Below are 144,179 nucleotides of genomic sequence, written 5' to 3' on the forward strand. Positions count from 1 at the left end.
CACCCAGCCCCCATCCTGTGCCCACTCCCAGCCTCCCGGCCCCCATGCCCACTCCCAGCTCTGTACCCCTGCCCAGCCCCCGGACCCCCATACCCACAGAACCCAGTACCCCACTCCCGTATCCAGCACCCACACCCAGCCCCCCAGCACCCCATCCTGTGCCCACTCCCAGCCCCCCATCTCCTCAGGCCATCTTTGAGATCCTCACCTCCGAGTTCTACCTGCACAGCCTCGGCATCTTGGCGGCCGAGTTCCTGCACTTGTCAGAGCTGCAGGCCACCATGACACACACAGACCATCACCACCTCTTCTCCAACATCCAGGATGTGCTGGCGGCCAGCTGCAGGTGGACCCTGCCCCGCCCCAGACCAGACACAGCAGCTGGGCAGACACAGTCCTGGCCTCATGCAGTCACACAGGAAGTATCAAGAGCTGTGGGCTCCCTGTCCCTCAGTGGTAGAATCTCTAAAATGGGCTGAGTGTGAATCTCACCAAGAGGCTGGGCCAAAGACTCGGTGCAGCTGAAGGGCAGGAGGATCCTACGTGTGCATCGTACACAAGGAGCTGACAACAATTGGGCCAAGCTTGAGAAACAGGTGTACCAACCAGCTGTGTGACCCTGTCCTCATCCGCAAAGTGAAATCACGACTACTTGTAGGTGGTAGAGGTTTTGTGCCACAGAAGAAGTGTCTTATAAGAGCCCTGTGATCACACCGTCTTCACAGTGCCAGGCCCTCGGCATGGTTGGTCTGTCCCTCCTGGTGACTTCCCATTAGGCATCATCATTAATCCCATTGAGTGACCGCTCATATCCAGCCACTGCCTGGCACACACAGCAAGCCAAGTGTTCAGACTAGGCGGCCAGACTCCAATACTTGGAATCTCCACTCTCTTCCCAGGCCAGTGTAGACCAGCTTGGATGGAGACAGAACAACCTGCTGGTGCCTGGGCCCCAGATGTGAGTGGGGACACAGACATATCTGCCACCCCATGGGAGCTGCCAGCATTCTGTGTAGTGCTTTCCTGAGACCACCCAGTGCTGTCTCTATTCCTAACACTTTTAGGAGCAGGTATGCCTTCTCCTTTTGTCCTCTCAAAGAGCCAGCCTGGATTCTTTCATCATCATCCTCCTCCTCTTGGGTCTCTGTAGCAGATTTCTTAAGTCAGAGGAGGAGTTGAGTGCTCCTGAGAACAGATCTGTGAAAGAGACTGCCTTCTAACAGAAGAACAATAAATGTCCTTCAGGACCAGGGAGGAGAGCTTTCTCTGGTCCGAGCCTGGCTCCACCTCTGGACCCCCACTCTCCCTAGCAATGACCATCGGGATCGCTTCGAAAACCCCTCACAGCAAACAATCATACAAACTAAAAAAAAAAACCTAAAATAAATAGACAAACAACAGAAAGTAGAGCTTGAAATCTGACAGGAAAGAGCTGGCGTGGATTGGCTCATGCCTCGCTGGGTGGGACACAAAGATTAGTTACTCCTCACCATGGTGTTGAGGATTTTCCTGCACACCCCCCCCCCAAAAAAAAATGTTCTGCACGTTAAATGTCTACAAATGTCTTGTTAGAGTTACAAGCCAGTCAAGATTATCCTAAAATCTGCCAAGATCAGCAAAATTATACTTCAACACAACAAATGGCTAAATACTAAAATGAAATAGACACGAGACAGCTGAATGGTATCTTATAGCCATTTTAAAGTATATAGCAGCCGGTCCTGAATATAAACTAAAATTGAAATGTCAATGAGCTAATCAGAGGTTGTGGTTAGGACTTGCTTTTTTTTTTTTTTTTTTTTTTTTGCTTTTTTTTTTTTTAAACATACTGGTTACTCAAAACCATGTCAACTCCATAATATTGCAAATTGCTGTTGATGTTATATTGGGACTCTTAGTTAACTGTGATGATATTCTACAAGCTCTAACTTCAGACCAGAAATGGTCTCCCCAAGAAACTGTTCAACCCATCTGAACAATAAGTAGCTGGACTCTATGCTTGGTCTATGTTTGCAAGGAAAGAATCTTGATTGAATTTGAACTGTAATACTGCATCAAGGTGGAGGAATCCACCAGGGGGAGGGGCGTGGGGAGGGGTGGGGGGATTCCCAGAGCCTATGAAACTGTCACATAATGCAAAATAATTAATAAAAAATACATATATATATATAAAAGAAAGAGAGTGCCTTCTCTGCCAGTGTTTAAACACAAAGTCTGGGAGACTGGAGCCCTCATACTCCAGTCAACTCGTTCTCTTCCTCTCTCTCTCTCTCTCTCTCTCTCTCTCTCTCTCTCTGTCTCTCTTTCTCTCTCTGTATCTTAAAAAAAGATCTTGTGAAATACAAATACCCGCCTCTGCAAAAGCCAGGCGGTTCTTCCTGAGGTCACCATTCAGACTTCATGTGTGTCTTGCTTGTCGTTTTTCTGAATGTTTTCAGACGAAGGAACTTGACCCTTACCCCACGAAGCACTGTATTTTAAAGTTTTGCTGTGGTTGTTTGTTTGCCTGTGTGAGTCTTTCTGCCTTATTGCCTATTATTAAAACTCCTTCTTTTCTTTTTTTTAAGATTTATTTTATTTTTAGTGGAAAGTCAGATATACAGAGAGGAGGAGAGACAGAGAGAGAAAGTTCTTCCGTCTGATGATTCACTCACCAGGCCACAAGCAGGGAGCTGAATGGGAAAACGGGGACACCGGGATTAGAAGCGGACCCATATGGGATCCCGGGTCATTCAAGTTGAGGACTTTAGCCGCTAGGCCATGCAGCCAGGCCCACTTTTTCTTTCTTTCTTTCTTTCTTTCTTTCTTTCTTTCTTTCTTTCTTTCTTTCTTTCTTTCTTTCTTTCTTTCTTTCTTTCTTTCTTTCTTTCTTTCTTTCTTTTATTTTTTGGCTTCCTCCTTCCCAGCACCCAGTAGCCTGACCCTGCCTGCTGCTCTGAGACTTACGGAACAAGAACCACTAACATCCCCTTTCCCCTCCAAGAGGCAGGATGGAGCTGGTACCTTGGACTGAGGCTTTGCAAAGAGACAGTTTAAGTTCCTTGGCACTGGGGTGTGTGTGGGGGGTGTCTTGTAAGCCCTTATGGCTGTGACGGTGGCTGAGCAGAGGGGGACAGACTAGAGTAAGCAGTTGTCCTCAGCATGGGTCAAGAGAAAGTGAGGTGTGTTCCTTCTTCCTTCCTTCCTTCCTTCATTTATTCTTTTACCTTCCACCCCTTTTCCTTTTCATTCTTTTCTTGTTCTTTTTGTCCACCTGCCCCCATTTATCTATCACCCACTCATCCATCCACCCACTCATCCATCCATCCACTCAGCTAGCCAGTCAGCTACACTCCGATGTCCTCCAATGTCTTCCCGCCCATCTAGCCCACCTAACTTCACCCTACCTCTCCACCCCTGCCTACATTTTGTAGGCACTGGGCCCCCTCTGTGAGTCAGACACCACAGTGAGTGCTAGAGATTTAGGAACCTGGTGAGCACAGCGCCTGCCTTTGTGGACTAGCCCATCCAAAAGGGAGAGAGGCTGCAGACCATTCAGTAAAGAAAGGACATGTTCTAGAACTCCGATAGATTCTTGGGAGAACGCAGTGAGAGGGGCAGTCATTTGAACCGAGACCTGAGGGATGCAGAGGAGAGAGGGGGCAGTTGAACAAGCGCTCTAGTTAGAAGCAACGATTGGGAGAAGGAGGAAGTGGTCTCTGCTTGGCTGAACTCACAAGAGTTTATGGTAGTAGGGACCCCTACATTGGTGCATCCGTACACCTGTTCGCGCTGTCTTGAACTCACACATGTATTCATGTGTCTGTCCATGGATTCATCAAGCATCCATGTGAAAATGCATCCAGGCATCCCCATGCACAATCCATGCACCCACCTGCCCATCCGTGTCCCTATTCATCCGCTGACAACTTGATGACTGGTGCTTTACATATCAAGTTCAGAGACACACTGCGCTCTCTCACTTGATCTCTCGGCAGCTTACACAATCACTCAGCGCTGGTTTCCTCGTGGAAATGTTTTCTTCTTTTGGTTTTCACATTTGCTTTCCTCTCCCTTTCTTGGCAGTTCATTAGATATTACCACCTGCATCTTAAACCCAGCATACCGTGAGCCGAGTTACTCTTCTTCCCCTACAGTTACCTTCCTCCAGATGTGCCCTTCGTCTGAGTAGTGGGGCTGTCTTCTTGGTGTCACCCCTAGACACCTGGAGTCACCCTGTTTCCTGCTTGACCCACACTCCTCACACACCATAGATCCCTGGATCACGCTCATTCTGTATTCAAGGCCTTGGATCTCAAAACTACCTGCTTGTCACAACCCCAACTCTGTCAGGTTTTGCTTGGTTTGCCACAGCAGCAAGTGGCTCTCTGGTCCATCTGCCTGTCCACCCACTCACTAACCCATCTACCTATCCATCTGTCATTTACCTGTCTGCCCATCCATCTGTCCATTCAACCGTCTGTCCATGTTTGTTTCCATACATATTCCCTTCCAGAGCCTTCTCTACTTGGGGCAAATCTTAAAATCCCAAGTCAAATCATGTGACTCTCCTAATTCACACTGTCCATCTACCAGGTATGGGCTACCCATTCCTACTTGAATAACTCCATCTCCAGTTTTCCCTTATTCAACTATGTGTTCACTCTTTTTGCTTGCTGCCTTGAATGCTTTCTTACCTCAAGACCCTTGCATATGCTATACCAGTTTTACCAGCTTTCTGGAACTTTTCTCCTTTATTTTTATTCTAGCTGAGTCCAGCTGAACTTTGATATTCTGGCATCAATGTGTTTTTGTTTGGAAAGTCTTCCCGTCCCTCAGCACAAAATAATGAGGGCTAAATTTTCTTTCTTTTTTTTTTTTTTTTGGAAGCAGGGGAGCAGGATACCCTGTTCTTGGTAGTACGCGTCACAGATTTTTTAATTGTTTTATTTATTTGAAAGTTAGAGTTACTGTGTGTGTGCGTGTGTGTGTGTGTGTGTGTGTGTGTAAGAGAGTGAGAGAGAGAGGAGTGGTGGAGTCTCCCATGGGGGTGCAGGGGTCCAAGCACATGAACCAGGCTTTACGGTTTCCCCAGGCTCATTAGCAGGAGGGAGCAGGGTGGGAAGTAGAGCAGCTGGGACTCTGACCAGCACCCATAGGGGATACCGGCACCACCCCTCCTCCACAACAGCAGCCCCGTCTCAGTTTTCAGATTTTCCATGTATTTGTTATATTGATTTAACATCTTCCACATGAAGCTGCAAAAGGGACCATGTCCCTTTTGTACATCACGGTGTCCCTGTCAACTCTCCCAGAGCCTGGCTTTCGGCTAATATTTGCTCAAATTAAAATTGAAATGTTCTCGGGCAGCTTATATCTTACAGGAATATTGTATACCCTATAAAAATAGTAAATAGAAACTGCATAAAAATAACTGAGACAATAATAGTATCTAGCACGGAGTAGTCACTGTGCCAGGCATTGAGCCAAGTGCTTTGTCAGCCTCATGTCATGTCATCCCTCCAAAAGCGGGATGACACTAAACCCGGGTCTGCTGGGTTCGTGTGCTCACTCCTTGACCGCTGCCCTCCAGGGTTTGGCAGCAACAAATTCACAGTTGTGTGATGTGCACTCTTCCAGAGTGGACACTTGACAGCAGGTGATGCTGGTTGGGCTTGTGGCAGGGAGGTAGACCAGATGACTCACACCTGAGCTGGGGAAGATAAGGTGTGTATCTGCCTTTGGCTGACATTGGGTAAGGAAGGTGACCTTGGTGTCTGCCCCCATATTTTCCTACTCCTCCTTCCCCCAGGTTCTGGAGCCAGAGTCCAGCTTTCACATTGCAAGATAACAATCTAATTCAGTGATTTATCCGATTAGGCTTAAATGGATTTATTATGTACTGAAACATATTCAAGTGAGCCCTGAAAACCAATCACGGGATTCTCCTGGGCTAAATTTCCAAGACCCACTGGAGCAAGTTCAAGAAAAGCCTAATTCACTTAGAGGAAAACAGAACCAGACCCTAATGCAGTCAGTGTCCCTGCAAGGCAGGGCACCATCCCCCACAACCCTCCCCTGGAGTTCAGCAGGGTTGCAGTGTGGGGTGCTTATCGTGCAGGGAATGGGGCAACCTGCACCCTGAGGGTCAGGGCATGTCCCTCCCTTCCCGCTGCACTCCCTCCCAAGCTGGGGGTAGCTCCAGAGTTTTAGCAGTCCTCTATGGTCTTCAAGTAATATTTATTTCTCTGCTGGAGACTGAAACGATTTCGGTCAGCAATTGTGCAAAATACAGGAAATTATGAAAAAATACCCCTAATCTTGCCCATATTTATGTTCGATGATCTATCTTTTTCACGTTTTAAGAAAACGCTTTCGGCCCGGCGGCGTGGCCTAGCGGCTAAAGTCCTCGCCTTGAAAGCCCCGGGATCCCATGGGTTCTAATCCCAGCAGCTCCACTTCCCATCCAGCTCCCTGCCTGTGGCCTGGGAAAGCAGTAGAGGATGACCCAAAGCTTTGGGACCCTGCATCCGCATGGGAGACCTGGAAGAAGTTCCTGGCTCCTGGCTTCGGATCTGCTCAGTACCGGCCGTTGCACTCACTTGGGGAGTGAATCATCGAACGGAAGATCTTCCTCTCTGTCTCTCCTCCTCTCCGTATATCTGATTTTGTAATAAAAATACATAAATCTTTAAAAAAATTACACAGCTTATTGGCACACTTTATCCCTCACTTAATTTATTTGACTGTTGTTATTAATTTGTTTTTGAAAAGACTGCGCTTCGTAGTCATATCTCACTTCTCCCTGTGAATATTGATGAAGTTGTATAGCTCCTGGATTTTGGTTATGTTATTTTTTTTTTAATTTAAAGATTTATTTATTATGCATTTCTGAAAGGCAAGAGTTACACAGAGAGAAGGAAACACACAGAGTAGGAGGTCTGCTATGTGTTGGTTCATTCCCCAGATGGCTTCAGGGTGGGGCCAAGATGAACACCGGAGCCAAAAACTTTATCCAGGTCATCCACTGGATGGCAGTGACTGAGCACCTGAACCAGCCTCTGCTGCTGTGCCTGGAACATTTCCAGGTAGTCAGTGCCAATATGGGATGCCGATGCCTCAGGCAGGAGTTTTACTCACTGTTAAAACTTTTTTTTTTTTTGAGTGGTTATTTTTGCTATTTAACACTACTGCCCTGGTCATCTTTGCTTTTTTCCCTTTATCTCTTCTTGTTTTACTCCTTTTAAAGATGACGTGCTATTTTTCATGTTTAAAAGGAATTCTTTGTGAGGCAGGGAGACACAGGAAGAGACACACAGAGAGGCAGAGAGATCTTCCTGCTGGTTCACTCCCCAGGTACCTGCAATAAGCGGGGTTGAAACAAGTTGCAGCTCCAGGAACTAGGAACTTCATTTAGGTTTCCCACAGCTGTGGCAAGAACGCAATTGCTGGGGCTATCTCCTGCTGCCTCCTGGGCCACGCATTATCAGGAAGATGAAGTGCTGAGACACAAAGGGAAAAAGACAAGAAATAAAGCAAAAGAATAAACACACCGTTCCTTTTTTTAAGTAGCAGAATAACATTATTTAATTTTTTTTACTTTTATTTTTAAATTTTATTTAATAGGGAGGAGTGTGAATGCAGTCCCCCACTAGCACAAATTAGGCTGGTGAGTTTCCCACATTTGGGGAAATCGCAGGGCTCAGCACACCTGAGTGCAATGTGTGAGCCTCGCCCTGGGAGAGCCACCTTCGTGATCATAGCATCTCCCCTGCCAGGTAAGTCTTTTCAAGTAAATTTTAAAGAAATTGATTTATTGACTTGCACGAGTGAGAGAGAGAGATTCATCTATCTGCTGGTTTTATCTCCAGATGTGTACCACAGGCAGATGTGAGTCAGGCCCTGGTCAGGTTCCAGGAGCTTTTTCTGGGTCTCCCACAGGGGTCCAGCAACTAGGGCCCCCCTCTGCTGCTTTCCCAGGCCATTAGATCGAGGCATATCAGAAGAGCAGCAACACAGACATGAACCATCACCCGTATGGAATGCTGGCATATCAAGAGGCATAAAGCATTACTTGCTACGCAAGAACATTGATCTCAGTTGTATTTCATTCTTCTTGAAAATCTACTTACTTATTTTTATTGGAAAGGCAGATTTACAGAGAGAAGAAAGACAAAGATCTTCCATCCACTGATTCACTTCCCAAATGGCCACAACAGGTTGTGCTGAGCCAAAGCCAGCAGCCTCTTCCAGATTTCCTACATGGATGCAGGATCTCATGACTTTGGGCTGTCCTCCACTGCCTTGCTAGGGCACCAGCTGAGGGCTGGGTGGGAAGTGGAGCAGTATGGACATGAACTGGTACCCGTGAGGGATGCTGACACTTGCAGGTAGAGGATTGGCCTGTTGAGTCATGGTGCTGGCATCTGTGTTTTAGTCTTAAGAATTGATTTAGCAAAGACATAAAATGAAGCTTGACACCCTAGCTGTAGGCAAATGCCTAGGTTGCCTTGTACCTAGGCAAGTGTTCTACTACCGGGAGAAAAGCCTGGTTAATGCCAAATTTGTGTGAACTATGCCAATGTGGCAGCATGGTTGCCTATTGTATTTTTTTCCAAGTATGTCTGGGGCAGACACCGGCATGGTGGCAGTAGGGGTCTGGGAACCCACAAGCAAGTATATATGGGACTAAGTCAGGTGGCAGAGCCCCAGAATGGTATGCCACGCCACTGGAAGATTGGCCTTGGGGACTTGTGTGTTCATGGACATTGGTGTGGGGGAGGTGGTTGTAGATTGCTCAGAGAAGGAGATGTGAGGATGTATGGGTGGGAGGACCAGTGAGGGAGAATGGTACAGGTGTGGAATGACTTCTGGGGAAATCCCACCAATTAGGTTTCTGCACTTGCAGGTGAATGAGGGGGCTAAGACTTAAGGTTGTTTGGAAGAGGGAAACCAGAGGACCTTTCTGGGAAAAACCAATGCACCCACCCCACATGGGAGACCCTGGTTGGGCTTATTGGCATAAACCACTGCACACTGGCACACTGGGGAGTATGTTGTTTTATCCCAGTAGGACTGCAATACCTGCTAGTTTGCTCATGAGCAGGGGTTAATAGGCCAAGCTAGATATAATCATAGAACCCACTGACATTCATGGGTACTGGGAATGGGGACAGATCTGGCTGGTCCAGGCTGTAGAGCCTATAGGTACACCCAAGGATTGGGTGTGGGGTGAGCCAGACCACACATCTACCAGCACACACAATGACCAAGACGAGTGGGGAGACTATGTCGGACAGAGGTCTAGCATCTGCTGGCTTGTATGAAACTGGGTCTGGGAGTGGGCCTGTTAGCGGAGCTTGGGGAACACTTCTGGTGAGTCATAGCCCTAGTTGGTGAGTATTTGAGTCAGACCTGGGTGTTGGTTAGGCTGGGCAACATTGCTCCACTTGTTGGCAAGTGTGTGGGTTGGCTTGGGGTAGCAGGCTGGTCAGGACCAACTAGCACACCAGCATGTGCAGGAGCCAGGTTGGAGTGCGGGCCATGTTGCGCTAGGCTGTCATAGTTATGGTTTGCATGAAAGTCAGGGATAGGGGCAAGCTGCTCAGCATTAGCATGCAATACACATCAGTAAGTTGAGACTAGAGGCTGGCCAGGAAAACAGAATTAGCATCTGATGACAAAGGCCAAGACAGGGAATGGCCTATGTCAAGCTGGGTCAGAGCAATCACTGGCATGTTCATGATCTGTGGCTGGGAGTGTTCCTGGTAGGGGGCTAAGGAGAAGCCCTGGCTGTGCTGTGATTCCTACTGGTGAGCACCAGAGCTGGAATGGGGGTGACAAACTGGGCTGGACATGGCTGCACCATCTCTCACCATGGATGTAGAGTGGATCTGGGGTGTACCAAACTGGGTCAGGCTCTAGCACCTGCTGGTGCTAACAACAAGCCAGAAGGTGTGCTAGATCAGGCTAGGTCTTGACACCTGCTGAATCCCAGATATGAGGGTGACCCAGGTGGGGCTGGGCTGTGGCAGCCAATAGTAAGAACTGGAATGAGTGTGTCAGGCAGTCTGCTATGCCTGCAGTTAATGCCAAGGCACAGGTGGGCCAAGCCAGACTGTGTCAAAAATCTGGGCCTGGTGGAATAGCTCAGCAGCTAAGTCCTCGCCTTGCATGTGCTGTTTCTAATCCCGGTGGCCCTGCTTTCTTCCAGCTCCCTGCTTGTGGCCTGGGAAAGCACTTGAGGGAGGCCCAAAGCTCCAAACCCTGGACCCGTGTGGGAGACCTGGAACGGACTTCAGGCTCCTGGCTTCGGATCAGCACAGCTCCAGCCGTTGAGGCAGGTTGGGGAGAGAATCAATGCATGAAAGATTTTCCTCTCTGTCTTTCCTCCTCTCTGTGTATTTTAATTTGCAACTAATTAATTAATTAATTAATTAAAAAAATAAAATCTTTTGTTTTTAAATTTACCAGTGTGTGCAAGGTTGTGGGGAGTGGCTAACCCCACGCATATGAGAGACCTCTAGATGACAGCTGGCTCAAGGCCAGGAGGCAGCAGGAAGACAGAAGGTCTCACATGAGGCAAGGTTGCCTCATCTCCAGGGCTTGGCCTGGAGGTCAGGTGAGGCAGATCTGCCTCCTATCCAGGGCCTGGCCAATCAGGTAGCACCCAGTGGACCCACGGGAAAAAGGATTTATAAGCAGCCTGCTTTGGGCAAAGGAGAGCTTGCTTGCTCTCTTTTTTCCTTTTCATTCAGCTACCCTTTTTCGTTGGCCCTTTGCCTTCTTGGTTCAGCTGATTGTGTGTCGGTTGTGGTGGCAGTTCCTGTTTTTAATAAAGTGCCTCTTGAAACAGAGGCTGAAGTGTCCGGTGATTTCTTCTGCGGGACGGGAGACCCCGACGCAAGGTTTGTGCCTGGGAGGTGGCCTGAAGGAGGAGCTTGGAGAACTCTGTCAGAGTGCACTCCCTGCTGGTGAGCACAGGAAGTGAAGCTGGGAGCATCCCTGACCAGGCTAGGTTATAGTGACATACATGTGGGTCAGGTCTGAGGGCAGGCCAGGCTGGGAGAGTTCCTAAAACCTTTTGGGAGATGTGAGAACCAAGATGGGCTGCAGGACAGCCTGGATTGGGCTGCAACATCAGATACTTCACATTATGACTGGGACTGTGGGCTGGCTGCGTTGGACTGGGCTGCAGCACCTGCCAGCATGGGCTAGAACTGGGGACAGGCCAGGCAGAGCCAGGTTGCAGTACCTGTGAACAAACGCTGAGTTGAGGTCGACCACACCAGAATGGGCCTCATCTGAGACCTTGGAGTCTGGGGAAAGCCTTGCTGGGCCAATGTTCCTGCTGGTAGCATGAGACTGCGGCAGACCACAGTGGGCAGGTTTACAAAACCAATTGGCCTGCATGTGAGCTGAGTTAGGAGGCAAGACAAGCTGGGCTAAGCGACTATATCACTGGTGCATGCATGAGGTAGGGTAAGTGCCAGCTAGTCAGGCTCTGCCACAACTTCAGCTGTAAATGCTGGAACTGGGGCCATGTCCTATCAGGCTGGACTGCAGTGTCACCTGGAAAGTGCAAATTATGGGCCTGAGAGTGGGCCTAGGAGGGAAGCTGTGGGCACTGCTCTGATATGTTGCAGCTCCCACTGGTGAGCATGAGAATCAGGACTTGTGATGGACTGGCTCAACAGGCGGTGGTGCCTATTGGCGTGAATATGGGCTGAGTTGCACAGTCATTCAGATTGAGTTAGGCTACTTGACACGCTCCTGTGTATGACAGCAGAATGGGATGTTAGACAGACTGGAGCAGTCTGTTGGCGCATACCACCATGCACAAGAGCCGAGGCTGGGAGCGAGACTGGTGGGGGTTATTGGAAGGTGCTCCAGCTAGGATGCAGAACTTGCTGGTATGACAGAGGGTTAAGTGTTTGGTGGGGAGGGGGTAAAGCTGGGCCACAGCATCCATAGGGTTGTGTATGAGTGGGACTGAGTAATTGAAACTACCAGTGTGTGTGTAGGCTGATGTGGGGATGGACTGAGCTGGACCGCACACTAACTGGCACATACAGGAGTTCCTGTCAGACGTCACAACTGAGATTTCCCAGGGGAACCCGCAGCTGGACTGCTAGACTGCTGGACTCAAAACTCCCACCACAAGGAAAAGGATAGGATCTGTGGTCTGACTGTGGAGTGCATATATTAGAATGTTCCTCCTTGGTTGCTGGAGCCTGCGCAGTGGATGGCATGCCCAGATGCACATGGGGACATAGCGGTTCATTGAGGCCAGAGGATAGAGCAGAACAAATTGGACTACACTCTTGGCCAAACTTTGACAGCAAGTATCTGGGTCAGTGGAGACTCTAGGGTGGAGTGTGCCAGCCAGTGGGCTTTAGAGGGATTTCCTTAACCTTGGAGCAATGAAATCAACAGCAATCAACTACCAGAACCACTTAAGCAGTCCCCTCAGAACATACATCGGGGACCCAGAGATGACATGGAGTGCCTGTTCCCCATCCCTGGGTATTGGTGTGGTTAGGCTGCTGGGAGAGACCCTGTCCCCTCCTCTCCCCACTTTCCCCAGACACAGGTTGAAAAAATTTTTTGAAGCAATGTCTCATCCATTTTACCCCGTTCTTCAACCCTTCCCACCTGCTTGGTGGGCCATGTGGGTATGTATCCCTTCAACCATGTAAACATCATCAGACATAAAATAAATCATACAAATAATAAAAAATTTTAAAAAGAAAAAATTTTTTAGAATGACAATGCCACGTAAGCGGTGACGAGAAAGGGAAGGAATCAGGCTGTGAGGCCAGCAGGTGGCCCTCTGTCCCTTCAGAGTGGTCAGAAGGCAGGCCCCATTGGCCCCTACCTCTGCAGGGAAGTATACAGGTGGAACCCCGTCCAGTTCCCGCATGGAGGTCTGCAGGCAGCTGGCCTTTATCCCCACCCCTGCAGGGAGGTATACCGGAGGCCCCCTCCTCTTTTCCTGGAGTGTGGCCACAGCAGCTGGGACAGGACAGGGCCCAGCCGGGCATCTGCACCAGGCACAGGTCTGAGCTGGCAGAGGATGAAGGGCATGACCCTCCTCCTGCCCTCCCCCTCCCCCTCACATGGCATACCCCTGCTCTGATGTCCCCAGGGGGAAAAATAAGAAGTTTGACAAATAAAAATTTACAACAATATTGAAAACAGTTGCAGCAATATTGACACACACAGACATTTTTCTGTTTTTATTTTTATTATATTGTTTTTCTTCCTTTGAAATTGTTAAGGGCTTTTGCTCCTTTCTCTATGGAATTGTGTTTCAGTTGAATTTTCTGAGTTGCTTATATTTTTCTGGATATACTTTTTAATATATTTTTATATGCTCTTTTTATGGTCTTATGAATTATTTTGTCAGGCAACAAAATCTTTTCATGTTGTGTTCAATGTCTCTTCATTCCATTGTTTTCTTTGTTATCAGAGATTTCTGAGTTTGATACAATCCCATTTGTCTAGTCTTACTGGGCCCAGGGTGGTAGCCTAGTGGCTAAAGACCTCACTTTGCAAGAGTCAGAATCCCACATGGATCCCAGCAACTCTGCTTCCCATCCAGCTTCTTGCTTGTGGCCTGGGAAACCAGTTGAGGATGGCCCAAAGCCTTGGGACCCTGCACCCATACGGGGACCCAGAAGAAGCTCCTGGCTCCTGGCTCCTGCTTTTGGATTGGCTCAGCTCTGGCCATTGCATCCACGTGGGGATTGAATCAGCAGATGGAAGATCTTCTCTATCTCTCCTCTTCTCTGTATATCTGACTTTACAACACATCTAAAAAAAAGTATTATCCAAGAAGTCATCCCCTACACTAATATCTTAGAATGTTTCCCCTACATTTTCTTCCAACAACTTCATTAAATGCATATCTTAAATCTAGATCTTGAATCATCTTGAGTTAATTTTTGTGTATATTGAGAGGTGTGGATCTAGTTTCGTTATTGTCAACATAAACATTCATATTTGCTAGTACCATTTATTGATTTACATATGTGGATTTTGTTTCTGAAATCTCTATTTTTACAAGTTTAATCATTTGTATTTGAAGAGCAGAGTTGTGTAGAGAGGAGAGACAGAGATAGGGAGAGTTTCTGTCTACTGGTTCACTCCTCAAAAGGCTGCAACAGCTGAGCTGAGCAAATCCAAAGGCAGGAGCCAGGAGTTTCCTCCAGGTCTCCCATGTGGGTGCAGGTTTCCAAGGACTTGAGCCATCCTCTGCTAACTTCCCAGGCCATTGTCTCTGAACTGGGTCTGACATGGAATACCTGCAACTTGAACAGATGCCCATATGGGATCTGGCACCACAAATGGATATGTAGCCTGCTGTGCCAAGATGCTGCCCCTAAGAACTCTATTTTTTCCCTATTCATCTATATGTCACTTTCTATGCCAGTATCGTGTTATTTTAATTACTGTATTTTGGGACCAGTGTTGTGTAATCAGTAGAGCTACCACCTGCAATTCCAGGTGATTGGTGTCTCGGCTACTCCACTTCCAAACTAGTTCCATGCTAACGGGCTGAGAAAAGAGAAGATGCTCCAAGCATTTGGGTACCTGCTTTCCTTATAGGAAACCCACATGTAGCTGCTGGCTCCAGCCTGGTTCAGCCCTGCCCCTTGCGGCCATTTGGGGAGTGAATCAGTGGATAGAAGATCTTTCGCCCTCTACCTCTGACTTCCAAACAAAGAAATCTTATCTCCAAGTGACTGTTGTTTGGCAGCATGCGTTGAAGTCAGGGGTTCAGATGCTTGTGGCTTGATTGTCTTTAATCAGAACTTCTTTGGCCATTCTGGATCTTTGGGATTTTATATGAATTCTAGAATTTCCTAATTTTGTAGAGAATGTCACTGGTATTTAGCTGGATTGAATCTGTAGGTTTCTTTAGGTAGTCCAGACATTTAATGATACTGTTTCTTTCATCAATGAGCAAGTAATAGCTTTCTATTGTTTGCGTTCTTGGCTCTTTTCTTTCATTGTTTGGTCATTTTCACTATAGAGACCTTTCACTTCTTTGGTTAAGGTTGGTGATAAATATTTGATTGTTTTGTGATCATTTTGAATAGAAGTTCTTTCTTCATTTTTCTTTCGCTGTTTTCATCATCAGTGCATTTCAAGTCTCCTGGTCTTGCGTATTTATTTTGTAACCCGAAACCTTACTGAATTGGCCCATTGGTTCTGACAAGGTTTCGGTGGAGGTTTTGGATGGTGTATACACAGCATCATATCAAACACACACATGGGTATTTAGACTTCTTCCTTTCTTGTTTTGATCCCCTTCACTGCTTTCCTCTCCCTGTCTGCTCTTGCTAACACTGCCTGTACCAGACTGAACAAAATGGTGAGAGTGGGCAACCTTTTAGCTTTGCTCGGTTCAACGTTATACCAGCTGTTGGTTTGTCATAAACAGCCTTTTATAATATTGTGAGATGTTTGCTCTGTATCCATTTTGTGGAGCATTTTTATCCATAAGGGGCTGTTGAATTTTTATTCTTATTTATTTATTTATTGATATTGGAAAGGCAGATTTACAGAAAGAAGGAGAAACAGAGAGAAAGATCTTCCATCAGCTGGTTCTCTTCCCCCAAGTAGCTGCAACAGCTGGAGCTGAGCCAATTTGAACCCAGAATCTTCCTGGTCTCCCATGTAGCTACAAAATCCCACAGCTTTGGGCCATCCTCCACTGCTTTCCCAAGCCACAGGCAGAGAGCTGGAAGGGAAAAGATGGAGCTGGAGATGAATCAGCACCCATATGGGATCCCAGGAGTGCAAGGCAAGGACTTTACCCACTAGGCTACCACACCAAGCCCAAGTGGTTGTTGAATCTTTTTTTTAAGATTTATTTATTTGTATTATAAAGTCAGATATACAGAGAGGAGGAGAGACAGAAAGGAAGATCTTCTGTCAGATGATTCACTCACCAAGTGAGCACAACAGCCGGTGCTGTGTCTATCTGAAGCCAGGAGCCAGGAACCTCTTCCAAGTGTCTCATGCGAGTGCAGGGTACCAAAGCATTGGGCCATTCTTGACTGCTTTCCCAGGCCACAAGCAGGGAGCTGGATGGAAGGAAGGCAGCTGGGATTAGAACCGGCACCCATATGGGATCCCGGCGTGTTCAATGCAAGGACTTCAGCCACTAGGCCAATGCAGCCAGGTCCGGTTGTTGAATCTTATCCAGTGCTCTCTTTGCCTCTATTGGGATGACCAAACACTGTTGATATGATTTATGAAATTTGTTGATTTGCAAATACTACTGAGTCATCTTTGTATTCCCTGCTCTTGATGTGGTTTTTTGGATTCAATTTGCTAGTATTTCATTTATAACCATTTCATCTATGCCCATCAAGTATATTGGTGTGTAGTTTTCTTTTTATGTTGTGTCTTTAGTTTGAGTGTCAGAGTCATGTTCGCCTCATGAAGAGTTTTGCACAGTTCCTACCTGTTCAATGTTTCAGAATAGCTTTTAAAATATTGGAGTTCATTTAATATTTTGCATTTCTTTCAAAGGAAGTACTGCTTAAAATATATTCATTTTTATATGAAAGGCAGAGTGATAGAGAGAGGGGGAGACAGAGACACAGAGAGATCTTCCATCTCTTGGTTCATTTTCCAAATCACTGTAAGGGTTGGAGCTCAACTAATCCCAAGTCAGGAGCTTCTTCCAGGTCTCCCATGTGAGTTCAGGGAGTTAAGAACTTAATGCATCTTTTTTTTTTTTTTTAAACTAAGAAACAGAAGGTTTTATTTCTGTCTCCTACTTCACGAATTCTGGTATTAGAGGAGTTGCCTTGCGTTCCTCATTTATGTTCCTTGAAACAAACATAACCTCTGTGTACTGACAACCACAAATATATTACTTCATGAAGATTTAGCCTAAATGGGCTGCCAGGAGAAATCAAACCCAGGAATACTGTGTGGTTTATTTCCTACATTTATAATGGCTATATGACATATAATTAAAAGTTAATGCATCTTTTGCCACTTCCCCAGACTGTAAGCAGGGAGCTGGACTGGATGTGGAGAAGCCAGGACTCGAACTAGCACCTATATCAATGTTCTATTTTTGTACTGTTCATTTCTAGTTTTGTTTCTTTGTGGTCTGAGAAGATACATGATATGATTTCAAACTTGTAGATTTATTGAAACTTGAGTTATGGCTTAATATATGGTTTCTCTTAGAAAATGTTCCATGGACTGGTACCATGTCATAGCAGGCTAAGCCTCCCCCTTTGCACCAACATCCCATATGGGCATCAGTTCAATACCCGGCAGCTCCACTTGTAATCCAACATCTTCCCATTGGCCTGAAAAGGCATCTTCCTTTTCCCAAAGGCTTGAAAAGGCAACAGAGGAGGGCCTAAATCCTTGGAGTGTTGTAGCTATATGGGAAACCCAGAAGTTCATGGCCCTGGGCTTCTGACTGGATCGGCTCCATTGCAGCTATTTGGGGAGCGAACCAATGGTTGAAAGATTTCTCTTTCGGTAATCCTGCCTTTCAAATAAAAAGCAGTCGAGGATGGCCCAAAGCCTTGGGACCCTGCACCTGCGCGGGAGACCCAGAGGAAGCTCCTGGTTTTTGATCAGCTCAGCTCCAGCCATTGTGGCCACTCAGGGAGTGAACCAGTATACAGAATCTTCTATTCTGTCTCTCCTCCTGTCTATCTGCCTTTCTAATAAAAATAAACAAATCTTTTTTAAAAAGTCTGTGACGTCCATTTGCTCAGGATTTCAACACTGGTGTGTCTTCACTGACTTTCTCTTTGACCAACTTGACTTAGATCAGAGGAGGTGTTGAAATTGCCAAATATTATTGCGTGGATGTTTATCTCTACTTTTACATTTTTTCATAATTCATTTTACTTCTCTTTTTTTTAGAGATTTACTTGTTTATATTGGAAAAGCAGATTTACAGAGAGAAGAAGATACACAGAGAAAGATCTTCTATCTGCTGGCCCACGCCTCAAGTGTCCACAGTGCTGGAGCTCAGCCGATATGAAGTCTGGAGCCAGGAACTTCTGGACCTCACACAGGGGTACAGGGTCCCAAGGCTTTGGGCCATCCTTGACTGCTTTCCCAGGCCACAGGCAGGGAGCTGGATGGGAAGTGGAGCAGCTGGAGAATGAACTGCCACCCCGTGGGACCTGGTGGTTGTGAAGTAAGGGCTTTAGGCATCGCACCAGATCCTGTTTATTTCTGATAGCATTTGTTCTATGTGACTAGGTAGTCTTGTTTTGGATGTATACTTGTTTATGATTATTATATCTTCTTGCTATTCCAAATCTCTTAGCAAAATACAATGTTCTTCTTGCTGCTTTTGATGGTTTTTGATTTAGAACCTGTTTTATTGGATATCAACTCATGTTAATATTGGGCTTCCATATGCCAGGTATATCTTTTCTCTAGCCTGTCACTTTTAGACTATGTATATATTTTTTGAAGTTTTTCCTGGGGTCTTGCTTTTATCCAGTCAACCAATCAAAGTTTTTAAATTTAATTCATTTATATTCAGTGTAAGTATTATTGATGGAGAATGTCCCCTGACATATTCTCAATCGGATATGGATTTTACCTGCTTTTTTTTTTCTTTAAAGATTTTATTATTATTATTGGAAAGCTGGATATACAGAGAGGAGGAGAGACAGAGAGGAAGATCTTCCATCCGATGGTTCACTCCCCAAGTGAGCCGCAACGGGCCGGTACGCGCCAATCTGATGCCAGGAACCAGGAACCTCTTCCGGGTCTCCCACGCAGGTGCAGTGTCCCAAAGCTTTGGGCCGTCCTCGACTGCTTTCCCAGGCCACAAGCAGGGAGCTGGATGGGAAGTGGAGCTGCTGGGATTAGAACTGGCGCCAATATGGGATCCCGGGCTTTCAAGGCGTGGACATTAGCCGCTAGGCCATGCCGCTGGGCCCGATTTTACCTGCTTTTAAAGAGCTCATTTGTTGTTGTGAGGTTTACTTTCAGTGCAGGACTCATTTTAGAATGCTTGCAAGGCTGGTCATGAATTCACTCTTATATGGGAAACACCTTATATTTCCTTATTATTATTATTATTATAAATAAAATTTATTTTGTTTTTATTTGAAAGGCAAAGTTACAGAGAGGAGGCAGAGAGCAATGTTTCATCTGTGATTCACTCACCAAATGGCCTCAACAACTAGTCAGGCCAATCCAAAGCCAAGTGTTAAGCATAGGAGTGGACCATTTGGTCTAGGCTCCAGTGGCATGTACAAGAACTGGGGCTGTGCACAGACCTAGTGGAGGGTCTTTGGAGGTGCCCTTGCTAGGCTGCAGCACCTGCCACTACACATGCAGGTAGGGTGAAGGAGAAAGGTTAGGTTAGGCTGCAGCACCTCCTGATACACATGAGTGTCAGGACTTCAGGCTGGCTGGGCAGGGCTAGGCTACAGCACCTTCCAGATAATGTGAGAATTTGGTCTGGGGGTAAGGTCGGACAGTATTCCTCAAGGGGTCTCTCTGAGTATATCATAGCACTTGCCAGTAAGAGTTGGGTTTGGGGAGAGACCAGGCAGGCCAGGGTGTAGCACCCACTGGTGAACATGCGAGCCTACCAAGGGATGGGTTTGTTAGAGGTTCTCAGAGGTCTTCCCAAATGTGGCACAGCACCAGCTGGTACAAGTAAGAGCTGGGTCTAGGGACAAGTTGGGCAAAGCCACAATGCTTGCTGGTACACATAGAAATCAGGGAAATTGTCTTGTCAGTCTGGGCTGGACTGCAGCACTGACTGGCATGTGTGGGGGCCAGATCTGGGCATGGTCCTGGTTGGGAGTTCTGAGAGTTGCCCTAACTGAGGCACAGCACCCACCAGCAAGCATGAGCTGGGGCTGGGCATGGCCAAGCCAGGTTAGGCTACAATTCTCTTTAGCAAGCATAAGAGCTTGATAAGGAGACAGGCATGGAAAAGGGCCTCCCAGGTATGTACCTCGTAGTATAAGAGAGTGCTGGGTCTGGCTGTGGGCCTATCTGGGCTTCTTGTGGGTCATCCCAACCAGGTCATAGTATCTACTGGCACACACAAGGACTGCATCTGGGGACCAACCTTTAGGGGCTCTTAGGAATTGGGCTGATGGGTCCACTCCTCTCCCTCCTAACTTCAGGGACTGTTACATGGACACCTGATCTGGCCTTGGAGAACATGTGGGTCTGGGTCACCCCCATGGCTGACTGTGTAAGTAGAGACAGCATACTAGGATGCCCCCTGAAAGACAGGACAGCCAGAAGAACTTGAATGCCTCACTCAAAAATAATGGAAGAGAAGGTTGAATTCTGCTACAAGCCAAATTCTCCACCCAGCATTAAGGCTATGTACATAATAAAACATGGACAATTGGAAAAGATAGGAAGTGGTAGCTAGTACCATGAAGTCAGCACAATCTCAGAACAGTTGAGACTACTGAAGAAACACCCTTGTACCGTCCATCTCCCCATCAAAGTCCCAGGCACAGTGAGGGGGCCGTCTGTGTGCCGTGGTACTGATGTGACCCAGCACCGGGGAGCAGTGTAGCACCTTCCCCATGCTCACAGAAGGGAGGGCAGAGTTTTTTCTCACTCACCTTTCCCCCATCTCTTCCCATCCTGCATCGTTCTGTAATCCCCTCACCTAGGTAAGAAACATTTAAAAATAAAACCAAATTTGTGGGGAAAAAAATGTGATATTCGCCTCGCTGCCTTTAGGATTCTGTGTACTCAGCTTTTGACAGTTTGACCAGAATAAGCCTTGGAAAAAATCTTTCTGTTTGTCTGCTCGCTGCTCTTTAAGCATCCTGCTTCTGGATGTCCATGTCTCTTTTGAAATCTGAGAAATAAAAAAAAAAAAAAAAAGAAATCTGAGAAATGTTTGTCATTTCATTTAGCAGATTCACGTCTTTTTTTCCTGCTCTTCTTATTCAGGGATACCTATAATATTATTTAGTCATTAGTACATAATGTATACCAAACTTCATAAAGCTTTATTGATTATTTTTTAATTAACTTCAGTTTATTCTTGCCAAGGCTATTTGAACATTTTGTCCAGATCAGAAATTCTTTTTTTTTTTTTTAAGATTTATTTATTTTTATTACAAAGTCAGATGTACAGAGAGGCGGAGAGACAGAGAGGAAGATCTTCCGTCCAATAATTCACTGCCCAAGTGAGCGCAACTATCGGTGCCGAAGCTGGGAACCAGGAACTTCTTTCCGGGTCTCCCACGTGGGTGCAGTGTCCCAAGGGTTTGGGCCGTCCTCGACTGCTTTCCCAGGCCACAAGCAGGGAACTGGATGGGAAGTGGAGCCACCGCGATTAGAACTGGCGCCCATATGGGATCCTGGTGAGTTCAAGGCGAGGACTTTAGCCGCTAGGCCACGCCGCCGGGCCCCAGATCAGAAATTCTTTGCCTGACGTGGTCTACTCTGATGTTAAAACTCTGAGTCACATCTTTATTTCACTAACTGAAGGTTTCCTCTACAATATTTCTGTTTGATTCTTCGTGATGCCTTTTCTCTGCTTGCAAATACTATTATTCATGTCACTCATTGGTTTCCTCATGTTTTATGTTTGCCTGTGTGGAATGTGTTAGACAGCACTGAGTTTCCTTACAACCACCATCTTGAATTCTATTGCTGGCCTTCCATAGTTTCCCACAGACCAGGGTCTAACTCTCAGGAACGGTTGTTTCTTTGGAAACTTCATGCTAGCTTGCTTCTTCACATCCTTCAGGTTTCTACAGTGACATGAGCACATCTAGAATCCCTTGTTGTTGCTGGAGTAGTTTCTACCAGAAGAGAGTTTCTAGCTTAGCTGAAGTGCAGCGTAGCTCCTGGCTGTTGCTTTGGATTTGGTTGCCTGTGAACCCAGAAGTGCATTTCTGAGTGACTGGTTTATTTTAATCAATGTCATTGAGTCTACACATGACAAACTCGCTTAGTCTGCTGCAGTTCACGGTGTGAGTTCCACCTTGAAGGGTTGATGCTTTGTTTTACCAGGCTAAGTGTCTGTCTGTAATGCAGACTTCCCATATGAGCATGGATTCTCAGGTGAGCAGTTCTGCCTGCTCCATTTCAGATTAAGTTCCCTGCTAATGGCTTAAAAAGCAGCAAAGGATGGCCCAGGGCCTTGGGGGTCCTGCTCACATGTGAGAGAACCAAAGGAAGCTCCTGGCTTTCAGCAGCAGCCCAGCCTAGCTCTGGCCATTGTAGTCATTTGTGGAGTAAACCACTAGCGAGATCTCTATGCATGTATCTATCAGCTTATCTGATTCTCCTTTTCTTCTCTGCAACTCTGACTTTCAAATAAAAAGCAAATCACTATAAAAGAAGGTAGACTTTGAGATAACATGGCTCCCTAGGATGTGTCTCTCGAATCCACAGAGTTTGACATGAGTCAGTGCGGATCACGGTTGCCAGGGCCCTGATCTGAGAGGGTGTCCTTTAGTTCCACTGGCAAACCCGTGTAATGCTGCAACTTGTCACAGAAATTGCTGTGACTCTGGGCTGTGTAATGTGTTTGCGCCCTTTCTCAAGTGTTGCTATGTGAGTGCAGCTGGGGCTGCAGGTTGGGCCTGGGGCTGGGGAATGGGAACCATATCCTGCTCCAGTCCTGCAGATGGGCTTGGAGGGACACATGAGATATGGCTCTGGCAGGAGATAGAACTGCCTGTTAGCAGTCCTGCTGCTGCGGAATGCAGTGGACTATTACCCAGATCTCCCAGGGTGGGAGTGCATTTGGGTGCTAGCTCACCCAAAGCTAAAGGGCACCCTCTGACTCCTGTAGAATGTGCAAGCATAGCTCTGGGTTTGTTCTAAAGCTCCCAGAGTCCCAGGATGTAAGTAGTCTGCCTCTGCTCCACGGTGTGCCCTGACTCTCACAGTATGCGCAGGATGAGGTCTGTAACTTTGTACAAAGAGCTCAGCACTGTGGGTTGAGGGGTCGGAGGAGCGAATGCGGCTTCCCTGCTCTGAGCCCCACCTTGCTCAGAGCCCCGGGAACTCCCAGGCTGAGGCCACAGGCAGTGGGGTGACTGGCTAAGCTGTGGGCAGTGGAGCATGTGCAAGCTGCTTCCTAGCTCTCCTTGGTAGGATGGTGGTGGCCAGCTGACAGCTGTGTGTGCTGTGTGGCCAGCCTGCCATGTTCCTGGCCTCTCGCCTCACTGTCCCATGCAATCTTCACTGCTTTCCTTCCATCGCGCTAAGAATTCCTGTTTTTCAGACCTCTGGAAATGCACTGATTCCTTTCTTTATTTGTCTGTTTTTGAAGTATTTTTATTTGAGAGGAAGATTTACAGAGCGATGAAAGGACAGCAGGTGAGAGATTTGCAATGTGCTAGGTCACTCTCCAAAAATGCTGCCACAGCCAGAGTTGAACTGCTCCAAAGCTGGGATCCAGGATCTTGAAGCTTCTTAGGAGTTTCTTACACGGGTGTAGTGACCCAGTGACTTCAGCTATCCTCTGCTGCCTTCCCACGCCATAAGCAGGGAGCTGGACCAGAGTGGAGCAATGCAGACTGGAGCCCATATGGGACTGGCGCTCCAAGTGGAGGATTAGCTGACTGATCCACAGTATCGGTCCCTCGTTGTTTATTTTTCTATCCTACCCCACATGCAGTCAGCACAACTTTCCCTATTCAGTCTCCTTGGGCCTTAGCCATATGTCTTCTTAGGGCTATCCTCAGAGATAATCTAAAACTCACGTGTATTCCAAGTTGAATTTTGGATGCTTAAGAATGTCGCATTGCCCAGTGTTCACCCTGAACTCACGTCAAGTTGCTGTCAGTTATGAAATAGCTACTGTGTGCCAGGCCCCTCGTATAAGTCATAAACACTAACTTGAAGGGAAATCTTAATGATCATTCACTGGAAGCCTGAGCGTGCAGGCTGAGCGTGCAGCCTGAGCGTGCAACTGAGCACATGTGCGTTCAACTCTGCCAAGTTCTTGCCTGCCAAAATGTCGCTGGGTTTCTGATTTCACTTTTCTTCAGGTTTTTCAAGGAAGCATCAGGGCATGAATCATTTTTCTAGTGCTGATTCCCAGCGCTTGCTCCAGAAGCAACGAAATGATCACCATTCCAGCTTCCTTCATCGCCATGTGACAGTGACGCTGACTGCACTCACAGTAAGCAGCACTCGCAGCACACTGCCTGACCCTTCCAGCAATGGCTGACAAATACAGAGGCTTCCTGTGTGAAGGGAACCAATTAGCAAGGGCTCCAGCCATTCCTCAGACAGACGCTCCCCCTGGTGGCCAGAACAGGATGTAGCGTCATTAACCTGTGTGTGAATTTCACAAGCTGAGTTTTACGGCGTTTGTCTTCCAACTGGCATGGTCAGGGATGGTCCTTATGTCGTGAGACTGTCACAACATTCCAATGTTAGCAGAACCTATCAACTTTAGCTCATGGATTCTGAATGAGATGGTCCAGGGAATGTTCTTTCCATGGCTGCCCCTGGTAGGACCCAGGCTGGCACTGCCTTTCCCCAAGTCCTCCCAGGTAGTGAGACACTCTGCACTAGCTTCTGATTCACCCACAAGAGGATGTTCCACCCAGAATTCACAGGGGAAGGGAGGCAGAGAGCATCTGGGTAAAAGCTGGAGCGGGAATCCCACTGCTGTTTCCTTCTAGCAGTTGCTGGGCTGGGGGGGAAGTTGGTTACTGAGCTCTCTGATTCTCTGGGTATCTTTCAGGTGGCAACAGCTGCAGCTGATGCTCCAAGCCTAATGATCAAGGGCATTTGGAGTTCTGTAGAAGCACAGAGTTGCTGCTGAAGGACACCCATTGTAAATCTTCCTACTTGACCAATTTTCCTGGCATTGTGCCTTTGAGATTACACAATGGGAATCAGTACAGAATGCTTTAGATTTTTTTCTTTTCCCCACTGCATCCAGCAGAGCAGCCTGAGGACTTGCACACAAGTTTTGGTTCTGGGTGAGGCCTCAGGCTGGCCCGCTGCCATGGCATGCTTGTAGACCAGCAATGGGAACCCGTGGATGTGCTTGGGTGCTTGTGGGTGGGCAGGACTCCAGGCCAGTACACCACTCCACTGGAAGCCAGGGCTCAGGAATGCATGTGCTGGTGCACACAAAGACTATAGCTTGCTCAAGAAAGGGGCGATGGAGTGTATATGGGGGTTAGGGTGCTGAGGAAGTATGCTGCAGGTGGGGAATGTCTTCTGGGAGACTTCCATCAACCAGGCCACTTGACTAGCAGGTAAGTGAGAAGGCTGACACTGAATGGCTTGGAGGAGGGAAACCAGAGGGCCGTTCTGGATCAGACCAGTGCACCCACTCCTGTGAAAAGCCTGAGCTGGGTGAGTTAGCAACAACCACTACCCTCCGATGCACATAAAAGCTAGGGCTCTGGGCCTGCCTGGCAGGGCTAGACCACAGTACCAACCAATAAGTGTCAGAGCAGGGGATGGGTCATGTTAGCCTGGGTTATTATACTAACTGGCACCTGGGAGAACTGCTTTGGAGTGCAGATTCTCTGGGGGATATGTGGGCTCTCTCCTGAAGGACAGCAATACCCACTGGTTTGCTCAAGTTCTGGGAGTGGTGATGAGCCATACTAGTCATGTTCATGGAACCTGCCAACACTCCAGTGAACTGGGGTTGGGAATAGGTCAGGTGGTCTAGGCTGCAGTACCTGCTGGCAAGTGCAATAGTCAAGATGGGATGCAACACATGCAAGTTCACATTGCGGTTCAGACTGGGTACTGGCCAGGCTGGGCTAGGTTGCAGAACCTGCCAGTATGTGCTTAGACTGGGGGCAGACTGGACAGAGCCAGGCTGCAGGAACCGCTGGTGAATGCCGAAGTGAGGCAATCATATCAGATGGGGCCATAGCACCCAACAGCACATACAAGAACCCAGACCATTGCTCCCAGTGGGAAGTGTGACAACTGGGACTGGTGGGCATGTGAGCTGGGTTTTGGAGTGTGCCTGGGCTTAGCTAGACAACTGTATCTTCTGGCACATGCAAGAGCCAACTGGCCAGATTTTGCCACAGCATCTACTGGCAAGTGCTGTGATAAGGTTAAGTTTTGTCAGACCACAGTAACCCTGGAATGTACAAGAGCCAGGCCTGAGAGTGGACCAGGTAGGGAAACTGTGAAAACTCCTCTATTGGGCTTCAGCTCCTGTTGGTAGGCATCAGAGCCAGGGCTGGGGGCAGGCCAGGCTGGACAAGGCACCAATAGGCATTGGCATGTGTGTGGACTGGATTGTGGGGTGGGGAGGACTTAGCTAAGCTGCAACACCCGTAGGTGTATATGAAAGCCTAATTGAGATGTGGCGTGCCCCAGACTAGTCCACTGTATGTACTGGTTCTCTCAGGAACCAGGGCAGGGGTGGGCCTTGTGGGGATTCTGGGGGGTCACCCAAACAAGACTGCAGTTGTGCTGGCTTGCATGAAGGCCAGGTCTGTCGCATGCTTGGTTGTGCTTGACTACAACACCCATTGGTTTGCATGGGACATGGGAATGAGAATGGAACTGACCCAACAACTACAATCACTGGTGTGTGTGTAGTCTGATACATGTGGTTGCAGACCTTTCACTGGCTGGCACATTTGCAACAATCAGATCTGAGGTCATTCTGGGTGAAATTTCTTAGGGGAATCTCAGACTAGATCACATGACTCAAAACTCTGGCCACAGGGGGAATCTTAAGATGTGTGATCTGATCATGGAAAATATGTGTCCCAATTGGGCCTCCTCAAGTGCTGATGCCTACGCAGTGGACAGTGTGCCCAGGTGCATATAGGGGACAAGATGGCCAGCTCATACTTGCCTGAGAAGGATGGCAAGTGCCATTGAAGAAGATGGAGAACAGAGCAGGTTGGACAACTCATTTGCCTGAGCTGTGGCTGCAAGTATCTGGGCAAGTCAATGGGCATTGGAAGGATTTTCTCAACCTTGGAGCAACAAAACCAACAGCATTTCAGAAATGTCAAAGCTACTCAAGCAATACCCTTAGAACGTTCTTCTTCATATCAGGGTTTCTAAGATGACATTAAGTAAAAATGTCCCTTCCCTGTGTACTGATGAAATTTGGCGGATGGGAGCAGCTGCCCCCACCATCCACCCCCCCCCCCCCCCACACACACACATTTGCCTTTCTAGATTCAGGAGAAAATGAAAGAAAATAAAAATTGCAAGCATTTGTCCTCCCCACGTTCCCCCATGCCTCGACTCTCCACACCCTAATCAGTGACCCTCATGGGTGTGTATCCTTGTCAATTATGTAAACATCAAAAAGAAAATTTATTTAAAAAAAGAACTTCTTTTTGTAGAAGCATTTAAGTGTAGAAATCCTAATATACACGGGTAAGAAACTAGTAAACCATTCTGGAAACAAGGAAAACACCAAAGGCAGCACTGTGCGCTGGTGGATTAAGCCTCTGCAGGTGTCTGCATCCCATGTGGGCACAACTTTGAATCCTGGCTGCTCCATCTCTGCCCCAGCTCCCTGCTGATCTGCCAGCAAAAGCAACAGAAGATGGGCCAACTGCTTGAAGTCTCTGAGCTCACTTGGAAGACCCAGATGAAACTCCTACTTCCTGGTGTTCTGGCCAATCTAAGCCCAGTGTGGCCATTTGGCAGTAAACCAGTGTTAGCTTTGCCAAACACCGAAGAAAGAAAATACCAGCTGAGTATAAACAGGCATTTATAAAGCAAAGAGAAGTCTGTTCCTGCTGGGTAGCAGACAAAAGTTTTATACCCCTTCTTACATGGCTGCTGGCATCAGTCCTGCTTGGGCCCTGATAGGGCAAGGAATGTTCACCTTTATCCATCATTGGCCCATACATGCCCTTGGCTGCCTTTGGGGTGTGCCAGATCTCTGGCTAAGGTCACTGTGGTGTCCACCCACTTTCTGTAACCATGGTAACCATCAACCAGAAGATGAAAGATCTGTTTCTCTTTGTCTCTTTCTCTCTGTAGCCCTGGTTCAGAAATAAATAAACAAATGCATGAATAAACCTGAAAGAGGGGAAAAAGTAAGGGGCCACTGTAGTAGTCATGTAGTAGGCTAAGCTGCCACCTGCAACGCTAACATCTCTTATTGGCACCAGTTTGAATCCCGACTGTTCCACTTTCAATACAGCCTCCTGATAATGTGCTTGGGAAAGCAACAGTGGCCAGCTCAAGCGCTTGGGTCCCTGCACCCTTGTGAGAGATAGGGAGGAAGCTCGAGGTTCCTGACTTTGGCCTCGCCTAGTCCTGATCATTGTGGCCATTTAGGGAGTCAACCAGGAGATAGAAGGCCTCTCTACAACCATACCTTTTCAAATACACATGTCTTGGAAAAACATTAGTAATTTTAAAGAGCTTAATATAAAGACACACTGCATTTCATATTAAGCTCTTTAAAAGCAACTGCTGTGAAAACCATCCTCTTGACTTAAGGCCACAAAGGACTTGTTAGATTGTGCTTGGCAAGTGCATGGGTGTTTAACTGGGCTGTCAGGAGTTTCCCCAATGGATTTGTTGGGCTCAATGGGACTGGGAATGAAACTGTTAGGTTACAATAAAAGGGAGCAAAAAGAAGATGTAGCTCTTGTTTTTCCTACCCCTACACAGGCATCAGCTAATAAAAGTGGTATCAGTGACTTCAACCAGAGTCATGCATTTGTCCCAATCAATGAGTCACTCTTGTGTTGTATGTTTTATGGGTTTGGAAAATCATATATAGGGAACCTGGCATTAATTCACGGAGAAGTTTCAGTGCCCTCTGAATCTCACTGCCCGGCTTATTCATCTTTATGTCCCCAACCTCCAGCAAACACTGAGCTTTTTGCTATTTCCATAGTTTCACTTTTCCCAGAATGGTATGGTGTTGAAGCTATATAATGTATATGCTTTTCAGATTGGCTTCTTTAACTTAATAATACACTCTTAGGTTCTTTCTATGTCTTATGGCTTTAGAGCTTGTTTCTTCTTAGTGTACAAGGCAATGTAGGCAGCTGCCTACAGCTTGGGGAAAAATATTTTTAGAAATATGAATTAATAAATGTGAAAATTTCTACAAGCCCTAGAATTCACTGTTCCAAGCGTGACTTTTAGGAAAGAATCTCTAAGTGAATTAAATACAATTCTGGAAAGGTGAACAAGATACAGAAAACACACGCAGTTTGGATTGCGAAAGTAATGTGCCCTACTTTCAAATATTTAAAACTAAGATAAAGGCTGATGGCTGGTGTATCAGGCTAATCCTCTGCCTGTGTCACTGGCATACCATTTGAGTGCTGGCTCATGTTCCAGCTGCTCTACCTTCAATCCAGCTCCCTGCTTCTGGCCTGGGAAGGCAGCAGAAAATGGCCAAGTGCTTGTGCCCCTACACCCAGACTGCCCCAACTCTGGCTGTGGTGGGCATTGAAGACATAAACCAGTGGGTGAGAGGTCTCTTTGTCTCTTCTACTCTTTCGAGTAAAATAAATACATCTTTTAAAAAATCCCTAAAATAATATATTACATACAGCTTGAAGTCCATAAAATTTTTTGCTTATTAGGTGGATCCTGTTTTGGGAAATCGCATATTATCATTATCAATTTGAGGGAAAAGAAAAAAGAAATATCTCAATAGCCACTGAACAATTTGAAAAGGATGTTCACTGTGTGTACCCTCTCGAAGCCTAGATGGTAGCTCTGCTGCTAAATGACAGAGCACCATGTACAGAGCCTGGGAGTGCATGATATTGAAAAATTAAGGCAGAAAAACATGTACTTTCTCTGTTTAAAGATTTATTTTTCTTTGGTATCTTATTGGGAAGGCAGATTTACAGAGAGAAGGAGAGACAAAGACAAAGATCTTCATCCACGAGTTCACTCCCAAGTGACCACAACGACCAGAATTGAGCTGATCCTAAGCCAGGAGTTCCTAAATTACTTGTTCAAAAAATAACTGGAAGCAAGAGTAATCTTGATATTGAAGCTTGGTGAAAATAAAGTGAAAAGGGAAACTACATGATCATTTGAGAATATAATTTAAATCCTACAATGAATTAAGCTAATTGTTGAAAGTAAAAACACATTATGAAAAAGAGATAGCATAAATGGAAATACAATAAAATATTAATAACAGTTCTTAGTGTCCAGGTTGACCTTAGAAGTCAAGTGAGGCATGTTGCAGATGTGGCATCTGGCCCTGCAGCTGCCATGGAGGTAATAAGCTGGGCCCTACCATACTTCCCGATTAACCATGGAGGACTCTACCAAGATGGAGAGAGCTGGAGAAGGTACCAGAGGAGTTGTGCGTGTAGATGTGTAAGCATAGACACAACACTGAATGTCAAGCTATGATCTTGAAAGTGAGGAGGGAGGGGTTCCTAATGCTGCAGTCTTGGAAATTTCTTTATTAAAAGAACATTACCATCTAAATATAGTCCATATTCAAGCTATACTTATGTAGGATTCCAGCTTATAGCTCATCATTGAATTTCTTTTTTTTTTTATATCAAGAAATATTGGATTGAACCCTTCCTGGTCAGTTTATGGATTCCTCATTATTCAAGAGTTACTGCATCAATAGGGGATTGTGTTTTGTCATTTCAGAAGAATTGTTCACAAAGATGAAATATTTATTGATTAATCACAAAGGAGCTATTAAACTAGCTGGTGTGGGCCTCATCAGAACTTTTGTCCTACCTGTGGTAGTGTGCACATAAGAGAACACAGCTCCCTGGGGCGGGGGGGGGGGGGGAAGGGTAGCTACGGCCAGCTCATTATTCAACCCCAGTTAGTGCTTGGAATAGGCACCATATTTGCAGAGTCAACAACTAAGAAACCACATGTTCGTGGAGATTTAGGATGTTATCCATTCTCCAGGATTTTCAGAGCCTTGGGGACTTGCAACAGTGACACCTGCCCAGCAGTGGAGTTATTAAAGGACTGTAAGAATACCTGTCCTAGATGGAGACCAGGAAGCTTAACACTCCATATCAGAAAGTTGGAGGGAAATCACATGGATTCACTCCTGAAAATGTTCATCCATGATCTTGCTGAACACATTTCTGGTAATGGGGAGGTGGATTGGTTGGCTAACTGATCACCAGGTTTTCCAGAGAACTGGCTACAGAGTGAGTTGAAGCTTGCCAACCAGCAGACCAGTGGTAGTGTCAGGTCAATGGGTTAACTGGTTGGCAATGAGCTATCTGGCTTCAGGGTGGTAGAAGCATAAGCTATACCCTAGAGAACCAAAGAATCAGCAAGAACCAGGCAGCTTTGTCTGCAGGCAAAGGAAGGGGTTGCCAAGGGAGCCTATGAAGGGATGTGCTGTCTGCATTTCATAAGGAAGGAAGATGAGCAAATAGATCCACGGGTGATGGGAGAAAAACTGCAATAACTCCCACCCTTTTATTCTTACTCCCCTTAAGAGTGAGTCACAAAAAGAACTGGGAAAAGGGAGCACCTCCTCCATGCTGGCAGAGGGATTGCACTTCAGCATTACATGGAGTGACCCCCAAACCCTCCACACTTCTGCTGCCTCTAGCCCACTCCTCAGTGACTCCTCCTGCTTATCCCCCTTGACTTTCTCCAGAATCCTCCAGGTTCTTTAGTTCCCCCCTCCTGTTACAGTCTTTTGAGCTGCCGACACTTCCGGGTTTCATTTGCGGTAGCCATCTTCAACTTCCTGGAATTACTCAACCCCAGTTGGGGCTTGAAATGGGCACCATCCTCAACCTCCTGCACTTCTGTGATCTTGCTGTATTGGTTTTTCACGGACCATTCTGTCTCTTTAAGGACTAAAGTCCAAGCAAGGGGGTGGTGCATCCCACATCAGAGGGCTTGGGTTCAAGTGCCAGCTCTGGCTCTGATTCTAGCTTTTTGCTTATGCACACACTGGAAGCAGCAGGCCACAGCTCAGGTGCTTACATCCTGTCACACACCAACTAGGGGGCCTGAGCTGAGTTCTGGACTCCTGGCTTCACATGGCCCAGATTCAGCTGCCGCAAACATTTGGGAATTCAAATAGCAGAGTAGAAGATTTCTCTGTCTTTCTCTCTGCTTATCAAATGAATAAAAATAAATTCCAAAAAAAAAAAAAAAAAAAACTGTCTCCAAGACATTTGAAATTCAACAGAAAAAAAGCAGAAAGCCTTTCTGTTTTTCTAGACACTTGCAGACCAAATGAAGAAATATTCCAGACAGGATGCAGAGGATCCAGGGGGACAAGGGGTTTTAAATGTGAGTGTTATACTTAAGGGCTGGCTGGATATTACAAAGAAATTACAAATGACTGCTGGCTGGAATGAGAAATCAATTAAGGAACTATTAAGGGAAGTACAAAATTTTTCATGAGAAGGGGAAAGGAGAAATAAAAGCAAAAAAAAAAAAAACACACAAAATATGGTTTGTATCAAAGAAGAGGTAGCTGAAGAGACATTGGATCGGGATCTCTCTTGCAAAAACGGTGGATTCCAAATTTGAACACACTGCCCGGAATGAAGTACAGAGGAAAATTCCTAGAACTGTAAGTGGATGTTACAGAGGTGGAAGCATTCTAAGGCAGAAAGCCCAGAACGGAAAGGGAAAGCTAATTCTCCTCATGGCTTTTGATGAAGACTAGGGAGAGGGAGAGAGTTGGGGTTCTTTCTGAGTGAGTTTCACCTGGAAGGAAGAGGAAGAGGAAACATTTTGGTTGACTCTGTGACTGTTCATTCTTCCCTGACACATCAACCAAAGATTGACAATGGCAGGGGGAAGGGAGAGGACTCCAGGTGTGAATCTCTTATCAAATGCTGTCACAATGGGCTCTGCACACACTGTGGCCATTTTCTTCAGTTCCAGCCATCACAACTTAAACCTCATTCCACCTGTTTGTGGCAGTCGAGTAGAATGTGACTCTTGGGGTTCTTACCCAGATACAAGGAAGACAAAAACAACCTGGTGATTTTGTTTGAAAACTCCTGACCCCAACTCTGGAGTATGGCGTGGTTGTGCAGAAGCCATGGCAGTCACCATCCCGTTAGTGGAAGGGAGCAGAAACTTGACCTTTGCTGGGACCCTGCCAGTGAGCACCCTACATCACTCAGAAACTATTTTTTTCTTGTTTGAGAAAAATTTCCCCTTAACTTTAATTCAAAATCTGCTCCTTTAGATGTTTCAGTTATGTTCTGAGTGGTGAAGTTAGAGTAGTTGGTGCTCAGTATTGCCTTCTAGGCCTGTCCCGCCTCCTACTCCCCAATCTTGTTTCTTGACTCAGAATACAGAAGGCCACTGTGCACTCTCCAGTGGCATTGGCATCATGGCCAACAGCCTCAGCCTGGAAGCAGTTTCCTGGAGATCCTGCACCCTGCTCCAAGGAAGCCCAACAATTGTGCCCAGCCTTCAGGGCTGCACTTCAGTGACACCCTCAGTGATTTCACCAGAGTGCATTATCGTGAACCTGCTCCTCCCCAGTGTGTCCTCCCTACATCCCCAGATCTGCATCCTGCAGAGGCTGTCAGGCCTTGCCAGCCCCAGGCCATGCCCAGGAAGAAGAGAGGGGCCCCCACAGCCTGCATGCTTATCCCATTTTGAGTTTTGGACTACAGGTCAATATGCACTGGTCCAAAGGAAGCCTTCCCCCCATGCCTCTACAATGGTGCTCTTTGTCCTCCACCCCATCCCATGACCAGGCTATACTAGCAGTTGCTCTGTAGGACAACAATGGGTGCTGGGTTCCCTGCAGTAGATGTGAATAACACGAAGGTGTGAGAGCAGCTCCTCTGCTTGGCAGTGCTATGGGAGCTTCCAGCTGCTTGGCAGGGCCAGGCGAATTTCTCTCTGACCACCTTGACACAGCCTCACCCCCTTTTTGCATGGACACTCAACCACCCCACTAAGAATTTTGTAATCTATTGAGGCATTGTTTGCCCCTGTGAGATGGCTTTTGCAACCAAAACGTAAGCTTGAGAGTTAATGTTATTGTTAATGTTATTGATAATGTCTTGGTGAATGGGCCTTTAACTGCGCACAGGAGTACAATTAAACCCATGCTATTTCTGGACACCTTATTGTGTGCCTGCCCATTGCCCTGAAATCTAGCCCAGACATATAACATGTCTTCTGGGAAATGGCTTGATAAGAATTTTACAAACTAATGGAAGTGGGGTGGGTCTCAGGATGGGGCGTCTCATGCCTGGATCACACGCCAGCCACCATGTGCACGTGGTGAGCTGTCCCCAGGTGGCCAGTGCACCATTTGGCACCAGACTCCACCTGCTGGCCGCCTGGATGACCAGGGAGCTCTGGGATTTTGGTTCTTTGAATCGCTGCTTTGGTAGTTCCTGGTTGAACCCACAGTGCTTCTGGGATGTGAGTCAATCCTAAAGATGCTCAATGACAGAGTAACTTTTCCTTTGAATAACTTGTAATTACTTAACAATGCTGAGCACTGAACACCAGTTCATGCAAAAGCTAAGGCTCGGGGCTTGTCCAGCAGGATATCCTATTACCTGACATGAAGATGGATCAGCAGACGAGTCACATTAGGCAGGGCCATGACATTAACTAGCACTCAAGAACCATATCCAGGGGTAGATTCTGTGGGGGATGTGTGAGCCACAACCTGTGGAAATTCTAGTCCCACTTGTTAGCTCAAGAGTTTGGGTGGTGATGGACTAAGCTAGGTGTGACCAAGGAGCTTGCCATCAATCACAGGTAAGGGAACCCGCAACAGTCTGGACTGGTCAAGGCAGCAGCACCCGAATGTGCATCCTGAATAGGGTGTGGGGTGGGCAAGGCTGCCACATTCACCAGCTCATATACGGCCAAATGGAAGGCCAGACTGAACCAGGCACTGGTAAAACCCATTGGCATGTATGAGAATTGGGTCTGGGAGTGGATCAAGTGGAGGAACTTGGGAAACGCCCCTCACAATTCATAGCTCCTGCTGGTGAACATGTGGTCCAGACCTGGGGGTCAGACAAGCTGGGCAAAGTAGCTCAAACAGCTGGCTAATATGTGAATTGGTAATGGAACAGGGTGTACCAGGCAGGACTGAGCAAACCTTAGCCCACAACCAAAACTAGAAACCAGCGTGGAGCTAGGCTCTTGCACCTACTGGTCTGCATGGGCCAGGGACACTAAGCCACAGTGTCTAAGGCAGAAGCCGGGACAGGTGAGGGGCTGAGCCAAGCTGAGTCAGAGCAACCACTGGCAGGTGCATGATCTACGGCTGGGAACAGGCCTGGTTAGGGAGCTAAGGGGACACCCTAACTGGGTTGAGGTTCCCACCAATGGATGCATGGCCTGGAATGGGGCTGCGTTCAGATCAGGAAACGGTTGCAATCTCCCTTGGCACATGAGTGGGCTGGGACATGACGCACCAGGCCGGGTCAGACCCCAAAACCCTAAGATGTCCTGGAGGACCAGGGTAGATGTGGGACAGACTAGGTTAGGTCAACCCCTACTGAGCCATATGTGAGTAGTATGTGGGTATGGATGAGCCATGGCTGGAAGGCCAGTCAAGAAAAGCCACTGTTCCTGCTAGGACAGGAGGTGGACTGAGTAGGTCTGGCTCATGGGCCCCCTGGTATGCACAAAATCTGGCATTGGGAGGGCTTCTGATGAAGGAGCCTGGGCAATTCCTCTGGCAGGACACAGTCCCTGCAGGTAAGCGCAAGAAGCATGATAGGAAACAGCCCAGAATAGGCCATGGACAGTTTCCCATTGGCATACATTTGGCATGGGTCGGGGGCAGACCAGGCTGAATCAGTTCACATCATCCACTGGCAAATCCAAGCACCAGAACAGAGTGTGGGTTAAGCCAGGTTTGGTCGCGACAAAAACCAGTGCACAATAAGGAATCCAAGGTGAGGTTGCCTGTGCCAGATGTGACCCCAGCACCCAACCAGTACACATGAGAACCAGGAGGGGAGGGGGCGGAGTCAGCAGGGGAATAAGGGGTGGTTCCCTTGCTGGACAGCTACTCCCACTGGAGAGCGTGAGCTGGGATGGGGCAGACCAGACTAAGCAAGGCTACAACACCTGTGGGCCACATGTGGACTAGATCAGGGAAAAGCCAGGCTGGGCTGATTGTTCCTACTGGTGCAAGCAAAAATCAGAGTGGGTGAGGGTTGTTTGGGCTTAGCCGCAGCATCAGATGGGAGAAGCTGGCACTGGGGGCTAATTCTGTCAAGTCAATTCACAGAACCACCCGAAGAGTGCATAAACCAGGACTGAGAGAGACCTGGGAGGGAAATAGTGGGCTTCTCTCTCTCGGGTTACCACTCCCATGGGAGGGCATGAAAACTAGGACAGGGAATGGGGTGGCTAGACAGAGAAGCACTCAACAATAGCCATGAGGGCTGGATAGTTGAGCTGGTTAGATGGAACTAAGCTTCAATACCCATTGACATGTACGAGAGCCAAATTGGATGGGGGACAGACTGGACTAGTCTGCTACACATACTGGCAAACCAGGGTAGGGGGCGGGCCTGGTGGGGATTATTGTGGGTCACTCTGACTATGCTGCAGCTCCCATTGGTTTATGTGAAGGCCGAGTATGTGCTGGGCAGAACCAGGCTGGACTGCAACACCCATTGGTTCCAGTGCAAGTTGGAGCTGAAAACAGAACCAACCCAGCAATTGTAACCACCAGCTGATTGGGGCGATGGACTGTGCCAGACCCTGTGCTTGCTAGAACACACAAGAATCTGGTCTGGGAATACCTCAAAGTTTCTTTGGGGATCTCCCCAATCGAAATGCTGGACTCAGAACCCTAACCAAGAAGATAGAAGACAGGACAAGTCAATCAACCACCTCAGCCATATGTTGGCAGCGAAATACTGGGCAAACGGAGACTCTATGATGGACTATGTCAATCAGTAGATTCTTCAATGACCTCATCGTGCTTGGAGTGGTGAGATTGGCAGCGATTCATACCTGGTGAACTATCAAAACCACTTGAGCAAGTATCTCAGAGCATGCCCCACATCAGGGACTTGGGGTAGGTGGGAAACTGGGTGGGGCTTCTCCCTTAATACCCCCCTTTACCTTAGATGCATGAAGGAAACAGTATGGACATAATAGTCTTACCCCTTCCCTATAGCCCTTGAACCTTTTTTTCCCTAATTAACTATGTAAAGATTGTCAAAAACATAATAAAAAAATCAAATTAGAAAAAAAAATAAATTGAATAAAGAAAAAACTAATGGAAGTGATGGGAGTATGGGCTGAAACTGCAATGACAAAAAAATATTGCTACTGTGACCCTAAAGTCCATCCTGTTACTGTGACCCTAAAGGCCATCCTGTTACTGTGACCCTAAAGGCTATTGTGTTACTGTAACCCTAAAGGCCATCCTGCTATGATAAAAAAAAATATATAGTTACTGTGACCTTAAAGGTTAGACTGTCCTTGCAACTCTTTAGAACATAGAAAATGCAGTTGTTTTAGCCACTTTCATAATTTTTTAACTAGAGGAAATATAGGATGATTTTATTAACATTATAGAGATATACTTTTGATTATTGTTTGATTGTTTATGGAGTTGTAGAGCCTGCAGTTGTAGGGAGATTTAATGTTTGAAACTTTTCATTTTAGATCTTTATGCTTTTTCTCTTTTGATGTATTTCTCCCATTAAGTGATAGAGAAGTTGTGAAAATAATTGTAGTAGGAGTGTGTTACTGATTGATATGTGTTGTTTACCTAGGAATTCCTGGCTGCAACGTCAGAATGGATAATGCCCTACCTTAAGGTGAAACAATTTGCAGAATTTTCTTTGGAAGCACCCACTTGTCATTGTAGAGTTGAAATGAAGATAGAGTAACCATGGCTCATTGTTAACTGCAATTCTTTCCGCTGTTGTAACTCCTGCTTTACTTGCTTAGCTAACAAACTGTGTGAATTAGTAGGCCCAATGGCTAACTAATGTCAATGACCCCAATTCCCATAAACCCCGGCCCCAGATTTTTAACCCATAGATAATTCGAGACAGGGGCCTGGTTGTCACAGGCGGCACCAAGGATAGAGCCCAGACTTGAGGAAAGCAGGTGGGAGCTGGCAAGCCAAAATAAGCAAGAAATGTGCAATCCTCCCTCACTCATTTCTCAAGCTGTTGTAAATTGTGCCCCCCTGAGGATATATCAAATCACCACTAAAAGAAAACCTTATACTGCTTATATATAAAGTGGACAGCTTCCTTGCATTGTCCACGATGATCCTGGAATTGTAGTGGTCCGTTTCTTTTCTCTCTACGCCTATTTCAGAGCACGCTTCTAGAGCTCTGAACTCAGCTGGAGTTGGACTCCGGCAAATGGGCTAGCATGGTTCCTAGAAGCATGGGCTTAGGAAAGCTTGGCATGCCAAAGCTGTGATTGTGCCAAAACAGTTTTCCTGATGTGAGCTCATGGCAATGATAGACAGTCCCAGGTCCTGTCCCCACCTCTGATTACACTATAGGATTTTACGGGAACCCAACACTCACCATGCCTCCCATCCAGATCCCCTGACATGTGCTGACTGCTGGATGTAGAAGACGCATGTTCAAACCAGCCACAGCTGAGAATGGAGGTTCCACTTAAGAAGCAAAGCAGCCCCCCTCAGCCTGTGTTCACAGCTCCACAGAGTGGCAATCAAGCAGGAGATACACAACCAAGCTGTGGATGTTTGGCATGGGGAGCGGGGCCAGCATTTCTGCAAAAGACTGCTACTGAAGGACAGCAGGACCAGGAAACATCTGCTAAGGATCTTCCTCTGCAAGCCTGATACCAGTAGTGAGGATGAGAGGAGTGAGCAGGAAGCTGACAAAAGAGGACCTGTGATTGCTGGTTCATGCAGTGCTGCCTGTCCTGTGATTGCTTGTTCACACCGTGTTGTGGCTTCCTTGTTCAAGGCCGACAGCCCAATCCACTTCACCTCCTACATCTGTGTCCATAGCAGCTTTCTTGCACCTGACGTCTTCCTCTGGTTCAGATGCTGCAAATACTAGAGTTTGACTCTAATCACATCATCCTTGCTGGAGCTCTGAAGGATGGAAAGCTGATGGCATTGCTGTTGTTCACGGCAATCTTACTGAGCTAGGTAATCCCAGGCAGGGAGAGTCTTCCCAGGGGGTGGGAGGGAGAGTTCCCCTTCTGGGATGCAGAGATCAAGTGACTGAATGGCTGAGACACCCAAATGACCAGGACAACTTGGCAACAGCAAGGCAAAGACATACTGGATAGTGCCACAGATCTTTGTAGTCAGAAAACTAGGAGACGGTTAATGGACTCAGGAATTTTACTTTTACTTATTTTTTTTAAAAGATTTATTATTATTGGAAAGCCGGATATACAGAGAGGAGGAGAGACAGAGAGGAAGATCTTCCGTCCAATGATTCACTCCCAAGTGAGCCGCAACGGGCCGATGAGCGCCGATCTGAAGCTGGGAACCAGGAACCTCTTCCAGTTCTCCCACGCAGGTGCAGGGTCCCAAAGCTTTGGGCCGTCCTCGACTGCTTTCCCAGGCCACAAGCAGGGAGCTGGACGGGAAGTGGAGCTGCCGGGATTAGAACCGGCGCCCATATGGGATCCCGGGGCTTTCAAGGCGAGGACTTTAGCCGCTAGGCCACGCTGCCGGGCCCAGGAATGTTAAAGTACTTGTAATATTGTTTATAAAAGAAAACACTGCTTGATATTAGCAACAAACAACTGCGTGGCTCCAGCTAGTTTCCTATGGGAAGGAAAGGAGAGTCAGCAAGTGTTGGACCACAGCTGGTTAGGTGTTCTTAGACGTTATTGAACACTAGTAGTCTAGGTTAGTCCAGATGTCAGAGAAGCGCCACCACACGGTGGGGTGAGATTTTTCACTGCAAATTCATCCTGTTTCAGGGCAAGAGACACAATGACTATGTCATGATTGACTGTAACAGCCAATCCTTATGCATTGCCTATCAATTGTTTGACCCAATTCTGTGACTTGTATCCTTTCAATCAACCCCGCAACCATTTGCTGCCCTCCTGCACCACAACCCACAACTGCCTGCTGCCCTCCTGCTCCTAGGAGCACCACAGCCTGCAACTGCCTGCTCCCTCCTGCTCCTACACCACACTCCACAACCGCCTGCTGCCCTCCTGCTCCTGTGCCACACCCTCAACTGCCTGCTCCTTCCTGCTCCACACCCCACAACAGCCTGCTACCCTCCTGCACCACATCCCGCAATCGCCTGCTGCCCCCCTGCACCATACCTCAGTACTGAGAGAACTCTATGGCTTTTGCTATTTCCACTTCTGATCTTTATAACGGGAAGAATCAAAATCCTCCTTTTTTGAAAATCCAAAAGCCTTAATTTCTCTTTTAGAAACTGTGTTTTTTACACCCCCCCCCCCCGGAACTTCTTGAGATGACTGCCAGCAATTACTCAATTTATCACCATTTGTTGTTGGTGGGAGTAGAGATGGCTGCCTAGAAAACCCACCAACAGGTCCCATGTTGCTCAGCGTTTACTGCACCCCTATGAGCCACCTGATATACTTCTTGAACAGCTTCTGGAAGCCTAGCGAACTTATACCCCAACTGACCCAGGGACTCCAGAAAACAGACAAGCTCTTAATCTTACTTATGTAATGCAGTACACTCCAGACATAAGAAGAAAACTTCAAAAACAGGAAGGGTTTGCTGGAAAGGTGACATCTGAGCTGACTGAATAACCCAGGATGTCTATGAGAATAGAGATTCGGGGGAACATAGACAAACTAAAACAGTATCCAGAACAGTGGTTGTAACATGAAGGAAGTCACAGTCAGTAAAACAGTTTCCCCTGGACAAGGAGTCAATGTACTTACTGCAAGGGAAAATGACACTTGGAAACATGAGTGTACACACACACACACACACAAAAGAATAAGGGCTCCAAGGTTTTGGAACTAATTCAGATTAATGAGGCTGGGGCTCCAGTGTGCCAACTCCCCAGACCCTCAGAGCCCACGGGAAAAATGTTAATTTCCTTGATGCTGGAGCCACATATTCAATTTTAAGTCATAAAATTGGATCCCTGTCAAAGGATAACGCTTCCACTCAAGGGACTACAGGAAAGACTGTAGTTTACCGCTGGACTGACATCAGAGTGACTAACTTGGAGAAGGGAAAGATAACTCATTCTTTCTGGTTATTCCTGATTGCTCATAACCCTTATTAGGGTGGGACCTCCTTCATAAGCTCTGAGACACCATCTCTTTCCAGGAGGAGCACACTGCACTTGCCATGGAAGGCAGCTCCCTGGGAGACTGTTACCTGATCCATTGGGGAAGAATATCTCATTGTCTCACCCATGAGAAAGGACAAACCATTTCCTTTCTTTACCCAATTCTTGAAGGATATTTCTGGGGTATAGTCTGAGACTAATGCTCTAGGGTTGGCCTGTCACCACCCACCAGTACTGGTTCAGTTTACTAGCCAAGCTACTCCAGCACAGGTAAGGCAGTATCCACTATATCTGAAGGAAATGAAGGGCACCATGGTGTATATCCATTGACTGAGAGAAGCCAGATTTCTGGTGCCCTGCCAATCACCATTTAACACCCTATTACTACTAGTCCAGGAGCTCAGACCCATGACTACCATCTGGTACAAGACCCAAGAGAGGAAAAACAGAAGGGTCGACCCTATCCACCTGTCTCTAACTTCCATACCCTTCTTGAAGCCTCTTGCCTCCAGACCAGCAAGTATAGACTGTAGGGCTATGAAGATGCCTTCTTCAGCCTTCCTCTGGCAGAGAAGCCAACCAATTTTTGCCTTTGAATGGACCGACCCTGAGGCAGAATTCTTGGACCAACTCACCCAGACTCAGTTGCCACAGGGATTCAAAAGCTGTCCTACTCTGTTCTATAAGACCCTCAATAGCAGTCTTCAGCTCCACAGAGCAAATACAAAGAGGTGACTCCTACAGTATGTGGATGTTCTCCTGGCCACATCCACAGAGAAGGAATATCAAAAGGCAACTAGAGAAATGTCGCAGGGCCTGGGAGCTGCCAAAAAGACTCGGGTATACACTAAGAAAACTACTTACCTAGGGTACAGCCTGAAAGCAGGACAAAGAAACTTATCAAAGGGGCAGCTAAGGCAATTTTAAAGATTTCCCCCACTACCATTAACAGACAGGTATAGGAGTTCCTGAGGGCCATGGGTTATTGTTGCCTGTGGATACCAATGTTTCCTGAGATTGCTAAGCTCCTGTATGTCAATACAGAGAGGGGAGATACCCCATTAAAATAAACAGAAGAGACCCAAGTTGCCTTCAAGACTTTAAGCCTGGTCCTAGCATCAGCACTACTCAATTTACACAAACTGGTCCAATTGTTTGTAGCAGAAAATGAAGGAGTAGCAAAAGAAATGCTTGCTCAAACCCTGAGGTCCAGAGCAGAGACAGTGGCTTGTCTATCAAGGAGGTTGGACTTGGTAGTTGCCTGATGGCCAAACTGCCTTCAGTTGGTGGCAACCATGGCCCTACTAGTAAGGAAAACTGACAAGTTGCCTCTGGATCAGGATCTCTAGCTTGTATACCCTCACTTGATGGAAGTCCTTCTACTAAGCTCTCCAGACAGATGGCTAACAAGTGTTCACCTGACTCAGTATCAAACTATACATTTAGACCAGACCAGGGTAAGATGTCTAATCATTTCCGCTCTCAACACCACCACTTTGCTCCCTGGTGATGATCCTGACTACCCAGTGAGTGACTGTGTGTTCATTTTTGAGAACCTTTATGACCTGCCCGGATTTGACCTTGACCTGACCCAGATGAGGTATTGGACAGTAACAAGAGCAGCATTGTGTAGAACAGAGTCAGCTATGCACGAGTAGACTGGGCACAAACCCATGTCCATGGGACTTCCACCCAAAAGGGTGAGCTAACAGTCCTGACCCAGGACTTGAGTTATTCAGAGGGGAACATTGCCAGCTTTTTCATTGACAGTTGCTATGCCTTCACTGCCATCCTATACGTGGGTCTTTGTATCAGGAGACAGGACTGATGACCTTAAAAGGAAAACAGATTAAAAATGTCTCTGAGATTCTGGCCTTGCTGGAAACCCTCTGGTTGCCCCGGAAGGTGGTTATCATATACTGCAAAGGCCATGGGAAAGGAGATAGCTTTGAGGCAGTTGGAAACCAGATGGTGCCTCTTGCAGCCAGAGAAGCTGCCCTAAAGCCAATGGGGGACATCAAAACCCTAACCCTTACTGCAATCCCAGAGCTACCCACCAAGCCCAGCTATAGTGCCAGCGTCCTAACAGTAGGACAATCTCTCATTGCAGGATCTGCGATCAGGATGCAAAATCTTTCAGGACAAGTGCATAGTCCTTTCCAGAGTCCTAGGATGAAAACTGACTATACAAGTACACAGGAGTGCCCATTTAGGTTCCATCTAGATGACTGAGTTACCTTGGAGAATACATCACAACCCAAAGCTAAATCACATGTGAGTTCAATAACAGCTTGCTGTGAAGCATGTCAAAAGATAACTCAAAAAGGAAAACTCAGGATTACACTGAGACTCACACCAGTGGGACAAATCTTGGAGAATTATGGGAGATTGAATTTACAGAGTCTGCAGGTCATCCAGTAGGTTCTTGATCACAACCAACCATTGACATGAGAAGCAGACTTCTCACAGCCTAGAAATAGCAGGCAGTCACCATTTGAGACAGGAGACCTAGTTTGGATCCTAGAATGGCATCTGCCCAGCCTGGAGAGAGTGGTGGGACCCTTCACCATCATCCTAGTGGTGCGCACAGCCAGCAAGGTGGCCAGGAAGTGACAATGGATCCTTACCAGCCAACTGAAGAAGACTCTGCCCAGGAGCCAGATGGATGGTGACCCATCCAGAAACTAATGTCAGACCAGGACCCGCTTCTGATAAGACTGACCCAAATCCACTAAAATGACTGCTCTTTATGTGTTGTGCCTATTATTATTGTACTTCAAGCAGACTCTCCCCCACCCCCAGCCTAGAAATGTCACTTGGGGACTGAAGAACACTGTTTCTGGGAGAGTATTTTCCAAGTCGTTACCTCCAGCCAACGTGTATTCGACTTAGATGTGTGTGATCAGTTTGAAAAAATATACAGAGTGGTGCTTTTGTGGGCCTTTAGAACAACCTTTCAGATGCAAGAGAAAAAACAAAGACCTCCAGAGACAGGAAGGTCATTGCTATTCAAACTTGATCTCCTGGCCACCATGGTAGACTACCTGCTTACCGCCCTGGCTGGACCTGTTGCCCTGCTCCTGTTGGATTTCACTCTAGAAGCTTGCTTCATGAACTGCCTTTTTCCATTTGTCCAGAAACAGATCTAAGCCATAGATATGATGGTCATCTCCACCAGGTATGATCGTATGGGTAAAAATGAGTCCAAGATTTGACTCTGTGACAAAAACCAGTAGGGAATCTAACAACCACAAAATTCAAACTGACAACAGTCATATCAGGCCCTCTAAATCTACATGAGTGTGAGGATGAGCAGAAAAATCAGTGTTCTGTTACAGACACCTATGCAGAAAGAGAATGTGAAAACTCATCTGTTGTCTACTTAGAAATGTGGCTAACTACAAAATGGGCTTCTGTAAGTGGAATAAACCATGCTTACTTGCCTTGAGCTATGCTTATTTGCAAACCTGGATGTGTGCTTTTGTTTGTTTTGCATTTTAAAAGCCCTCACTCTGGGGCCCAGTGGCGTGGCCTAGAGGCTAAAGTCCTCGCCTTGAAAGCCCCGGGATCCCATATGGGCGCCAGTTCTAATCCCGGCAGCTCCACTTCCCATCCAGCTCCCTGCTTGTGGCCTGGGAAAGCAGGAGAGGACAGCCCAAAGCTTTGGGACCCTGCACCTGCGTGGGAGACCCGGAAGAGGTTCCAGGTTCCCGGCATCGGATTGGCGCGTACCGGTTCGTTGCGGCTCACTTGGGGAGTGAATCATCGGACGGAAGATCTTCCTCTCTGTCTCTCCTCCTCTCTGTATATCCGGCTTTCCAATAATAATAAAATCTTTAAAAAAAAAAAAAAGTCCTCACTCTGGCCGTGCAATGCAGCAATTCCTAGAGTGCAGTAGGAGCAGCTATCGCCAAGTTAGTTGGATACTTTATACTGTATGATGCTTAAATCAATTGGATGATTTGTTCTGCACACTAATTGAGTTGATTGGATGATCTTTGTGTAGCAATGTGAGCTTAGAACCCCCTGACAATGGTCAGGTGAGTCTGTCCTAAGGAAGGAGAAAGGAAGCCTCCTCCTAGACCCCATCCTATCGGCAAGGGAGACCCCTGGAACCTGAATTCTTCAGATTCTTTTTTTTTTTTTAAGATTTATTCATTTTATTACAGCCAGATATACACAGAGGAGGAGAGACAGAGAGGAAGATCGTCTGTCCGATGATTCACTCCCCAAGTGAGCCGCAACGGGCCGATGCGCGCCGGCCGATCCGAAGCCGGGAACCTGGAACCTCTTCCGGGTCTCCCACGCGGGTGCAATGTCCCAATGCATTGGGCCGTCCTCAACTGCTTTCCCAGGCCACAAGCAGGGAGCTGGATGGGAAGTGGAGCTGCCGGGATTAGAACCGGCGCCCATATGGGATCCTGGGGCTTTCAAGGCGAGGACTTTAGCCACTAGGCCATGCCGCCGGGCCCGAATTCTTCAGATTCTTAGGGGCAGGGCCATCCAGCCAGGACTCCCAGCAATGGATCCCAGGGCCTTGCCTCCAGGCTCCCATCACCAGGGCTCATACTGGAGAAACCTGACTTTCTCTGATGGGGCTGATGGTGGTGTCATGGGTACTCGGGGTTCTTCTTGATGCTGGCACTAGGTTTTCTGTTTTGCCCTCTTCACTTGGACGTATATCCTCCCAAAATATGACTGCGCGAGGCATTTCATGCCAACTCCTGGCATGGTGTTTCTATCAGCCACTGGCTTATTTCTGGGACAATTTTCACCACCATCACTGCTTTAATATTCCCTGAGACCCTTGCCCTTCTATTGGGTAAGGATATTTTTAAATTTATTTATGTTATTATTTTATGGTTTCCATAGGCTCTGGGATTTCCCTTCCCACTTCCCCAAATCCATTCCCCCTACTGATTTCACCTATATTTTTACAACACTGCCTTGATTATGTCCCGTAAGTTTTGATATGTTGCATGATGCCTTCATTTCTTTCAATCAATTTTTTATTTCCTCTTTGATTTCTTCTACAATCCATTATTCATTTAGTAGCATATTATTTAATTTTCAGGTATTTACATGTCTCTTCTGGGGATATTTTGACTTACTGGTTTCCAATTTCATCCCATCATGATCTGAGAAGATGCATGGTATGATTTCAATTTTTTTTATTTGCTCAGACTTGTTTTGAGGCCTATAACATGGTCAATCCTGGAAAAAGTTCCATGTGCTAATGATAATAGTGTTTTCTCTGTCTGTAAGATGAAAGTTCTGCAGATATCAATTAAGTCCATTTGCTCCAGTGTCTGGGTGAGTGCTATTTTTTCTTTGCTGAGTTTCAGTCCCATCAATCTGTCCATTGATGTTAGTAGGGTATTAAGGTCCCCTATTATTATTATTGTGTTGAAGTCTATTTCTCCCCTTATTTTTTTCCATTTTTTATTATAGTTTTGATAATTGTTACATAGTTACAAAGGTTCAAGGACTACAGGAAAGTGGGTAAGACTGCTACTTCTACATTGCTTCCTTCATGTATCTAGGGTAAAGGGGGTTATTAAGAGAAAAGCCCCACCCAGTCTCCCACCCACCCATGCCAGGTCCCTGATGTGGGGCATGCTCCGAGGGTCCTGCTCAAGTGATTTTGATAGTTCAGCAGTCATGAATTGCTGCCAATCTCACCACTCCAAGCACGATGAGGTCGTTGAAGAATCCACTGATTGACATAGTCCATCTTAGAGTCTCTGTTTGCCCAGTTTTTCACTGCCAACATATGGCTGAGGTGGTTGATTGACTTGTTCTGTCCTCTGCTTTTTCATGGTTAGGGTTCTGAGTCCAGCAGTTTGCTTAGGGAGATCCCAAAAGAAACTTTGTGTGAGGTGCTCCCAGTCCAGGTTCTTGTATGCACTAGCAAGTATAGGGCCCAGCACAGTCCATCACCCCGATCAGCTTGTGGTTGCATTAGCTGGGTTGGTTCAGTTTCTAGCCCTGACTTCCACTGGAACCAATGGGTGTTGCAGTCCAGCCTGGTTCTGCCCAGCACATACTCGGCCTTCACATAAACCAGTGGGAGCTGCAGGCTAGTTGGAATGACCCACAATAACCCCCACCAGAGCTCCCCGCTGGGCGGCCAGCAGGTGGAGCCTAGCGCCAAATGGCATGCTGACCACCCGGGACAGCTCACCACGTGTATGCGGTGGCTGGAATCAGGGATCCGAGCATGGAGACGCCCTGGCATGGCACCCACCAGCAGCCAGCAGGCTGCCCCTATTTCTCCCTTTAAATCCATTAATATTTGCTTCACATAGCAGATGCACTGGTATTTGGTGCATATACATTTATTGTGGGGATCACTTCTTGCTGAATGGATCCTTTGATCATTATGTGGTGTCTTTCTTCATCTCTTTTGTTTTTCGATGTCAAAGTCTATATTTTATTTTCTTTGAGATCTCACTCATTTACTGTGTCCCAGTTGAATGAAAGTGAGAAATTGTTTCCTGACCTATAATATCTCCTCATCAAATATAGTTTCTTCCCTCCAAGGATATACTTAAAGTGTAGTATTATCAAAGCCTTGACAAAAATACACACATAGGAAAAATAGACTGGTGTATGGTGGATTAACATCCTCCTCTATGGATTAGCTTGTGTAATCAGTAAGATGTTTTTCTATATTCGTTTATGTGTCTTTTACACATTACACATTTTGCAAAAGCGTAAGACAAATTTACATTTTGAATATAAAAGAAACTCATTGTGCTCTACAAACCCTGTGCATGGACTTAGTGGAAACTAAGAAAATATACTATGGAAGATTTTTTAAATGTCATCAATAATTTCTCCTAATACATTTGTTTTTCTTCAATATGATTGTGACATCTCTCTTATCAGAAAGGGATTCACTGATCTTTGTTTATCATCAATATATTTGTAGAACTGATGCTTTTAAAAAAAAATTTGTTTTTATCAGACAGTCAGATTTACAGAGAAAAGAGACAGAAATATCTTGCATCTGCTGGTTCACTCCCCAAGTGGCGGAAACAGCCAGAGCTGAGCTGATCTGAAGCCAGGAACCAGGAGCTTCTTCTAGATCTCCCGTGTGGATGCACAGTCCCAAGGCTTTGGGCAATCCTCCACTGCTTTCCCAGGCCAGAAGCAAGGAGCAGAATGGAAAGTGAAGCAGCCAAGCTATGAACCAGTATCCATATGGGATCCCAGTGCATGCAAGGAGAGAAGTTTAGCCACTAGGGTACTGTGCTGGGCCCAAAGTGATGCTTTTTGACCCTCAAGGTTAAGTCACATGAAGTGATGCAACTTGTACCCATGTCTGATGAATATTCTCTTGTGAACCCTTGGATAATCACGTAAGTTTGACCATTGCAGTCACCCCAAGGTGGGGAAGCCCAGGGACCATTGAGCATACCACACTGGAAATTGCTTTACACCACAAAAAAAAAAAAAAAAAAAAAAAAAAAATCTAACTGCAGCTTATATAGCAAAAATAACTAAATTAGTCTCTTTAGGAACAGTTGCATTTTGCTAAGTTAGGATTATTTTCCTGAGTCACCTTTTCATTTTCCATTTTTCATTATCATCTGCCCCTCTTCTCTTTCTCCATGCATAATCTAAATGTTTCTCTGGTAATGCTAACCCAAACATTTCAGGAGCTCAATCCACCACAGTGTATCATCCCACTGCAGCTCTGGGGACTCCCAGGAACAGTCTAGAATATTTCCAACTATGGCATCTTCACAAGAGCATATTTCACAGTTGGTACAGCTGGAGAAAACAATTAGAAAACCAGAACAATGGTTCTGAAACACACAGAGCTAGTTGAGTTCACACCTCATGACACATTGTTAAAGTGCTAAAACTTGATTTTATGAGGTAGGTAGGTACAGTCCTTGTCCCCTGAGGAAGAGCAGAACATAAATCATGAAGTGTGCTGGAACACCTGCTATACTAGCATTTCTTCTCCTTCTCTTTCTTTCTCTGTCTATCTCAGCTTCTTCCATTTTTCTCCTCTTCCTCCTTCTTCTACCATCTTTTATTCTTCCACTAATTTTCTTCCTTTATTATGCATCTTTTTTATTCCCTGGACCACATATTATAAATATAAATAATTATTGCATGATCACACATATGTGTCTATGTGTGATGGTTTTTGTGTAACTAAACTACTGGACTTCAAATAATGGCCCTAATAACTTACAATTTTAAAATGTAGGAAAACCAAAACAAAATTGAATGAAACAAATTCATACCCATATAGTTGAGCATATAAACACAGATTTTAGCTGGGAACTGAATATTAAGTTTTAGTCCCAAGTGAAAAATAAGATTGTGAAAAAAAGAAAAATCATGCCATTGTGACAGAAGCATCCAGATTGTCTTTTAAAAACAAAAGCAACCTGTTTCTTTATTTGGAAGGCAGATATACAGAGAGAAAGGACGAGTTCTACTTGCTGGTTCACTCCCCTGAGGGCCACAACAGCCAGGGGTAGATCCAGGCCAAACCCAGGAACCAGGCTCTCCATCTGGGTGTCTGCCAGCAGCGTAACTCCCTGTGACACAGTGCTGTCCCAAAGGTCTTTGAAAAAAGACTTCATATTTCAGGAACTCTTCATGATTCCATAATGACTGCTCTAATTTGTGGTTACTTTTCCTCAAATCCTCATCGGGATTTCCATTGTACTCAATAAATTAAGCCTGAGAAAGAGGAAAAAATTCCATATGGATTCTTCCATAGGAAAAATTAATATATAAAAAAGTACATTTATATATATAAGAACTGTATGTACACATTTTGTTTGATGTATATACACAGATGCATACACACACACACACACATCTACACGCATCTATTTGCAAATGTTGTCTCTACTAAATTATACCCTTCACATGTTATCATACTTTCTTTTTAAAATTTATTTTTTTATTGGACAGTCGGATTACAGAGAGGAGAGACAGAGAGAAAGATCTTCCATCCACTGATTCACTCCCCAAGTGACCACAATGGCTGGAGCTGAGCCAATCCAAAGCCAGAAGCCAGAAGCCTCATCTGGGTCTCCCACACAGGTGCAGGGTCTCAAGGCTTTGAGTTGTCCTTGACTGCTTTCCCAGGCCACAAACAGGAAGTTAGATGGGAAGTGGAGTACCTGGGATATGAACCAGTGCCCATATGGGATCCCAGCAAGCGTAAGGTGAGGAGTTTAGATACTAGGCTATCGTGTCAGGGCCAATACCATACTCTTCTTACACTTCTTTCTTCATTTTGTGATCTTTAGCACCCGTTCCACATTAAGGAATACTAATTTTCCTTCTTTCAGGAAAAATAGTGTGTCTGGATATATGTAAATTCATGTAAGAAATCAGATGGAGGGCCCGGCGGCGTGGCCTAGCAGCTAAAGTCCTCGCCTTGAACGCCCCGGGATCCCATATGGGTGCCGGTTCTAATCCCGGCAGCTCCACTTCCCATCCGGCTCCCTGCTTGTGGCCTGGGAAAGCAGCTGAGGACGGCCCAAAGCTTTGGCACCCTGCACCCGCATGGGAGACCCGGAAGAGGTTCCTGGTTCCCGGCATCGGATCAGCACAGAACCGGCCCGTTGGGGCTCACTTGGGGAGTGAAACATTGGATGGAAGATCTTCCTCTCTGTCTCTCCTCCTTTCTGTATATCCAGCTTTCCAAAAACAATAAAATCTTAAAAAAAAAAAAAAAATCAGATGGAAAAATGTTAAAAGTTGGTGAATCTAAAACAAAATATTTTAGGAAAATTATTTGGAGCATAAAGGAAGCCTTGACCAAGATGTCAATATTTAGAGTTAGTGTTTACAAGGCGTTCACAAGAAAAGTGGATTAAATTCCATGATTGAAAGGGGATTGAGGTGACATATACCTTTTGAAGACTAATCTCAGTTTATACCTAGAAATTTGCCTATTTTTTAATAGAAAAAGAATATCTTTTTGATTAAATGCAGAAATTCCTTCATTCTGATAAATACCAGAATTCCTTCAGAGAAGACGCTATATTAAACTGTGCTGACGAAGTGTATATGTTGAAGCTACTAGTTTGCATATCTGGTATTGTTACAGCACTTTAGCATCCAAGCAATTTATTAAAATGTGACTCTAGTTTGCTTTCTGTTTCTGTGTAAACTGATGGACAAGTTTCCCAAAGATGAAAGAACAGAGGGGGCAGTGCGGCAGTTCACCAGGCTGATCTTTCACCTGCAGGTACTGTCATCCCATGCACTCACTGGGTCATGTCCCAGTTGCTCCATTTTGCACCCAGCTTCCTGTTGTGGGAAAGCGGTGGAAGATGGCCTAGGTCCTTGAGCCCCTGCTCTCACAGGGCAGACCTAGATGGAGTTCCTGGCTTTGGATTGGCTCAGTTCCGGTCACTGAGGCCATTTGGGAAGTGAACCAGCCAACGCAAGATCTCTGCATGTCTCTCCTTTTCCTCTCTGTAATCTGCCTTTCAAAAAAATAATAATATTTTTAATAAAATGAAAATGCCAGAGGTTTTAGTCTCTTTTTCACTCTGTGACTCTGTATACATCATGAGAAGCAACTTCATCTGTTTTTAAAGATTTCCCTGTTTTTATTGGAAAGGCACTTACAGAGAAAAGGATAGAGAGAAAGATCTTGCAGCTGCTGGTTTACTCCCCAAATGGCCGCAGTGGTCAGAGCTGAGCCAAGCTGAAGCCAGGAGCCAGGAGTCTCTTCCAGGTTTCACGCGTGGATGGAGATCCCAAAGCTTTGGGCTATCTTGTACTGCTTTCTCAGGCCACAAGCTAGTAACATACAGGCTGTGAACTGGTGCCCTCATGCGATCCTGGCACATTTAAGGCAAGGATTTAGCTACTAGGCTACTGTCATGGCCCTAACATTTATAATATTCAGGCATGTTATGAATATATAAAATTTTGTGTTGAATTAAGAAGTTTTTCCTACATAGAATTTCCCTTTTTCTTAATTTTTACCATAGTTATATACCCTACATTTTTCTGCACAAAATTAAAATAAAACTTGAATAGTTTTCTACTGTTGCAGAATAAATTAGTGCAATTTCCCAAAGCACACTTTTATAACCTCACAGTTTCAGTGGGCTATTGTGGGAGTGAACCTGTGGACGAAAGATCACGCCTTCTCTCTCTGTTTCTACTTCCTCTATCTGCAAAACCTGCCTTTCAAATAAAATCAATAAATATTTAAAATAGATATTTAAAATAAATAACATTTAGTATTGTGCTGGGGCATAAAACAAGGTGAACAACAGGAATTGTGGGGGCAGTTGACAAGAACTAAAGATACCATACAACCACCGTAATTTTAATCTAGATGTCAAATAGTTTAGACCTAAAATAGAAAAAAAAAAAAAAAAAAAAAACAGGTTTCAGGTTAGTTTACTTCATTGGAGATAATACCAGGGTGGCATGTTCTAACTTTTTGTTTTCCCTCTGTGGGGCCCCTTCTTCCACGTGAATATTACAATACATAAAATACGCAAAGCCACTGAGTTGAAGTAATTGAGAGTCTTAGACTCTTGTCTGCTAGATCCCATCATGGAATCCTCAGAGATCCACAGAACCCAATTGAACAAACACGTACAAAAGGCCAGGCCCTTGGGGGGTTGGAACCCAGTCTGAAGCTTGGTGCTGAGAATACATTGCACACATTCGTGTCAGTCTTTTGTTTAACTTTTACACCTGTAAATTTTGGTTGTGTGAGAGGTCCTCTAAGTCTCCATTTCTGCTTAACAAGTGTATGAATTAATTTTAGCACATCTAAGAATCCTGAACATTTTTTTCATGACTTGGCAGCTTATTTCTTTTTAGAATAACATTCCCTTTTGTATTTGCAGAATTATTTGTCATTTTTCCTGTTGGAAGATGACTTGACTGCATAAAACTTCTGGAATTATGTACAATGAAAGCTATTAGAAACATTTATATGCAGGTATTTATATGTCTAAATGCAAGCTTTCAACTTTTTTAGGAAATCACTAAGGTGTGTGGTTGCTTGATCACATGCATTTAATTCTTTTTTTTTAAAGATTTATTTTATTTTTATTACGAAGTCAGATATACTGAGAGGAGGAGAAATAGAGAGGAAGTGGAGCTGCCGGGATTAGAACCAGCAGCCATATGGGATCAAGGCAAGGACCTTAGCCACTAGGCCACGCTGTCGAACCCTCACATGCATTTAATTCTATCACAAACTGCCAAACTATCTTCTTCTGACATGACTGAACCTTGTCATGCTCCAAAGGCCAAGGACCAACAGCTTTTGCTGTTCCACATGCTCATCAACGTTGGACATTGTTAGTCTGTTGTTTTGTGTTGTGGTTGTTCTGACAAGTATGGATTAGTGTCCTTTGGTTGCTCAATTTTTTTTTAATTAAGATCAATTTTGTTCTCTAGCTTTCTTTCTCCTTAGTACTACTCAAAAATGAAGTTTGTGGGTGGATGACACCAGTTTGCAAACTTTACCAGTGTGAAATGAGTAGGTAAACATTGAGAGAAACACTTAGAAACTTTTACAATTCTATGTTTACTAAATATAATAAATAAGAACTGAGGCTCGCATTTTGCTTGCACATCCCTATTTTGGTAGATTAGCATTTGAAATTCACTGTATTTTACAAAAGAAGCCATCCATAATTATTTGATAAAGAATAAAGACATTGCCCACTTTGGTAGCCCAGGTAAGTATACTAAACTGGAATGAAACAGAAAAGATCAGTAGAACCCCTGAGCAAGGGTGACACACACATTCACGAAGAGTTACATTTCCAGCTCTCCATTTCTGGTGATCCTAGGTGGGGAAAATAAGGATTCCCTAAGTGAGGATAGTTACCCAGTTGAGGACATTCCAAGCATTGAATTTCATTTCCAATGCCTCATTTTAAAAGATAGACGTAATAGTTTTTCTTCTTTTTTTAAGGTTTATTTAATTTTATTGCACTCAGATAGAGAGGAGGAGAGACAGAGAGGAAGATCTTCCATCTGCTGATTCACTCCCCAAGTGACCACAATGGCTGGAGCTGCGCCAATCCAAAACCAGGAGCCAGGAACGTCTTCCAGGTCTCCCAAGCAGGTGCAGGATCTCAAGGCTTTAGGCTGTCCTTGACTGCTTTCCCAGGCCACAAGTAGGGAGCTGGATGGGAAGAGAGGCTGCCGGGACTAGAACCAGAACCCATATGGGATCCCAGGAAGTGTATTCAAGGCGAGGACTTTAGCCGCTAGACCACCGCCAGGACCGTTAAGGTGTTTCTGCACAGATGTTTTGAGAAACAAACTTTATCTTTTCATTCCAACATAATTGAGGCATGATTGACAGATAAAAAACTGCAAATACTTGAAGGGTGCTGTGTGCATTTTAATATAATCATACCTAATTTAAAGATTTCCACACTTAAGCTAATTAAGATACGCCTTGCATTGTATCACATCAAATTCAGGACAACTTTTGGTTTAAAAACAAACATGCCATAGGATGAATAAATAAATGGATGTAGTTGTGATGTTTTAGAGATGATAAGGTAATAGAATAGGGAGAATTTGAAGCTGCACCAAATTAATGGTAGAGAGGAAAAATAAATATTCCCAGGTGTTTGCTTTAGTTCCTAGGGAGCTGTTTATGCAGTTTTCTAAGGCAGAAAATACTGAGAAACAGCCTCATATGTTTACAGGTAAAGAATTCCTTATTAACAAGTTGCCTTTGAGATCATATCTGAGACATCCAAATGAGGAGATCATGAAAACAACTAAATACATATGTGGGTTACAGTCTCACAAAGACTTGGCTGAAAATATTGATTTCAGAATTGTAGAAATGAAGATGGATGAGATTTCCAGGGACATAGAATAGGAAGAGAAGGGACTGAAGCAACCTCTTGTCTGGCACATGGTAAGTGATTCATACTACCCCATTCTCTTACACTATGTGTCATTCTAATAGACTCTAGAAAGCATAAATTACTGCATTTGAGATATTTCAATGAAATAAGCATATAATAATATGGAATATTGTTTTATTCTTTGTCCATGTTATTACTAAAGTAAGACCTTCTTATTTTGTATTTTTACTGTTAGAATTTGTATTCAATTATTAACACTTTGACTATAAGGTAACTTTAAAATAAGTTTTAAAGATTTATTTATTTTTATTGGAAAGATACGTTAGATTTCTGCAGAGAACGAGTGACAGAGAAAAATATCTTCCTTCCACTGTCTCACTCCCCAAGTGGCTGCAATGGATGGAACTGAGCCAATCCAAAGCCAGGAGCCTGGAGTCAGGAGCTTCTTCTGGGTCTCCCATACAGGTGCAGGGTCCTAAGGCTTTTGGTCATCCCCTCTGTTTCCCTAGGTCACAAGCAGGGAGCTGGATGGAAAGTGGAGTAGCTGGGACACGAACCAGTGCCCATATAGGACTTGCAATCACAAGATGAGGATTTAAGACATCAGCCATCCCCCAGAGCCCCCAAATTTTTTTAACTATTAAAAGAAGAAATGAGAAAAGAAAGTAACAACAGAAGAAGGAGGGAAGGAAAAAAGGAGGGAAAGAAGGAAGGAAAATATTGAGAGCGAGAGAGAAAGAGGTGTCATTATATTAAAGCTGTATCTAAGTACTATAATCCATTCTCTTTGTATTAACATTACATTAACATGAGAATTTATGAGACTTGTGTTGGCATATTACTGTGCATTTCCTGTGACTCTGCGAATTTAATATATTGCTAGAATCCTTTTAAAAATTAAGGATCATGGGTTGCACCTCAGCTAGGAATGTCCCAGGTCAGTGAATGTTCTTTCAATCCGATCATCTGGGATGTGTTGGAATATCACCTGCAAAGTCTAGAACACTGCTGCACATTCCTTTTAAGGAAGATGCTTGGCATGCACCCTCCACTTTCAGAGTATTGTTAATCACATTCTGACATTGTGTCCTGCTCTCCTTGACAGATTATCTAAAAATGCTCCGGTTGTAAGAGAGACATTTAAATGGGGGTAAAAAGCAAGTCCAGTAGATACAATGTCAAGTAGCACTGCCACGGGCTCTTACGGATGAAGAGCCCCAACGGTGTTTGACTGTAGGGAAGACAAAGATGTTCTGTAGTGGCTGAGACATGCAAATATAGGGCATTCACACAGGGCATTCATTTTTAATATTTCCTGACAAAAGTTGCCCTATCCTCTCTAAGAAACATGGTTCCCCCCCCCCAAGAAACTAAAATAACATAAAAGCAACTTATAAATCAGAAGTGAGTATGAGGTCATATATAACCATACTCATGTGTCTTTTGTTTGGTCTACTGATCCAAAAGCTTAAATTCACTTTGTACTCCTTCAGAATCATTTCAAATATATACAGGTGGATAGATCCAAATCCGAGAAGTACTGAAATCAGGGGGCACAATTGTCTATTGTAACAATAGACAATTCCATGTTCAATGTCATGCCTCTTTTAATCTACAAAGAATAGCCTCGGGGACACCACTTGTCCCAAAAAGACATACCGTAAAAAGAAATTCACACATAGGTCTGTGTGACAAATTTTCATTCAATAAAATGTGACTGCTAACACTTTCCAAGCCCAATAGATAGTGATCATTAAAAACAATGCAGAAGGAAAGTGCACTAAGAAATTTATAAATAACCAGATACTTTGACTGGATCATCAAGAGTTTTGAAGAAGCCAGAACACATGAGGAAAAATGCTGAGGAATGCTACAGGAATGGATTTTCTAGGTGGTCCTAGAATTATCTGCTTCCAGTTCCATGGTCGTCATGGAGTGCATGTGTCGGAGCTGGGCCTCCTCAGAGGCTCAGATGGAACAGTAGACTAATATCCAAGTGCACATGGAGGAAATGTTGGTCCATTGGAAGCTCCAGAGGACATCTGGTAGCACAATAGAGGACCCTAAGGTGGACTGGGTCAGCCAGTGGATTTTGAAGAGATTTCATCGTGCTTGGAATGGTGAGATCGGCAGCTTTTGAACTATCAAAACCACTTGAGCAGTGCCCTCAAAGCATGCCCCATGTTGGGGACCCTGGGATGGGGTGGGAGGTTGGGTGGGGCTTCTCTGTTTGTCTCCATCCTTACCCCAGATACACACACACACACACAATGTGGAAATAATGGTCTTACCCACTTTCCTGTAATCCTTGACCTTTTATTCCCTAATCAGCTATGAAAAGATTCCCAAAATTAAAAAAAAAAAATTATCTGCTTCCAAAATTAATGTTTACTTGCTACCTTTAGTACTTAGTACAGAGTGCTGAGAATCATGCATTTATTCCTATGAATTTTCATACTCAAGGATTAATTCTCCATTGCCGTTGCTAATACTGCAAGGAATAGTAAGAAAGCTTCGGTCTCTATGATAATATGCCAATGTGTGTCAACTCCATGTTCCTAACTTGATAATTGTAGAGTACGCTCGTTCAACAAGTAGGAAATAGGACTTCATCCTGATTAGAATAAAGATGAATTGGAATCTTCTTCTTCTAGACTGTCATTTCCCTTGCCCACGATGTCACTTGTTAGTTTATTGGAAGCTTTACACACTCTCTTGTTATCAATACAAAGTGAAAGAATAAGGCAATGGTGTATACAAGAATCACTTGCATGTACTTCCTCACGCAAGCACACTGATTTGTTGAAGGACAGAATGGCGAATTCTATAGGCTTTAGGTTGGAGATTATTATCTTACAATATTGGGGTACGGTAGCAGAGGACATGTAGCATGCAGCCAAGGATGTATACATAGATTTTAAGAAAAAACACAGGGAAGAAATAAAGGTGGTTCCACTTATCCTTACTCTTGATTACCTGCTGGTAATAGTTTAGGTTTTAAACTGTATGGCTCTGAGCTGCTTAGCATCAGACATCTGAATGGTGAAAGTAGGGATTCTTTCATGGGAAAATTTTTTTGAAAGATTTATTCACTTTATTACAGTCAGATATACAGAGAGGTGGAGAGACAGAGAGGAAGATCTTCCATCCGATGATTCACTCCCCAAGTGAGCCGCAACGGGCCGGTGCGCGCCGATCTAAAGCCAGGAACCAGGAACCTCTTCCAGGTCTCCCACATGGGTGCAGTGTCCCAATGCATTGGGCCGTCCTCAACTGCCTTCCCAGGCCACAAGCAAGGGAGCTGGATGGGAAGTGGAGCTGCCGGGATTAGAACCGGCGCCCATATGGGATCCCGGGCATTCAAGGTGAGGACTTTAGCCTCTAGGCCACGCCGCCGGGCCCTCATGGGAAAATGTAATATTGTTCCAAAATTTAAGGACACTGACATTGGAAGATGTCTGTTCCATTTGACTATTTTATAGTTCCCTTGTCATCATAAACTTGAAAACAGTATGTTGTATTGTAGGTAATCCATCCCAGCTGACAAAAATGAGGTTACTGGGCCTGGCATGATGGCTCAATGGCTAAATATTCACTTGCAGACAGAATTCCCTATGGGCACCAGTTCGTGTCCTGGCTGCTCCACTTCCCACCCAGCCCTCTGCTTGTGGTCTAGAAAAACAATGGAGAATGGCCCAAGTCCCTAGCACCCTGCATCTACATGGGAGATCTGGGAGAAAGTCCAGACTCCTTTCTTCAGATCGGCTCAGCTCTGGCTGTTGTGGCCACTTGGAGAGTGAGCTAATGAGTGGCAGATCTTCTGTCTTTCCTTCTCTGTAAATCTGCCTTTCCAAAAAGAAAATACATGAATTAGAAAAAATTGAGGTTACCGAGAAGCAGTATTTTGGAAGTAAGCAAATGATTGCCATTGCTGTAATCTTATCCCTGCTCATTTGACAGCAAGTGTTATTTGAGAAGACACGTAGCATTCACAGGCAGCATCACCACAGAGTTCAAATCCTCGAAAATGAAGTTGCTGTCCTTCCGACAACGCACGAATTCAAGATGACTGCATTTCTAAGAATTTAGCAGGAGCAGATCAAACACATCATTAGCAGGAGCACTAAATTACAAGGGTCAGAGAAGAAATAAGCAGAATTGGGAATTAAAAATAATACAAAAGCTTCATTTTAAAAGGTTTGTTAAAATATAAAGCTGAGATGTATCACATAATGCAATGTAATTAGTTTTTAAAAAAAGGAAATGCAATAAAAATATATGTTAAAAAAAAATAAAGCCAAGAGCCTGAACTCCAAAAATAATAAATAAATAAATAAATAAATAAATAAATAAATAAATAAATAAAGCTGAGAGGGCCCGGCAGTGTGGCCTAGCGGCTAAAGTCCTCGCCTTGAAAGCCCCAGGATCCCATATGGGCGCCGGTTCTAATCCCGGCAGCTCCACTTCCCATCCAGCTCCCTGCTTGTGGCCTGGGAAAGCAGTCAAGGACGGCCCAATGCATTGGGACCCTGCACCCGCGTGGGAGACCTGGAAGAGGTTCCAGGTTCCCAGCTTCAGATCGGCGTGCATCGGCCTGTTGCAGCTCACTTGCGGAGCAAATCATCGGACGGAAGATCTTCCTCTCTGTCTCTCCTCCTCTGTGTATATCTGGCTGTAATAAAATGAATAAATCTTTAAAAAATATATAAATATAAAGCTGAGAAACTTTAAGCCAGACTAGTGAAGAAAAACTCCAATGAGATTAAAAAGGAGACACTACAGCTGAATGCCTACTAAAATCAAAATGGCTGTTGGCAGAAAGATAAATGCTGGTGGCAACATGGAGAGAGGAGAACTCACACACTGTTGGTGGGAATGTGCAGTCGCTATGGGCAGTAGTAGGAAATGCCATTAAACACTGGATATGGATGAATGTATCCAGCAATTGCCCTATTCCATTCCCAGCCAAAACACATGAAATCATTGTATCAAGTAAATATTTGCTCTGCCCTGCTTGTTGCAGCATTGTTCACACAAACCAAGATGTGAAAACACCAAGTTTTCACATTGCCACAATAGTGCAAGGCAGGTGTTGTAGCAGATCAAGGCGAAGAGCCAGGTGGGGCCAGTGTTGTGGTGCTGCACATGAAGCTGCCACCTGCAACACTAACATCTCATATTTACACTATTTCCTGTCCTTGCAACTCCACTTCAAATCCAAGGTCTCTGTTGGTGTACCTGGGAGGGACACAGAGGATGGGCCCCTGCACCCATGTGTGAGAAAGCCCCTGCCTCCTGGTGTCAATTTATCTCAGTCCTGGCCATTGCAGCTATCTGGGGAGTGAGCCAGTGGGTGGAAGATGGCTCTTTCTCTCTAACTTACACTATCCATCAGTGACTCTAACTTTCAAATAAATAACGAAAATTTAAAAATAAACTACTACTGCTTGCCAAATGGAGTGCTGAGTCAAGATCTACCTGCTTTGTTTCCAATGGAGCTTCCGATGACGTACCTCCGGAAGGCAGCACTTGCTGGGTGAAGTGCCTGGGTCCCTGAGACCTCTGTAGGAGAACTGGATGGAGCTCCCAGCTCCTGATCTCCACCTGGTCCAGCCCTATCCATTGCAGTCACGTGGGGAGTGAAGCAACAGATAAGGAAGTCTTCCTCCTCTCACTTGCTCCCTCTCTACCTCCCTCCCTCCTTTATCCTTCTTCCTCCTTCGCTTTGATGCTCTCCCTTTTAGCCCAGGTCTACTATATTGAAACTCAATAATTTTGCTTAGTGCTGAAACATGTTCACACTTAGCTCTTTAATCAATCAAGGGCACATCATGTCCACTACGCTCAAGAAAGCCCCTTACTGTATCAACATAATGTCGAAGGGCTTGGATTTGTTATTTTTTTTCTAGAATATAGCCTTCCAATGATTAAAATTGAAGAAATTATGATGGTAAAGCTATGCACATAAGGTAGCAAAAGTAAAGGACTCAGGGGCCCGGCGGCGTGGCCTAGCGCCTAAAGTCCTCACCTTGAAAGCCCCGGGATCCCATATGGGCGCCGGTTCTAATCCCGGCAGCTCCACTTCCCATCCAGCTCCCTGCTTGTGGCCTGGGAAACCAGTCGAGGATGGCCCAATGCATTGGGATCCTGCACCCGTGTGGGAGACCCGGAAGAGGTTCCAGGTTCCCGGCTTCGAATCAGCACAGCAACGGCCGTTGTAGCTCACTTGGGGAGTGAATCATCAGACAGAAGATCTTCCTCTCTGTCTCTCCTCCTCTGTGTATATCTGACTTTGTAATAAAATAAATAAATCTTTTTTTTAAAAAAGTAAAGGACTCAGGATAATGGAGATAAAATGAAACTTTATTGAAAGTTAAGTTTGGGCCCGGTGGTGTGGCCTAGCGGCTAAAGTCCTTGCCTTGAACGCCCCGGGATCCCATATGGGCGCCGGTTCTAGTCCCGGCAGCTCCACTTCCCATCCAGCTCCCTGCTTGTGGCCTGGGAAAGCAGGAGAGGATGGCCCAAAGCTTTGGGACCCTGCACCTGCGTGGGAGAACTGGAAGAGGTTCCTGGTTCCCGGCCTCGGATCGGCGCGCACAGGCCATTGCGGCTCACTTGGGGAGTGAAACATCGGATGGAAGATCTTCCTCTCTGTCTCTCCTCCTCTCTGTATATCAAGCTTTCCAATAAAAATAAATCTTTAAAAAAAAAAAAAAGAAAGTTAAGTAAATTCAAGTAACAAAATGATGAAATATTTCAAAGAACAGGAACTGGAGAAACTCTAAGGGCAGAGAATTTTCAATCTCAATTCAAGTGGCAAATGATGACTTATGAAAAACCTGCAAAATCTATCTCATCTTAGCTTTAAAGATGTAGTCCAGATTGGTCTAACATAGCTATTTAGTAGGATGCTTAGCAAATTGAAGCAGTAGTTAGCATCCCAGGCAAATCTGAAAAGAGGGTTGAGTCAAGCACAGCAACAAAGAACCATGGAACTCGGAGTTACAGACTAAAAGCAAACCCTCACAACCTCAGTCGGGATTGTTTTTGTTTTGTGGTTTTGGCCTTTTTTAAAGGAGGATTTTTTTTTTTAAATTTTGGTGTGCTGGTATAGACTGGTCTAACACTGACAGATGTTTACCCATAGGTCAGTCCCAGAAGCCAAGTGGAGAGCAGCCCACACTCTTTGCAAAGCTCAACTTGCCCATGTCAGAGTTGCAACGCTGGTATTTGTATGAAAGACGAGGGGAAAACCACTAGCCAGATAAAAGCAAATGCAACTGCACCCTACCTCTTGTCCCTGATGAGTTCACACACACACACACACACACACACACACACACACACAGGTTCATTTACTCTTCTCACATGCACAGTTATGAGGATGGAAGGAACACATGATCAATCAATTCAAGACAGCCGGCTATAGGTACAGCCGGCTAGATGCCCACCTGCCATAATGCAGTTTCAAGATTTACTAATCTTAAATGGGTAAGAACTGTAACTCACATAAAATAACATTTGAAAGCTGAGTTATTCTCATTTCTATTCTGCCATGTAACGTAGCACCACGATTGAAGGCACGCACTGCTTGTCAGGTTAACCGACAAGGACAGGGCATGAGAACGGGTTTTCAGCACCCTGCCTTTGCTGCCTCCTCTCGTGCCACTCAAGTTAATTGAAGGCGGAGAAAGTGCACCCTGCCTCTCCTGTCTTCTGCACCATTCACAACTGACAGAGCAGAAATTACTCCAGAGGCTCCGCGCACCTGGTCCGTCCTTTCTGCTACTGTATTAGATTGGGTAAACTATAGGAAAACTTTGCTCTCTGGTAAGTTCCTTCCTGCCTGAAACTTTGTACTGCATGGTTCTCAATCTGATTAGAGGATGAAAGATTAAAAACCCCTGACTTTCACTGCTCCTGGAATGTAGTAGGAGCTGCAGTCACCAAGCTTGGGAAATAAAGACTCCTCTTAACATCCTAAACTTTGGTCCGGTGTGGTCTCTCTCACACTCCGCAACAACCATATAGCTTTGTGCAGGTGAAGGATGGCAATTTTTCTACATGAGCACACAAAACTATATCAGAATAAGTAGCAAGCAAATAAAATATGCAATGACAGCCTGGTGCAGTAGCCCAGCAGCTAAAATCCTTGCCTTGAAGGCGCTGGGATCCCACATGGGTGCTGATTCTAATCCCATTAGACCTGTTTCCCAACCAGCTCCCTGCTTGTGGCTTGGGAAAGCAATCCAAGATGGCCCAAAGCCTTGGGACCCTGCACCCATCTGGGAGACCCGGAAGAGGCTTCTGGCTCCTAGCTTTGGATTGGCACAGCTTCAGTCATTGCAGCCACTTGGGGAGTGAATCAATGGATGGTAGATCTTCCTCTCTATCTCTCCTTCTCTGTATATGTGACTTTACAATAAAAATAAATATTTTTTAAAAAATATGCATTGAGGCTTTCCAAAAATGTTTAGCTTGTCCACTTCTAGACGATTGAGCTTGGAATGACCATGTGGCTTGAGGGGCACCTGCTTAGCCATAGATTTGAGTCTCTCAGATGATTGTTGACATGTCCCATTCTTCCCACTGTGACTGTAGAAGCAGCTTCTGTTCACCTACATGTGCATTGCTTAGGAAAGCCAAGGAGTAGCTTTGAGTTTCTTTGATTTCATCCATACAGCACCCAATTTCCTTCTGCCAATAATAAATCTTGTCCTCCCACCAGATAATGTACAGGTAAGGACATCAGGAGGAGTGTAAGGAAAGGCTTGTGCTTAAATATGATGCAGAAACATGCATCAAATGACTTTTGAAGAAAGTAAGTGGGGCTGAGGGAAGGAGGAAATGGATATTACAATTTATATCATTTGGGTTCTATATGATTTTGATTTCTTCATCAAGTACAGGTTGATGTGCCTGTGGGTGAGGGGAGAAGGGGAAGTAGCAAAGGTGAGGACAGAGAGGGCAGTATCTTGCTGGGGTCCCTGCAGTAGATGTGAATAACACAAAGATGTGAGAACAGCTCCCCCTGCTTGGCAGGGCCCAGGGGAGCTTCCAGCTGCTTGGCAGGGCCTGGCGGATTTCTCTCTGACCACCTTGACACAGTCTCACCCCCTTTTTGCATGGACACTCAACCACCCCACTAAGAATCCTGTAATCTATTGAGGCATCGTTTGCCTCTGTGAAATGGCTTTTGCAACCAACGTGAGCTTGAGAGTTAATGTTATTGATAATGTCTTGGTGAGTGGGCCTTTAACTGCACACAGGAGTACAATTAAACCCACGCCATTTCTGCACACCTTATTGTGTGCCTACCCATTGCCCTGAAATCTGGCCCAGACATAAAGCATGCCTTCTGGAAAATGGCTTGATAAGAACTTTACAAACTAATGGAAGTGATGGGAGTATGGGCTGAAACTGCTATGAAAAAATATATATACAGCTACTGTGACCCTAAAGGATATCCTGTTATTGTGACCCTAAGGGCTGAGCTTGCAGGCCTAATGGCTAACTAATGTCAATGACCACAATTCCCATAAACCACGGCCCCAGATTATTAACCCATACATAATTCAAGACGGGGCCTGGTTGTCACAGGCGGCACCAAGGATAGAACCCAGACTTGAGGAGAGCAGGTGGGGGCTGGCAACCCAAAGTAAGCAAGGGGTGTGCAATCCTCCCTCATTCATCTCTCAAGCTGTTGTAAATTGTGGCCCCCTGAAGCTATGTCAAATCCCCCCTAAAAGAAAACCTTGTACTGCTTCTCTATAAATAAAGCAGACAGCTTTCTTGCTTTGTCCACAATGATCCTGGAACTGTAATGGTCCATTCCTTTTCTCTCTACGCCTATTTCAGAGCACCCTTCTCGAGCTCCGAACTCAGCTGGAGTTGGACTCTGGCCAGTATCTGGTCTGGGTTATGAACTTATGAGCAAGTGTTCAAGTGCACATGAAATGAAATGGTCTTAAGGTAGAGGACTCAATGGGAAGACAAAGAAGAGTATCCCAGGTGCTCAGTCAGTTGAGCTGAGCGAACTCCATTCTCAATTCCTGCTGGGCTGTTATCAGGATTCTGCAAATGTGAAGCTAGCTTCCATGGTCTGCGTCTATCTCTCCACCTATACTGTTCTGTCTTCCACAAGGCAGTTGCTGAGGTGTGTTCAATTGTGCCCTGGCCTCCTGAGGGGTGGGAGGAAGAGAACTTGGGACAATGTATTTCCCGCGTATCTAGGGCTCATAATGCCTGGATATATTCTTTAGTGTTGGCACCACAGTTTCACCAATGGATTGGGGAGTGGCCACGAAGGATCTTATTTTTATCTGGAGTCTAACCTTCACTTGATGCTGTAAGGGTCGTCAAGATAATTACCTTAGATTGTAATGTTGAAATTTATTCCAGGCCAGTGAGCCTGAGTCACTATAAGAAAATCATAACAAGAGCCCAGTGCGATAGCACAATGGTTAAGGTCCTCGCCTTGAACGCACCAGGATCCCATATGGGCGCCGGTTCTAATCCCGGCAGCTCCACTTCCCATCCAGCTCCCTGCTTGTGGCCTGGGAAAGCAGTCGAGGATGGCCCAAAGCCTTGGGACCCTGCACCCACGTGGGAGACCCAGAAAGAAGTTCCTGGCTCCTGGCTTCAGATCTGCGCAGCACTGGCTGTTGCGGTCACTTGGGGAGCGAATAATCGGGCAGAATATCTTCCTCTCTGTCTCTCCTCCTCTCTGTCCATCTGCCTTTCCAATAAAATAAACAAATTTTCTAAAAAAAAAAAAAGAAAATCATAACAAAGAATATGATCAGTTCTCTGAGGAAGGCAGTCTAAGTTATTGCAGTGACTAGGAGTTAGCCTTTTTCAGAACTCCCAACCTGATCAGGAAATTCAAGACTCTTTCTAACTTCCTTGTATGAGCAGTATTCAGAGTATGGATCACAAGTCCTTCATTTGACATCAGCTAACAAAATACATGCTCATTTGTGGAAGTACAAACCTGCTTTTGCAAAATCTTGGCAGTTTTGTTTGCATTCAAAGTGTCCCCGCTGCTGTTTTATCACAGGATACTTCACCCTGTAATAAAAAGTATGTGCATTGTGAAGATTAACTAAAGGCTACATGTGCCCCCAGGATGAAAATCATGTGAAAGTTGAACAAGACTGCCTGGCAAAGAGCCTGTCTGCCTCTACCTCTGACCCCTGCTCACACTGAGGAGAGAAGCTTCATTCTGGACCCGGCATGGTAGCTTATTGGCTAAATTCTTTGCCTCGCCCACGCCAGGATCCCATATGGGAACCAGCTCTAATTCCAGCAGCCCTGCTTCCCATTCAGCTCCCTGCTAGTGGCTTGGCAAAGCAGTAGAAGATGGCCCAAAGCCTTGGGACCCTGCACCTGCTTGGGAGTCCTGGAAGAAGCTCCAGACTTCTGGCTTCAGATTGACTCAGTTCTGGTGATTGCAGCCACTTGGGAAGTGAATTATCAGACAAAAGATTTTTCTGGCTCTCCTCCTCTCTGTATATCTGACTTTCTGATTAAAAAAAAAAACTTAAGAGAAGAAGGAGGAGGAGGAGAAAAAGAAGAAAAAGCTTCATTCTACATGCTTAGCTTATGTTATGGAAATTTTCTCTAACGGAAAAGTGGAGTAAAGACCCTACTGGTGATGGGTCTTACAGTATTTGTACTTTCTTATCCAGCTCCTCCTGGGTTCAAACAGCTGAGAACAGAGCCTGAGGCCTTGCCTTTGGGGAAAGGGGCTGGTCCATCTTTGGCATGCATGTGCAGGCTTCCTCAGGGTCAGAGAGCCTTCTGGCCTGTTTTGCTCCTCACAGAAGGGAGCCAAGGACCACAGCTAGAGGGCCTGTGACTCTTCTGAAGCTTGGATCATCTACTAATGGAAGTTTAGCCTGCTCTGTTTCGCCAAGCTGCTAAAATAGCCTTTGCTCCAATTTGCTGGTAGGGCCTGGACAGGACACTGGCCCTAGTGTTTTCAACCGAGCAGATATCCCACTAATCCAACTTTTCTCCAACCATGGCTCTTAGATGTTTGGGGATGCTTTCCTGCCTGTTAACTCTCACCTGCTTTAATTGCAGACCACAGCAGTTTGTACTTCCAGGGAATGAGTTTCCTCTCACCTCATGGTGGTAACATGAGAGTGTTCAGTACTGTTGGGAGGGCATATGGTCTTCCTGCTAGGGTCTGCCTGCCTTTCTGTCTGTGGATAAGAGCAGATGCCATCTGCTGGGGTTTCAGCAGCCTGTGGGTAGTGGGCTTGTGCAATGAAAAGTGAGGCTGCTACCTGTCCTCTTACGGGCTGACATCACTTTGCTTATTTCCTTCATGTTTTCCTCATGTAAAAACATTTCTACCTACTGTATCTAGATGTACTTTGCCTGATTTTTCTTCTTTCTCCTTTTCCTTGACATCTTTTTTAATGATTCTTTTGACTTCAGGCAAAGGCAAGATCAAAACTGCGGCAACTGAAGTTCTCCCTGACTCCATTCTTCGCGTGTTCCTCAAGGATGTCCAGGCTGGGGAGCACTCAGCAGCAGGCCATGCATTTAAAGCCACTCTCTGGCCACATGAGCCTCTCAGGTGTCTTCTCCCTGGGTCTCTCCTCCAGGGCTAGAGGCTCTGATGGGCTATCATCCTGGAGACCCTCTTCTTGATCTTCTGTGTCAAAGCTAACCTCATCATCAATGATCATACCCCGTGTAAGCACAGAAGAACAGCTGGCCTCCTAGGGGAGTTTCCCAGCGTAGGTCAATTCTTGCACGCTTGCCCTCTTCTTTGGCAGCAGCAGCAAGCCTTCCTGTATGACTCCTTTAGCATTGGCCTGTAAAAGAGAAGTCGATGATACTATGATGGAAAAGTTTACTAATATTGTAACAGTAAAGAACTTTACATGGCTTAAATGCATATAATAATTTCTAGCTTCTATGGTCCCTAATACCTCTGTTCTTTTTAACTTTATTTTATTGAAAAGTCAGATTTAAAGACAGAACAAGAAGAAAGAAATATCCTCTGTCTCATGATTCACTCCCCAAGTGGCAATAATGGCTAAAGCTGAGCTGACCCGAAGCCAGGAGGCAGGAATTGCTTCCAGGTCTCCCATGTGGGTACAGAGTCCCAAGGCTTTGGGCTGTCCTCAATTGTTTCCCAGGCCACAAGCATGTAGCTAGATGGGAGGTGGAGCAGTTGGTTGACATGAGTTTTTGCCCATATTGCATGCCCATGGCTGACAGATGAGCATTTAGCCACCAGACTTCTGCACTGGGCCCCTCTCTCTGTCCTTATGGCAGCCTCTGTTAGTGCTGTGTCCAGATCAGCTGGTGGTACTCATGAAGCTGGAGGCTGATTAGCTTGTATATTTCTGAAACTGCCAATGTGATGGCTGCAGCCCAGCCCACATTGATGAGTCAGCGCTCACTCAACAGCAGGAGATGCTTGTATGTTTTCTCTCCGCTTCCTCCACGACTTTTATTTTCTGGGCCCATTTCTCACTCATTACGGGTATCTGTCTATGTAGGCCACCCGTGTTTGTGTGTGTTGTTGTTTCTTATCTTCTGCATACAATGTATTTTACATATATGTCAGATGTACAATTTCGTTCTGCACAAGGGCTTGGAATAAACATTGACTGTGAATATGAATGTATGCAGTAAAAACTGACAGAGGTAAAGTGAGAAGCAGTGATGGAAGCAGTAGAGGGAGATGTCACAGCTCAGTTTCAGCAAAGGAGAGAGCAGCCAGACAGGAAGTCAGTGAGGAACACCGAGCTTCAATAGCTGCACAGCAAAATGGACCCAGCTGTCCTACAGGACACGCCGCCTAGGAGCTGCTGAACGCATGGAGCAGTCTATAGATTGGACGACCTGTTGGTTCAGGAAACAATCTCAAAACCTAAGAAAATTTAGTCATACCAATGTCTTTCCTAACTGCAGTGTACAGAAAAAAAAAATCAGTACCCGATAGGGTTGGCACTGTGTTATGGTAGTTTAAGCTACCACCTGCTGTACTGGCATCCCATATGTGTACCAGCTTGAGTCCTGCTTGCTCCTCTCCTGAGTCAGCCCCCTGCTAAGGAACATGGGAAGGCTGTGAGAGATGACCCAAGTGCTTGGGCCCCTACAACATATGGGAGACAAAAATGCTGCTCCTGGCTTTCAGCTCCTAGCTTTGTCCTGGCACGCTACTGGCTATTTTGGCATGTGTGCATGTGTGTGTACCTCTTTCCTATCATAATTCTTGCCTTTTTTAATTTTTGTTTTTAATAGTGTTTACATAGTTGAGAGGGAAGCATTCCCGCGTGAGTCTCTGACTAGAGTGGGGAGGGTCAAGGTATGAAGCATCCCTGCGTGAGTCTCTGACTAGAGTGGGGAGGGTCAAGGTATGAAGCATCCCCACGTGAGTCTCTGACTAGAGTGGGGAGGGTCAAGGTATGAAGGAATGGGTGTAGGATAAATGCTTCCATTTTTTCTTTTTCTCCTGTACATGTAGGGTGGTATGGATAAGGACATGGGGTTGTTTCCACTGTCAAACCACATCAGCACCGGGAGGTGGTGGGGCAGTTGTTTGATGATGCGATGATGCGTTAAGTCCCCAATGTGTGGGAGCATGCCTTGTAGGTATTACTTGAGTGACTGAGATGTTGTAGATTCACTGCTCCAGAGTTGAGAGAATCTTTTCAATGTCTGTTGGTAACAATGTCCACCTGATTGCCTCTACAGTCCCAGATACATACTGCTAAGTTTGACCAGGACAGTTGTCCAAACTGTTCTGCTTTCCATCCCCTCATGAGACACCATCCTCTGCTGGCCCTTATGTACTGGCTGCCATGTCCATGTGTGCATCTGTGTGTGCTTTCCCACTGATCAGACAAGAAGAATTGAGGAGCCCCAGATCAAATATGTGCACTCCAAGTGGGAGCACAGAGCTTGTGGTTGTCCCTGTGGTCAGTTTGATTTCTGCGGTCTAGTTGGTGAGACCCCTGAGAAACCTTGGTTAGGATGACTTCAGACTTGGTTCTTGTGTGCACCAGCTAATACAGGAGCAGGTTGGGCTTGTCACCTACACAAGCCACTGCACTTGCCAGCCGCCCCGCTCTGCAGTTTGCCAAAATAGTTCAGGTGATTTGACAGATGCAACCAATCCCTGTTCCAGGGAGCCCTGTAAATGAGCAGGGCATCTGTCCCAAACACCAAGAATCCCTGAAGCTCTTTTGCGAAGTAGATGAAGAGGCCATCTGTGTGGTGTGCCAGGAATCTAGGGACCAAAACAGCACATCATGGTGGCAGTGGAGGAGGTGGTGCAGGAGCACAAGGCCAAATGGCAGGGATACCTGGAGCCACCAAGGAAGCATCTGGGGTCATGCAGAAGATGAAGGCCAAGGAAGAGAGGCGGATGATAGTGCTAAAGAGCCAGATGAAGTTAGAGCTGGCAGCTGTGGCCTCCCAGTTTGGGCAGCTAACATGTTTTCTGGCTGAAGAGTAAGCAGGATTGGAGCAGCACCTCCAAGAAATGGATGACGCCCAGCAGAGAGTGCAGTTTTTGCAGCCAGAGCCTCCCAGAATAGGCTGCTCAGCTGAGTCACCTGATGCCTGAGACCCAGGAACGGAGTCAGCAGGGTGGCCAAGGCTGCGTCAGGACATCAAGGACACTTTCGTAGGTGTAGGTGTGAAGAGGTGCAGATGCAGCCACAGAGATCTGTTCCCAAGACCGGAGTCAGCCCCATAGCCATGACTTCCTGACAGATGCCATTGTGAGGAAAATGAGCCAATTCTTGTCAAGCTGCAAGAATGGACCTGATGCTGGACCTTGACACAGCTCCTCCAGCCTCTATGCTGTCCCCTGATTGCCATGGTGTCCGACTGGCAGAACGGAGGCAGGAGGTTGTCAATTATCCTAAATGCTTCTCAACTGACTGCTGTGCACACAGGGCACAGGGCTTCTGCTCTGGTTAGTGCTACTGGGAGGTAGAGGTGTGTGGGAGGAGGGATTGGGCACTGGGTGCTGCCTCCCGTAAAAACATCTGTCTAGTCAGATCTGCCCCCAACCTCACCGCTCATGAAAACCTTATGGTTACTGGCTTAGCTTACTCCAACCCACCAGAGACCCAGTGTCTCCACGCACAGCACAGGGTACTCTAGCCTAGCTAGGGTGATCCTCCAATAACTTCCACCAGGCTGAAGTTTAACTTCCTGTGTCCACTTGGCTGTCATGCATACTCATGTGTGTTATGACTTTACTCAGTAACCTCACCTCCAGACCCATTGCAAACATTTGCCAACAGGTACTGCTACTTTGTCCAACCCAGCCTGCCCCCAGCCCTGGTTACAGTGCTCAGCAGCAGGAGCCGCAGCTTAGCTGGGGAGTATCCAGAGTTCCCCTCCCAGGACTGCCCCCAGTCCCGGATCTTGTACCTGAAGGTTGTATTGTGGTCCATCCTGACGAGTTGCACCCACTCTGTTGCCTTGCCAGTGAATGCTGCATTAAAATCTGGCTGATTCATGCCTATTCTGGCTCCTGTACAATTTAATAAGCTTTTGGTCCTGCAGCAACATAGTCCCTTCTATCATACCACTTTTTAAAAATTTTTAATTGGAAAGGCAGACTCACAGAGGGTAGGAGTTACAGAGAGAAAGAGACTCCATGTTCTGGTTTATTCTCCAAGTGGTCATAATGACCAGATCTGGGCTGATGTGAAGACAGGGGCCAGGATTCCTTCTGGGGTCTCACATGAGCGCAGGGTCCCAATGCTTTGGGACATCCTATACTGCATTCTCAGGCCATGAACAGGAAGTTGGATAGGTGGTGGAGCAGCAGGTACATAAACCAGTGCCCATATAAGATGTGGAACTTAGAGACAGAGGATTAGCCAGTTGAGCCAATGCACTGACTGCTCAGACCACTACTATTTTCTGAATGAGTGTCAGCAGGCCAAAGAAGGCATTCTCAACTTTAGGGAGAGGTTGCTAAAGTTTTCCTTCCCAAGATGTAGGCAGAAAGGCAGCAAATCTCTCATGCTTGAGTACAGTGACTTGAGTTACATTTTGAAAGCAGCAATGCACCCTAAGCCTGAAAGGACAAGGGCAGGCAGGAGTTCATAGAACCCCAACAGGAATACAGTGGCAGCCAGGTTCCTTTCAGCCACCTGAGTGCCTTTGTATACAATATAGTCAACTCCTCTGAACCCAACAGGACAAGAACAAGGAGGCAAAAGTCTCTTGTCCCCAAAGCTCCCACAAATGTCTCCCCTTGGACACTCTCAACTAACAAGAAAAGCTGTGCAGCTCCCTGCGAGTCAGTACCCTGGAACAGAGCAAGGGCTGGCAGCTTCCACAAGGCTTTACTCTGCCTAGCCTGCCAGTATCTCCGGGACACCATGCAGTAACACTACACAGCTGTCTCTCTTCCCTGTTGATGGGCCATGTTCAAGTGCAAGAGCTAAGGCAAGGAATGCCAACTACAGGCAGCTGGTGCCACTCTTGTGCTAGGCAGTTTTGGCAAGTAAGCTACTTAGCATCTTTGCATGTCAGGCAGCAGATAAATGGATTAGAACCCTCACATGTCCTCTGGTTAGGTGAGGCTACAAGGCAGAATAGGCACACCACAATGGCTGCCATACCACAGTACCACAAGCTTAGAATAACACACATCCATCTAGAAGCCAGAAGCCAAGTTGCTGGCCAGGGTCATGGTCCCTTCTGAGGCTGTCACAGGGCACCTGTAGCAGAGCTCTCTAGCAGCCATGATTGCTGGCCACTCAGCAATTCCCAGGCAACAGATGTATCCTCAGTCTCCACTTTCAAGGTCCCAGCTGAATGAACAGCAAGCAGGGGCTTGGAGCCTAATGGAGGGACAGTGGAGGGAAGGAAGGACAGCGAGCAATGGGAAGCAGAGGGCAAAGACAGCAGGCCACGTTGCTCAGATGCAGTCAGAGGAGCATGCACCAACAGACAGCAGGCCACATGTCTCAGATGCAGTCAGAAAAGCATGCATCAGCAGTGACTTCTCTGGTGGCTTGTAGGAGCCTATCTACACTGTGAGAGCCTCAGTGTCATGAATATGTTCCAAGGACAGTCACCATTTATTACAGGCAAGAGCTGTTCTCAGCAAGACTCGATCTCAACTGCTCTAATAGCTACTCTGGGTGCCATTGAGAGCAGAGATTTTTTTCGATTAGGTTTGCTTTGACCTGTTCTTGTTTTTCATTCATAGAAAGGGCAATATGCTAAATGTCTAACAACATCTGCTTTAATTCTTTTCTTTTTAAGATTTATTTATTTTTATTGGAAACTCAATATACAGAGAGGAAGAGAGACAGAGAAGATCCTCTGTCTGCTAGCTTATTCCCCAAGCAGCCAAAATGGCTGGAGCTGAGATGACCTGAAGCCAGGAGCCTTCTCCGGGTCTCCCACATGGTAATTTAGAGGGTGAACCAGCAGATGAAAGATCTCTATCTCTCCATCTAGCCCTCTAAAGATCTGCATTTCAAATATATAAATGAATGATTTTTTAAAGCATTCACTTGAAGATTTAAATATACATATATGTGTATGGTAGCTATCTGAGTATTAAACGAGCAAACCTTGAATTCCACAACTTTGGAGGTTTACAAGGTATTTCTCAATATCACTTATTTCAAATGATTGTTGTAAATTTTCTAGTTTCAATGGCCTTTACTTACTCTCTGAAGATGAAACAACTGAAGAGAAACATATAAAGTGATATATTAGGTAGTCAGTTATAAGACAAAGGAATATTTGCTTCCCCAATCTCCTAAAATCCATTCCATTCAGAGACAAACACCGTTTTAGCTAGCATGCACAGCAATCCTGAAAGCTTTTTCCATAAGGAGGAATTAAAGCTTGTAGAACGGAACAGAAACCAGCGCTTTGCATGAATAAGGCAAGGTCTGGAAGCTGTCTCCCCACCCATTCCTGCGACCCCCTTTCTTTTGACCCAGGGACTTGATGTGTGTTAACATCACCTTCCTCCCTCCCAGGGTGCACATGTCACTCTTCACTCCCAGCCTCAGCATAACCCTTCTGCATTTTGATTCACATCACTCTCCATGTGTCTGCTAGGGAGAATGAGGAAGGCCATTAAGAATGACCTGCCAGTAGGAAGGTCAACAAGGCTAAATGGGCAACAGGAGGAAAGTGAGAGCTTTGGGGACAGAGGTGAACTCAGCAGCTGCCCCATCCTTATTATGTGAGCCAGCCAGACTGTTTCCTTGCCGTGGTGTCTCAGACTTCAATCTTACAGTCAGCAAAACAAAAAACGGCTTTGACACTGAGTCTGATGAAGGAGCAGAGACAATGGTTCATACTCATAATAATTATTTTGGCTTTCAACTTGTTTTATGTTCTTAATGGGTTATTATCTAAAGAAGAAAGACACATAGCAAAGGCTCATTTTTATATAAAATATAATATAACCTATATGGGTAACATGCTATATGGCCCTGGGTTCAGTCATGTTATCTCTGTTTCTAAAATATGAGAACGCTCAACTAAGTGATTACTCATACTTCTTTGGACTGTGCCATGTTATCCTTTTGTTTTTATTTTAAAGGGAGCTTTAAAAATAATTTAAAAATAAATACTGTGGTAAGGCAAATAAAGCTGCCACCTACAATGCTGGCATCCTGTATAGGTGCTGGTTCAAATCCCACCAGCTCCACTTCCAATACAGCTTCCTGCTTAGGCACCTAGGAAAGCCATGAACAATGTCCCAAATCCTTGGAATCCAGCATCCACATGGGAGACCTAGAAGATCCTGGCTGCTGGCTCCTGGCTCCAGGTTGGCCCCACCCTGGCCATGGTGGCCATTTTACCTGTCTCTTTAACTATGTTTTCAAATAAATCTTTTTTTAAATAAATAAGGAAATATTTGCTTATTTTTATCTATTTGAAAATCAGAGTAATATAGATAAAAACAAAGAAAGAGAGATCTTCCAACCTGGGTTATTCTATAAATTCCTCCTACCCCCAGGACTAGAAAGAGCCAAAACCAGGTGACTCAAACTCCATTCTAGGAACAAGTGGGTGGTAAGAGCAATAGTACCTGAATCATCATGTACTGCCTCCCAGAATGCGTTAGCAGGAAACTGGATGACAGTGAAGAAGATGGGACTCACACTGGCATTCCAGTATGGGATCCTGGAATACCAAATGAGCCACAATGTTGCCCCAAGCGTGTTACTATTCTGTGAAGGTCTTTCTACAAAACCTAAGGTACTGTATTTCAAAATAAAGGGTACAATAAATCTAACACCAATTGTTATTGCTTGCTAAGTAACTGTTTCTCTAGGGCCCTTCTCACAGGAAGAATTTGGGTCTTAGCTTTCCCATGTGCTTATTACATATAATTAGTCTTTACCTTCAAATATCAACTCAAAAGGCTAATATGTAAGGCAGATAGAAACATTTTCGTTAAGTACATCCACTGGAAAAACTAGATATTAAAATTTACCTTTTATGACTAAAATTAAAATAGCTACACAAGTGTAAAAATGGGCTTCAGATAAAAATCTATGCTAAGGAAAACATGGAAGAATAGTGTTTTTAAAGTTCTTATTCTACTTTTTTATGAAATTGGCATAATATTTGTGATTATGGGAACTGAACATGAAAAGACAGAGCAACAGGATGTGTGGAGAGAGAAAAGGAGAGGAAAGGAACATAGTTCGCCTTCACACGGTTAAGAACTGACATTCATAAAGGTTATCTTTTTATTGGTTTTATTTACTCAGCAAGCAGAGCTAGAGAGCAGAAAGAGATCTTCCTTCTGTTCATCCACTGTCCAAATAACCAAATCAGGCTGAAGCCAGAACCCAGGAACTCAACCTAGTCTCTCAAATGGGTGACAGGGGTTCCAGTGCCTAAGCTCTCATCTCCTGCTTCCCAGGGTGTGTTAGTGTGTATTTGAAATGCAAAGAGCGGCAGGACCTGATCCTTGTACTTTGATATGGGTTGCCAGAGTCCATTGCAGTCACTTATCCACTACACCACAATACAGCCCCGAAAACATGGATTTTTTTTTTTAGATTTTTTTTTATTATTATTAGTGGAAAGCCGGAAATACAGAGAGGAGGAGAGACAGAGAGGAAGATCTTCCATCCTATGATTCACTCCCCAAGTGAGCTGCAACGGGCCGGTGCGTGCCGATCTAAAGCCAGGAACCAGGAATCTCTTCCAGTTCTCCCATGCGGGTGCAGTGTCCCAAAGCCTTGGGCCGTCCTCAACTGCTTTCCCAGGCCACAAGCAGGGAGCTGGATGGGAAGTGGAGCAGCCGGGATTAGAACCGGCACCCATATGGGATCCTGGGGCTTTCAAGGCGAGGACTTTAGCCACTAGGTCACGCTGCCGGGCCCGAAAACATGGATTTTTAAACTAAATCACTGAAATTTGGTGAAAACTCTAAAGGTATTTGAAGCAAATACACAATTTAGGATGTCAATTCTTTTTGCCACTTATTACATTCACTGTCAACACGTGGCTGAGGTAGTTGATTTATTGTTCTGTCCTCTGTCATGGTCCAAGGGTCTTCTTCAGGCTCCAATGTAATATCCTCCATGTGCACCTGGATATGCTGTCCACTGCTCTGTCTGAGCCACTGATGAAACACAGCTTTGACACATACACTCCATGGTCAGATCATGGAACCTGCAATTTTCTTCATGGTTTGGGTTCTGAGTCCAACATTTCAACTGGGGGAATCACCAAAGAAACTTTTTCTTAGATGATCCCAGACCTGATTCTTGTGTAAGAATTCCAGTACAGGGCAAGCAGTCTATCGTCTCAATCAGCTTATGCATATGCTGGTGGTTGTAATTGCTGGCTCAGTTCTGTTTTCTACATGAATCAATGGGTGTTGCAGTCCAGTGTGATCCTGCCCACTTCATACTCAGCCTTCACACAAACCAGTGGGAGCTGAAGGCTAATTGGAGCTACCCACAATTAATCCCACCAGTCTTGCCCCATGCCCTAGTTTTTCTGCTTGCCAGTATGCACAGCAGACTGGTCCAGTCTGTCCCACATCTGATTCAGCTCTCTCACATATCAGTGGGCATTGAAGCCTAATTCAGCCCATTCACGTGTTGACGGGTGCACTCTGTCCAGTCACCCCTGCCACAGTCCTGTTTCTCATGCTCTCCAGTAGGAGTGGCAACCCATGACGAAGGTGCCAACTATTTCCGTGCTATACCCACAACAGTTCCTAATTCTTACACTCTTCAGGTGTCTATGCAGTTTAACTTGACAGAATTAGCCCCCAGTAGCATCTGTCAGCTGACATTGCAGCAAAGCCTAAACAACCCTCACCCACTGCGATTTATGCTTGTGTCAGTAGGACCAGTCAGCCCAACCTGGCTTTTCCCTGATCTAGCTCACATGAGGCCAACAGGTGTTGTAGCCCTGCCTGGTCTGGTCTGCTCCCATCCCAACTCACGCTCTGTTGGCAACGCCCGTGCCGCCGTCACCGCGTACCCCGAGCCGAGCGGAGGGGCTAGGGTTACAGACAGACAACACATAAGACAACACAAGACAACACGCAGTGGGTCACTCTTGTACACAGAATGCCAACTTTATTTGGGGTCCGCCTGCATCTTATAGTCTGCTTAGCCCCTCCCAGTATTATCCCAATGTTCAAGCAACACCTTAGCCCCCCTGAGGGCATCTTAACAAAAGGCAAGTAAGAAAGAACAAACTTGCAGTCAAGCCAGGGGCTAAATGGATTAGGCCAAGATGTCCCACTGTGTTACCTCTTAGAAACAAGCTAAGCTGTGGAGTTAACCCTTGGGAGACCGGGGCCTACATGTCTCCCTTTTTTTGTTTTTTAATGGACGCCTGTCTTAGGTTGTCCAGCAGTCAGTTGACGCCTTACCCGTCATGGGGAGCCCCACCCGGGGCACGTGGGATCCCTGTCTTAGGTTGGTCATCAGCTCTGCCAGATCTTACCCGTCTCTGGCTACCCATCACAACATGCTCAACCAAACTTGAGTGCTAGGGTTTTCCACAGCTAAAGCCATCATGGTTTGTCAAATGATGACCTGCTCCTGGGCTTGTTGCCTGAATAGGCGGCAGAGAAGAGGGAACAATACTGCAATCATGGCCAAGATCATCAGTCCCAAGGCTACGACTCCGTTCCATTCCTTTAACATCCATGCTGCCAGTCTAATGCCATTAGAACAACTTTCCCTGACATGAGGGGTACCCAGGTCCTAACAATGTACAAGTATTGTTGAAAACACTAACATTTAACAATCTCATAGTGCTAAGATGTTACATGTATACAAGACAATTTTACCAGGAACCAGAGACCCTAAATGCCTATCATCCCATCTGGCTGTTACATTTTCAAACAAAGAAATGAACCCCAAAAGTTTTTAGGGAAAAGGGGCAGCGTCATCCATTCTTAACTACTTCCCGCTGAGAGGGTGTGCCTTGGGGAAACAGCAGCAATAGGGGGGTCCATGTAGTGGTTCCTGATAGAAGGCAGAAGTCGTCAGGCTTTTGTTATACATCATGGCACTTGAAAAGCTGCTGTTGAAGTCCTGAGTAGTAAGTCCATTTGAATACATTCGAAACTATTCAGCTGAACAGGCTTTGTAGGTCCTGAGAAAACAGAAACAGACATGCCTCTCCAAAAGCTTAATTGTGTATCCATACATTATTTTCAAAAGGAGTTAGCTTAGCAATTCACATTTATGAATATTTTCATCTATAAGCCAATTAAGACAGACTACATAGCTTTCCACATAAACATGTACATCAGATAACACATATTATAAAACAAAACCTGCTTTTGTAACAGCCACTTGAGAATTCTTTTAAGTGTGTTAAAGTTACCAATTGTTTAGAATTACATTTTGCTCTTAATAATCTAAATAAACCATACCTATAGTTTACTATTAAACTTTAGCAATGCCCCCATTTTTTTTTTTTTTTTTTTTACAGATCGAATCAGTTGTCTGTCCTACAATTAACTTTACCAACTGACAGATACATCCTTTGAAAGCACATTCTTCTGAGTTTGAGGCTGCTAGGGGCCCATCTAGAACTCTCAAAACCAGAAGAATTAAACCTATTAAATATGCCAAGAGGCCTTAAAATATCTGATCAAAGATTCTTCATTACAATGTCCATCCTTTTAAATCAAACTGATTCGAACGTAACATATCAAAAACTTCTGTCACTTATAAATGATCACCCAAACATTTCAAAGTAAATACCTAACAGCAAATAATACCCTTGAAAACACAGCTCTATAGATCATGAGAATTAAACACAGGAATTAATGAATAAAATCATCTCATAACTTTTTAAGAATTTTAACAAATTCAAATGTTGGAACAAAAATAGAGCATACTGAAGCTGGATAGACATTTGATAAAGTCACCAATTAAACAGAGACTATCTAAAGTTCAATGCTTCAATTTTTTAACAACTTTCAAAATTAGAGATATTTCTATTTTTAGATATTTACTAGCATTTTTATGTATGTGTTGTGCCGGTTTCTGAAATCCCCAGATAATCATCAAGCCTGAAGTCCGTGCTAAGACAAAAAGGTGGTTTATTCAAACTAACCTAGGTCTCCCAGCCACCTCCCCCAGCCCAGCATGGCTGGGCAGGGGAGGGGCAACCTGCAGGATCCACAAGGGCTAGCAAACAGCGAGTGCACTAGCCAGAGAGAGCGCCCGAGAGAAAGAGAGAGCGGGCCCCAGGGCCCAAGCCCCCCAGTTTTTATACATTTCAAGCTATTAAGTATACAGTCATGATCTAGCAGGCTTATACTGGTGGGTTAGAAACTAGCAACTTTTAAAAAGTACAAATCAATGAGCTATAGGGTGGTGGATCTTATCAAACACCAGGTACCTCCTTCCTGAGGAGAGGTTTGCCCACGTGACCTGCCAGGTGTCCTGCCTGGTGTCACGTAGACTATCAGGGATGGAGTTCACACAGCCCCCAGCCAAGCCATTAAGGAGGAATCACAAAACGCAGAAAACTTCCAGGTTCTTCATATGCATACTTCAAAAACTTCAAAAACAATGGCTTTAAGCAGATTTCAACCATTTCTCCCAATTCATGGAAACACACTTTAAAGCAATCCCACCTAAAAACCAGGAAAGAGAAGTTTTTTCAAGCAACCTTCTAGCTGATTTGGGAATTCACCCCTTTTCAAATGCAGGCAGATAAGAATCACTACAACAGGGACAAGATCAAGGTCCCAAATTCTTCAAAGGGCAGACTCCATGTATGCTCCTCCCTTGTTTTATGTATAGCTTGAGGGCCTGGAGCGTCTCCTTAGCTTTTGTTTTGTTGAAGTCAAGAGAGCTGAAAAAAAAATTGAATTTGGCTGTTGTCTTGGGAGATTACCTAGGAATTCACCAAAGTTAGTTAACAATTAAAAAGAGATGTTACAACACTGTTGTTTCTCACAAGGAATCAGACTCCAACTCCATTGTCTTAAAAGCAAAATTCAGAAATTATACACATCATAACCAATTTCACTATACAATTTAAAAGAATTTGTTGTTTTCCTGTAAGGCAAAAATCCCACATACTTCCTTATAAGTAAGAACACAAATAATTAACAATCTGGATTAATTTCATGATTAGGAAACATTTTGACCAGTGAGCAAAAATACTCATCTATTCAATAGCATATATGATGCAACAGATTTAGCATAATTTTATAATATTGAATCCAAATTATTTTAAATGACAATTACACTATTTAAATTTTTGTCTCAATCTTTGGAAGTTCCAGGGATCCTACTGGAAACCTCAAAGTCATGAGACTTGGTTCAGAAATCTGAAGAATTTAGAGGTCTAAATGAGTTAAACAAAAAGTACCTTTAGCATTTAACTGAACATGTTAACGAATACTGTATGCTAGACCTGATCAATGGCAGAACAACACTGTAAGCTGAAGATCAAAAAGCAAGAAAACATCATATGAACCTTTAAATTTGTTAGACCTCCCCAATAAAATTATTTATCAGGAGAGAGAAAGGGGGCCGGGGTCAGTCATGGTCCGTCCCATCTCGTCAGTCAGTCACACACGCACCCAATTCAGAACAAGAACAACAATTTAACAATTCAAGACAAAGATAGAACTGGAGAAAGAATATTAAAACAAAATCTAGTTTTTGTCCAGACAAAAATAATAGAGCACCAACAATACGACTAAACAAACATATGCACAAACACCAAACACATCAGAACAGAGACATATAACTCTTAAACCTTTTGCTACTTCTAACCTCTTCTTCAACATACTTTAACCTGGAGATATTTTGTAAAACAAGTATATAGGTTCACTTCGTGCTTTAGGTTTAAATTAAGTTACAGAACACGTTTCTTTCTCTCTCTCTTTTTTTTTTTCTTTCTTTCTTTCTATTTTTTTTTTTAATCAACCTTGCTTGAATTGCTTAATTTTCCGGTCATCCTGTTCCAACCAACAGCATTCCCCATATGATTGATGTAAAAGTTCTTCAAGAAGGTGACCAATTTATCCTGGGAGAAGGCTGAACTCATTTTATCGTCCTTTTCGCAGGATAAACTAAACACCAAGACCTAACTATACTTCAAAATAAATCTAAAACCTGACTATACTTCAAAATAAATCTAAACCCTAACTATATTTCAAAATAAATCTAAAACCTGACTATATTCCAAAATAAAACTCCCTCTCCTACCAGTTTAGGAGAGACTTACAATACGTCCCATTTACCTGAATCAGCTGGCCAGCCTCCCGGGACGACCCTTCACCATATCCTCTCTTTCTCGGTATCTCAGTGGGAACCTCCATTTATTGGCAACGCCCGCGTCGCCGCGTACCCCGAGCCAAGCGGAGGGGCTAGGGTTACAGACAGACAACACATAAGACAACACAAGACAACACGCAGTGGGTCACTCTTGTACACAGAATGCCAACTTTATTTGGGGTCCGCCTGCATCTTATAGTCTGCTTAGCCCCTCCCAGTATTATCCCAATGTTCAAGCAACACCTTAGCCCCCCTGAGGGCATCTTAACAAAAGGCAAGTAAGGAAGAGCGAACTTGCAGTCAAGCCAGGGGCTAAATGCATTAGGCCAAGATTTCCCACTGTGTTACCTCTTAGAAACAAGCTAAGCTGTGGAGTTAACCCTTGGGAGACCGGGGCCTACAATGCTCTCCAGTGGAAGTTGTGGTCCAGCAGGTGAGCCATCCACAGCCTGTGATACTGACTTTTCCCTCTCCCCTGCTGGTTCTCATATATGCTGGTTGGGTGCTATGACCCAGTCTGCAATGTCCCACCTCACTTCCGCATTTGCCAATGGATGCTATAGCCTGGCCCAGCTTTGCCCAGCCCACCACAATTCCACACTGGTGAGAGTTACAGCCAAGTCCAGCCCAAGTGGCACCCAGTTCCAGCTCTAATGTGCACTGACATGTGTTGTTACTGAACCTGACCTGACCCATACTTTGTTCTGATGCTCAGATCTGCCAGCAGATGATGTGAACTGGCTCAGCCTGGTTTGCACTCAAACTGCACCAAATGTATGCCGGTGGGTACCATATCCTGGCCTGGTCTGGGCTGCTCACTCTCATGGTTCTTGCACTCACCTGCAGGGACCGTGCCTCAAGCTAGAGGAGTTTCCCAAACTGCTCAATCAGAACCTTGCACCTACCAGTGGATCCATGGGCAATCCCTACTCAGTCTACCTCCTGTCTTAGCAGGAACAGTGGCCTTTCCTGACTGGCCTTCAATCCATTACAGTTTTTATTTGTTAGGTGTTACAACCTAGCCAAGCGTGGTCCACTCGCAGACAGCTCACACTTGGCTCAGCAGGAGCATAAACATAGCCTATCCGGTCCTACACCTACCCTGGCCGTAAGTTTGTGCTGGAGTCTAGCCCAGTCCAGCACGCCCAGCCCAAGTCCACACTTGTGCCATATCCAGATCAGAACATAGCCTCCACTCTGGCCCAAGACTCACCGATGTGAACCACAACCCAGCCAGGGTGTCTCATTAATTCCTCAACAATGCCTGTTCCCAGTCATAGATCGTGCCATGCCAGTGGTTGCTCTGACACAGCTTGGCATAGTTCCTCACTTGTAATGGCCTTTGCCTTTGGATGCTGTAGTTTCATCTGACCTGACCAACGCCCAATCCTGACTCTCTAGAGGGTGAAGGAACCTGGCCCTGCTCACTCAGCTCCCATCCCTGCCTCGGTTGGGATGGCTTTAATTACTTATTCAATCTCAACCCATGGTATAGGTCCATTTAGATTGTTAATTGATTCTTGATTCAGTTAGGTTGTTAACTACTTCTTGATTCAGCTTCTTGATTCATCTCTTTTAGGTCTTCTGATTTCTTTGCATACAGTGGCTTGTTATAAATTGTAATAATTCTCTGTATGTCTGAGGTATCTGTTGTTATATTTCCTTTCTCGTTTCTGAGGCTATTGATTAGTATCTTCTCCCTATGTTTTTGATTAGTTGGGCTAGTGGGCAGTCAATTTTGTTGATTTTCTCAAAGAACCAGCTCTTTCATTCATTGATCTTATGCATACTTCTTTTGGTCTGTATTTTGTTTATTTCTTCCCTTGTTTTGATCAGGTTGGGAAGGATCAAGGTTTAGGGAAAATGGGGTGAATTCATTGCTTTCAAATTTGCTATTTCATTTTATTGTTCCTGAGATAAGGGGAGGAAAAAAGTGGAAAACCATTCATGATATTCCACACATCCCAGTACCCAGGGATGAGGAGCCACCACCTCATATCAACCCAGAGTATTAATGGGTACATATTCCAAGGGTTCTGTCCACGGTTCTGTCCACTTTGGATAGTTCCGAGATGCTGTCAATTTCACCAGCCCAAGGATGATGTCACCCTCCCAATGTACATCGACTTCATTTCAGACAATTTTGATGTTTGTTTTGAATTTAACAACTTTGTGTGTGATTTTTCTTTCTGCCAATTCATGCTATGGATCATGAGAATTCAAATTTCTGTGCTAAGAAACTAATACTATTTCCATTTTCAAAATTACCATTAGTCTCTGAAGACAATTTCCAGTTTTCATTCCCTAAACTCTCTCTTAGGCTGATATTTTATGTCTTAGCAACTTACGGCTTTTTACTAATTTGAATAGATACTACTGTTTTTATTTCAATAAAGATTTTATTTATTTTTGTTGGAAATTCAGATATACAGAGAGGAGGAGAGACAGAAACAAAGATCTTCTGTCCATTCATTCACTCCCTAAGTGGCCATAAAGGCCAGAACTGAGCCAATCTGAAGCCAGGAGCCAGGGGCCTCTTCCAGATCTCCCACCTGGGTACAGGATCCCAAGGCTTTGGGCTGTCCTTGACTGCTGTCCCAGGTCACAAACGAAGGAGCTAGATTGGAAGTGGGGCAGCTAGGACTTGAATGGGAGCCCGTATGGGATCCAGGCTCATGCAAGGTGAGGACTTCAGACACTAGGCTATTACACTGGGCCTGAATGTCTTGTTTTCTAAATTATTTTCACACACACACACCCCAAAAGAAGACAGTTGAAGTTAGAAGGATAGACACAAACCGGGCACACAGAACAAATAATAATCAGACTCTGGATGAGAAATTACATAAGGATGACAAGGCAGAGGAACTTTCCCACAGTACAGAGCTTTTATTTTATTTCACTGAGTACACTAGGGTGTTTTTCCCAACCCGGGTAATATAACCTACTGAAGATTCAGAAAACAGACTAGCTGATGGAAATATCTCTTAGTAAGTTAAAAGAGGGTTTATCATATACACTTCATGTTAGGTACCTAAAGTAAATATGAAATTTGATTTTTGTCATGTTTCGGAAATTTATTTTAATAATGAGGCAATAACAGCACCTGGGAGATCACGAAGTTAAAAAAAATTTTAGAATAATCCACTCACTTCCCATTTTTCCCTACAACGTCCCAAGTTGTAGGAACAGGAGTTAACAAAGAGCTAGAATTCCACACCTCGCCGCGTGGATCACAGGATGATTCCACCTCTCCAGCCAAGAAAGCCCAGACCGCCTCCTCCTCAGGGTCCTTCAGAACGGGCGCAGAGCCTTGTGGGAAATGTAGTCTTTCCTCATGACGTCACCTGCACCGGGCCGCAGAAAGGCTTGCCGGGTCCTTCTGCGCATGTGCCGCACCGCCCACTCCCGCCACCTCTTGTACGGAAGTCCTTCCCGCTGCCTGGGCTGCTGGGCGGTCCTGGGGTTGGCGTCTGTTGTGGTCCCAGGATCGTGCGCCAGTGAGGAGGGAGGCCCTGGTGAGGGGCGTGTGGGCGCAGGGAGGTGCGGGGCTGTCGGGCTGCGCTTCCTGGCCGGCAGCCGTGGGCTCCCCAGGTGGGGCGCTCGGGGCGAGATTCCCGGGGCTGCGCCCTGTGAGGATCGGGTCAGGAGACTGCGGAGGGCAGGTCGGTGGGCCCGGCCGACTTGGGGGAGCTGTGTCCGCCGGCTGCGAGGTGGCTGGGGCGGGAGAGCGTGCAGTGCCAGCCCCGCCGCTGCTGTGCGGCCCCTGCAGGGGCACGGCAGGGCCAGGGAGCCTCGTTGCACGCGGGTCTCCCCAAGGGGCAGTTGTGTTGGTGAAGTTCCTGGTGCAATGGGGAGTCTGCTGGAGCGAGATTTGCTGTAGAGTTACTTTCCAAGGTCGGTGGGTTCCCAGAGAACGGGTGCAAACTGGAAGTTGGTCCTGTCTTATTTGGGGTAATGAAGGTGTGACCGAGTGGGTGCACCTGTAGTTAGAAATCCCCCCCACCCCTACCCGGAAGGAACATCCCTGAGGTCTGAACCTTCACTGGCTCCACAGAAGAGGCAGAATGGGCACTCAGAAAGGTGGAGATGCCAGCGTTGCACGGCCCACGCAATTGTTAATCCGAGACATGTCAAAGACTGAGCAACCTGGAAGATTGAGGCCAGTTGTCATAATTGGGGATGCGGGTGACTAAGTGGAATAGGCAGGGACCTAGAAATGTGACCTACTTTAGGGGTGTGGAGGGATACAGGGCCTGCCTGTCAGGAGGAGCGCTCTCCAGGGTATAGAATTCACTTCCAAGCATTCAGTGTTCCTTCATTGTGTCTGGAGGCAGAGTCTTCTCAGATCAGCTACCACCAAATTTGGCCTCTTGGAATCTGTTACTGATGTTCCCTCTATGCTGGCTGTGTTTGTAGTAGTTAAGGGAAAGCTTGCCAGGCTCTTCTGCCATTTAAGAGGAATTTCAATTTATTGATTTTTTTCTTTGAAGGTTTACTTATTTTTATTGGAAACGTGGAGAGAGAGGAGAGACAGAGAGGAAGATCTTCCATCCAACGGTTCACTCCTCAAGCTTCTGCAACAGCTGGAGGTAAGCCAACCCGAATCCAGGAGCCAGGAACTGCTTCTGGGTCTCCCACACGGGTGCAGGGTCCCTAGGGTTTGGGCCACTTTCTGAGGCCACAAGGCAAGGAGCTGGATGGGAAGCAGGGCAGCTGGGACTAGAACTGGCGCCCCTATGGGATCCTGGAACATTCAAGGCCAGGACTTAAACTAACTACTTCTCTATGGTGTTGGGCCCCAGTGTATTGATTTATTTTTTATTTGAAAGAAAGAGTTGGAGACCTTCCATTTACTGGTTCACTCCACACATGCCCACAACAGCTGGAGCTGAGCAAGTCCCAAGCCAGAAGCCCCCTCTACGTCTCCCATGTGGGTGCAAAGGCCCAAGGACTTCCAACATGCACCATTGCTTTTCCAGCCTGTAACCAGGGAACTGGATAGGAAGTAGAGCAGCCAGGACATGTGGAAGCTTAGCCTACTATACCATGGTGTTGACTCCCACATTTATCGTTTTGATGTTTCTGTAAAAGAAAACAAGTGTCAGGTTTTGTGTGTTGAGATGTGTCAGCATTTACTGTAAAGTGAACCAGCTGAGACTACTGACCAAAGAAAATCCAGTCTTCACTATAGATCTGTGGCTCCACATTTTGGGGTGGGCATGGCTGGGCAATTGGGATGACTAACTGAAGTGTTAGTGTTCTGGTGCCTAGGCTGATCCTGATAGATTAAGGCTGCTTCTGGCCGTCTCTGCTGGCTGCTGCATTCACAGTGCCAGCGCTGACGTCTTAGTGTGTGTCCCAGAGGGCTAATGTCTCACTGGCAGCGAAGCCCAGTGTCATTGTGAGACCACTGTGTGAGCACTCAGAGCTGTGACCGTGAGTGCCATCAAGGCAGAGTGTCTAGATGTGAGCAGGTGCTGTTGGGTTGCAGCGGGTTTTTCTTCGGGAAGAGTTGTAATAGAAAGACTCACTTGGATTCCTGGGTGGTTTCTCTGTATTAATAAGGATCTGTGGTTTCTCTAATCCACGTATATTTCTCTAACATTAGTTTTAGCGAAGAGTGTGTTTCTTCTGTTGTTTGAATTATTTAATTGAGTTCGGGCCTTGGGATTCAGGGGCAATTGCCGCTCCTCACAGTGAGGCGGCTATGGGGGGTGTCCCTGCCGGGTCGGACCCAATGCTGGGGGCTCACGCCAAGGACACTGCTGCAAGGCAGTGAACGAGTCCTCGGCCTCCCCCAGGACCCAAGAGAGCTCTTCCCTCAGGGTAAGTACGCCATGAGGGAACTTGGGAACTGGGTTAAAATTCCTAACTCCGCCCAGCTGCTAATATCTTGTGGCAGGGTGAGTTTAGGAGGGATTCGGGCCTTGGGATTCATGGGCAAGTGCCGCTCCTCACAGTGTGGCGGCTGTGGGGGGTGTCCCTGCCGGGTTGGACCCAATGCTGGGGGCTCACGCCAAAGACACTGCCGCAAAGCAGTGAATGAGTCCTCGGCCTCCCCCACGGCGGCCAGTGCACCATATGGTGTCAGGCTGTGCCTGGTGGCCGCCCGGCCAGGGAGCTCTGGGATATTGGTTGTCTGAATCGCTGCTTAGGTAGCTACTTGAGTCAAGGACGCTAAGTCACACTGACTAAGGCAGAGGCCAGGACAAGTGAGGGACTGAGATAAGCTGAGTCAGAGCAACCACTGGCAGGCGCATGATCTACGGCTGGAACAGGCCCAGTTGGGGAGGCATGGGGACACCTTAACTGGGTTGAGGTTCCCACCAAGGGGTGCGTGTGCTGGAATGGGGGCTGCATTCTATCCAGGAAACAGTTGTAGTCACCCGAGGCACTAGTGTGGGCTGGGATTGGATGCACCAGGCCAGTTCAGATCCCTACACCATCTGGTGTCATAAAGAACCAGAGGGTAGATGTGGGACTGATTAGGCTGGGTCCCAATCCCCTCTTGAGCCATGCGTGGGCTGTATGTGGGTATGGACGAGCCATGGCCGGGCTGAAACATCCAACAACAAGAACCAGAATGGGGTGAAAGCCAGCCAGGAAAAGCCACTGTCCCTGCTAGGACAGAAGGTGAACTGGGTAGGGTTGGCTCAAGGACTCCCTGGCATGCGCAAAATCTGCCATTGGGAGGGGTTCTGATGGAGGAGCCTGGGCAACTCCTCTGTCAGGACACAGTCCCTGCAGGTTAGCGCAAGAAACATGATAGGAAACAGCCCAGAATAGGACATGGAAAGTTTCCCACTGGCACACATACAGCATGGGTCAGGAGCAGACCAGGCTGAATCAGTTCATGTCACCCACTGGCAAATCCGATCCCCAGAACAGAATGTGGGATGAGCCGGGTTTGGTCGCGACAAAACCAGTACACACTATGGAATGCCAGGGCGTGGTTGCCTGTACTGGATATGAATGCAGCATCCAACCAGCACACATGAGATCCAGGAAGGGAGGGGCAGAACCGGCAGGGGGATTAAGGGGCTGGTCCCCTCGCTGGACAGCTACTCCCACTGGAGAGCATGGGCTGGGATAGAGACAGACCAGACTAAGCAAGGCTACATCACCTGTGCGCTGCATGTGGATTAGACCAGGGAAAAGCCAGGCTGGGCTGATTATTCCTGCTGGTGCAAGCATAAACTAGAGTGGGTGAGGGATGTATGGGCATAGCCGCAAAAGCTGGCACTGGGGACTAATTCTGTCAAGTCAAATCACAGAACCACCTAAAGAGTGCATAAACGGGGAAAGAGAGACCTGGGAGGGAAAAAGTGGGTTCCCCCTTCTTGGGTCACTATTCCCGTGGGAGGGCATGAAAACTAGGACGGAGGCTGGGATGGCTAGATAGAGAGGCACTCAACAACACCCGTGAGGGCTGGATGGTTGAGTTGGTTAGATAGAACTAAGCTTTAATACCCATTGACAAGTACAAGAGCCAAATGGGATGGGGGACAGACTGGTCTTCTGCTACACATACTAGCAAACCAGGGTAGGGGGCGGGCCTGGTGGGGGTTATTGTGGGTCACCCCAGCTAGGCTGCAGCTCCCACTGGTTGATGTAAGGGCCGAACCAGACTGGACTGCAACACCCATTGGTTCCAGTGCAACTCAGGAACGAAAACAGAACCAACCCAGCAATTGCAACCACCAGCTGATCGGGGTGATGGACTGTGCCGGGCCCTGTGCTTGCTAGAACATACAAGAAACTAGTCTGGGAATACCTCAAAGTTTCTTTGGAGATCTCCCCAATCGACCTGCTGGACTCAGAACTCTAATCAAGAAAAGACAGAAGACAGAGCAGATCAATCATTCATCTCAGCTATATGTTGGCAGCGAAATATGGGGTAACGGAGACTTTATGATGGACCATATCAATCAGTGGACGACCTCATCGAGCGAAACTGGCAGCGATTCATAACTGGAGAACTATTAACACCATTTGAGCACATATCTCAGAGCATGCCCCACATCCGGGACTTAGAGTGGGCGGGAAACCGGGTGGGGCGTGGGGCTTCTCCCTCAATATCCCCCTTTACCTCAGATACATGATGGAAACAATATGGACATAATAGTATTACCCACTTCCCTATCCCCCTGAACCTTTTTTTTTTCTTTTTCTTTCTTTAACTGTAATTAACTATGTAAAGATTGTCAACAGCAATACAATAAAATAGATTAAAAAAAAAGAAAAAAAATTATTTAATTGTTTGGGGAATGATCATTTTTGCTGAATGAGTAGGTAATAGGTGTTTTAAGCAACCCAAATCAGTTATGTAGCTAAACTGGATCAAGTTATAGGCTTGTGTGTACCGCTAGTGGGGTATTTGTTGCTTTGATTTGAGGCCTAAAAGATTGTTATTCCACAGAGAGGCTTTTCTGTTCATTGTTCCAGCTCATGTATTGAGTTCTGGGTAAGAACATCTGGAACCACACCACACCAGTCTCTCATGGATATGGTCCATTCTCCTCCACTCCCAAGGATGCTTCCAGAGTTCTCCATGTGTTTCCAAGAAGAGCGAAAAATGTACACGTCTCTGGTGAGTGTTTAGATATTTTTTAATTTGTGTTGTATTTTAAGAACTTGTTAGGGCCTATGAAATAAAATGAAGCATTTGAAGTAGGTCCATTTGAACTTTAGGGAGCTGGACATAAGATGAAGTTGGCAGATAGATATAAGCAGGTTACAAGACCCTAGAGTCTTCCAAGTTAGATGCAGATTTGGCTGAAAAAGGTGTCACACATGTAATGTGACTCGTTGGGGTCTGAGAAGACAGCATGACACATCTAAAGAAGACTGGCTGGCCCTGAAGTCTTAAATACCATCTTTTTTGCCTGCAAATCCGATGTTGTGGCAAGTTTTTCAGTGTTAATATGCAAAAGAACATTCTCCATTCTCTGCATTAGAAATGGTTATCATAATGCTAAATACAAGTAGAGTTTTCTCAAGTTTCTGCAGTTGTGTGGTGCCGGGCAGCTTTTGAACACAAATGAAACCTGGACTGTCTGAAGCATTGACTGGGCCACAGGGATTTCAGTAGTTCCATGCATGTCTCTGACGTACAGGTGTGGGCAGGATATATAGTAGACTGTTCAAAGTTACGTTTGTTAGGAACAGCCCTGCTGCTGCTCGTCTATACTTAAAAACACCCAGTAAATCTTATTTAGCAACAGCTTAATTGTCATTAAATCCAAAGACTGTTTATACAGTGCTTTCCTTGAGTCTTCTGCCACTTTGGAAGCTACCTTTCACACTACATGTGGCCTTTCAGCCATGACGTCAGAAAGAAATTTTCGTCGAAGGTCTTATGACCTGCCTATGTGTACATGCCAGCTGGTGAAACAGCTCTCCGTGATCTGTTTCTGGGATTTCCATTCGTTCCTGTTGGTTTGCTCTGGAGTCCTTTGCTGTCCCCCTGTGTCTGCTCTCTCCTGCTTCCTGTAGCTCATCCCAGAGTTCCACCCCGGCTCCCATCCTTCTCATTCTGCAGTCCTCCTGGACTGGCTCAACTTTTTGTGGTTTGACACCCCAGTTTCCAGCTGGTCCCTCTTTTCTGCCTTTTAAGATCATAGGCTTCATTCCCTGTTTGGTAAGTTTTTGTAGCTATCCAAAGGATTTCTGAAGCTCAACAAATGGGAAATGAAAATTGTATCCTCCTCTTATCCCTTGTAGGTGTTACAGATTTGAGTATCCCTGGTCCTAAGTGCTTTGGACTGTAAGTGTGTGATTTTGGAGTATTTGCATAGTTTGAGACTTCGAATGCATTGGATTTGGCTTTTTAAGATTAGGGATGCTCAGTCAGTGATACAAATTGCCAAGAGTGATTTCTTCTGGACTCTGCTCTCTCTCTCTCAGGAGTGATGTCATCTGATGTCAAGTCTTACCTTTGTTTTTCTCCTTTTATTCTGGTGTTTGCATACAGTGTCAGCAGTACACAGGGAGCCGCTGTTGATGCTGCATCAGAAATGTCACTGTTCCTAAAGCCTGGAGGATGGGTTTATTCCAGGGTGAGGTCCAGTCCCTCGAAGCCAGGCTTCTCTGCACAGAGAAGCCATTCAGAAATCACTGAGACTTGTTGAACAAGGGTTAATATGCAGTAATAATGCACAGAGCAAAAATAAGATGCAGGTATTTTAATAATGTGTACCTTTTAGTCATATATATTTATACTGATGATTCTATATAGTTTGTGTTGATTAATTCACAGTTTTTTTTTTTAAAGATTTATTCATTTTATTACAGCCAGATATATACAGAGGAGAGACAGAGAGGAAGATCTTCCATCCGATGATTCACTCCCCAAGTGAGCCGCAACGGGCCGATGCGCGCCGATCCGATGCCGGGAACCAGGAACCTCTTCCGGGTCTCCCACGCGGGTGCAGTGTCCCAATGCATTGGGCCGTCCTCAACTGCTTTCCCAGGCCACAAGCAGGGAGCTGGATGGGAAGTGGAGCTGCCGGGATTAGAACCGGTGCCCATATGGGATCCCGGGGCTTTCAAGGCGAGGACTTTAACCGCTAGGCCAGGCCGCCGGGCCCCGATTAATTCACAGTTGTATGCTTCCTGCTGTCAGTTAGTGATTTGTCATGTTTTCAAACTCCTACAAATGCTATTTAGATTTTAGTTTATTCCAGTTGTTTAATTAAAAACTAGTTTAAGAAACATGTGTGCATCAATTGTTTGTGTGTACATATAAGTACTATTGAAACGAAGAGAAACTCATTTAAAATTGTAGCATGTACGTAAAATGTGCCGTGTTAGCCGTTTGTAAGTGTACAGTTGAGTAGGTTGAAATGTGTTCTCACATATTTGCCGCTGTCACCACTATCCATCTACAGCATCTTTGTCATGTCACCTAACACTGTAAATTCTAAATCCATTTCTCTAGCCCAGTCTTTGGCAGTCACTCTGCCATCTGACTCTGTGAGTTTGTCTGTCCTGGGAAGTTCATGTAAGTGGAGTTATGTTAGCTTTGCTTTCCCTAAAATGTCTTTCCACTTCCTTCTCTAGAAGTCCACTGGATATAAAATCATAAATTGAAAGTTATTTTCTTTTACAATTTTGCGTACTTTTCCTTTTCATCGTGCTGAGAGTAGCCGTATGTGCACATGGGTCTACTTGATATGCCATGTGCTGTTTTGGCTTTGGCTGCTTCCTGGGTCTTGTCTTTTACCTTTGTGTTCCAGCAGTTTGTCCCTTGCTTGGAAAAGTTTTCTTGGTGTCCGTCATGACTAGGTGTTATCACACCATCTTGAATCTATGAATTGATGTCTTTCACAAAGTTTTAACCATTTCTCTGCACCATGCATTTCCTAGTGAAAATACAGTTACGTGTATGTTGGATTGCTTTCCAGACTGCTCCAGTATAAACACGTTAAGGTATCTCTTGGTGTAATTTCAAGTTCCATTGTTTTCTTTTCAGTCTAGTCTAAGCCAACCAGTGAATTTCCCTTTTAGTTTTAACTCTAAAATTTATGTTTTTCATGCTTGTTTTTTCTTTTCTTTTAGTGTCTGTGTAAAATACATTATTTTATAACTTCATGTAAAGACCTGAGGTCAATTATAAGTGATGTAAGAATCTTTTGTGCTACTTGGAATATCTGGGTTAGGTTGGATTTATTTCTACTTGTTTTTCCACCTGTATTGGAGTAATATATTCAGACTTCTTTACAATGACTGTGAATTTCATCTTATAAATTGTAAATCACATCTTTTCCCCAGTGGATAGAGTTGGATTGTTTGGGAAAGCGCTTTTTGTTGAGCAAAGCAGTTCACTGGCTGGACTCGTGTTCCAAAATCAGCGTTGGCTTTTTGCTTTTTTGTCTGTTTTGTTTTGTTTTGTTCTGCCACTATTATTAGTACCTGTTTCTCCATTTCTTTCAGTTTCCAGTGGTGCTTCTTTCTTTGGTCCTTTTGAGCTCTCCGGCATGTATGTGGTTTAGTCCTCTGTCAAGCATTTCATTGACGTTTAAATGCAAATTTGGGGACTTATGTTCTTGGCTTCTTCCCTTGGTTAACTCATCCCCCAAATCCGTGGTTATCTCGCCACCTTTAAATTTTGCCCTCTCGCATTCCAAGCCAGTAAAGCTGTTTATTTCTTTGATCTGTATGCACAATGGTGAGCATTCGCTAGTAAAACACCCACAGTTTTCTAGGAGTTTGTACTTTAAGTGTTCTTCCAATTCCATTTCTGCTTTGCTTATATATTTTTTCTCTAGCTCCTCAAGTGGTCATGCTGTGAATTTTGATCAAATTTGTAAAACTTATTTCTATTTTATTTTGACAAACTTTCCATAGTTGATTAGGGCACAAAGGGGCAAGAGCTACAGGAAAGTGGGTAAAACCTTTGTTTCCACGTTGTTGTTAGATCTGGGGTAAGGAGAGAGAGAAGGTGAGAAGCCCCACCCAGCCTCCCACCCATCCCAGGTCGCTGACGTGAGGCATGCTCTGAGGGTCCTGCTCAAGTGGTTTTGATAGTCCAACAGTTCTGAATTTCTGCCGATCTCGCCATTCCAAGCATGATGAAATCTCCAGAATCACTGCCAACACATGGCTGGGTTAGTTGGTTGGTTTGTTCTGTCTTCTCTCCTCTGTTGTGGTACTGGGTGTCCTCTGCAGGCTCTGATGGACTGCCATATTCTCCATGTGCACCTGGATATGCTGTCTACTGTTGGGACTGAGGCTCTGAGGTGGCTCAGCTTTGACACTTGCACTCCGTGGTCAGGCCATGGAAGCTGCACTTCTCTTCATGGTTGGGGTTCTGTGTTTGGCAGGTCGTTGGGGAGATCTCCAAAGAAACTTTGTCTGAGGTGATCCCAGACCTGATTCTTGTGTGTTCTTGCCAGTACAGGGTTCAGCAGAGTCTATCACCCGAATTAGGTTGTGCATATGCTGGTGGTTACAATTGCTGGGTCAGTTCTGTTTCCAGCCCTATCTTCCACATGAAGCAAAGGGTGTTGCAGCCCAGCCTGATTCTGCCCACCACACACTTGGCCCTCATACAAACCAGTGGGAACTGCAGCCTACTCAGGGCAACCTGCAATAACTCCCACCAGGGCCGCCCCCTGCCCTGGTCCCTGTGCTTGCCAGTATGTACAGCATACTGGTCCAGTCTGTCCCACATCCTATTTAGCTCTCCTGTATGCCAATGGGCATGTGGTTCTGCAGGTTAGCTTAACAGAATTAGCCCCCAGTGCCAGCATCTGCCAGTTGGTGTTGCAGCAAAGCCCAGCCAACCTTCATCCACTCTGATTTATGTTTGCACCAGTAGGAAGTCAGTCCAGCTTGGCTTTTCCCTGATCTAGCTCACATGAGGCCCACAGGCTTTGTAGTCCTGCCCAATCTGGTCGGCCCCATCCCAACTCACGCTCTCCAGTGGGAGTTGTGTTCCTGCAGGAGAGCTCTCACATTCCCCCTAGCAGCTTTACTCCTCCCCCGCAACTTGGTCTTGCATGTGCTGGTTAGGTGCCATGACCCAGTCTGGCAAGGCCTGCCTCACCTCAACTTTTGCCAGTTGGTGCTGTAGCCTGGCCCAGCTCAGCCCTGTGAGGCCCTATGTCCAATTCCAGCTCAGGTTGGTGGAGGCTAAAGCCTAGCCCAGCCCAGCCGGCACCCAGTCCCAGCCCTCATCTGTACTGTCATGTGTTGCAACCAGACCCAGCCTGACCCACATTCCATTAATGTGCTTGGATTTGCCAGTGGGTGATGTGAACTGGTGCTCCATGCTTTGCCCCTGATCTGCACCAAATGTATGCCTTTGGGTACCATTTGCTGGCTCTTTCTGGGTTGCTCCCTATCGTGGTTTTTGCACTCATCTGCATGGACTATGTCCCGATGGAAGAGTATCAGAGGCTTGTCCATCAGAACCATTCCCAATGCTGGATCTCACACACAAACACGGGTGGGTCCATGGGCCAGCCCTACTTAGTACACCTCCTAATCTGGCAGGAACAATGAATGGCCTTTCCTGACTGGCTTTCAACCCAATTCGGTTATTATTGTTGGGTATTTCTGCCCAGTCTAGCCTGGTGCACACACAGACACAGCTCACATCTGGCTCAACAGGGGCAAAAACCTAGCCCAGCCCATCCTACATCTACCTTGGTCCTCATGAGCACCAGTGGGTGCTGGGGTCTAGCCAGCCCAGCACACCCAGCCCCAGTCCACACTTGTGCTAAGGTATGCTGTAGCCATATCCAGAGCAGCACATGGCTCCCATTCCAGCCCCAGTGGGAACCCTAACCCAGCCAGGACATCCCTTAGCTCCCCAGCTAGGTGTGTTTCCAGTTATAGATCTTGCACTTGGCAATGGTTGCTCTGACCCATCTTGGCCTAGTCACTCACCTGTCATGACCTTTGTGTTTGGATGCTGTAGCCTCACCTGACCCAGCCTACCCCAGTTCCTTCCACTCACTGGCAGGTGCTGGAACCTGGCCCTGCTCCATCTGCTCCCCTACAGGTCTCATGCAGTCTGGTATGTGTGACAGCCTAGCTGAGCTTGACCTGTGCTCCTGCATGGTTTCTGCTGTTGCCAGTGAGGTAACATTGGCTTGGCCCTGCATGGTCGTCCCGCTACAAAGCCAACCCACACATCAGCCAACAGTTGGAGTTACCCTGCTCAGGCTGTCCAACACCCAGGCCTGAAACATGTGCTCACCAGTGGGAGCTGTGACCCCCAATAGATTCTCCATGTTCTCATGTTCCCCAACGGTTCACTCCCTGACCCAGAGCTCACATGCTCCAGCAGGTGCTAGGTTCTTTCCCTGCAGAGTCTGCTACTCCATCTTGGCATTTATGAACTGGAGGATGTTGTGATCCAGCCTGCCTCATACCCTCTGGTAGGATACACATGCAGGCGCTGCAGCCTGGACCTGCCCACTCTGTCACCAGCCCCAGCACCCATGAGTGTCGTTGGGATCCATAGTCATTCCTGGCTCAGCCCATCTCTACCCCAACTCTTAAGATAACCAGTGGGACTTGCATTCCACAGGGTTGGGCCCATTTATCCCCTGCAGAATCTACCCCCAACCTGATTCTCCCTTGAGCTGGTGGGTGTCATGACCCTTCCTATTTTGACTCCCTCCTGTTCCAACACTCAGTCAGGTACTGGGATCCAACCCTGCTTGACAGCCCCTCAGCCATAGTTTTCATGTGTACTGGTGTGTGTCAGTCAGCAATGTTCTATGTTAACACTCCATCTCAGGACTCCCATGTGCGCTGGTGAATCAATCTGACCCAAACAGATCATATGGACTCTCCCAACCAAACCCCCAGGTTCAGTACCCATTCTTGCCAGCAAGTTCAGTGACCGCATCGCTGTCACACAGGAGTCATCCCTCACGTACATTCACATTGGCCTAATCCATTGCTGTCTTTAGGCAGCAATTACGTACCCCAAAAAACCCTAGTACTCATCTCTGGGTGGCCAGCAGGTGGAGCCTGGTGTCCATTGGGCTCACTGACCTCCAACAGCCAGGACTCGATCACTGTGAGGTGATGGTGCCCATGGGCCAAGTCACACACATTGGGTCCTACCTGGCTCAGGTACTCTGTGCAGCCACCACACTGCAGAGGGCTCCTTTCACCCCAGACCTCAAGGTTGAACTCCATTGGATTCTATGATTGATTTGCTCAGCAATCATACAAAGCCCTTTACCATGATGGCTACATACCTTGCTACATAGTTTGACTGTTTTTGTAACAATCTGTCTTTTCTTGATCTCTCTTGTGTGTCTGTGCTTAGGTTTTCTCTGTCAGTTGCTTCTGATTTCTATCTTATCTGTGGTATGCCAAATCAAGTCTTTCTTCTATGGGAGTAATTCGTACTAGACAGAAATAGGAGTATGGCCAGGACTCCTTTGTTGGCCTCGTGTTTTAACCTGTTTCATAGTTTTGTGATTCACAGAGTTCATCTTTGACTAAGAGTGTTTGTCCACGTAATAGTATCCTCATTTGCGAATTGTGTATTTCTGCTGATCTCTTCCCAGCTTCTGCGCCATACTTACCATCACACGTTTTACTTTTTCAAGTTATAAAACCCATCTCAGATTAGTATTGTGTCTCGAATAGACAGGAACTTTGTAAAGAGGTTGAAAATCTGAGCAAATATGTATTGACTTACATTTACTATTCCAATGTCTGTTATTCTTTTGTATCTACCCAGAATTCCGTCTCTTAGCATTTTTCAATTCGATTTTGGTGTGCACTGATGTGATTATAGTCATTTTTAAAAGTTTTTGTTTTCTGATTGTGAAATCTGAGTGACAGAAAAATAGAATCACATGCATGACAATAGAGAGAGAAAGAGAGAGAGCTCTTCTATCCAGAGATATATAGAGAGGAGGAGTGACAGAGAGGAAGATCTTCCCGTTGATTCACTCTCCAAGTAGCCTCAACAGCTGGAGCCAAGCCGATCTGAAGCCAGGAGCCAGGAGCTTTTTCTGGGTCTCCCACATGAGTGCAGTGTTCCAGGCTTTGGGCCGTCCTTGACTGCTTTCCTAGGCCACAAGCAGGGAGCTGGATGGGAAGTGGAGCAGCCGGGATTAGAACCAGCACCCATATGGGATCCTGCTTTTGGATTTTCTATATACAGAATAGTGTCATCTGCAAACAGGGATGTAGTTCTTGTATCCACAATACTCCTTGCTCTTTTACTTATTTTTTTCTTTTGCAAATACTCTGACTAAAACTTCCACTGCTGTCTTGAATAAAAGCAGGGAGAGTGGTCATCCTTATCTGGTTCCAGATCTTAGGCAATCCTTTTAGCTTTCCAGGAGTCATACAATGTGGGCCCTGGGTTTGTAGCTCATTTGTTGAGTATTACTCAGTTAAATTGTTCTCTGCATCTGTTTAAATAATCGTAATTTTCATCTTCATTCATTGCATTCCTGGGACAAATCCCTTTAGGTTTTGATGAATGATCTTTTTGATGTGTTGCTGGATTTGATTTGCTAATATTTTGTTGAGAATATTTACCTCTCTGCTCGCAAGGTTTTAATTGTGTTTTTGTTGTTGTGGTGGTGGTGTACATGTCTGGTTTTGACATTGAGCTGTAGAATGAGCTTGGGAGAGTTCCTCCTTTGTTAGTATTTTGGGATATTGTTAGAAGAATAGTTATTACTCTGTTTGACTGACTCTGGCATTCGTTAGTAAGGCCTCTCTGGTCCTGCACACTGTTGGAAAGCTTTTTTTTTTATTATTAATTTCATTGCATTATGTGACACATTTTTTTATGCACTGGGCTTCCCCCCCGCCCCTCCCCAAACCCTCGCCCCCCCTCACGGTGGATTGCTCCACCTTGTTGCACTTCCATAGTTCAAATTCAGTTGAGAATCTTTCATTGGAGGTTTTGCCCAATCATAAAGTCCAGCATCTTATTGTCCTGGTAAGTTCAATGGCTTCTTGGTGAGACCATCTCTGGTCTGAAGGTAGAACCAGCAGAGTATCATCCCAATCAGGTAAAAAAAAATCCAACATAATATTTACAACCATTTACGACATTATGGCATTAATTTTTATTTTGTTTTGTTTTGTTTTAAAGATTTATTCATTTTATTATAGCCAGATATACATAGAGGAGGAGAGACAGAGAGGAAGATCTTCTGCCCTATGATTCACTCCCCAAGTGAGCCGCAACGGGCCTGTGCGCGCCAATCCAAAGCCAGGAACCTGGAACCTCTTCCAGGTCTCCCACGCGGGAGCAGGGTCCCAATGCTTTGGGCCGTCCTCAACTGCTTTCCCAGGTGACAAGCAGGGAGCTGGATGGGAAGTAGAGCTGCCAGGACCAGAACCGGCGCCCGTATGGGATCCCGGGGCTTTCAAGGTGAGGACTTTAGCCGCTAGGCCACGCTGCCGGCCCCTATGGCATTAATTGACATGGTATTGATTAACCAACATGTTACTAGTGAAATGCAGGTTCTCAACCACAACCTGTGACTTCTTCATAGACATTTCAATTTTGGTTTATATTCAACCATGTTCTATATACCGTAACATGGCTATAGATTGCTATTCAGCTGTCTCTTGTCTATTTTAATGTTAGTATTTAGCATTTTATAGCATTGAAGCATGATTTTGCTGAACCTTGTTGTTTTTCTGGTAGTCTAACTCTATAACTTTATCAGAACATATGTCAACAGTTAAGGTGAACGTTTTTGGGAGGCGTGTGCAGAGAAATCTTTATCATCCCAGAGAGGAGTAACTGATCTTTGTGTCCCACCCAGTGAGTTATAAATGCATCCCGGCTGACCGCTTCCTGTCTGTTTCTAAGCTTTCCTAGTTGTTCTCTGTCTATCTATTCTAGTTTGTTCGTTTGTTTGTTTGTTATGAGGGGTTTCTGGAGCGATCCTGATGGTCCTTACGAAAGAGGGTGGGGACCCAAAGTTGGAAGCAGGCAAGGGCCAGAGAAAGCACCTCTCCCTAGTCCCGAAGGAAGTTTACTGTTCTTCTGTTTCTGCGGACCGCTCAGGGATCCTGGTTGTCGTTCCGATGACCCTGGATCCTACAAGGCAGTAATTGGGCTTCTTCCATCCCACATTGTAGATCCAAATGGGGTTGGGTGACCTCAGAGTTCTTAGCCTCTGAAGGCACTCCATTCCCCCCGTGGTCTGCTTGGCAGTTGGGATGTAGTCCTTGGTGCTCGTACTGATAGTCCTTGGTGAGGCTCTGGGAGTCTTCAGGGTTGGGATACAAGCCTCCTCCTGTCCCCCTGCTCCACTCTGGGGTCTCCCCCCGCTCTATGCGTATGACCTCTATGCGTTAAGAGGTTGTTAGGATTGCTCCTGATTCCCCCCACATGTCTTTGTAGTTTTGCTATTGTCTAATGCTGACTCAAGTCTGCTGTCTATGAGTTACCAGTTATGATCCTGATAGGTTATACTTCCCGTCTTCCTCACACCTTCTAGGGTGATGTAAGATTTCTCTGCTCTCCCTCCCCATTTCCAAGTATCATAGGGCCTTACAAGTTTATTAGGTTTTACAATTCTTGATGTAGATCATAAGCAATCTGACTCATATCAATTGTTGGTTCATTGGTTACTTCACAATGTCTTATTGCATGAGATACAGGCTATTTGGGGTTGCAATAATATTACTGTTTTCTGGATTGACATCATTTCATAACAGCCACATCAATCACAGCAACACCAACAACAGATTATAGCACCCTGATAAAATAATGCGCCTCTGAGTAACCAACACATGCTTGACTAAAAGGAAACACAGAAGTCTTTTGGGAAAAATGATGCCATCGTCTACTTCATGAGCACGTGATGAATTCTACTAGAGAAAAGAGATTATTTGGAAGCAACCAGACTGACATAAAAACATTAAAACATATCAGAAAGTGTTGCATTCTGGCCTGGCCCTGTGCTTCTTTTCCCAGCCCACACTTGTGCCAAGGGAGATAACTGTATCCTGACTAGACGCAGCCCCTTTCCAGCTCATGTGCCCCTTGGTGGGAACCTCCACCCAGCTACAGTGTTCCCTTAGCCCCTCAACCGCAGCCTGTTCCCAGCCAGTGATCTGCCTGCCTGTGGTTGCTCTGACTCAGCTTGGCCTAGCCCTTCACCTGTCACAACCTTAGCCTTAGACACTGTGGATCAGCGTCCGTGGCTCACGCAGACCAGTTGGTTTAAAAACTTAGCTGGGCATGTCCTGTGATCCACCCTAGTTACCAACCTTAATTGTGGGCTAAGGTGTGCTCTGTATTGCCCGGTATGCCCATTCCATTGCCTATCTTTTGGCATGTAATTGTTTCTAATGTTCTGTGGTAGTCTTTTTTTTTTTTAAGATTTATTTATTCTTATTACAAAGTCAGATATACAGAGGGGAGGAGAGACAAAGAGGAAGATCTTCCGTCTGATGATTCACTCCTCAAGTGAGCCACAACGGCCGGTGCTGCGCCAATCCAAAGCCAGGAACCAGGAGCCTCTTCCAGTTCTCCCACGCGGGTGCCGGGTCCCAAATGTTTGAGCTGTCCTCGACTGCTTTCCCAGGCCACAAGCAGGGAGCTGGATGGGAAGTGGAGCTGCCAGGATTAGAACTGACGCCCATATGGAATCTTGGCACGTTCAAGACGAGGACTTTAGCCACTAGGCCACACTGCTGGGCCCGGTAGTCTTTTGTTTTTATGTGTTACCTCCCTTTTCAAATATGTTTGTAGTTACTTGTCTTTCTTTTATCTTTTGAAAAGGCATTCCTGATTTACATTGTGGTTTTAGTTTCTGTTTAATTCTACAATGAATTTTTAAAGTTGCTTTTTCCCCAAACTCTTTTTTTTAGAAGACTTCTTTTACTTGAAAGAGTTAAAAACAGCATGAGAGACACAGAGAGAGAGAGAGATTCCATCTACTCAGTCACTTCCCAAGTAATTACAGTGGTGAGTGCTGGGCTGAACCGGAGCAGGGGCCAAGAGCTTTTTGTAGGTCTCCTCCATGGATGCAGGAGCCCAAGGCCTTGGGCCATCTTTCTCTGTTTTCCCAGGTCACAGCAGATAGCTGGATCAGAACCAGAGCACAAGGGACTAGAACTGGTGCCAAGAGGATTACCCTGAGGTGCTACCACATTGCCCCTTGGAGTTTTGTAATTTCTTTCCTTCTGTTAACTTTGGTGTGGTGGTTTGCGGTTTTCTAGGTCCTTAAGATGGCATTGTCACATCATTTGATATATTTCTGGCTTTTTGATGTAGCTACTTACTGTTACATACTTTCCTTTCAGTATTTCTTTTGCTGTATTCCATAAGTTTTCATATGTGGTAACTATCTTCATTTGGTTGGAGGAATTTCAATCTTTCCTCTTTGATTTCTTTAGTGTTACCTTCCTTGTTCCTTCACTAATGTTTATTCGTTTGCCGTGTATCTGTAATTTTCAAAGTTTCTTTTGTTGGTTTCCAGTTTTATTCAATTTTGGTCAGAAAAGATATCTAATGTAAATTTTGAAAGATATATTTATTTGTGTTGGAAAGGCAGATCTACAGAGAGGAGAGACAGACAGAGATTCCATTTGCTGGTCCAGCCCCCAAGTGTTCTCAACAGCAGGAGTCAAGCCATTCTGAAGCCAGGAGTCTCTTCCGGGTCTCCCACGCAGGTGCAGGATCCCAAGGCTTGGGGCTGTGCTCCTGCTGTCCCAGGCCACAAGCAGGGAGCTAGATGGGAAGTGGAGCAGCCGGGACATGAAGTGGTGCCCATGTGGGATCCCAGTGCATGAAAGGCAAGGATTTAGCTACTGAGCCTTGGGCTGGGCCCTTCCCAGATCTTGTTAAGGCCAATTTTCTGGTGATGAATTCGTTGTTACCACTTGTCTTGTGAAAGATACCCCCCTTTTGTGAAAGGTAGTTTTCCTGGGTATAGTATTTTTGGTTGACAGTTCCTTTTTTTTTTTCCTTTCATAGCTTGGAATATATTATTCTCTCTTTTTTAACATTAATTTTATTTGAAAGGCCGAGTTGAAGAGAGAGGTAGAGACAGAGAGGTATTTCGAGAAATTGTTCACCCCTCCAGTGACTTACTCAGGCTGAAGCTAGGCGCCTGAAATTCCATCCTGTTTTCCATTTCCATGTGGGTGGCAGGTTTCTGAATGCCTGGGTCATCTTCCACTGCTTTTCTGGGAGACTTAGCAGGGAAATGGATTGTTGTGGAGCATCAGACTCAAGCCAGCACTGATGTGAGGTACTAGCCCAGCAGGCAGCAGTTAAACATGGGGCATCATTCTGTCTCCCCCTACTTCTTTGCTAAGATGGTCGAATATTGGCTCACTTACATGTGACTGGACAATTTTCCCTTGCAGATTGTAGAATGTTCTTTCTGTGTTCCACTTCTGACAGTTTAACTATAATGTGTCACAGGGAGTTTTCTTTCTGGCCATGTCTGTTAGGACTGTGTACTGTGATGCTTACTTGCGTCTCTCTCCACATTGGGACTATTTCAGCTTTTTTTTTTTGTGACTAGGTATTCTGTACTGTCAGGATTAATCAAACAGACAATAAGAAGATGCTTAATGGAGAAATGCTTTTATTAATCTACACTGCAGCCATCATCCACACTTTCAGGATAGCACACTTTATTTGAGAATACACAGACTTTTATACCAGAAAAGAACACAGGTGTTGCACAAAAGCTTTCATGGATTCTTTTTTTTTTTTTTTTTTTAGATTTATTTTTATTACAAAGTCAGATATACAGAGAGAGGAGGAGAGACAGAGAGGAAGATCTTCCGTCCGATGATTCACTCCCCAAGTGAGCCGCAACGGGCCTGTGTGCGCCAATCCAAAGCCAGGAACCAGGAACCTCCTTCGGGTCTCCCACGTGGGTGCAGGGTCCCGATGCATTGGGCCGTCCTCAACTGCTTTCCCAGGCCACAAGCAGGGAGCTGGATGGGAAGTGGAGCAGCCGGGATTAGAACTGGCGCCCATATGGGATCCCGGGGCTTTCAAGGCGAAGACTTTAGCTGCTAGGCCACACTGCCGGGCCCCTTTCATGAATTCTTATGTGAAGCTAGCAATTCTTAGAAACATTATTCTTGGGCCTACTCTGGTTGCCTGGCAGGTAAAGTCCTCCTCTTGAATGCCCCGGGATCCCATATTTGTGCCGGTTCTGATCTCGGCAGCTCCACTTCCCATCCAGCTCCCTGCTTGTGGCTTGGTAGAGCAGTTGAGGACTGCCCAAGGCCTTGGGACACTGTACCCACGTGGGAGACCCGGAAAGAACTTCTTGGCTCCTGGCTTTGGATTGGTACAACGCCAGCCATTGCAGCCACTTGGGGAGTGAATCATTGGACGGAAGATCTTCCTCTCTGTCTCTCCTCCTTTCTGTACATCTGCCTTTCCAATAAAAATAAATAAATCTCTACCAAAAAAAGAGATTTATTTACTTTTATTGGAAAGTCATTTATAAAGAGAAGGAGAGACAAAGAGAAAGATCTTCCATCTGAGGGATCACTTTTTAAGTGGCCACAATGGCCACAGCTGAGCCAATCTGAAGCCAGGAGCCAGGAGCTTCTTCCAGGTTTCCCATGTGGGTTCAAGGGTACCAAGATTTTAGTCTATCCTCTATTGCTTTCCCAGACCACAAGCACAGAGTTGTATGTAGTGTAGCAGCTGGGACACAAACCAGTGAGCATAGTGGATCCTGACACATGCAAGTCGAGGGCTTAACCACTAGGCTGCTGCATCAGACCCACCAGAACTCTTTTCTCAAAACACATTTTCTTTTCTTGCTGATTTTAAAAACAAATTTAAAGGAAGAAAAAGAGAGATTGCTAATTGGCTGGATTGCCCCCCACATGGCTGCAATGGCCAAAGCTGAGCTGATTAGAATCTGAGAGATTCTTCCAGATTTCTTATGTGGGTGCAGGTTCCTAAGGACTTGAGCCATCCTTAACTACTTTCTTAGTGCATAAACAGTGAACTGTTTGTTATCATCATATGTGATGCCTGCACTACAGGCACAGGACAATCCTGTTGAGTACCATTCTGATCCCAAGAAAGAACTTTTGGCCCCAAAGTTCAGAACATCACAGTTTATAAAGACAAGACTACAAATTGTGAATATTTCAAGGTTATCTCAGGCTGGGCTAAATGTGGAACTACCTTACGGGATGAAAAATTGTTAACTTAGTAACTATTTATGTCTTGGCAGATGGAACTCATTTGTTTTTGTAGTCATGGATAGGCAACCTCACCAGTGGTTCAAATATTGTGCCAGACAGGATGTGATTATCTTATTATCCTCCTAGCATGGTTACAGTTCATGGGTAGGATTGTATCTGACCTAACATGGAATGCCTAACATGAGGCATATTACTTTGCTATCAAAAACTCTGACTTTGCATAATATGTTTCATGTTACCCAGGTAATTGGAGGCCACTTTTTTACTTTTGAGAAAAAATTTTTTTTTTTTTTAAAGATTTATTCATTTTATTACAGCCAGATATACACAGAGGAGGAGAGACAGAGAGGAAGATCTTCCATCCGATGATTCACTCCCCAAGTGAGCCGCAACGGGCCGATGCGCGCCGATCCGAAGCCGGGAACCTGGGACCTCTTCCAGGTCTCCCACGCGGGTGCAGTGTCCCAATGCATTGGGCCGTCCTCAACTGCTTTCCCAGGCCACAAGCAGGGAGCTGGATGGGAAGTGGAGCCGCCGGGACTAGAACCGGCACCCATATGGGATCCCGGGGCTTTCAAGGTGAGGACTTTAGCCGCTAGGCCACGCCGCCGGGCCCTACTTTTGAGAAAAATTTAAGCAAACTATGTTGATTTAGAACATGACCCCACTGTGTTAGGATGTTTCCTTGGGGCCCAGTGCAGTGGTCTAGCAGCTAAAGTCCTCACCTTAAACACACCTGAATCTCATATGGGTGCCAGTTCTAATCCCAGTGGCCCTGCTTCCCATCCAGCTCCCTGCATGTGGCCTGGGAAAGCAGTTGAAGATGGACCAAAACCTAGGGATTCTGCACCTGTGTGAGAGACCTGGAAGAGGTTCTTAGCTGCTGGCTTCAGATCAGCATAGCACTGGTCCATTGTGCTCACTTGGGGAGTGAATCATGTGATGGAAGATCTTCCTCTCTGTATATCTAACTTTGCAATGAAAATAAATAACTCTTAAAAAAAGAAAAGATGCTTCCTTGAAGATGCCAACCTATTCTTTTTCCAATACTTTGAATTGTGTGAATGTGATAGGTTTATAATGCAGTTTTTCTCACTTAGTATCAGTTATCTATTATTGACAAGCAGAAGTACTGCAGATTTTGGCATGAATTCATTTTCAATTATTTAAAAAAATAGAAAAGTTACTTTTACTATTACTACTAACAGAAATTTTGATATGAGTAAAACAAACTAGAGTGCCCAAACACCTGTAAAAAACATCACTTATAGAAATATCTTTGTTATCTTTGTGGTGGTGGCTCCTGGGGATCCCTAGAGAGCCAGGTCAGACTCAGTGCTTGGGGCCCTAGCCCCAGGTACCACTGCCAAGCGGTGGGTGAATCCGAGGCTTGCCTGGGCCTGAATTTTCTCTTTTCATGGTAAATACAGTGTGAGGGGATCTCTGCCATTCGGATCCCTGGCTCTGCCCACTGCCATCATCTTGAGAGGGGATGTTTTGGTCAGGTGAGTTCGACCTTGGGGCTTGGGTGGAAGTACCTTCCAGCAACATAGTAACTGCTGGGGGGGTATCTGAGTGGTGGGCGAATTCTAGGGCTTACAGGTACAGTAGTAGAATATGCAGGGCATGAGTAGAACCAACACCATGGAAAATCAAGCTCTGCTGTATAGCTTAAGAGTTGGGGTGGTGATAGGATGAGCTAGGTGTGACCTTGGAACCTCCCAACACTCACAGGTACTGGGGCCAAGGGTAGGTGGGGCAGGTCCAGCCTGCAGCACCCATATGTGCATCCTAAAACAGGTTGTGGAGTAGCCCAGGACACAACATTCACCAGCTCATACAATGACAAGATGGAGGGGCAGGATATGCCTACAAGGACCTAACTCTTGCTGGCATGCGTGAGATCTGGGTCTAGGAGTGGGCCGAGTCAGGGAACATGAAAACTCGCCTAGTGGGTCATAACGCTTAGTGGCAAGCATGGGGTCCAGGCCTGGGGGTTGGGTAGGCTGGGCAAGGTGGCACCACATGTTGGCAGATGTGTGGGTTGATTTTGGAAGGGGGCAGATTGGGCAGGGCCAAGCAGTCTTTACCTCACCAGCAAGTGTGGAAACCAGGCTGGAGCGCAGGTCATACCAAGCTAGGCTGTCAGACCTCCTTGTTTGCATGAGCCAGGGATGGGACTGGACTGGGCAGGGCCAGGTTCCAACACCTGCCAGCAAGAGTTCAGACTAGGGGCACGTTGGGACAGGCCAGGCTACAGCATCCAAAGCCAAAGGTCAAGACAGGTGAGGGACTATGTTAAGCTGAGTTAGAGCAACCACTGGCACACACAGGATCTATAGCTGGGAACAGGTCTGGTTGGGGAGCAAAGGGGACACACTAGCTGGGATGTGGTTCTCTCTGGATAGTACAAAAGCCAGAGTAGGGGCTGCGGTCTGATCTAGACATGGTTACAGTGTCCTTCAGCACAAGTGTGGACTGGGTCTGGGGTGTACCAGGCTGGGCCAGACTCCAGCACCCACGGTGCTTGTGAGAACCAGGGTAGGTGTGGTACAGGCTGGGCTAGATGTCTGCCCCTGCTGATCCAGGTGTTAGCTGTGTCTGCATGTGGACCAAGCTTGGCTGGGCTGTAACACCCAAGAGTAAAAAGTAGAATGGGTGAGGGCTGGTCAGGAAAGGCCACTGTTCCTGCTAGGACAGGAGGTGGACTAAGTAGAGCTGACCCATGGACCCACTGGTGTAAATGAGATCTGGCAATGGGAGAGGTTCTGATGGAGGAGCTTGGGAAACTCCTCTGTCAGGACACAGTTCCTGAAGGTGAGCACAGGAACCACGATAGATAACAGCCCAGACCAGGCCAGGGAATGGTACCCACTGGCATACATTTAGCTCAAGTCTGGGGCAAACTAGGCTGAGCCAGTTCATATCACACGATGGCGAAAATGAGCACCAGAATGGAATGTGGGTCAGTTGGGTTGGGTCGCAACACAAGCCAGTTCACATGAGGGCCAGGACTGGGGGCTAGCTGGGCTGAGCTAGGATATAGCACCTACTGGCAAATGTCAAGGTGAGGTTGGCCATGCCAGACTGGGCCGCAGTATCCAACCAGCACATGTGAGACCAATTGCTGTGGTCCGTGTGATGGGTGTGGAAGACAAGAAGGTGTGAAGAGTATTGTTCCATTGGAGGCAAGGCCGCAAGGAATTTTCCGCTGTGTGGCAGGGCCCCAGTGGATGTCTCTATGACCACATGAATGCAGCTCCGCCTCCCTTTGTATGGACACCAGACAACCCCACTGAGATTTCTGTAATCTATTTAGGCATTGTCTGCCTCTGCGGAGTTAATGTATAGTATCGTATAGTATCGATGTGAGCTTGGAAGCTGATGTTGCTGATATCTTTTCTAGCCCAAAGGCCTTTTATTATTGCTGTCACAGCTGCCCCCCATTGACAATATGCTGATCGGGGGTGTTAACTCCCCCTTTGATCCTATGCTAATCAAAGGTATACCAGAAACCTATGCTTAGGATACTCCTCCCCCACTGACCGTATACTAATCAAGGGTGTTCTGCCCCCAGGTGTGGTGGAAACCTATGCTTAGGGTCTTCCTCCCCCATTGACCATATGCTAATCAAGGGTGCTAAGTCTCCAGGTGTAAGGGAAACCTATTCTTTCCCTCTTTCTTTGATCTTTAGGTCCTGCCTTCTGTGATACATTTCTTCCCTTAGCTGATTCAAGACTAGCTATAGAATGAGGATTGCAATAGGAATGTGTTACTGATTGATGGGCGCCAGGATGGATAACATCCTGCCTTAGGTGAAACAAATGGCAGAATTATCCTTAGAAACACCCACTTGACCATGACGTAAAAAGTCTGAGCCAGAGTTTGACTGGTTTTGTATAAATAAAGTGGACAGCTTTCTCACATTGTCCACAATGATCATGGAATTGTAGTGGTCCGTCTCTCTTTCTTTCTTTGTGCCTCATCCATGCACCCTTCTCAAGTTCCGAACTCAGCTGGAGCTGGACTGTGGCAACCAATGAGAAAGGGGATGGTCAGGTAGGGGGCTGCATTGGGCTCTCCTGCTGGATCACCAGTCACACTGGAAAGCACAAGTTGGTGGGGGCAGACCAACTCAGGCAGGGCTACAAACCTGTTGACCTCGTGTGAGCTGGATCAGGGGTAAGGCAGACTAGGTTGACTATTCCTACTGCTGCCTGCATACGCCAGAGTGGGTGAGAAATGGTTGGATTTTGCCCCAGCATTAGCTGGCAGATGCTGGCATGTGGGATAAATTCTGTCAACTTAAACTGTAGAACCACCTGGAGAGTGCAAGATCGGTGAATGGGAGTGGACCCAGTAGGGAAACAGTGGGCACCTCCATCTTGGGTTGCCACTCTACCTGGTGATCATGAAACCAGAACTGGGACAGGCATGGCTAGACACAGAGTGTCACCCACTGGCACATGTGTGGCTGGATAGTGGAACTGGTTGAGTTGTAGGTTTCAGTGCCCATTGTCAAGTATGAGAGCTGAATGGGATTTGGGACAGACTGGAACAACATGGGAACCAGGGCAGGGTTGGGCGTTGTGGGGATTATTGCAGGTCCCTCTGAATAGGCTATAGCTCCCACTGGTTTGCGTGAGTTGGTGGGATCAGGCTAGGCTCTAACACCCATTGGTTTGCATAGAAATCAGGATTGGAGACAGAAATGACCCAGCAATTGCAACTACCAGTGTGTGTAACGGACTGTGCCAGACCCTGATTTGGCAAGCACACATGAGTCAGATCTGGCATCACCTCAGATGATGTTTCTTTGGGTATCCCCCCAACTGAATTGCTGGACTCAGAACCCCAACCATGGAGAGAATTGCAGGTTCCGTAGTCTGACCGAAGAGTGCATTGTCAAGGGTGAGCCTTCTCAGTGGCTTAGATGGAGCAGTGGACAGCATATCCAGGTACACATGGAGGATATGGCAGTACATTGGAGTCTGCAGAGGACACCTGATAACCATAACAGGGGCGGAGGACAGAACAAATTGATCAACTACCCCAGCCAAGAGTTGGCAGTAAAGAACTGGGCAAATGGAAAGTCTAATGCGAACTATGCAAACCAGTGGATTCTAAAGAGATTTCATTGTACTTGGAGTGGCGAGATTGGCAGTAATTCAGAACTGTTGAACTATCAAAATCTCTTGAGTAGGACCCTCGTGCCAGAGTCCAGCTCCAGCTGAGTTCGGAACTCGCAAAGGGTGTGTGGATGAGGCATAAAGAGGAAAGAAATGGACCACTACAATTTTATGATCATAATGGACAATGCAAGAAAGCTGTCCACTTTATTTATGCAGAAGCAGTCAAACTCTGGCTCAGACTATTTACGTCATGGTCAAGTGGGTGTTTCTAAGGATAATTCTGCCATTTGCTTCATCTTAAAGCAGGGTGTTGTCCATCCTGACCCTGTGGTCAGGAAGTTCTCAATAGATGGTGCATATCAATCAGTAACACATTCCTACTACAGTCCTCATCCTACAACTTGATCTTAAATGAGTTAAGGGAGGAAATGCATCACAGAAGGAAGGACCTAAAGATCAAGGAAAGAGGGAAAGAATAGATTCCCACTACACCTAGGGGCTTAATACCCTTGATTAGCATATGGTCAATGGGGGCAGCTGAGACAGCAATAAATAAAAGACCCGTTGGCTAAAAAGGTATCAGCAACATCAACTTCACATTGGTAGTGAACAACTCCCGCAGAGGCAGACAATGCCTAAATAGATTACAGAATACGCAGTGTGGTTGTCTGGTGTCCTTGCAAAGGGAGGTGGAACTGCATTCAGGTGGTTGTGGAGACATCCGCTGGGCCCTGCCATGCAGCAGGAAATTCTTTGTGGCACTACCTCCAGTGGAACAATACTCTTCACACCTTCCTGTCTCCCACACCCACCACATGGACCCCAGCACCCTCGGAGTATGTCCCACTTCAGGGATGCTGGAATGGTGTTGGGTGGCTGTCCTTGATCCTAGAATGCAGAGGCAGTTTGGAGGTTGAGTGTGCTTCTTTCCTGTCTCTCTCCTCCGCCCAGATATAGGAAGGAAAAAAAAGAGAATGTGAAAATGTTGATTTCACCCACCTTCCCATAATCCTTGACCCTTATCACTCTAGTCAGCTATGTAAAAATCACCAAAAATCGAAACAATTAAAGGAAGTAAATGTCTTTGTGAAGTCCTCTTAATCGAGTTTGAAATGTAATTCTTTATGACTCACCAACATATCCACAAGTCAGCCTGAAATATATAGTTTTATATACAGTATGTTGCTTTGTAATCATTTTATAAATGCAATATTTAGTTGAAACATAGATTGCAGAGAGACGAGAGCTATTCCATCACTGGTTGATTCACGCTCAGGGCTCTGCCATGCTTAGTCCAGCAACAGGAATCCATCTAGGTTTCCTGGGGGTCCTGGAACCCACCCACTGTGTTCCAGGCGCAATAGCAGGATACTGCATTGGAAGTGATAAATAGCCAGTAGGCATGGGCAAGGCATTTGGGGATCAGATGTGATCTATCCCAAGCAGAAGCCCAACCTCATGTATCATGACATTCACTCCTCTAAGTCTAATAGTTTTCTCTGGCTCTTGACATAACTGTTTCATGAGGTAAAGTTTTTTTTTTTAATAAGTTTTTCTTAAGATTTATTTATTTTTATTTTAAAGTTACACATGTAGAGAGGAAAATCTTTAATCCAGTGATTTACTCCCCAAGCGGCTGAAATGGCTGGAGCTGAGCCAATTGAAGACAAGCTCCAGAGCTTGTTCCTGATCCAAAGCCAGGAGTCCAGAACCTCTTCCGGGCCTCCAACACAGGTGCAGGGTCCCAAGGCTTTGGACAGTCCTTGACTTCTATCCCAGGCCACAAGCAGGGACCTGGATGGGAAGCGAGGCTGCTGGGATTAGAACCGGCACCTATATGGGATCCTGGCGCATGCGAGGCAAGAACTTTCGCCACCAGGCTACTGCATCAGGCCCAAAAATATTTTTCAAGCAATGTTGCTGCCATATTTATGGATTTCCTATGGGCTAAGACAAATTAAATGACAAAGTCAAGTGTCATAGAGGGTTTTTGAACTGGGAAGTGTCATTGAAGTCTTAGGAACTTTCATTTGGAATAATTACTAACAATCTGTATTTCCTATGTAGGTGTAGACAAAATAACTCTTGACTGAAAGATTTCTGCCTTTACATAATTTTAGTATTAATTGCAGGCAGTGTTCTAATGGAAATCCTTATGCAGCTCCTCTATAGAATAGGGAAATACTTAATACCCAGTTATTTTGCTGTAGTAACAATTTTAGTAACTGATGTTTTTCTATGGTGTGTTGTAATCTGAACAATGGTTGTTAAATAAGTTAGTACTTGGCAGTAACATTATTATTTTTAAATAAGTAATAAACGTTGGAATTAAGCTAACGAGCACTTAATTTAATTAATCACTGCCAATTATTGAAATTGTTGATGCTGTTTCAAGGAAGCCTTCCTGGCACTGTCCTCTGTAAAGCACTGTTCCTGCGCAGGGAAGATGATGGTTTTTGTGTCCGCAGCCATTGTGTCTGGTTCCTGTCTTGACATTACTTAGCACAATAGGAGCCACTAAGGAGACTAGGAACAAGCAGGACCAATTCCTAACTCCCTCTCCCCACCTTCTCTTGCAGGTGTAGCCCTGTAGCCCACCACATACTTCCAAGACATGCTTTCAAACACACCTCCAGTAAGTTGTCTGTTTACTTCTTAGCTTGCTTTTACATTGTATTGTAGGGGCTTTATGATGTTTCCTAAACTCAAATGAAAAAGCAAGAGGGAAAGAAGGTAAAATTGTCATAACTAATACATTGGGGCAGTTAAAGCTGAATGAAACTTTCCCCGTTTTCTGATGCCATAAGACAGACATTATTTACATTATTCAATTTTTTTTCTTTATGTTTGACAATCATCACACGGTTAATTAGGGCACAAAGGTTCAAGGGCTATAGAAAAGTGTGTAAGACTATCATTTCCACTTTCTCTTTTTTTTTTCTGTATCTGGGGTAAATGTGGAGATAAAGGGAGAAGCCCCACCCAGCCTCCCACTTATCCCAGGTCCTCACTGTACATGATTCAGTTTGAAACTAAAATTGTTAGTTACTGTGGGATATCAAGTTTGAAATGATTTTTGCACACCTTATACATGATACAATCAAAATGACTGAGTACCAACCTGAAAATAAACGCTCAAGCATTTGATTTGGAGTAGTAAGAGTTTCCAGCTACATATAATTCATTATTCATTTTTTTTGCCTTTTTTTGGAATGGCTGAAATAGTGTGATGGCTAATAACATTTGGAGGGTATAGTATATTCATGAGCTGCTACAGGAATGTGTGGAGAATGAAATATGCTACATTTTTTGTTAAATATTTAAATAAATCCTATTTACTTACTTATTTAAAAGACTGAGTTACAGAAAGAGGAGAGAGACAGAGAGCTGTCTGCCATCTGCCGATTGTATCTCCAAGTGGTCCCAATGGTCAGGGCTGGGCCATGTCAAAGAGAAGAACTAGGAGGTCCAGCTGAGTGTCCCACCCAAATACCTGAGCCATCTCCCACTGTTTCCAATGTACGTTAGCTCAGAGCTGGATTGGAAATGGGGCTAATGGTAGCTTAATGTGCTGTGCCATAATGCCATTTCCTACTGCAGGGTGCTTTCTTTTCCTTTAAGATTTTTTTAATTTGTAAAGCAGAGCTACTGAGAAAGAGGGAGAGATGGAGATAGATCTGCCATCTGCTGGTTCACGCCTCAATAATTGGAATGGCCAGAGGTAAGCAAGTCTGAAGCCATGAGCCAGGAGTTTTGTCCATGTCTGTGACTTGGTTACAAGGAACCCAAGTGCTTGAGCCATCCTCCACTTCCTTTCCAGGCCTGTTATCAGAGAGTTGGGTCAGAAGTGGAGCATCCAGGCTTTGAACCATTGCCCATGTGGGATGTCAGGGGCTTTATCTACTAAACCACAGAGCTCTCCTTTGTGGCATTATGTTTGCTTTCTATTTGAATGCAGAGCAGTAAAAAAAAAGGTGAGATAGAGATCTTCCATCTGTTATTTTACTCCCCACATGGCTACAATGGCAAGAGCCAAGGCAAGCCAAAGCCAGGAGCCACTTCAGACCTCACTCATGGGCAGAGGTGTTGAAGGAGTTGAGTCATCCTCTGTTGTCTTCCCAGGGCAAAAGCAGGAAATTGAATTGAAAGTGGAACATGGTACACCCAGGTTATGAACCGCACCCACATGGGAAGCTCAGCCCACAATGCCACAGTTCATTCCACAGATACTGGCAACTTTAAAAGGAAACAGATTCAGACCGTGAGAACACGTGCTCCCTGCTTCTTTCACGTGATACCCCATACTGGTTCCAACATTGTGAGAATGTTAACATGCTGCCCTTGAGTACCATATTTCATACTAGTTTCATCATTTTACACTTGCATAAGAAATGCCTAATTTTAGTTTTTCTTTGCGAACATTTGTTTATGAAGGACATTGCAATGGATATAAAGTGGCATTAATTATGGTTGCAATTTTCAATCACTTAATGATAAATCATCCTAAAAATCTGCTTGTGCTAATTAGCCATTTCTCATAAACTTGTTTTCCTTTCCACTCCTTATGGGAGTCTTGCAAAAGGGTTTCATTTAATACTGTTTTTAATATTTTCTTTTTTTTCCCATTTTAGTTTTTACTGCTTAGTCTTTTAAAATCTTTATTTAACAATCATATTCTTATATTGCAGCGCACAATTATTTCTTTTGAAACTGATGAACAAATTAAATGGAGATTGTCCTGTAACTCTATCATCCATTGACCTTATTAACTTTTTCACAGTCCCAAATATACTTAATATTGCCTAAACAATTCTTAAAACCAGCCCAAAGTGAATGTGCTATATATAATGTGTGGATAGGAGCGATTTTGATGATTACAACACCAAATTATAATGCCATTGTTAAGGTACAATTTGTCAAGTATATTTTCTGATTTTCCTTCTGATTTTATTTCTCTAGGAGAATTTAGAATATAATTTCTAACTTAATTCTATGTGATCAGAGAACAAATTTCTAACTTAATTTCATGTGCTCAGAGAAGCGACCTAATGATTTAAATATTTTGTCTTTTAGATCTTCTAGTCTTCATTTGTCTTAAAATATTGTTATTTACTTTTTATTGGAAAGTCAGATAATAGAAGGAGATACAGAGAGAAAGATTCTTTGTTCACTGGTTCAATCCCCATGTAACTGCAACAGCCAGAGCTGAGCTGATCTGAATCCAGAAGCTTCTTCTGGGTCTCCCATGAGGATACAGGATCCCAAGTTTTGGGGCTGTCCTGAACTGGTCTCCCTTGCCTGCCATTATCACCCTGCCCCAATGATTATACTTTTGACTTATAGTTAAGCATATGTTTTGTCATAGTTCCACAGAGTGAAGTAAAAATATTGTCATTTATGTTTGTAAATGATATTTTTATCAGTTTTTCAGTTACTATAAAATGAATACAAACTTTTTAACACTATTTGTATTTTTTTTCATTTCTTATGTGTACTCTGTGTCATGTCTTTTAAGCCTTTGTTTTCAGACACATTTGCTTCATAATTATGTCATTCTGAGGCCTCGTCTGTTATAGTGTTTCTATCTAGTGTGCATACATACATACATATACATACCTTTGTATGTAGTGAGCAAATTTTACATATATCAAAAATACAGATTTTAGTTTCTTTTCCTTTTCTACTCTGTTTCCTGCCTGCATTAACTATTCATCTTCCTCTCTACTTTTTACAACAGCATACTTTGATTTCATTTCAGATTCACAATTACAACACTCCATTAGATAAATATATCAAGACATGCAAAGTAGATAATAATAGTAACAAAGAACAAAAACCTACTTTCTGTTCCTCAAGACCTTTAACAAAGTATATATAAAATACTGACCGTCCAGAACATTACTCTCACATGGGTTACATTTTTTGGTATTAGTGATTAAAGGCTAGAGATATTGTTGAAGACTGTATATATTTCTGGCAAATATGATATCCAGTGCCTTCAACAGTTAATTAGAGTCAGAGTCATTACAGAGAACGATCTTACAGAATAATACCGTGTAAGATATTTTCATTTTCAGTTTACTTTGTGATGTTGTATAGATTGTAAATTCAGCTGTACCCATTCAAGTGGCAACTGTCGGTCTTTCTATGTAGTGATCCAGGGCTGAGGAGACATGTGTGTTTCTAGGTGTTGCTGTCATTCGAAGACGTGGCTGTGGACCTCACCCAGGAGGAATGGCAGCACATGGACCATGCTCAGAAAACTCTGTACAAGGATGTGATGCTTGAAACCTATAGCCATCTGCTGTCCTTGGGTGAGTGAAATTCTGTCATGCCCAAGCAGAATATCTTCTGTAGAGTTGACAAACTAAAGAGTTTTGAAAGTTTAGGACTTGATAGGACTAGTATTTAAGGCTGTAAAGAACCTGAACATCTACCTGTCAAAAAATTCCTGAGACCGTTTGTGACAAAAATCCTGGAACCACGCTTTTCTCCTTGAAGTCCCCAAACTAGTGCTTTCACAGTCTGCATTATTTCTCATTAACAGGGTTCTGCATTGCAAAGCCTGATGTGATCTTCAAGTTGGAGCAAGAATCAGTGCATCGGACAGGGGAAAACTCTGTAAACCAGGGTGTTCCTGGTAGGTCAGCAAAGAAGGCGGGGAGGATGGTAACATAGTTCAGTACATGTTGGCTGGGAAAGTTTCTTCCCAAAGGACAGCTAGTGTCATGCATGAGACACAGCATTCTATAGACTGCATGTGCAGGTTTATTCTAACTGTGCCTTCAACTGTTAAAATTTGCCAGCTTAAGGTCAAATATCTGCAACTACATATTTTTTATTTTATTTTATTTTTATTACAAAGTCAGATATACTGAGAGGAGGAGAGATAGAGAGGAAGTGGAGCTGCCGGGATTAGAACCAGTGGCCATATGGGATCAAGGCGAGGACCTTAGCCACTAGGCCACGCTGCCAAGCCCCTGCAACTACCTATTGATCTTTTACATGATCCGAACCACTTGAGTCATCATCTGCCACCTCCCAGGATATGTTTTCAGGAAGTTGTATTGGAAACAGAGTAGCCAAGATGAGACAAAGACATTCCAAGCATTAGTTAGAATTAGTTAGAATTTCTGTACCACATTTTCTGCTCTACCCCCATCAATTTAAAATAAAAAAATTCCAAGTAATTGAAAATGAAGAAAAAAAAAAGCTGTTATATTAATGTATTGAATGTCCACATTTTACTGATGTTAAAGTCTTCTGTATCTAGAATGGCAAGAAACCTCATCAGCTTTACTTGAGCATTTGCACAGAAATACTTAGTTGTGATTCATGGATATGGTTACTCTTTTTTTCCTCATTTCAGAGTCCTACAAAACGAATGAGCTCCTTGAAGCTAATCAGGAAAGTAAAGAAATAATTTTCAGGCAAGTTGTAAACGCAAAAAGTATATAATAACTCAAAAAGGAGTCGCATTGCATAGATGCCTAATTTTAGCTCTGGCCATACTTGAAACATGATATGAAAGGGAAAGGGTACCAAAAAACTTGAGAACTGTAATTCCTTTCTTTCTTTTCATTGCACCCAGAACTAGGCATTGGCTGGGGTTGGGTGGGTCGGCCCATGTTGATTCTTAGCCATCTGGTGCCAAGATTCATTTCCATAGTTTCAGTCCCATTTGACAAAAGGCATACCAACCTTGTGAAGTCTTCTCTTTGCTGAGTCAAGCCACATGGTTCTGGTCTAAGCCCCAGATATCTTACTCATCTTCTATGTTGGGAAGCAGGGCAAATGTACACAGGAAAGCTCTGTCGTGCTCTCTGCAGCTTAGCACGGAAACAGAAACTGGGATTTAGTTGCAGACAGGAGTTTTACTCTGAAAGTGACCCGGTGTATTTAGAATAGGAAAGGGCCAAACCACTTCCCAGAAGAGAGCTCAGAACTGAGGTGCTTCTTGAATGGCTAGAGGGAAAGAACATGATTTATTTCAAAATGTGTCTTTTTCCTAGGAATCCTGATGCAACGACATTTGGAAAAAGGCATGCCTCTAATGTACCTGAGAATGGGGAAGCTTTTCATCAGAAGTCATACCTAATCAAACATCACAAAATCCACACATGGGAAAAACCTTATGAATGTAGCAAGTGTGGAAAAGCCTTTTGCCACAAGTTAGCTCTCATTACACATCAGAGAATCCACACAGGGGGAAAGCCATATGAATGTAGTGAGTGTCCAAAAGCCTTTTGCCAGCAGTCATCTCTCATTAAACATCAAAGAATCCACACAGGGGAAAATCTTCATGAATGTAGTCAGTGTAAGAAAGCTTTTTGCCAGCGGTCATCTCTCATCAAACATCGGAGAATCCACACAGGGAAAAATCTTCATGAATGTACTCAGTGTAAGAAAGTTTTTTGCCAGAAATCACACCTAATCACACATCAGAGAATCCACACAGGGGAAAAACCTTATGAATGTAGTGAGTGTGGAAAAGCCTTTTCTGACCAGTCATCTCTCATTAGACATCAGAGAATCCACACAAGGGAAAATCTTTATGAATGTAGTGACTGTGGGAAAGGTTTTAACAGGATATCATATCTAACTGTACATCAAAGAATACACACAGGGGAAAAACCTTATGAATGTAAAGAGTGTGGGAAAGCCTTTTTCCACAAGTCAGCTCTCATAATACATCAGAGAATCCACACAGGGGAAAAACCCTATCAGTGTAGTGAGTGTGGGAAAACATTTTGTCAGAAATCATACCTAATTAAACATCGCAAAATCCACACAGGGGAAAAACCTTATGAGTGTCCTGAGTGTGGAAAAGCCTTTTTCAAGCCATATGATCTCATTATACATCTGAGAATCCACACAGGGGAAAAACCTTATCAATGTAGTGAGTGTCCAAAATCCTTTTGTGGTCGCTCGTCTCTTCTTAAACATCAGAGACTCCACACATGGGAAAAACTCTATGAATGCAGTGAGTGTGGGAAAGCTTTTCACCGGAAATCACACCTAGCAACACATCAGAGGGTCCACACAGGGGAAAAACCTTATGAATGTAGTGAGTGTGGGAAAACTTTTTCCCAGAAATCATACCTAATCACACATCAGGGAATCCACACAGGGGAAAATCCTTATGAATGTAGTGTGTGTGGGAAAGTTTTTGGCTGCAAATCACAACTAAGCATACATCAGAGAATCCACACAGGGGAGAAACCTTACGAATGTAGTGAATGTAAGAAATCCTTTTATAAAAAGTCAGTTCTCATTTCACATCAGAGAACTCACACAGGGGAAAAGCCTTATGAATGTAAAGAGTGTGGGAAAGCTTTTGGTCGCAAGTCAAACCTGAACAAACACGAGAAAATCCACACACGGGAAAAACCTTATGAATGTAGTGAGTGTGGAAAAGCTTTTGGTTGCAAGTCAAACCTGAAGAGACATGAGAAAATTCACACACGGGAAAAACCTTATGAATGTAGTGAGTGTGGGAAAGCCTTTTCCCACAAGTCAGCTCTCCTTACGCATCAGACAATTCATGCAGGGGAAAAACCTTATGGATGTAAAGAATGTGGAAAAGATTTGGCCAGAAGTCATACCTAAACAAACATCAGAAAATCCACACAAGAGAAAAACATATGTGCAACGATTGTGGAAAAGCCTTTTGCCAGCGGTCATCTCTTGTTAGACATCAGACAATCCACACAGGGGAATAATTTTATGAATGTGGTAAAGCATTTTACTGGAACTCACACTTAATCACACATCAGAGAATCTACTTAGGGGAAAAAACTTATAAACATGCTAAGTGTTGAAAAGCCTTTGATCAGATACCAGAGAATTCAGACATGAAAACATCCATGTGGAGAGTCTGGAAAAACCAATACCAGCACTTGCCTCTCTTTAGGCGTAAGTCACACCTAATCACCTGTCGTAAAATTCACACAACACAGAAACCTTTTTAATTTGAGCAATATTGAAAAACCTTTTGCTGGCGTACAGCTTTTATTTACACATCAGCACAATTATGAAGAGTATCATTGTATTTCAGAATACAGGCTTTATGGTGCTAAGATATTTCAAATGCAATCTGTACTTGTTCTCCCTTTGTTTCGAGTGAAAAAATGAATAAGTTCTGCTTTCATATTTGAAAATTTTAATGAATATTCACTGTATAACACTTGTTTCAAATATCATCTTTTTAATTTGCACTGATCTGATATAGCTTTTTTGCAATCTACTCGCACATTCTGTTACAGATTAGTATTGGGATCACAACTATTAGTTGAGGTATGTGGCAACTGTAATGCTAAATACTCAGGATTGAAAGATGTATCTTTCATCAGAGTGGAGATTTTCTTGTGAGGTCTGGCAAACTGTTGTTCAGTTTTGGCCACTTTGTCTCCTCCTATACTCTTGGAAGTATATCCCAGAGATACAAGAATTATCTGCTATCAGATTCTTGGGATGTGGTAATGGGTAGTGGAATTTATGTGTCAGCTGCCAGAACTACTGCTCTGATTCACACTGATTTCATGTGTCATGGCTTCACACAGCAGGTTTTTGTTTGTCACTGGATGAGTTGTTTTGCTGATACAAGCTTTGATCTTAAGTCTTTCAACCCTAAAAATAAGCTAGTGTTGTGGCATAGTAGGGTAAGAATCTATCTGAGGTGCTGGCATCCCAGATAATCCCCACTAGTTTATATTCTTGCTGGTCCACTTCTAGTTCCTGGAATCTGACTTCATATCAGCTCAGCTGCTGGTGCTTTTGCCATTTGTAATGGGAACCAATGGTTGAAAGATATTTGTCTGCCTCTGTTTCTCATTGTACCTCTGCTCTCAGATTTTTTAAAAAAAAATGTATTAAAAGTGCAAACTATGACTGACGTTGATGTAAGTCAAATGTTGAAGGTGAAGCCCATGGGTATGGTTCTCATCTGTGACAGCCTTGACCACGCCCACTACTTAATGTTTAGGTACAAGGCTCTATCAAACCCAAAATTCTGAGCACCAAGTGCAAGAGAGGCAACTTTTTCTTGAGAATGTACTACGTAGCATGTAGTCAATGCCTTATAAATTGAAGACTGAAGTTTGTGCACTTCTAACTGCTCTCCGCCAGTATTTGCATGGGGCCCCAACATTCTCATGACGAAGATTGAAAATAATGGTCTCACTCACACTTCCCTAGCCCTACAGTCTTCCTACTGTGGTCAAAATGTAAATGTCAATTTTAAAAGAATAAACTTTTTACACCAAAATTTTAAAAAGACTCATTTTTTCCTTGTCACCTAAATGTAAATATCATGCAAAGAGTATACAGATGTACCAGTTGGCTTTCTTTTCCTTGAGAATGTTATCATAGAAAGATTCAAAGTGGAATTTGTAAATGGATGTTTCCAGTGATTGAAAGAACCTATAACAATTTTTACTGAAACTTGGATTTTTCCTTGGAAGTGGTGTATGTAAAAGTGTGGTCTGTTAGGGATTATGCATCACTTAATAAAAGAATAAGCATTAACCAGCTATTCTTAAAGACAGAGAGGGACAAAACATGCTTATAATGTGTCTATGTGCTTGTGATGGTTATCAGGTCTCTAGGCCACAGGAAGATGATAGCCCACTATTGTGTGCTGTTCTCAGTCCCATCACCTCCACCCTGTTTCCTCTACATTGGCAGTTCCCACAGTGCCACTGTTCCTCTGAATCTTCTTCCCTGGAAAACACTGGACAGCTGTCAATATTGAAAGGCATCTCATCAGGGACAGTTACACAGCTTCTCCCTTGATGCTTGTGGGGGTGGTCCCTGAGAGCAATGTTTCTCAAAGCATTGGTTTCCAAATCGAAAAGAAAAACTGCAGCCAGAAGCCCAGAGCGTCTTCCAGGTGTCCCATGCAGTTGCAAGGTCCCAAGGACTAGTGCCATCCTCGACTGTTTTCCCAAGACACAAGCAGGGAGCTAGATGGGAAGCAGGGCCATGGGGTTTAGAACTGGTGCCCATAAGTGATCCCAGCACATTCAAGGTAAGGACTTAGCCACTAGGCTACTGTTTGGGCCCAGTCTAAAATACCTTAAAAAGTAATCAATCTGGTTGAATTGGATAAATACTAAAATGTGATTCCATTCATTTACCATGCATGGCTCTCATTTTCACACACCTTCACAATTGTCTTTTTTTAAAACATTCATGTGTTTATGTTTCATATATATATAATTTAATTTATTTTGAACGCAAATAAATTATTCAAGGAGAGTGTGTTTCCTCTGAGATGTCAACTGTGTGTTTAATTGGGGTTCCTCTATAGGTCACTTAATTTTTCTCACCTGCACATTTAAGGATTTTATCCTTATGTTCAACTGAGGATAGCTTGATTATCATGTGTCTTGGTGATGTTTGCTTTTGGTTAACTCTATTAGGAGTTCTGTGCCCCTCCTGCATATTTTTTTCCAATTCTTCAGATTAGGGAAGTTTCCATTTATTTTCATTGAATAAACCTTTAATCCCAGTTTCTCTTTCTGCACCTCCAGGGATCACCATAGTTCTGGTCTTTTAATCATATCTTTTAATTCTTGGATAGTTTTTTAGTTTATCCTAGCTCGGCTTGTAGCTTTGTGTTTGTTTCCCCCCTGGTGACAGGAAACATCTTCCAATTCTGATATTCTTTCTTCTGCTTCACTCAGTCTGTTTTTGAGACTCTCCACTGTACTTTTAATTTGCTCCACTCTATTAACTTCTGAAATGCCAGTTTTCATTTGATTCATATCTAGTGTGACAAATTCTTTCAATTGTTTGCTCTTGTATTATGTACTTCTCATTGTTGGTCAGAAGCTTTATAATATATTTTCTGAATTCTGTGTCCCCTATTATTTCAACGTCTTTCTCAGTTGACTCTGAGGGTGGTAGAGGTTTTTTCTCCTTTTCCAGGGTGTCTTCGTTAACATTCATTGTGCCTCTGTCACTTCTTTTAACTTTTGACATTGTAATCCTGTTTGGTGGATTTTTCTCCTTAGTGCAGATTCCCAAGATGTATTAGCTATAGGTCAACAAGTCAGTTTTTATGTTCAATTTGTGTCCTGGGTTAGGACGATGCCAACTGTTCCAGATAACTGGTTTATCATTGGTGCTGATCTTGTCTAAACCCACAAGAAGGCACCCAATTGAGCCCTGCCAGAAAGCCAGTGTTGTTGCCCTTCAGATCCGGGGAACACACAGTTCCTGCAGGGAGTGAAGCTGGGGCTGTCCTCCCCATGGGATCAGCTGGATGTGACTAGCTTCAAATGCGCCCACTCTGGCATTTGATCCCTGTGCTGTTATCTCCCACCCACTGCCAGTCTGCCCTGTGGAGTCTGCAGCTCCTTCCCATTCATTGCTGGGCCAAAGTATTCAGCAGGATTGGCCAGTCCCAGCCTGCCATCACCTCCTGAGCTCCCCATGCCAACCCAGTCTCCCACCTGACTGCTGCAAGAGCTGATCTGTGGCCACCACTGGATCTCTGGTTGTTGCTGGAATTTGGATCACAGCTCACAGGTGGCTGGTAGGTTTTCTGTTCCCTGTAACACCACTCTGCCATTCTTGCCTCTTCCCTGTGTCCAGAGGGTCTCCAGGTACCTCCTTGTTGACTGCCTGACCCCTATCTTTTTCTGTATTCTGCTGTCTGTTCTTTACCCTGTCTAATGATTCTCTGTCATCTTGAACATGTCTGCAGCCTTTGCCTTCACCTTGATTCTCCCCCTACTTGCTTGTAAGCAGATAAAGGTCTCTGAGTATGATATGTCCACTCAAAGAGAATTTACATGGAGAAATAATCAGGAAGTGATTTGAACAAAGATAGTAGATAAATCTTTGGTCAAGTTCCATGGAAAACAAAGTAAAAAAGCAGCGATTAGCTGAAATAAGCTTAATTAATTCAGGAATTCCTTACTTAACATCAACAATGGTCAAGGGAGTGTTTCAGAACAGAATTGAGGAGAGAGTAACTGCCACAATAAGTTGTTGCTGGGGAGCTCCCCCATGAAGACAAACAAGAATAACAATGGTTTGATTCTGCTTTGATAAGTTCAATTATATTTCTGCACCATTCAACTATTTAGTTCATCATAAACTACTTTCCCAGAGAAAATGAGGCATGTGTATTGTGTATTCATGTCAGTTACTGTCCCAACCTGCAGGACATGACGCTCAAACCCTGAGGGTGGACTGGGAATGCTGGGCTGCTGGCTCAAGAAACACACAGACACACGGACTTGGTGAAAGAGTGCCAAAGCCCTTTATTTCATTCCTCATATATACCTTCTTACACCTCATTATACCTTCTTGTCTAGGGGAGGAGGAGAAGGGAAGGGGTTTCCTGGAACTAATTATCTTCATTAAAATAGGGAAGAAACTAATCATCTACATTGAAACAGGGGAGGAACTAATTATTTGAACAGGATCAAGGGTGGAGGTTCTGTTCTGCTTGCTTTGCACAGGGTGTTCTTGCCACAATATCCTGCTTGCTGTGGCCCTGCTTGCCCAAGGTAGGTTTTGAAAGGAAGCAGGTTGTCAGGCATGCCCAGTCTAAGGCCCGTAAGTCTGTGGCTCCTAACAAGTTACAGAAAGGAGTCCTCCTTTGTCTAAGTTGTCACTTGCTGCATGAATGGTCCATTAAGAAACTGCAGTAGAAGTGCTTTGCTTGGAATATAGCAGCTACTTTAATATAAAACAGTTCATTTAAGCAATTGTTCAGTAAATAGGTCTATTATGTTAAAATGTGGTTATTTTTAGCACTCTAAATTCCAGACAAAAATGTAAGTAATGGAGTATTAGTGTTGCTATTTGTACAAGTTCTTCAGATAGTTAAGCATGATATGAGCTTGGGCTTCTTTTTTAAAAAGAAATTGTTAAAGGAGACAGAGATGAAAACGTTTGCTCCTAGATGAAGTTAACACCATGATATGATCTACATAACCCCTCTATAAACTACTATGGTATGATAAGTTTCTATTTTCTATGTTTCTAGGTACTTCTATAATCAAATGGAGTGTATTCTTGATTGCCATTTTTGTTTTGCTTTGGATCGGGAATTAAAATGCAAAAACACACATGTGTAGCTTCCAAGAAATATCTAGCTGATAATCATATAATAAGCACTATTTTTGTTTTGAAGTAGAATTTTTACAAATTCATTGCTGTTTCATTAGTTCCACTATTTGTAAGTTTTGTTTTATTCTTCAAATAATTTTAGTAAAGAAATGGCATGTGGGGCCCAGCGGCATGGCCTAGCGGCTAAAGTCCTCACCTTGAAAGCCCCGGGATCCCATATGAGCGCCGGTTCTAATCCCGGCAGCTCCACTTCCCATCCAGCTCCCTGCTTGAGGCCTGGGAAAGCAGTTGAGGACGGCCCAAAGCCTTGAGACCCTGCACCCGCGTGGGAGACCCGGAAGAGGTTCCAGGTTCCTGGCTTTGGATCGGCACGCACTGGCCCATTGTGGCTCACTTGGGAGTGAATCATCAGACGGAAGATCTTCCTCTCTGTCTCTCCTCCTCTCTGTATATCTGGCTGTAATAAAAATGAATAAATCTTTAAAAAAAAAAAGAAATGGCATGTGAAGAAATAAAGAGTTAATGTGTGCTTCAAACATAAACGTGGCCAGAAAAAGCTCACGGATCCTAAAAAGATCTCAACATCAAGAATTTTGGAGGAAGGGACAATCTTTACATGACAGTGAAAAAAGTGACTACTACCAGGGTTGTGATGAAAAACCGCTGCAGCCATCCATAAGCAGGGACTGGCTCAGAGCTGGTGGTCTGCACACCACACATAGGCACTTACATTGATTACTTGATTTTTTGTATTCGTGTATTTAAAAGGCAGAGTGGTATTAGCAAACAAAGAGATGGCATCTTGTTATTTATTTAAGAGGGAAAAAACAGTATGCTGCATTCTATAAAACCTAAACGTAAAAGTATGAGGATGGAGTGGCAGAAGAAAGCAAAGCAGGAAAGATATCAGAGCAGGAAGAGGCAGAAGGAGAGAATAGACTAGGAAAATGGGATTGAAAAGATCCAGCCGGATTCCCTGGAAGGGATGCAGAATTTTTCCACTATAAGAGACACCTGCTAGAGTCAGACATGTTCCATATAAGATCTAACCAAAGGCATAAACATCCACAGATTGCTGTGCCCAGATTTTGAGATCCCCAGAAATCACCAGGAGTCTGAAGTTGATGCAAGTACACAAAGATGATTTATTCAAGCTTGGCATGTCCAAACTTGGATTCTTGGTTGAGAGTGAGAGCCAACAACCAGCAGGTCAGCTGACCAGCCAGCCAGCCAGGGCCATCACCCCTTACTGGAGTACATCCCCGAATAGCACATTCACAGGGCAGTCCACAATAGGTTGAAAAGCGGCAATTCACAATAACCTGCAAGGTGAGGAGGAAATACCACAATACCCTTCCTGTTTCAGCTGGACAGACCATGCCTCCAACAATTAAAGTTAACCACCCACATGTGAGCCACATGTGAGATAACCAGATTTAGGTGGGCTTTGATTCATGAGAATTGGAGCCCATTGGTGCTACAGGTCACATAGGCCATTTGGCCCACAAGCTCACACAGTTTCATAGTAGCAATGAGGCATTGAGAAATGGTTGGGATTTTGATCCTGTAGTTCCTCAGATGAGAAGGGAAATCCTGGAAATGAGGAAGCAATTTTAATTATCTCATTTCCTTTTTTAAGATTTATTTCATTTCTTCGAAAAGCAGAGTTACACTGGAGACATTGAGGGACACTCCCCCAACACATATTTCCATCCACTGATTCACTCTCCCAATGAGAAACAACTGCCAGCACAGAGCCAATCTGAAGGCAAGGGGCCAGGAGCTTCATCCAACTCTACCATATGGGTGCAAGCATGCAAGATCATTGGCCATCTTCCATTGCTTCTCCAGATATATCAGCAGGGAGTTGACCCATGTTCCTTTCCCTCTAAATGTATTCTAACTGAACTGTTCATCAGTCTCCTTACATTCCTTCCTTTTTGTCTAAGAGAACTCTCCTTAACAAATGTTTATCTTAGAAAAAAAGGTGTGTGTGTGTGTGTGTGTGTTTCAATATTCATCTCTGGTCCAACACTGTGACAAAGAAGATAAATCTGTCACCTGCAGTGCCAACATCCTTCTGGGTGCTGTTTCGAGCCCTGGTTGCACCACTTCTGATCAGTTTCCCTGCTACTACCTGGGAAAGAGGTAGAAGATGGTCCCAAGCTCTTGGGAACTCTGCAACCATGTGGGAGACCCAGAAGAACCCAGCTCCTTACTTCAGACCAACCAAACCCAGACATTTGTTTAGTTGGGGAGTTAACCAGGGGCTCACCCATCTCTCTATAATACTTTTACAAAAACGTATTTATCTAGGAAGTCACAGTTACAGACAGAAAAAAGCTTGGAAAATGCACCACATTCGCCTGTTCGCTGTCCAGCAGCGATGGACTTGGTGCAAGGAGCCTGGAAATAATACGCTAATAATACATGTGAACTACTGACTAGTAATCAATAGCCAAAGTTTATTAGTGTCATCAGACTTTATAGACCAAGGGTCATATAGGATAATGGAGGAGGTATTGAGCTTATCTGTGGAACCCATTGATTTTTTTAAAGGGTATTAGGGTCCTCTTTATTTTTTTTTTTATTTTTTTTAAACTTACATAGTTGATAAGGGTACAAAGGGTCAAGGGCTACAGGCAAGTGGGTAAGACTATTGTTTCCATGCTAATATCATCTTTTTTTTTTTTTCTGTAACTGGGGTAAGGGGAGGAAAAAAGGAAGCAGTCCCACCCAGCCTCCTACCCATCCCAGGTCCCTGATGCAAGGCACGCTCCAAGGGTCCTGCTCAAGCAGTTTTGATAGTTCAAAAGTTCTGAATTGCTGCCAATTTTGCCATTCCAATCACGATTAAATCTATTCAGAATCTGCTGGCTGACATAGTTTCTTCATGGTTGGGGTTCTGAGATCAGCAGTTCAGTTGGAGGGATCTCCAAAGAAACTTCGTCTGAGGTGATCCCAGATCTGATTCTTGTGTGTTCTTGCCAGTACAAGATCCAGCACAGTCTGTCACCCCAATCAGCTTATAAAGATGCTGATTATTGCAATTGCTGGGTCAGTTCTGTTTCCAGCCCTGTCTTCCAAATGAACTGATGGGTGTTGCAGTCCAGCCCAATCCTGCCCACTTCATACTCGGCTCTCACACAAGCCAGTAGGAGCTGCAGCCTATTTATGCACTCTCCAGGTGGTTCTAGAGTTGAATTTGACAGATTAAGTCTCCAGTGCCAGCCTCTGCCAGCTGATGCTACAGCTAATCCCAACCAACCCTCACCCACTCTAATTTTTTGCTTGCACCATTTGGAACAGTCAACCCAACCTGGCTTTTCCCTGATCTAGCTCATGTGAGGCCCACAAGTGTTGCAGGCTTTCCTAGTCTGTTCTGCCCCATCCCAACTCATGCTCTCCAGTGAAAAGAGGTTGTCCAGCGGTGGAGCCCACATTCCCCCTGCCGGCTCTGCCCCCTCCCTCCCTGGTTCTCACATGTGCTACAACCACATCTGGTAAGGCTCACCTCTTCTTGGCATTCCATTATGTGCACTGGTTTGTATTGCGACTAAACCTGGCCCTACCCACACTCTATTCTGGTGCTCGGATTTGCCAGTGGGTGATGTGAACTGGTTCAGCCTGGTCTGCCCCCCACCTATGCCAAATGTATGCCAATGGATATCTTTCTCTGGCCTGGTCTGGGTTGCTCCGTATCATGGTTCCTGCACTCACCTGTAGGGACTGTGTCCCAAAAGAGGAGTTTCCCAAGCTCCTCCATCAGAACTTCTTCCTATGCCAGGTCTTGTGCATACTGGTGGATCCATGGGCCAGCCTTCCTTGCTCACTTTCAATCCATTTCGGTTCTTACTGTTAAATATTTCAGCCCATCCATTCCCAGACTCTGCTCACACATGGCTCAGTAGGGACAGAGACCTAGCCTATTCTGTCCTCCATCTACCCAGGTTTTTCAGAGCACTAGATGGTGCTGGCGTCCAGTCCAGCTAGGTGTACCCAGCCTCAGTTCACACTTGTGCCTAGGGAGATTGCAGCCATATCCAGACCAGAACACAGCCCCCACTCCCACACCCACAATCTCCCGTGGAAATTCAACCCAGCAAGGGTATACTCTCACAGCTCCTCAACTGAGCCTATTCCAAGCTGTAGATTACGTGCATGCCAGTGGTTGCTCTGACCCAGTTGGCTTAGCCTCTCACCTGTCTCAGCCTTTTGCCTTCAATTCTGTGACCTAGTATCCCTGTCTCATGCAGACCATTCATTGTAAGAGCCTAGTTCTGCATGACCTGTGCTCCATCCTGATTTCTGTTCTTCCTTGTAAGTTGAGGTTTGCTTGGTCCTGCCCAGTCCACCCCCTTCTAGTTGCAGCTCTGCCCACCCCACATCCTATTTTAGGATGCACCTTTGGGTGCTGCTGCCTTGACCTGCCCAGATTGCCATTGGTTCCTTTACCCATGAGTGATGGCAGGTTCCATGGTCACTCCTAGCTCAGCCCATCATCACCCCAGCACGCGAGCTAACCTGAGGGACTTATATTTCCAGAAGGTTGGGCCCACACTTCCTCCACAGACCTGGTTCTCTTGCGTGCTGGTTAGTGTCTTGACCTGCCAAGCGTGACCCGTGCACTGTTCCACCACTAGTCAGGTACTGGTACCTAGCTCCCCAGACAGGCCCCCATCCATAGCTTTCATGTGTACTGGTGTGTGGCAGTCAGTGATGCTCTATGCTAACAGCCCATCTCAGGATTCTCATTTGGGCTGGTGAATCTGTCTGTCCCAAGTAGAAAATATGGACTTTCCCCTCCAAGCCACCAAGTCTCAGTCTCCACGCTTGCCAGAAAGTTCTGTGACCCCATTGCTGGGAATCACACAGAATTCATCCCTCACCTACACTCACGCTGGCCTTATCTATGGATGTCCCTAGGCAGCAATTACATGTCCTGAAAACCCTAGAGCTCACTTCCAGGCAGCCAGCAGGCAGAGCCGTAATCCCAGTATGTGCACTGGCCACCCAAAGTCTAGGACTTTGTCACCGCCAGTCAGCAGTGAGTCCCCAGCATTGGGTCTGACCTGTCTGCAACACCCTCCACAGTCATCACACTGCAGGGAGCTGCTTTTGCCCCAACCTCAAGACCAAACACTGTGCAAACTCTTCCTGCCACAAGATGTTAACGACAGGGTGGAGCCAAGGCTTTAATCCAGTTCCCAAGTTTCCCTCATGGTGTACTTACCCTGAGGGAAGAGATCCCTTGGGCCTGGAGAAAGCCTAGGACTCAGTCACTGCCTGCCGGCAGTGACTTTGGCCTAAGACCCCCAGCATTGGGTCTGGTCTTGCTGGGGCACCCCTCCCCACAGCCGCCACTCTGCAGGGAGCTGCTTTTGCCCCAATCCCATGGCCAAACCCATCAATTGTTTCTATTGTTTGAAACTCTTTTGTATATCCCACCAAGTGCTCTTATTTACATGCTATCCACTCAGTTCTCACACAAACGATATCCATTTAATTATACAAAAGATATCAATTCATTTGATCTCATACAAATGTTACCCTATCAATTACAATCCTGTGCACCTGACCTTCTAGGGTAACAAATTCCTTCTACAAATTCCCCTTCTGTGTTTTGTAAATTAGGCCTGAAAGATGTAGCTAGGGAGTTCATGCTCTTGGAAGAGCAGAAAATTGGGAGAAGCAATATTATTTATTGGACAAGGATGACTTCACCAGGGACCACTTACCCTAACTGCCTATTATCTCATCTAACTCCTTAACATCCTTTTTCCCAGGAGGATTAACCCCAGTTGCTGTCAGGAATAGGGACCAACAACCGCTTGGGCTGCTTCATGCTAAAAAGTGGTGGGGAGAGGGAGCCACAGTAGCCAAGTATTCTTTAGGGAATAGATCTAGAGGTCTCTGGTGGAAGGTATAAAATACCATAATTTCTCCCAAATTAGCATGTTTTTTTATTTTAAAAATAAAAGATGCCATGTTTAAATCTTTGTCAGAGCAAACATGGACCCTGAACGCATTAATTTAAGATGTATAAACAATTAACTCAATAAAGGCAGCAAAATACATGAAACTTTCTTGATTTGCATGAATAGTAGCCTAAATCTGAGTGGCGCAGGAACAGTGAAAGGACCAACATTAACATCTATCATATATAACAGGTGCATACAAATTTAATATCAAAGTTTCTTTGCAGTTACATCTTGTTTAGCATGAACAGGTTTTTTTATTTTTATTAATTATTTTGCATTATGTGACAGTTTCATAGGCTCTGGGAATCCCCCCACCCCTCCCCCTCCCCTCCCCCCTGGTGGATTCCTCCACCTTGATGCAGCATTACAGTTCAAATTCAATCAAGATTCTTTCCTTAGCATTGACAGTTTTTAATTGGTGAAAGTTTTGGGGGGAGAATCTTAACGCATAATATTTTAAACCTTGAAGTTTGTAGTAGTCAAGCACGATTTTATAGAACTTCGTGCATTTTAGGATAATCAAAACAGTTTTATAATTCTAACAGTTTTATAATTCTATTAACAATTAAAGAATAGAAAAGTCTTAGGCAGGTGAGCAGAGAAATCCCCAATAATTTAGCAAGTGAGGAAGAACTAAACTTTACATCCTACATGGTAAAGACTAGGAAAGGCCAAATAGGAAGCCTGATCAGTAAGGTACAGGCTGAGTGATTATTGGCTAGCTTACCTTTTATTAGTCTCTCTCCATCTGAACTAATTTTGGGGTTCCTGAGCAACCCTAGTGGTCAATGTAAGAGAGAGCTGGGAGCCAAGGCTGGAACTAGGTAAGGACCAGAGAAAGCTCCTCTTCTGAGTCCAGAAGAAAATTTATAATCCTTTTCTCTCTGAGTGCCACCTGGGCCTCCTGGCTGTAGTTCCAATGTCATCAGGCCCTATGAGGAGGGTACTGGGCTGCTTCCATCCCTTGTGGGAAGTCTAGTAGGCAATGACTGACCTCAGAGTTCTTGGCCTACGAAGGCACTCAAATTCTCTGTGATTTCCTTGGCAATTGGGATACGATTCTCAGTGTCCATCCCACTGCTTCTACAGGAAAAGCACTTGGGAGGTCTCTGGGACTAGGATACAGATCTCTTATCCTCCTACTCTGCTCTGGGGTCCTCTCCTGCTCTGTACACACAACCTCTTTTAAGGGAGAGTCAGAGTTGCTCTTGGATCCCACAGCAAGTTTCTATGCTTTTTTAACGTATAAGGCAGTTAAGAATCTGTTATCTATAAATCACCTGTTACAATCTTAATAAATTATACTTAAAATCTTCCTCAAACGTTCTAAGAAAGTGGAAGAATCTGGCAGATTATCTAGGATGACAGACCCCATCTTTTGCATTTCCAGTGCTGCCCAAGTCCACAAAATGGACTGGTATAAATGTTACCTCTCTAATTCTGCTTTTCTGAAAGTCCATTGGCTCCAGCATTGAAACTGGAGAAGCTGAAGCTCTCTGTCATGGCAACTCCCAGTTCCACGCTCCTCATGGAAACAACACAGCTCTTTCTCAACAATTACCCATTGCACAATCCCCACATCTTTGTTAAGGGAAGGCATAAAGGGATCCTTAGGACTCCTTTCATGCCTTGCTCTTTTGTTCTGCAACTGAAGGGCACTTGGAAAAGCTCATGTGGAAAAACGGAGTTAGAAGACCAGTGTATTTTGGTGCAAGACAACTTTTAAGTCAAGGCACATTTACCTCACCCACAATATGCTTTTGTCACCATCATTTTGAAGCATGTTGTACTCATGATTGCTTTAGTTCACCTGCCAAGGCAGATCCCTGCCATGGCAGATCCCTGCCAAAGTTCATCCCAAAAGCCACAGAGACTCTAGAACCAGAAAATTTGGGGTTGGGTTATCTCCAAGATCTCTCAAACCCTGGAATTTGGACCTGTGGAGTGCTCTGTAGTCAAAGACAATCTTTTCATCATTTCTCTGCTCTGGGAGAATCCATATCACATCTTGTCATCTTTACCTAAGAATTTGGCCCATTCGTATTCTGAAAATTTCAGAAGGGTCTGGCACAATGGCTCAATTGCCTAATTCCCCACCTCCAAGTGCCAGGATCTCATATAAGTGCTGTTTCATGTCCTGGGTGCTCCACTTCCCATCCAGTTCCCTGCTTGTAGTGTGGTGCTCTGGCCAGCAGAGCAAGGAACGTGGACAGAGGGAGGGTCTGGGGATGAAGCACCAACAGGAGACCAGGGATGGCAGAAGTCTCTGTGAAGTCTCTCTTTATTGCTCCTTCACCTCTCCTTATATACTCTTCCCCATCCCCCATGTCCTAATTTAGCCAGGATATTGGATATAGATGAGTCCAATTAGTCTAGGTGTTTTTAGCCACAAGTCTAGTTCCTGTTCCCGTGCATTTCAACGAGCACTAATCAACTCCTTTGCCCACAACAGGTCCCCCTTTTTTGTTTTAAAGCAGACTTGAATGTGCCTGTCTTAGGTTGTGGACTTTCAGGTTATCAGCCTTACCTGTCATCAGGAATCTCCGTAGCATGATGGAGCCCCTGTCTTAGGTTGGTCAGTACCCAGTCCATTTTACACGTCTCTGGCTGCCATTCAACACATTGTCTGCTGCAGCTGCGTAAACCATACTTGCGGAGGCTGGTAGTCCTGTTCCATGGCTAGGAGTATCTTTAGCTTGGTAGGAATGAGCAGACAGCAGTTCCTGGGCTTGGGAAACATTTTGCACTTGCACAGGTGTTACATACATAAAGACATATGATGGGGAATAAGAGGCCCTGACCATATCCCATAGCATCTGCGGCTCCTCTGCCAACAAATCAACCTGCTGGTACAACATAAGCATGCCCACCCACACGTGTTCATCTATACAGATCTGTTGTTCCATAGCTCAGGCCGTAAGTTCCACAAGCTTGTTCATGATCTCAGCGGTAGCTGGAGGGTGTCCTAGGGTCACCGCTGCTATGGTGGTGGAGGCTGCCTATGTCAGGGCAACAGTGGCTAAGATGGTCGATGTTATGCCAAAGTCTCTTTTGCGCCTTATCAGGTCAACAGAGGCCTCTCCATTAGCCTCAACAGGCACAGGCAGGATTCCAGGCAGCCACATGACAACAGAAGTATCGCCATTGCCATTCCAACATGTATTAGGGTGCAGCTGACCTTGTTGCGATTCACTTCAGAGATGTTTTCTGTATGTAAGAGAGAAAAATGGGGGAATAACACAGGCAAATACGGGCTTAAAATTCAAGGAGTTAAGGTTCACCCAGGTGAGCAGGTCCTCAAATCCAGAGGAGTGATTGAACTAATAATTTCCATGGAATGATTGCCTCCCTGAATAAGGGAAAAGGGGGCACATGTCAGTGCATCTTCATACCCCTAAAAACTGCCTCATAGAAAAGGCAGGAAATATCAGGACCTTGTTGCACATAGAAAGAAAAGAAAAGGGGGTGCTTAACAATATACTAATATACTTGTATATTACAGAAAGGCCTAATATACTTGCTTGTCCCGTCGATCTTCTGACTCAAATGCCCTCACTATGGCCAGTACCCAAGCTTTCATAAGATTCACAGGAGCTTGCCAGACAAGCCTCTCAGGAATCCACCATGGGCCATATTCATTTTCTGGGAAAACACAAACCAATCCTCGCCCCCATATGAGGACAGAATCTGGGCCTTGCCACTGACCAATCAAGGGATCCTTTCACATCACATAACCCTTGTGTTCCCTAGATGGATTCCAATGGTGATCTGCTGCTAATCCTTCAGCATCCAATGCTAGAAAAATTAAGATAAATAATACAAGGTTCAAATGGTTTTGGGGAGTGCTATACTCCCCCTTTTTTGTTTTAATAAGGTAATCCTTAATAGTACAGTTGGCACGTTCCACAACACCTTGTCCTTGAGGATTATTAGGAATGCCTGTAATTAATTGTATATGGTAGGAGGCAGCAAAATCACAAAACTTACTGCTGATATAGCAGGGGCAATTATCAGCTTTAATAACTTTGGGAGCTCCCAATATAGAAAAACATGCTTAGCAATGGGCTAGAGCATACCTGACTTGTTCCCCTGTCTGAGAAGCAGCTAGAATAAATCCAGAGCAAGTATCGATAGTAACATGCACAGACTTTAGTGTCCCAAACTCTGGGATGTGTGTCACATCCATTTGGCTAACCTTAATATAATCCAATCAACCTGGTTGCTTCCACAAAATGGGATATTAATCTGTTGGCATTCTTGAGGTCTCATAAGCTTACCAAGGGAAGCCCTAAATCTTGAAACTTTGAATTCTTGGATGCCCTTTTAAAGATGGCTAAAAACATCTGGGCTTTGGAAATTTTGGGGGGTATAATATAATTCTGAAAAAGTTGAAATCCCAAATAATTAAATGGAGAAATAAGCTGTATTTTGTGGGGGGGCTATAGCTAACCCTGCCTCAACTGAAGAGAGAGATGCTGAAGTTGCTTCCATAAATCTTTCACAGCTGCACCCAGATTTAATGGTGCTGATGGCACAGGCAGCACAGAGGTCTCCATGCCTGTCCAAAGGAAATTTTTCCTCAGCACACGCTATATGGGTACATGCTGTACAGGTGGAGGATCCTTGGCAAACTCACTTCCATTCTCGTCCCCTTCCTCTTCCTCAGTAGAGGACCGCGAATCTTCTTCATGCAGTTTCTCCAGACTTTGGTCTGGGGTTCCTTCTCCTTTTTTACCCTGGTTTGGGATACCCTCTATCGCCTTACTCTGGTTTGTGGCTCCCTGCCCTTTCTTATGGATAATTTTTCAAGAAAGGGTTGCACCATCACTTGAGGGGATGACAAAGCACTTTTTACCAAGTACCAGAGGAAGAAGGTGGCTACAAGGAGAGCAGACCATGGGAATATGTCACAGACAGTTTCAATGAACTTCTGTGAGGCCTTAAGCTTAATGTTGACCCCTTGTGACAGGAGCAGATATCGATACCCTTAATCATCTGCACTTTAGTGAGTTCTTGCCCCATGATAAATTTTACTTATGCCCCTGCAAAACATTTAATTCTAAGCTTACCTCTGGATTCCTGTGGTCCCTCATATTATCCCTCATGCCCCAGGACAGGGAGAGGGCCTGGGGATGAAATCATAAATGCCCCTCCATAGTTCCAGGAGTCCCTCAGATTGTCCCTCATGCCCTGGGACAGGGAGAGGGTCTGGGGATAAAATCACTTATGTCCCTGCAAAATTTTTAATTCTAAACTTACCTTCATAGGTCCAGGGGTCCCTCAGATTGTCCCTCGTGACATGCCCCATTAGGTGCCATTTGCTCCAGCCAGCAGAGCCAGGAAAGTGGACATGGAGAGGATCTGGGGATGAAGCACCAACAGGAGACCAGGGATGGCAGAAGTCTCTGTGAAGTCTCTCTTTATTGCTCCTTCACCTCTCCTTATATACTCTTCCCCATCCCCCATGTCCTAATTTTGGATACAGATGAGTCCAATTAGTCTAGGTGTTTTTAGCCACAAGCCCAGTTCCTGTTCCTGCCAGGTTAACAAGCACTAATCAACTCCTGGGAAAGCAGTGAAGGATGGTCCAAAGCCTTGGGACCATGCACCTGTGTGAGAGACCTGGAAGAATTTCCTGGTTTCTGCTTCTGATTGACTAGGCTCTGGCTATTGCAGTCACTTGTACAGTGAATCAGCAGACAGAAAATCTTTCTATTTCTCCTTCTCTCTGTAAATCTTGTTGCAGGGTGCGAGTGAGATCATGGCAGATATGTCTAAGGGTTTATTAAGGAGTCTTTATTAACCAAGCTTGGTGATAACAGTGCTTACTAGAAATATGAAATCACAAGTCCATATTGCAATCCAGATGATTATAACCCCAAAAGGAACAAATCATCATTATCCTGAAGTTCATCAATTAAGCCAAAGACCTATGTCTCAGCTTCCCCAACAATATAAGTTATACTGAGACATGCAACAAGCAACCTGGACACACTTACAAAGCTGCAGATAGTTTTCTTTCCCTGGCTTCTCTGCTCACATACCACTACTGCTAGGCCTCACCTCTCTGGGACTCCTGACCAAGAGCCGGAGTGCCAGAGCAACAGAAGCACATGACCAAGAGAGCTAGCCTCTCCTTATCATAAGCCTTTATTGGGGCTTGTGAGAGGAGTGGTTATGCAACAATGCAATACCACCCTTCTCAGGTGATAGATGAGCGTCACAGGTGGACAGGAGGGAACACCTAATTGGTGGGGGAATGACTTCCAAACTCACGACCTTGGACTAGCTGACTACCTCAGTACACTGTCAACACCAGCATCATAAACATAGGGCACTAACGCTCTTCACTGCACAACACAAAGTCCCCAGCAACCTTCCTTGTCTCCCATCCATGTAGTAACCAGACCTGACCCTGCTTAATCTCCATGATCAGACAAGATCAGGTGTGTTCATCGTGGCATGGTCATAGACAACCTTCCTTGTCTTTTCACTCCTTGACTAGTCTGTACCTGGCAATCTGCAAGTGAGGAGCAATGAGCAAATTAAAGATTCAGTTCCCTAAACTGAAATACAGGAAAAAGCCAGAGTTGAGGTTTTTTGGTTTCAAAGATACATACAAAAGCTTTGAAATAGCCAACTACGCATGTTTATTTTTAACCATCAAAGAATAATAATCAGGGTGATAATGATATGTGTATGATATCACATTGTGATTTAGAACATCATAATTGGTTATGACACAATGCCCAGTTATGACACAACATAATAGATTATGATGTCACATTAAGGAATGATATCAAAATGGTTCATTATGACAGCATAGTTGATTACCACATCACAATAATCAATATCACAGATGATTTTCATGTTACAAGATGTCTTAGGACATCACAGTAATTTGACAACACAATGGTTATGACATCACAATGCCAACTGGTGACACCACAAATAATTATGGTACCATGCTAACGACATCACAGTACATGATGATATCACAATGCATTTTATGACATCACAATGGTTATGGTACCAAAATGGACAATATGACATTACAATTTTTTTTGATACATCCCACTCAGCAGATGAGACAAGAAGTCACCAAATCTTTTTTGTTTCTTTTAAGATTTATTTTATTTTATTTTATTTTATTGCATGGTCAGACATGCAGAGAAGAGGAGATACAGAGAGGAAGATCTTCAGTCCAATGATTCACACCTCAAGTGGCTGTAATGGCCGGAGTTGAGCAGTTTCGAAGCCAGGAGCCCAGAGCCTCTCCCAGGTCTTCTGTGTTGTTGCAGCGTCTCAAGGTCTTGGCTGTCCTTGACTGTTGTCCTAGGCCACCCTGTGACCTGGGTGGGAAGCACAGCCAACAAGATTAGAACTAGTACCCATATGGGATCCCAAAGCATTCAACACAAGGACTTTAACTGCTAGGCCACTGCACTAGGCTCGGCATCACAATTTTATGAAATTGTAATGTACATCTTTATGACATCACAATGCATTTTATGATGTCACAATTGCTGTGACATAACAACCATTTATGGGATCACATGATTAAATAAAATGTCAGTTTATGACATCAGAGCTGATTATACCACAATACATTGATAACACTATGATCAATTATGATATCACAATACATTTATAATGTAAAATGTATTTCATAACATTGCAATTGTCATGGTGTCATAATGGCCATTTACGACATCAGAATTGATGATGACATCACAATGCAATTTATGGCATCATAATTGATTATTATATCACAAAATATTTGAAATCACAGAGCATTTTATAACATCACATATGTTATCATGTCACAATGATCATTGGGGCATCACTACTATATCAGAATTGGTTATGACATCAAAATTCATCCTATGACATCACATTGTCCCTTATGACATCACAGGTGATTCATTCCACATTGCCCGTTTATTACATCAGAATGCAATTTATCTGGGTCACCTTCAGACAGAATCAGAAATGTGTGAAACACAGTCTACTGAAGCCTTGAGTTACTCTCCATACATTTCTCTTTGCTTTTCTGTTTACACAGTTGGCCACAGATGAACCCATGTTGTATCTTTCATGCACATAGTTTCATTTGACTGGTCAATCTGGGATTCATTCAATTCTTTAAAAAGTTTCTTTTAACCAGTTAGAACTCTCCAATGTTCACCTAAATCTTCTCCCATGTTTATAGCAACTGTATGATTGTCTGGGATTACTAACCCTGTTGATTCTCTTGCTTTGCCATGAATACTTTCACAATTCTTCTGTTTACTAGTTTATCTAGGTGAGCCATCTGATCTCCTGTTCATACCACTCTGCAGTTCTCCTGCACTGTTTTGGCACTCTGTGGTTTTACACTCCCGTTTATTTCCATGTGGACTTCTTCTCTGGATTTAAGAGAGTTGTTCAACTCCCTGTTGCACTCAGTACTATGTGGAATGTGGGCAACTTATCCAGTGCCTTTACTGCTGAGCCAAATATTTGGCCCACCACATTGTTTTTGCTTTATTTTTTTAAGTGTTTGGAAATATTCAGAGATAGATTGCCCAGGCTGTGTTAAAAGAATTAAACTTCACAAACTACTTAAAACATACAGTTTAACTTAAGGATATATTTTTTTTGATTTTTTTTCTTTTCCTTTTCTCTTTGAGTGTGAGTCACATAGACATATATACTATGTGTATAGTGACTATGAGTTCTCCCATAGATATTGAAAGTCACATATTGCAAAGTGTGACTATTTTATTTTATTCCTCAAAAAAGCTGTTTTGGGATGCACATGGAAGATCACTGACTGGATTAAACATTTGAAATCCGTTGCTTGGAATGATAAGTACCCAATCCTCCAGCTTCCAAGGCTTCTTTTGGCTTTTTTTTTTTTTTTTGTCTTGCTTAGGTTTCTGACAGCTGTGCTTCAGTTGTCAACCAACAGGTTGTAGGTTTTATTTGCAAATTAAGTTTGCTTGATTTTTAAATATATATATATATAACTTGAAAGAGCTACAGAGAGAGAAAAAGAGAGACAGAGAAAGTCTTCCAATCACTGGTTCACTGCCCAAATGGCCTCAATAAGGGCTAGGCAGATCTGAAGGCAGGATACAGGAGCTTCTTCTGGATCTCCCACATGGGTGCAGGGGCCCAATCTTTGGCCACCCTCAACTGCCAGTAGCACAGAGCTGGATCACAGGTAGAGCAGCCTGCACCACAACATGTTATGAGCATAGCTATGCCTGCTTGTTTTGCATTTCCATTTCCCTGGCAGAACTTTTTCCAACTCTGACTTAAGTCTGTGTGTATATTTGTGAAGTGCGTTTATTATGGGCAGGATATAGTGTGGTTGTGATTTGATGATTAGTATTAATATTAGGCAAGAGCTAAGGCCTGTGATTTTATTGATTGGATAAGAATTCTACCTGCTCTATTAGTGAATTTCATGGTGAAATGTGTTTTCTGTTTGTTTCTAATGTCAGACACCTTTGAGATTTTCTTAGAAGGCTGGTCTGGTGGTGGTGAGTTCTCCTGTGACATTGAATGAGATCCTTTCAGATTAGGGCTGCTTGAGATTCTTTGAGCTTCTTGTATCTGGACAGCCATGTTTCTTTCAAGACCTGGGAATTTTCACCCATCATTTTGTTTAGCAGGTTCTCCTTCAGAAGTATCTGTAACATGAATATTTGTTTGCTTCAGGGCATCCACAATTTGTGTAGATGTTCTTCATACTTTTTCATTAGTTTCTCTTTTTTTTTTTTTCTGATTGGGTCAGTTCAAAATTCTCGTCCTCAAATTCACACATTCTTCCTTCCACTTGGTCTATTCTGTTGTTAAAGCATTCAATCATACTCTTAATTTCACTGGTTGAAGATTTTATCTCCTAAATCAATATGTAGTGATTAATGAGTACTGTCACCTTAGCAACTTTTTTGATAAATCCAGCTTTTGTTACCCTAACTACAAATTATGCAATTGCCTGAAAGATTGTCTTTAACTCATACACCACTGCAAAGGTAAACACTGAGATTTTCTTGTTTTGGTAGATAAATAAAACCTCACAAATCATGAAATGTTTGTCACACAATACACACTGGTCTCTGGTTTCGCATGCAAGAGGCTGTTAATTTAATCTATCAAACACCAAGATGGAGTTTGGCTAACAAAACATCACCAGTACAATAGTTTGTTTCAATTTGAATGTACTCCATGTTCATTATCTGACTAGATTACAAAGACACCACAGCAGATCCTTTAGTTGATTCTTCTGTTCATGTGGTCTTCCCTATTGCCAGCATCTCCACTCTGTACAGAATGGGTGAACTTTTTCTTCATCCCACCTCTGGGAGAAGATAACCTGAAGGACCTCAGAAAGGTATTTACTTCCTTGAAGTGTGTTCCATCAGATCCTCCATGCAGCTGATATTCTGTTTACTGAGACAATGAGTCATCAGAGTATCTCGCTCAAGGTAGTTTGCTTCTTGTTGATTTCCCTACAGCCATGCTTACAAATTGGCTCATTTCCTGACTTCAGATTTCGTTTTCCCCTTATAGTGTATGATTCCATGATATGCAACCTGTTAACTGAATTCTTGTTGATTAAAAATGTTGCAAAGATCTGGCAAAGAAGCCGAAACACTTTCCAGACACTGGGGCAAATACAGTTGAAACTTCTGATCCTGGTGATGAATATCCTGCGTGGGTTCTACAGGGACATGAAAGCTGCCAGCTGTCCTTGCCAGCCTGGCCATTAGAATTTCAGTTCTGTAGATCAGCCTGGCGCACTTGTGAGAGTGCTGGGCCCTTTTCATTGGCGAGCATCCCTGTTACCTTACAAAGAATTTTTAGGCATACTATTTTCTTTGGTTTTTTTATGATCTATTTATTTTTATTGGAAAGGCAGATTAACAGAGGAGAAGAGATAGAAAGGAAGATCTTCCGTCTGACGATTCACTCCCCAAGTGAGCGCAACGGCCGGTACTGCATTGATCCGAAGCCAGGAGCCAGGAACCTCTTTCAGGTCTCCCACACTGTTCAGGCTCCCAAAATTTGGGCCGTCCTCAACTGTTTTCCCAGGCCACAAGCAGGGAGCTGGATGGGAAGTGGAGCTGCCAGGATTAGAACCAGCGCCTTTATGGGATCCCGGGGCATTCAAGGTGAGGATTTTAGCCACTAGACCACGCCATTGGGCCCTCTTTTTTTTTTTTTTTTTAAGATTTATTTATTTTTACTGGAAAGGTGGATTAACAAAGGAGGAGAGACAGAGAGGAAGATCTTGCATTTGATGGTTTACTCCCCAACTGACCGCAACAGCTGGACTTGAGCCAATCCAAAACCAGGAACTCTTCCAGGTCTTCCCTGCAGGTGCAAGTTCCCAAGGTTTGGGACCATCCTGAACTGCTTTCCCAGGCCACAAGAGGGCTCTGGATGGTTAGCAGGGTCACCAGGATTAGAACCGGTGCCCATATGGGATCCCTGCACTTGCAAGGTGAGGACTTTAACCACTATGCTAGCGCGCCAGGCCCCGGCATACTTCTTTCTAAGGAGCCTGATTTTCAGTTTTTTTCTGAAATCTTTTCCCTCTTTGGCACCCTCTGTAGCTCCAGTAGGGAAGGTAGAGTAATATTTTCAACCATGCCACTCTTTCATTCCCTCATATCTTATTGCATTTAGTTGCAATCATTTTTTGAATTGTTTTTCTGTCGTTTCAAACATTTCATTCAGTTCAAGATCTAAATCTGGAGGTTTATTTTGTTCTGTGCTACCCTGCTTCTGCATATTTGCTGTGTCCGTAGGTTGACATCTGCCTGTCTGGTGTACTCATGTGGGAGATCACCCCTGGATCTCTGCCTGCTACCTGGGGAGCATGTCTCACAGCCTTCATGCCCATGACCTGAGGCACAGCTTCCAGCCCTGCATGTGGAACTTACCTGAGATATGACTGGAGCATCTAAAGGAATAGACGTGCCTTCTAGACAATTACAGTGTCAATGTTGGGTGGCAGGACTGTCAGGTCATGCCCTATACTCCTCTGTGCTAGTCTGTATAAGCTTGTATTTTCTTCACAATAAAGAACCCTGGTGTTTCTTGTAGCCGAAGGACACCATTGCCTCACCCCTCATTGGCCTCAGGGTCTGCTGACAACAATCTATCTGAAATATTCATCCCTTCATCAAAGATTAGATTTAATTGTAAAAGAGACTATATTTTAACTGGAATGCAGGGTATCACTTGGCTTGTTGCTTTGGCCTTGGTTCTTTTGAGAACAGACAAGTAGTCTCAGAGTGATTTCCTCTGCCTTAATCAGAGTTAGTTGTGTCTATAATTTACACAGTTGTCTAGTCAGCTGTGGTATATAGGGATAGAAGTATTGCTTTGAGATGGAGTAGGATTTTCTTGTTTGTACATCTTGGGCCCACATAGAGTTTAGTGTCTGCCTCTGTGTTTCTTGGTGTAAAAGGAGACAAAGATGACAGTCCCTTTGTCCTATTGGCAAGCCTAGGTGATTCCGGGGCTTAGGACACCAATTGCTATGGCTCTTGGACTGTGTGAAATGGAAACACTT

At 44.9% G+C, this 144,179-nt stretch overlaps 1 protein-coding gene, 1 long non-coding RNA gene, 2 other non-coding genes and 1 pseudogene across 4 annotated transcripts; 4 read left to right on the plus strand and 1 right to left on the minus strand.

Annotated features, from left to right (window-relative positions):
• Positions 1-7,604: 7,604 nt before the first annotated feature.
• Positions 7,605-7,765, minus strand: LOC131480713 (U1 spliceosomal RNA). Its single transcript, XR_009245763.1, has one exon. It is a non-coding gene; the product is annotated as a U1 spliceosomal RNA (small nuclear RNA).
• Positions 7,700-81,560, plus strand: LOC131480434 (E3 ubiquitin-protein ligase TRIM41-like; annotated as a pseudogene).
• On the plus strand, positions 53,801-53,912 carry LOC118758035 (U6 spliceosomal RNA). Its single transcript, XR_004995496.2, has one exon. It is a non-coding gene; the product is annotated as a U6 spliceosomal RNA (small nuclear RNA).
• A 4,712-nt stretch (positions 81,561-86,272) lies between the features above and the next one.
• LOC131480508 (uncharacterized) lies at positions 86,273-113,163 on the plus strand. The gene is made up of 3 exons (XR_009245565.1): positions 86,273-86,339; positions 90,283-90,340; positions 113,117-113,163. It is a non-coding gene; the product is annotated as an uncharacterized LOC131480508 (long non-coding RNA).
• Positions 113,164-118,400: 5,237 nt separating this feature from the next.
• LOC131480506 (zinc finger protein 585A-like) lies at positions 118,401-120,259 on the plus strand. The gene is given in 2 exon segments (XM_058665421.1): positions 118,401-120,120; positions 120,123-120,259. Coding segments are annotated over 2 exon segments (1,740 nt in total). The 5' UTR covers positions 118,401-118,517.
• Positions 120,260-144,179: the final 23,920 nt, after the last annotated feature.

This window comes from Ochotona princeps, chromosome 6 (assembly GCF_030435755.1).
Source record: "Ochotona princeps isolate mOchPri1 chromosome 6, mOchPri1.hap1, whole genome shotgun sequence".
NCBI classification, from domain to species: Eukaryota; Metazoa; Chordata; class Mammalia; order Lagomorpha; family Ochotonidae; genus Ochotona; species Ochotona princeps.